The 130,728-nt window shown below is 40.3% G+C and overlaps 1 protein-coding gene across 2 annotated transcripts; it reads right to left on the reverse strand.

Annotated features, from left to right (window-relative positions):
• Window positions 1-2,198: 2,198 nt before the first annotated feature.
• On the reverse strand, window positions 2,199-120,481 carry DEPTOR (DEP domain containing MTOR interacting protein). Of its 2 annotated transcripts, XR_014793240.1 has the most exons (10): window positions 120,184-120,481; window positions 83,111-83,289; window positions 81,946-82,069; window positions 62,175-62,353; window positions 35,474-35,656; window positions 33,587-33,721; window positions 32,033-32,103; window positions 29,644-29,748; window positions 6,307-6,958; window positions 2,199-6,102 (listed from the first exon to the last, which is right to left on the reverse strand). XR_014793240.1 is itself a non-coding variant. In XM_084864982.1 (9 exons), exons 1-9 carry the CDS (start codon window positions 120,294-120,296, stop codon window positions 6,830-6,832), a joined length of 1,218 nt encoding a protein of 405 aa, XP_084721108.1. In that variant the 5' UTR covers window positions 120,297-120,462; the 3' UTR covers window positions 2,199-6,829. The 2 variants fall into 2 exon arrangements, 1 of the variants encoding a protein (XP_084721108.1); XM_084864982.1 differs by having other exon boundaries at window positions 2,199-6,958; window positions 120,184-120,462.
• Between the last annotated feature and the right edge of the window lie 10,247 nt (window positions 120,482-130,728).

The following is a 130,728-nucleotide window of genomic DNA, read 5'->3' on the forward strand; positions in this document are numbered from 1 at the left end:
GAAACAAAGCATCAGACTGGATATTTCTGAGATCTGAGTTTCAGTCCTGGGTATACATTGGTTGGTGTGAGTTTGGAGGCAAGTAATAACTTCCCCAGAGTGTTGGGGTTTTTTTTTCTTTTTCTTTTTCTGTTTAGTGGGCAAAAAATAAACAAAAAAACACCTCCACAAAAACAAAAACAAGAGAAACATCTAATTACTATTTACTAGGGTCAAGGATAAACATTTTACATGTACTATCTTAATCACAGTAGGCAAATGGGGTAGGTAGTATTGTTCTCATTTTATAGATAAGGAAACCAATCTTTAGAGAGGTTGAATAACAACTGTATGTACTCCTTTTTTTAAAAAAAATACTTTTGTATTTTTGTAAATGTAAAGTATTGACATTTTACAGAGAGGAAGGGAGAGGAATAGAAAGTTAGAAACATCGATGAGAGAGAAACATCGAACAGCTGCCTCCTGCACACCTCCTACTGGGGATGTGCTGGCAACTAAGGTTCATGCCCTTGACCGGAATCGAATCTGGGACCTCTCAGTCCGCAGGCCAATGCTCCATCCACTGAGCTAAACCGGTTAGGGCTGGATGTACTTCTAAGTGCTAGAGCTGGTATCTGAATCCAGGTCGGTATGTCTCCAGAGGCCATGCTCTTAACCCTTATGATGTGTGCTCCCTCAGTCCCTTTAAACTTGCTGTTTCCTGTTTATAATCTCTCCTTTCAGAGCTCTCTAAGGCTGGCTCAACTCCTAACATCAGGTTTGCAGAGAGAATTTGCTCAGGACTGTTGCACTGCTTAACTTCAGGGGGGCACTGTTTACATAGAATGCAATGGGAATGGTTCTTCCTAGGAACTCAGTAATGTGACAACTCTGTTTTCTATCATCCCATCTGGTTTCATTTTACTTCTTAGCACTCACCCCTCGTTTTATTTATATAACTTAATAGGTCAGAGACCTGTCTTATTTCCTGCTGTTTGCCAAAGATTCAGTGACAGGCCCAGAGTAGGTGTTTAATAAATTATTTTTGGATGCTCTTGAATATGTTATACTGATTTGCTGCTCTGTTGACTGACTAATGAGTTTGCCAACCACTGTGTTATACTGACTTCCAAGAATCCTTTCCTCATTGGAATCACAAACTTGTTGTAGGACAGAGTTTCAAAACAACCTTGCCATCATGAAGGCATTGATGTAGTAAGTTTGGGTCAAAAATTACTTCTTAATATTTTTTGTGCTTCAAGTTTTATGAGCTTTGCAGCAAATTAGGATTCTGTGTTATTTTGACCAAATAGGCATTTATTTGATAAAAATTCAAACATCTCAGAATGTGTTGGAAAAGATACTGATCAACGTATGTCACTTTTATATTTTGGATGAGAGTAGGTTCAACCACTTTGGAAACGAGTCCATTGTGACCTTGTAAAGTTAGCATTCACATTTCCCATAACTCAGCAGTTTCTCCCCTAAGTGGATTCCTATGAGAAATTCCTCCACTTGTTCCCAGGAGTGGGTGCAAGATTGTCCATAGTATTCCCATTTATGTCAACAACAACAATGGGAATAACTCAAATGTCTAATTACAAGAAAAAAAAAGATATATATTGTGTGTTCTATAAATTTTTGAAGCCTTGAAAAATGAATTAATTACAACAACAATACACAAAAACCTAGAAGGATCTTAGTAATATAATTCTGAATTAAAACACGCAAGTCCCAGGAGATTATATGAAAATTAATGCTCTAAATTTTAAGAATGTTTATTTTAAAAAAACCCTAAAGTATTAAGAACAAAAAGAATAGACTAACAAACTCAACAGTCACCACTATTGCTACCTTGAGTAAGGGACAGTGGGGGAAGATTGGAAAGGAGAATACAGTTAAATGTAAGTTGTCTGTGTTCTGTGTCTCACATTAAACCACCTGCTTCAACACCATTATTTCATATTCCTCCCTCTGTGCAGAGAATTATAGGAAGTAGACCCAAATGTGATTCTTATAAGGTAAGCTGGACCCAGAGTTATGTCCACAAGAAAACACTCATCCCACAATGAAGTATGTGACTGATTTTCTAATTCATTGAAAGTAAAAATACTGACATTCTCTCAGAGTACCAAAAATCCATATAGCATTCCCCTTTTAGAATATTTCACAACATTCATCAATACTAGTATGTGTAGGGACAAAATGATTTCAACTCATACAGTACAGAAAAAGCTTTTAATACACTTTTTTTTCCCCCTCAAGCAAAATAGCTTCACAAATATCCATCATTAAGTAGTTTTATGAACGGCACTTTTGGCTACATTAGAGAACTGGAGATGAGTTCCATGTGTTCTTTCCTGATAAGTTAGTAGTGTGTTAGTTTTATAATGCAACCCTTTCTTAGAAAAAAAAAATAGCTAATATGTTCTAAAAGACAGAAAAAGTAAAATCCTAAAGTCACTGTTTTTAAAAATTAACATTTATTTCATGCTATACTAGTTATTTTTATCTTATAATTTTAAGTGTTATACTATAATTTTTACTTAAGGGAGGACATAAATTTCAGTCTAATTTAAAAATAAACATATATATTAAGTACATATATTAATGCATTTGACAATATCATGATTATCTTCATTTTGGTACACTGCAGATTTGTCCTGTTAATACTGAACTGAGGAAAAACATGTTATTCTGTAAATTCTTCCTTAAGTGAGTAAAACCATGGTCAATGATATCAATAGACTAACCGATCAGCAAAACTGAAAAGAGTTATTCTGATTATTTATGAACAAAATGAAATGGGATTAATATTCAACAGGAGAGAAAGTTAACATCATCTGTTTGAAATAGGTCTTGAAAGTAGATTATTTTCAGAGCATATTTGAAAGGAATGAGTATCTGAAAATGTGGGATTTCACTTTGAACTGAAAGCACTGATTTTTAAATTATTCATTGCTACTACTCCAACACATTCTCCTTTAAGATGGTGTGAAGTTGATCACATCTATTCTACTCAGACATGGATATCTTCATGTTACCCATCATTTCTCAACTAGTCTCCTAATCAATTTATATAATTATTTAACAGAGGTTAAAAATAAAACATCAAACAGAATCAATCCAAAAGGCAATCACATTTTCCTCTCTACAACATAATTAACAAATATATCAAAAGTGTGTTTTCTCTGGGATCGAAGAAGGCCATTTTTGCAATACACTGCTACACACACACACACACACACACACACTCACACACGCGCGTGCTAAAATAAAATTTCTTAGGAATACTGATCACTGTTATTTGAGACTAATTCTTGGTGTTACATTTAAGGATGGAGTTTCTAAATGTTAAAGCAGTCCTACTGTCAACAGACCACACAAAATACTTATTTTTTTAATCATATGATTTAACAACATGAGTCAATTAAAATATAGACCCTTCACCTTCACAGGTACATGGCACCATTTGTATTTTATAAGTACCTCAAAGCTAAAAGCCTACATGGCAGAACACTAGACTAGAAGGGACAAAGGATTGGGGGGAGGAGAGGGCAGGAGACCAGTATTTGACCCAGGCTCTGTACCCAACAAGCCTCGTGATTTTGGACCTGCCCACCTGATGATTCCACATCTATTTCCTCATCAATGGGACAGGAAACTGTGCTTTCCATGGCTCCATGTAGCACTATCATTTCAGCATTTTCTGACTTTGAAGTTTTCATTTGGCACTGGACTTTATTTACAACTTAATCTTATACTTCTACCCAGTGGTTGGTCAGTAAGTTGAATCTGGATAGCTAAAGTCTCTCAACAACTAGGCAACTTATTGGTCCTTTATTCAAAAAATAATAAGTACCTACTCTTGGTGGAGAAAAAATGGCCACCAATTCTTTGCAACGCCTCCCATAAAAAGGTAGAGGCTATTTCCCTACCTCTTGATTCTGGGCTACCTTTGTGAACAACCAAATACTATGCTGTTGTGACTTCCAGTCAAGTCCACTAAAAGCCAGGCAGTTTCCATTCTCACCTGCTTCGATCTCATGTGGGAAAAGGACACACGAAGCAGAACTGAGGCACCCCAGCCAACTGCGAGGCATATGCATGAAGTTTTTCATGATCAGTCAGCCCCTGCATCAACTCTTCATTGAATACAAATGTTTGTGTAAATCCAACCAGTACCACATGGAGCAGTGGCTGAGTCATGCCAGCAGAACTCTGCCCAAAATGCTAACCCATAGAACATGAGCAAATAAATAGTGCTATAAGGCATGTTTGGGGGTGATTTGTTGGATAACATGGATAGCAATGGACACACTACTCTGTGTCAGGACTGGGCTTCCTTTGTTCCTTCCTTCGTTCGTTCCTTCCTTCGTTCCTTCGTTCCTTCCTTCCTTCCTTTCTTCCTCCCTCCTCCCCTCTCTCCCTCCCTCACTCTTTCCTTTCCTTTGTTCCTTCCTTCACATTGGTATTCATATGGCCAAATACATCAATGACAGTCCAAATCAAATAAATTTCACAGATGTGGAGTAAATAAAGCCAGGCACTTCCTTCTCTGGTGCTTAGAGGGGCCAAAAGGAAGTGATACTCTGCCAGGGCCAACACGAGGGGCATTAGGACGTGTATAAGTAGCAGGCAAGAAAGAGATGCCAGTTCCCAAAAGGCGGTCCTTCTTCTGTCAATTAATGAATACCTCGGGACAGAAAGTATTTAAGACTCATCTTTTAACGATGCCATAAAATTTTTTAAAGCCAAATGGTAAGGCCTCCTACTTACTAGTGGTGTGGCCTTGGACATAAGACGAACCTCTTTATGAATCAGTTTCCTCAGTTGTAAAATGGGGATAATGATATTGGCCTCACAGGTCTGTAAGAATTAGCAATGTATAATTTTAGCACTGCACATGGTACAGAGTAAGCCTTCAACAGAAGGTCCCCACAGGGAGGAAGGCTAGGGGTGGGAACATGGGCTTTCACGTTAAATAAACCTGTGTTTGAATCCAGGCTACTATCACTTAGCCGTCTTTGCAGCTGGATGAACTTGGGGGCCATTTTTAAACTTGCTCATACTTAGTTTCCACAACCACAAGTAAGGATGATTAATATCAATCTGGCAGGGTTGTGATGAGGATGAAAAGACATCATATTTGCTAAGACCGATAGCACAGAGATTGGCATACAGTAGAAACACACATAGGAGCATATGCATGGAGATGACAATAGTTCCCAAATGTAGATGGGCAGCGTTAATGTTAGCCATTCTATCTTACTTCGACATCCTATTCTTTAAAACTACAGATCAGAAAAGTTGGACTGCCAGAAATATATACATGTAGCATCTTTAAGGTGGTATGTCAATTCTACCAGTACCAATACATTATGATACCCTATCACAAAATAATGGCTGAGGTACATCATTCATATTTTATTTTGTTAATACAGAATAAGAAAGTAACCTCATCAATTCAGAACGCATTATATGAAATGAGGGAGAAGTCAGCATTTCCTGGCTCCTTAATTTGGCACGTTGAGGAATTTCCTCTATACACCGAGCCCCAAAATGCGTTCTTTTCTACACCAAAAAACAAACAAACAAACAAAAAAAAACATGCATATATACAAGCGAGCTGAAAAGTTAAACACGAGACTTGCTTTTGGTGAAAAACTATTCCCGCCAAATAAGTAGCATGTCATGTCCTTAGAATACATTATACTAGAAAGCTAGTAAAGATTCAGGCCAGTAAGGCAATTTAGTTTCAAGTTTTGTCACATATGGGCCAAGTTCTAGAACACTTCACTTAAAAAAGGGACACCCTCAAAGTGAAATCTTGTCAGAGGCTGGATTCTAAAGTATATGTGTATATACAAATGTCTCTGTTTTGACATTCAATACATTCAGCATAAATTCCAGAGAGCTGTTATAGCTGATAGAACAAATGATTTTGGCTCAGACAGAGAAAATGTAGCAAACAAGTAGTATCTCCCTATCTACGCACCCACATCATCACAGAGGTTTTGCTTTTTAACTAATGCTGTATGTTGAGTTAAAGTTGACACTAAAGGTAGGAATTCAGAAGAAGGAAAAAAAAGCAATTTTTTGATGGCTATAAGCTCTTGAAAGCTTTAGATTAGGGGTGTCGAACTCAATCAGAGAAGGGGCCAAAATCTAAAATCCAGCCTAAATCGCGGGCCGAATGGTTTACTGAACAGTCATAAACTGACAATGTCATAAACTGACAGCGGAGTGCAGTGATGACAGCGCGGTGCGGGCCACATTGCATGGCCTGGCGGGCTGGATTTGGCCCGCGGGCCTTGTGTTTGACACATGTGCTTTAGATCCTCCTTCAAAATGCTAATTAACAGATACTATTCCTTTGACTGTTGCTTTAATTTGGAGCTCAGTGAACTCTAGATTCTCTATTAAACAGTTCCATGTTCATTTTGGTGAGAACACAGTTTAAAGCCTATAAAAACTCCTCTAGTGATTCCTACGAAGGAGATTTTAGCAAGATTTTAGAGAAACATTTCAACAACTTTCTGCAAATCAAAATAAGAAACAGTGGATGAGAACTACAAACCGAAATCAAGTAAAGCAATTCTACCGATTTAAGAAAATTCTGTCCCAGATATTTTCTACACTGACATAAGTTGCTGTTTTTAAGATGTATTACCCGGTTCTTCCACATTCAAAACAGTGTATGAAACTCAAATCAAGATGTGTCTGTATGAAGAAAAGGTTTGTATGTCCAGAGCCATCCATGGGCATGGAAGTCTTGTCACTGCATTGCGTTGTGTTGTTTTGGCTTTGCTCATCCACAGCCACTCGAAGAGCCAGGAAGGCCACCCGCTCAGCACTCTAACTCCTCCATGACTTCCATGACAATGGTCCGTGGGCCGGTCAGAATCAGATTGCTCACAGTCCGGTAGTCCACATGCAGCACGTTGAGCCCATTGACAGAGACGACAAACTGACAGACCTGAAGGCAAGATCAAGAAAAAGCATCTATCATGGCTCCTGGTTTTAACAGACCTCTAAAGAAGACATTGTATAGCTCTCCCAGGTCACGTTCTTATTTTTATTTACTTTTTTTTTTTTTTATTGATTTCAGAGAGGAAAGGAGAGGGGGAGATAGAAACATCAATGATGAGAGAGAATCATTGATCAGCTACATCCTGCACACCCCACACTGGGGATCGTGTCCACAACCCATGCATGAATCCCGACCGAGAATCAATTGGTGATCTCCTGGTTCATAGTTGGAAGCTCAATCACGGAGCCTTACCAGCTTGGCGACGTCATTCTTAAAATGCCCAACCATACCCAGCTGACAACTGCAATTCAGTAATTTCTAAGAAGCTATGCTTTTTCTGGAAGGCAACATAATGGAAAAAGCATTTTTTGTAGTGTTTTACAAAACTGGATTTAAATCCTAATGCAGCAATGACTAGCTTAAGCTATGGGTATTTACATTTCTGAGCTTTATTTTCCTCAACTTTAAAATAGGGATGATTAATGATAATAACAATAATACTGCAGTGCTTGAACCTATGGGGTACTCAATACATAATCATCATCACAATATTTATGGCTATTATTCATTTGGACCCAATGTATAGGGAGACCCATGGCCTGGTGTTCCAGGACAATCCTATTATTTTATATCTATTTTTTCTGCATAATTATTAGTTGTGCTTCCTTTGACTTGCCTAGGTGTCCCAGTTGAGATAATAAATTCCACAAACTTTCCTATTTCCCATCCTTATGAGGCCAACAAAGGCCAGATTTTATATTAAGTCAGTGTTACTTGATAAAGGTCAGTGTGATAGGAGAGAGAATTACAATAAGAAAGTAAAAGGGCATCATTCAATATTGAGAGGCCACCGTGGATACGTCATAGGGAGCTTGATACCAACACACAGCCACTGTTTCAAATAGAATGACTTCCCTGAATTTGGTGGTGTCATCAGGTACTGGGTACCTTTCATTAGCTGACATGCATGAACAGATGGTATATCTGTAGTATGTCTGGAGATATTTGATATGAGCAATTTGGTTATGTCACTCGAATAGAACAATGGAGAGAACATAGATCTCCAGCTGTCAGTGATCAGAGCAAAACAGAATCAACTGGTACATGGTAGGTACTTACAGTAGGCTAAACAATACCTCACCCCCAAAGATGTCCATGTCCTAATCCCCAGAACCTGTACATATGTTAGTTTACATGGCAAGGGGGATTAAAGTTGCAAGTGGTATCGGGTTCCTACTCAGCTGATTTTTTAACAGAAGAAAATTACCCTGGGTTATTCAGGTGGGCCCTATGTCATCACTGGCAAGAAAATCAAAGGCAGAAGTAGGAGAGGTGATGACAGAAGCCAAAGGCTGGAGTGCCACACGGAAGGGGCAAGGAGCTAAGGAGTGCAAGTGGCCTCTGCAAACTGAAAGGGGCAAGGAAATGGATTCTCCCCTCAGAACCTTGGAAAGGAATGCAGATCACCTGCTGACACCTTTCTATTAGACATCTGACTTCAGAACTATAAGGTCACACATTTGGATTAAGTCAACATGTTAGTGTTAATTTGTTACTGCAGCCACAGGAAAACTAATAAGTATTCCTGTTGAAAGAACTGAATGAATAAATGTAATAAGCAAAAAAAAAAAAAAATAAATAAAAAAAAGCAGCACAATTAGTATTGAACATGAAGGGTCTCTTAATTCTTATAACTTATACCTTCACTTACTAGGTTGCTTTTTGTGTCTCTTAAAAATCCCTCAACAATATGTAAACTTAGATTTTTATTTCAAATTGTTTCCTTGAATGAGACCAAAAAAATAAGGAAAAAAAAGAACCATTTTATCATGCTTATTTTCAAGGTAGTATTTTTAGAACCAGGCTGTTAGGAAAGATGTTATCTCTCCCTAAGTGGTCTTAACAGCTGCTGTGGTTCCAACAGTTCCAATGTTCTCTTACTAAAGATGTGCAAAATGGTCAAGAAATACAGGTAGGACCATGTAATATATTCAATTATAATGGACTTTGATTTGGCCTCCACAGTACACTATGTTCTGCAAATAAACACGCATTACAAGTAACTACAGGGAGTGCACAGCCTAGGGAAAAATTTATTTTTCTTCTATATTAAAAAGCAAATACATGAAAACAAATAGAAACTGTGATGACCTCTGAAGTAGACCTACCTACCTTAGGTACATATCACCTCTTACCTGGGCTCAGGAGATGTAGATGCCACCCACAGGTGGCAATGAAAATTCAATGAGATAAAGATGCTTTTTTTCCTGCTTTCTAATAATTGATTGTAATTTCATTCCCCCAGTTCATGGACAAGAGATCAATTGTGAGCTCATGTACCTTCCCTAAATTCAATCTACAAAAAATGTAGTCCCTTAAATACATAAAGAAGGTACATGGAGAACATAATCCTTAATGAAAAGGAAGAACAAAACCTTTCTAGGGCCTAGGTGAGTGAGGTCTCGGACCACAGTAGGTGGGGAAAGAGTTAACAGGAATAGGGAGGCAGGACTCAGGACATTTCAGGGTGTGATCAGTTGGGATAAGTACCTAGGCTGAACTCCAGCCTTCCTCCTGATAAGGAGCCAAACCAACCAAATAACCTTGCCTCTAATTCCTTGCCTGCACCAGTCCTGGCAGATGTCTGACAGCTCTCTGGATGGATTGAGTGCCTATGGGATTGTGCAATTGTGCATTGGTTTTTGTAGGTTTGGAGACATATCACAATTATTCAGTTGTTTCATCCAAAGTTGGAGTGAGGTTGGGGAGAAACACTACACCTACGATTGCACAAATGTCTTCTCACTGCCATGGAAATCTGTCTTCACCAAGACACTTCCGTGAAATATCTCTCCTCTCTCTCTCTCTCTCTTTCTCTCTCTCTCTCTCTCTCTCTCTCTCTCTCTCTCTCTCTCTCTCTCTCTCTCTCTCTCTTGCTTCAGGCTTTCCATAAAAATAACAAAACATTTAACAAGACACAGATCAAGAGAGAGAGAGAGAGAGTTTCAGAGACAGAAAGAGTCGTAAAAAAAAAGAAAGACACAGATACAGACACAGAAAATAATCAGGAAGAGCTGAGTCCTGGTTAGCATAAGTATAGAAGTCTATCTAATAAATGATGCAGAAAGCAGACCAAACCTGCTGCCATGGCAGAGCACATGTACTTATTTTAAAATATGTTTTTATTCAGAGAGAGGAAGGGAGAGAGAGAGATAGAAACAATGATGAGACAGCTGTTTTCTGCATGCTCCTTACTGAGGATCTAGCCCACAACCCAACCTGGGCATGTGCGCTGACCTGGAATCGAACCAGCGACCTCCTGGTGCAAAGAATGATGGATGCTCAATCAACTGAGCCACACTGGATGGCTGGGCTGTGCACATGTGCTCTTAAAGTCACATATCAGCTGCCATCTTTCAGGTGTTGATGTGGCGAATACATACCATGTACTGCTATGAATGAGGGTGGAGGCTTTCGATAGCCAAAGTATCAAAAATAAAAGAAGGTGGAGGATGAACCAGAGCAATGAAAGTCATGAGTAGATTAAGACATATTTGAAAGCTTAAAGTTTGGAAAGAAAAATGTTATATTTTGATTGTCCCCATTTCTTTAAACCTGGCTCCAAATCCTACATCCTGGTTTTCATAATCTGATAGGAGACTGTGAAAGCAAAAGCATAAACATTTAAATAAAGCACTGTCTTTTATGAATGGTTTGTTCTTTCTCCTGTTAATCATGCCTGTGAAAGCCTAGCCATTCATTTGGTGCATAAAACTAGGATGTTTATTTTGTTTTATGGGGGAAGGGAGGGTCATTATATAACTCCCCCCCCCCCAGCTTTATTGATATATAATTGACATATAACATTGTGTAAATTTAAGGTCAGACTATTTCTGAGGTTACAACTTGCCGAATAGGTAATAGGAACACAGAATGTTTTCCCTAAAATCTTTTTTATTTTATTGTTTAAAATATTACAAATAGTAGTACATATGTCTCCCTTTTCCCCCCATTGACCTTCTCCCAGTTTCCCAAAGATCTTTAGACATGTAATCTCATTTGAAATTCCCAACATATTCCAAACTTATTATTTTATTATTATTATTCCCATTTCACAGTCACAGGTCCAGGATCAGAGAAGTAAATGGAGCTAGTAAATAGTGGAGGCAGGATTTTTTACTAAAAAGTCCTATCTTTAAGCCCTAGGCTACCCTTCCTCCAACTAATAGATAATCATTTCCTTGTACAATTGGCACTGACATCACATGAATGAATACCCCTCCCTGGTATTGAAGCACCTCTCACACACTGAATTTATTTTTCTTTTTTTTTTTAAATGTGGCATTTGATTTTTCCTTCTGCCACCCTTGAAAATGGAAAAAAATGTTCACTTGCTCATCATTGTCACCACCACCACCATCACCATTATCATTAGCATAGAAGAACATGATAGAGAGTAGTAAGGGGGCATTTTTACTTTTTGAAGAATAACTTGAGGCAATCTTTATATCTGGGCCAGCCTGGCAGGGGTATATGGCATTCTATTAGCCTCAACCAGAGTTCAAAGAACCATGTTTCTTTATAACAGGTATGCAAAGGAGGAAGGTCCCTCTCTCTGCAGGCAGCCCCAATCTTCTGCTAAACCGAGGTGAAGATTAATGGCTCCTAAATGAAGATTTTAAAGATGCCAGAAGGAAAGACATAACATGAAAGCAAGATGCATAATCACCCTTGGTAACAATGCAGCCTATAATTCAGCCAGCATGTCCCAAACCACGCCATTTGTCACGGTGATTACATCACCTAGTAATCTGTGCAGTTAACTGGCATTACCAATTCCACTCACATTCTTTTTCTGTTGTGCAATCTTTGCTTCACAACAGAAACAGGAGAGCAGAAGATGCAACATACCATCTGTCTTCTGTAGGTGGGCGAGAATGTTGCCATCAGAAGATCAACACAGTATGGGTGCTAGCAGGCTCAATAGGAGGCACCCCCTTCGCTTGCTATAAAGCTTGGCTTATCCACAGCAAAAGTGGATTTCCTAAGAAGTTCTTCTCCAGCGATTTTTCTCCTTCCTTCCTCCCTTTCCAGTGAGGATTTCCACAAGGGTAAAGTTAAGCACAGAGAAATGGAGAAGGAACCAGGAGATAAGTTCTAGTCTCAGTTCTGCACCCTGGGAGCTGAGTCACTTTGAATCACTTTGAGTCACTTCACTTCTCCAAAGGGTAATTCTTCATCTGATAAGTTGGGCTGGAACTTTTTATATTTATTAGGGCCTTTAACATACCTTTTATTAGGGTTGCTGAAGAAGGAACTCAGAAGGCCAACCTTGTAAGGGTGTTATAAATTTATTCTGAAAAACCAGATGGGCTCAGAATGGTGCCAGCACCCAGGGATGGGGAGTCAGGGGTTTTAAAGAACTCTAGGCAGGGTTTTACTGGGCAGAGAATTCTCTGGGTGGGTACTGAGGGGAAAGATAACTGGTCTTAGCAAGTGAAATGTTGTCTAAAGCAAAAGGGAATGTCCATTGTGAAGTGGTCTAAAGATCAATTCCCAGGGGAGGAGGTGTTGATTTAATTATTTGATTAGACCAACATCTTTCAGCTCTAAAATTTAACGCCAGAAAAACAAACCCACTTTTATTTATGAGTGCTTGAACTCTCTATTACAACTTTTATTTACTGCTTATTGATGTGCCAAGAACTAAGCTAGGAGTTCACGTACGTTAAATTTGGGAAGGAGACATTATTTTTAGATTTGTAAACTGAGGTTCAGAACAATACAAATGAAAGATTGTAAGATGAGACTCAGTCACAAGAACTTATACGCTTTAGATATATAAAAAATAACAAAAAAGATCTAAAGACAGAGTATAAAGCTATATTCTATTAAGAAACTTCAGTAGTATTGATATAGGCATAGAGACCAATGTAGCAGTTCTGAAACTACTCTTGACACATAGGCATTTGACTTGTGACAAAGGCAGCAAGGCAGAAAAGAGGGACATTTCATGATGATAAAAAGGTTCAATCTATCAAAAAATTTAAAAACTATAAACATTTGTACCTAGTAAATATATACCAAGTGTAAATTCCTAGCAAAAAGGCCCAAACACATGAAGCTAAATAGACAGAATTCAAGAAATAGACAATTCAACAATATTTGTTGGAGACTATTGTGTTCCACTTTCAAGAAAGGATAGAACAATTAGGCATAGCTCATGCCATACACATGTATAATCCATAATCCAGCAATTATGCTCCCAGATGTGTATTAATACTGTGATTACAAGATGATTAATGTATATAAAATTTTAAAATAGACAAAAAAATCTATGGTCTTAGACTTCCTGGGTAATAATTTGTTTTGTAATAGCTTTAGATATACATAAATATCATAATTTTAAAAAAATAATTTATAGCCAAAACCGGTTTGGCTCAATTCCGGTCAAGGGCAGGTATCTTGGTTGTGGGCACATCCTCAGTAGGGGGTGTGCAAGAGGCAGCTGATCAATGATTCTCTCTCATTGATGTTTCTAACTCTCTATCTTTCTCTCTTCCTCTCAGTAAAAATTCAATAAAATATAGTTTTTCAAAATTTTTCTATTTTTTCTATTTAATGCAATAAAAATAGTTTTAACTCCCACCTTTATAATTTATTAGTGATGTGAATGGTCAAGTTACACATTCTCTGAGTATATTTTATGCATCTGTAAAATGAGAATCAAGTTTATCATGAGGATTGTATCTGATTAACCACTAAGCCCTATGTTTAATTTCAATGAATGTTAAATACTGTTTTTTCCCTTCTACCCCCTTCCTGCACATCTCTTTCTCTCTCAAACAATTCAGTGAATGCAGATTGTTAAAAGAAAGACAAATCATTTCATGGACCCAGAAGAGCCGGGTTTGATTTTGATCTAGGAAATTCTATATAATAAAAGGGTAATATGCAAATCAACCGAATGTCCCAACAACCAGTTGCTATGATGTGCACTGACCACCAGGAGACAGATGTTCAATGCAGGAGCTGCCTCCTGGTGGTCAGTGTGCTCCCACAGGGGGAACAACACTCATCCAGAAACTGGCTCACGGCTGGCAAGCATAGAGGCAGTGGTGGAAGCCTCTCCCTCCTCCACAATAGCGCTAAGGATGTCTGACTGACAGCTTAGGCCTGCTCCCAGACATTCCCTGAGGGCTCTGCACTGTGAGAGAGCGCAGGCCTGGCTGAGGGACTCACCCTCCCACCCCAAGTGCTGGCTGGTGTGGCTCAATAGTTGCACATCAACCTATGAACCAGGAGGTCATGATTTAATTCCCAGTCAGGGTATATGTGGGCTCCATTTCCAGTAGGGAGCATGCAGGAGGAAACTGATTAATGATTCTCTCTCATCATTTATGTTTCTATCTCCCTTTCCCTCTCCCTTTCCCTGAAATCAATAAAAACATTTAAAAATAATAAAAATAAAAATAATATCTATATATATAAAAACCCAAGCAACCATTTAGCCATTACCTATGACACACACTGACCACTAGGGGGCAGATTCTCAGTGCAAAGACATGGAAAGATGGAACAGACTGATGAATTTTAGAAGGAAGTGGGAAGTGGGGAGGGTGGGAAGAGATTAACCAAAGATCTTATATGCATACTAGAGGCCGGGTGCATGAATTCCCTCAGCTTGGCCTGTGGGGATCAGGCTGAAACTGGCCCAGGGCATAGATTTGAGCACTGGGGGGTGGGGAGGTTTCTCGACCTGGCCTGCAGGGATTGGGCCAAAACAGGCTTTCCAACATCCCCTGAGGGGTCTCGGATTGCAAGAGGGTGCAGGCCAGGCAGAGAGACCCCAATGGTGCAAGAATCCATACACCAGCTTCTAGCAGGATGATAAGAGAGAAACCTTACCATACAAGAGCACCATGCAAGTATAGAGACTCCAGAAGCCACTGTAAAATAGCAACATAAATCTAAAATAAACAGAGCAGTGGAATTCAGTTAAGGAATCTCTCTCTGGTCTTGTCCATAAGATACTCACTTAAACAAAGGCGCTTCAGAACTGAAGGAGCTATACAGTATAACTAGACTCCTGGATGGTCCTTCACCACAACATAAACCAGAGACATCCGTTGAGTCAAATTTTGCTAGTTGCATCTACTGAATGAAGTCCTTACATCTACAGAATGCTTAATGTTTACAAAAACGTTCACAGTCAGCACAGATACTACTTAGGAGTTCTGGATACTGCAGTGGTAAATAAATTGTGTTTAGTGCGTAATAGTCCTCACAACAGAAAGTGGTTCTTGGAAAATAAAGAACAGAAAATTTGCAGCTGTGGGTTTGGTCCCATAAATCTCGCCACAAAATATGCAACTGGCTGGGGAGGGACGGCTGTGGGAGGCGGCGGAGAGCCAGTCCTTGGACAAACACAGGATTCTCTCTCCAGAAAATTCCAGTCTTCTTCTCAGCTTTATGCGTTTGCAGCATGTTGTATGGCAGAGTGGCTCCCCAAAGAGCAGACTGCACAGTTAGCCTTGAAGGAAAGCCAATCCTATGCAAGAATGACTTTCTTTCACAATAAAACAATAACAATAACAAAAAGCAACTCTTAAAAAAATTTTTCTGTTTCAAATTGAACATTTCAGAGTGCCTGCTGGTTTCAAACAGAGCCTGCCACCTCCAGCCCCAATGGATCAAAGGTCTATTTCAGACCTACTTGTCTTTAGTGCTCTTTGCCCAGTTGTTATTGATGGTGGTTGGGGATGGGGAGCAGCCAAGAGGAAACTGGGGTGCACTTAAAGCAATATGGGGAACCCTAGTTCAGTTCATTGTATGTGAATACCCACAATTAGGAAGAAAACTTGCTTCCTGGGGATTCTCTCTACAGTCATATTTAAGGCTGACTGGAGGATCTGGTGGCTCCTGTCACCTTTCCACAGCAATTCATGATTGCACTAGGGCCACTTCCAAGGTCTGCTTGTGCTAAGACAGACAGCATGCTCTGGAGCCAGTGACCTCCAAGCTTATAAGTGTTTGGGCACTGAAGAGAAGCAACATCTGCACATTATGACCACAAGATCCATGGTTATCTGGGAGCCTGTATTCCACAAGGGATATGCAATTATCAACCCCACCCCCTCTGCAGCTCACCACACAAAGTTGGCTTACACTGTGGATACCAAGTTCTTTATAATTCTCTGTCATTACCCCTTGGGGCTTCCAACAGCAGGAAACACACTCTCAACACATTTATAGACAACTCCCACAAGAGCTTACAGCTCAAAGGAAAGAGGCCCCAGAAGGTCAGACTTTCATCCCAACCCCAAATTCTTTCCTCCACAAGAATCCCTTACCCAGTTAGCTGTTTGCCCTTAGAATGTTTACTATCAGTCACTTAATACCCATAAGTTATACTTTTTTTTTCTGGATTATGCTAAACATGCAAAATTAATGTGTCAAAAATTTTAAAAGATTGTTCAGTGAGATTTGGCACACATCAACATAATTCATCAGGCAAATAACTGCATTATAACTTTGCTTCCACAAATGCAACGCATGCTTCATCTATTATTCCATTCATAAAAGGTGGCATAATCTAACCTCTAAAGTGAGCTGAGTCTCAGTCCCCTTATTCTACCTCCAGAGTGGTGCATGTGTGTTGCATGCATGTGTGTATGTGTTTGTATGTGTGTGTGCATGTACCTTGGCAGAGACCACACAGACCACCATCTGATTGACAGTTATTTTGGTGGGAAAAGTAGAGGATTAAAGGATTATAAATAGAGCTGAGCCTGGGTGTGATGATTTCTAAGCAACTTTAGACATTCTTTGCTAAGGCTCATGGGAGTTGAGTGCCTCCAAGGGAGAGAGCCAAGCTCTAGGTTCTGCTCTAGAACCTCTTCCTTACTCTACCAGTACCTGGGCTATATGCAGGTCCAGGACCAAGCAATCTGTGGGCCAGCACCCTGGGCTCCCAATCAGATTGCTCAATATTGTTTCAGTTCAAGAACTTTTGCTGAAGGGTCAAAAGTCTCACAATGACGTGGCTAAAGATTAGTAGTAAAGCTTCCCACCTCCCACCTCCCACGGTCTAGCAATAAACAGTGGACATGACCAGTGTGTCATATTCTAGATCACCTCATCTTGAGGTGCCTCACACATCAGTCTGAGAACTGCATGGATTTGAAAATTGGGGTTCCCTCCAATATCTCTATTCGTAGAGAAACACCTAACATCTAGCAGAGCTGCTAACATATTTTGCCAACATTAGCCAGATTGAGAGAAATTGGGGACAAGGAAAATTAAATAATTTGAACACATTTGAAGGGCACCATGATATAATGGCAAGATCGAGGGCACTGGGTTCAGACAGACCTGGGCTATTTTGGCTCCTGATTCTCACATTTAGTTGCACAGCCAGAGGTTATGACTCAAATTCTTTCTAACTGATTTGTGAAATATAGCTAATATCCAGATCAAAGTGTTGTGACAAAGATTGGAGGAGATGATGGCACATATTAAGCAATGAGTGCTGTCCCCAGCATGATGTTCAACAAAAGTGGGTTCCTTCTCCCCATGATCCCTATAGACATGAAGTTACATTCAGCGATCTACCCTCTAGGCCAGCTCCCAAGCCTGTGAATGTTTAAATCTAATGCCAAACCACTGGATTCTTAGCCAGGCCCAAACTGCCTTGCTCAGTCTTTACACAAGAAAGTGATTAATTTATAGGCTAAGCCTGGAAAATTGACTTCCATTCTGGGCATTAAAAAATGCTTCCAGGAAAGTTTCCCAGATGGCCATATTTAGCCTGGTCATATTTCTCCTGTCTTTCATAAAGTAACTGAAATAAGCCATGTTGTATCCATGAGAGTTCACTAGAACCAGTTCTTTCCAGAAGTTTACAGAGAAAAGGCCAGAGGACTCCTATTTTAAAACACTTTCTCCATTTTGGGTCCCTGCTCCAAAGAGCAAGAAAGAGGATATAAGAAAGAAACAGTTTCTGCTTACAGAGACATTGGTGGAAAATTCTAGATAATATAATATAATTCCATACAAGGCACAATACTCAAGGAAAGTTCTCTACCCCTGTATCAGGGCATTCTCTACTCTCCCTTCCTGGATGGATTTCATACTCATTGATCCCCAAATCATGATAAAAACCAGCAGAATCTTTCTGGCTCAAAGTATATGGTTATTGGTAATGTAAATAATATCATAATTGGCAATTCAACAGATATTTATATGTGAGTGAATTTCAGACATATTTATCTATAATTCTACCTAGTGCAAAATTCTGGATAAGAGCCAAGAATAATAAATAAAAATTTTCCATGGTGCCCAGCTGGTGTAGCTCAGTGATTGAGCATCAACCTATGAACCAGGAGGTCACAGTTCAATTCCCAGTCAGGGCACATGCCCGGACTGCAGGCTCAACCCCAGTGTGGGGCATGCAGGATTCTCTCTCCATCATTGATGTTTCAGTCTCCCTCTCCCTCTTCTTCCTCTCTGAAGTCAATAAAACTATATATTTAAAAAAAAAGAAATGAATGGAAAAAAAATTGTCTATGGCTTCCTTTATCTTCCAGAAGTCAAACTAATTTGAAGGTGATGTCAAAAGACCCAGAAAGGTCCTGTGGGGATCAAAGCACCTTCGGGTCCCTGCCAATCTGCTGGTCTCTGCAGACCTGCACGCTGGTTCCCCAATAGCACTGGTGAGAGGAGTATGCTTGTGCATGGGGGCTGAAAGATAGACGGGGCAGAAAATAAACTCTTAGCACAAAGAAAAACAAGTCTACAAATGACACTGAGCCAGAATAAGAACTTGACCCAACAACAGACAAACCAGAATAAGGAAATAAGGAAAACCAGAAACTAAAGCCCTGGGTGGAACATGTGTCTGACAATGCTCAGTAGAAACTTTGCTGAAGGCCCATATTATCAGAATCTCCACTTGGTATCATGACAAACTAAGGCTCATGCTTTTGGACTTCCTGCCAACAGAAAATAGTCAGGGGCACAGCACAAATGTGGAGTCTCATATTACATCCTAAAGATCAACAGATTGGACAGCTCAAATCCTTGGGATACAGAAAGTCCAGAGACAAGGACACATTCTTCCTAGTTTCCAAAGTTCAGTCCTTCCACTTTTAAACATTTTATAGATTTGAATTTCTTACCAAGCAAGAATGCCATCTATCAATATTATGTTCTTGGAGGGCAGAATATACAATGAGAGCCAGTGCAGAGTGGTCCAAAATGCAATCCTATGCCTCTGCCCACAGGCACATACAATAAATGGCTCCAAAACTCAGAATCTAGATCCAGGCATATCTGAATTCGTAAACAAGTCTTAACCTCAGGCAAAATTCTCTACCTCTCTGAAGAGAAAATGGAGAAAATACCTATGTCCCATGATTGTTATTTTTAATGATAAAGCAGAGATAATGCACCTAGCATGCTGCTTAGTAGTACTTTCATTAAACAAATATTGATTAAATTTATCTTAGACCCATTTTCACTAGTTATACACTAAACATACTGAAAAGGTGGCACATATGCCTAAAAACATTAAATTGAAAAGACTACTTTTTTTATGCAAATACATTCAGTGCTGTCTGCCTGAAATAATACATGGTCTGGACACCCATGGACATGCTCAAATTCTAAAAAAAAAAAAAATTAAAATGAGTAGCAATTTTGGACCAGACAAAATGCTAGAGATTTTCATGTGAATTATCTTGTTCCAGCTAGGCTGCAATACATTTTATTTATTTATTTTTATTCTTTGTTAATCCTCACCCGAGGATATTTTTCCACTGATTTTTAAAGAGAGTAGAAAGGAAGAGGAGAGCAAAAAGAGATAAACATCGATATGAGAGAGACATCGATTAGTTGCCTCCCACCTGCAATAGAGGTATGTGCCCTTGACTGGAATCAAACCTGTGACCCTTCAGTCCACAGGCTGTTGTTGTTCTATCCACTGAGACAACTGGCTAGGACTGAAGTACATTTTATATTTGTCCATCTGTTTTAGAATATAATGGTGGGGCTTCTGGAATCAACTTCCAAGAATTTATTTAACACCTTACAAATAGTAAAACTTGAATAAATGGAATCAATTCCTTGAGCTCTAAAAAAAAAATTTTTTTTTGAACACCTATTAATTGTCATGTGATTTGGAAGATGCCAGAATGAAATTCTGGCTACCTGCTATTCTAACAAGCCGTTTTACTGTAGTAAAGCAAACATACTGCCTAAACCAGAATATCCACTGCTCCTGGCCACGGGAATTAATTTATTGACTCAACAAACATTTATTGAGCATGCAGTAAAAAAGAATTAGATACTCTCCCTGAATTCACAGAACTTATGTCATAGAGGAGTTAAAAGAACAGAAATGCATATCTGGAAAAATAAACAGGGAAGCATAAGCAAAATGAGGGGCTCTTGCAGGTACTGTAGGTTTGATTAAGCTTACTTCATCCCAACCTCCCTTCCTCTTGCCCTATAAAAGTTGGAAAATGAAATAAATTCCCAGCCCCCTTTGAAGTGACTACACAACACAATTCTAGCCAATGAGATGTGAACAGAAATGCTATGGAAAAATTTCCATCCAACACAAAAATAGAGGAGTCAGGTGAGGCCTAAAAGAGAAGGGGCTATGCTGTGAAAAGACAAGGGAAGGGAATTCTAGGAGGAAGGAATGACAAGTGTAAGATCCTGGAGAGAAGATAATCACTGGTTTGAGAAACTGAAAGGTTAACAAGGAGGTGAGTGGCAGGAGATAAGATTTGAAAAACAGGTAGAGTCAGATCATGTGGGACTCTGTAGGCCATGGTAAGGCTTTTAGAGTTTATCCTAAATGGATGTGAAACCAATGCAGGACCTCAAACAAGAGAGTGGCAGAACCTGATTTCTTTTGGCTGCTGGGTGGGGGAATGGATTATGAGGGTTCAAGAATATAGATGAAGAGCCCAGATAGAACCACTGTGGTCCTGGTGAGATGATAGTGGCTTGGATTTAGGGAAACAAAGAAAAACAGATTTGTTTGAAATATACTTTGGAAGTATCTTGAATTGGAGGGAGAAGAGAAAAGTAAGCATGACTTCTAGGTTTCTGGCCCAAACAACCGGGAGGATGGTAATGATTATTTACAAAGTGGAAGAAATTGGGGAAGGAGCAAGAATGTGCAAAACAAAGCATTCAATCAACTCAACATCCAAAATTCCTGTTCCAGTGATCTGACTCTACCGAAGGAATGCTTCCCCATTTTACTATCATTTCACTTTTCCCCAAAGGCTGTCTTCTGAGAACCATAATTGTAGCTATAATATCAACAATATTTGGTTTCATCTGGTAGGAAAACAACAGTGGTGGAACTCAGGTGGTGGGAATTAGGACTTCAACATATTTTTTTGTTGTTGTTGTTATTAAAAGCAAAATGAGAGACTCGGCATATGACTTGACAATTTTCATCATGGATTTTTGAAAATAAATGAACTGTGCAAATATACAAAATTTTTTGTTTGAGACCCAAGTCTTTCATCCAGTAATGTTCTTACCAAACATACATATCTCAGTTTATAATTAAACATTTGTGTGAATAATTACTATTAGTAGCTGATTATATTTACTTTTATTTGGTCATGTATAAATCCAGGAGTACAGCTTTGGAAGGAAGATGTCCACCCTTGGTTTGGACAACTTTGAATTTATCTCAGGTATATGTCAGCCTGGTGGTGTTGATGGCGAGAGGTGGGGGAGTGGGTATGGGGAGGGCGGTTCCCTGACTTCACACCTGATCCAGCACAAAGAACGCCAGTATTAAAGCCCAGGGCAGATCAATTTAGGAGCATCCTGGTATAATCCCAGCAATATGTTTCTAAAAGTTTCCATGTCTTTTCTTTGTAAAAGTGAGTTTTTCTACAATTGTGAATAAAAGTGTACAGATTCAACTCAGTGTTAAACAAGCTTGGTAGTAAGCAAAAACACTCATTTCTATTCATTTTTTTTTTCTGTGTATAAAGCAGACATTTATTTATTTCATTAATATTTTTTTTCTATTGTTGATAGTATTATAGTTGTCTCCCACACTCCCTCCCCCGCTCCTTTAGATCTCAGCTCAGACATCCTCTCCTTGGGGAGGTGCTCCCTGTCATCCCTCCCACTGTCCTGCAAAAATTAAAAACACTGACTCAACCAGTGTGGCCTTGTAGTTGAGTGTTAACCAGGAGGTCATGGTTTAATTCAAGGTCAGGGCACATGGCCAGGTTTCAGGTTTGTTCCCCAGTAGGAGGTATGCAGGAAGCAGCTGATCAACGATTGTCTCTCATCATTGGTGTTTCTACCTCTCTCTCCTCCCTTCCTCTCTGAAATAAAGCATTTTTATATAAAATTAGAAGCACTGGTGCTTTTCTTCCTAGCTCTTACCTCAGTTTATAATTCTATGTTTAAGGGTGACGCTATCTGGCCCTAGCCAGTTTGGCTCAGTGGATAGAGTGTCAACCTGCGACTTGAAGAGTCCCAGGTTTGATTCCAGTAAAAGGCACATGCCTGGGTTGCATATTCATTTTCCCAGGAGAAGTGGGGAGATGAGGGTGTGTAGGAGGCAACTGATCAGTGATGGTCTCTCATCATTGATGTGTCTATCTCTCTCTTCCTCTCCCTTCCTCTCTGAAATCAATAATATATATATATATATATATATATATATATATATATATATATATATATATATATATATTAGAGTGAAGTTATTTGATTAATGCCTCTTTCCTTCTCTAGACTGTAAATGCCACAAAGGCCTAACATAAAGTCTGGCACATACATGGTAGGTGGTCATTAAATACTGATTAAGCAGAGCTGTGTGGAGTTCCCAGCCTTCTCCCAGAATGTCAGAGTTGGACTTGAAGAATGACTAAGGAAGGGCACAGACAGGAAGGGGATCTGAGCTGAGGCCCTGAGGACTGGCCATTTGTCCCCTCCCAGGACATCAGTTGGGGAGCAAAGGAACACTGACCCTACAACTTTCTGTTGACTAAGCAACAACAACTCCACTAGAGAGAGCGGAGTTGTGACTATCATCCCACAATTTGCTATTTCAGTGCCCACATTGTCTTGGCTAATTAATTAGAAACTTCAGGTGGTTCGCCCAACCTGGGCTCTCCTGGCTCAAGAAGAAAATTCCATGACATATACAGGTTTGTTGCTATGGGGAAGAAAGACCAAGAGCAGGATTTTGACATTTTCTTCAATAAGAGAAACAAAATTTTTTAAAGAATGGGGCAGGGGGTGGGAGGCAGAACACAATGACCACTAATTTCTTCTCTGACTCAGGTAGTTCTGTTTCTATGTAAATATGCAAAGAAACAAAGAGAGAAATGAGGCCCCATAGATCCACATCCATCAATTCATCACAGCAGGAAACAAGAAAAGAAGCCAGGAGTTGCAAAATCCCTCTGAGAGTTGGCATGGGTTGCCCGAAAACTTGAATACTGTTTCTCACAGAATTTAATTATCCCCACCAGAAAAAAATAAACTTTCCAGAAAAGAGCAAGGGTATCTTTTGTTCCGTATTTGTAAATGCAGCTCAAATTCCTTCACAGCTAACGGCTGGATGGTTTGCTCAGAGAAGTGTTGGATTAAACTAACAAAAGTGAATATTTTGCATCTTTCACTTGGATGACCCTGCAAGTTCTAGTCCTGACCTAAGTAAGGGGTGGATGCCAAGAATAAAAATTATTTATTTGATCTTCTTCAAGCTGGCTCAGGTGATCATGTGACCGCCCTGACAATTCTCCCCAAGAGACATGAGAGGTCAAACATCCCTGGGCAGATTTCTAGGGGTTTGAGGTTTCTTTGGCATATACCTTCTATTGTGTTCTGCCTCATGGGTTTGCATTTCTTGAAAGAATGCAATAGAAAGCATTATTGGGCTTTGGGATAGAGACAAGGTTGGAATCTAGCTCTGACATTTTCAAGCTGGGTGACCTTGGGAAAGCAATTAATGGGGTTTTGGTTTCCTCATTTGCAAAGTAGACAAAACAAAACCCTCTCACCTTCAAGAGCTGTAAAAACAATAAGAGGCAATGCCTGTGACATGCATGGGACACAGGTGTGTAGTGAGTGAATTCCTTAGCCTTTCAATGGAAACACCCATTCATAGGCTCACTCAACAAATTTGCTTCCAGCATTTACCGAATGCCAGGAATTGGGCTAAATTCTGGGAATATAGTAGTTAAGGCAGACAAGATTCCTACATTTATGGAGCTCCTGGAGACAGACAGATATTAAACATCTCAGTACCTATATTCAGACTCTAATAAATAGTATGGTATTTTTTTTTTTAATAAGACAGAACAATATGATAAAGAATAACTGGAGGAAGACGGGAGAATATAAAAGAGTATTTAAGAAAGTTTTCTTTAAAAAAATCAATCTGAGACTTGAATGACAAAACAGAACCAGTCATCCAACCTTGGGCAGAAACAAACTTGGTATTTGGAAGAGACAGAGGCAAGGCCAATGGAGCTGTAGGCAAAACAGGGTAGTAGGGTCCAGATCACGGACTCTGTAGGCCATAGAAAGAGTCTGGAACTTATGGTAATGGGAAGCCATAAGAGGACTTTAAGTGCCAGAGTCACTTAATTAGATTTGCTTGAGGGGCAGACATAGGCACAATGATGATGTACTTGTGAAACTAAAAAAAAATCTGCCCTTACTAGACTGAAGAATAGCTACTAGAGGATCACGTAAAATAAAGTTATGATAGATAGTGTGGTCCAGAAATGGTTTTAGAATTGATGTGATAAAAAAAAGAAAATATCATTAACGGTTGTGATATGAGGTCACATTTAAGTGAGTGGTAGGCATTAGACTGTAGCCTTTTTATCTCTTCCAAGCAGATAAAAGAGGTAAAAAACAGAATTAGCCTCCTGGAACAGATGTCTTCCTCCAGGAGTTTAGTGTTTAGATGCTGTTACTCAATGAACTCTTGGACAGAAAGGGCCTGCATGGTGCAGGGTCAGGCATGCAGAAGACACTCAACCCATTATAGTTCATTCTCTTCTTTCCTCCTTTCCCCTTTGGACCGGAAGCCACCAGTCAAAATGGAATTCCTAAAGGATGGATGTAGAGTTGCCAGAGACAAACTATAGGAAACAACCCTCTTCTAGATGAAAATGCACTGCAGGGCTTGACTAAACATATATTGCGCTCCATTCTGGCTGTAATGCCAATGAAAGGTTTCTCCACCAGAGGTTTACAGATTGCATGAGAGGTCAATGTATAATGCATATTATAGCACAACAACTGCTCTAATATGGTTTAAGTAAAAGAACCTGGGAATATAGTAGTGATAGGATGGGATATAGATGGGAATATTGATGTGATAAAAAAAAAAAGAAGAAGAAAATATGCCATCTATAGTAGTAGTGATAGTAAAAGAACCTTCAAAATAAGAATAACTCTAAATTCAAAGTTGCTGACTCAAGTGAGAATTTCAATGAACATTGCAACCATTGTTTTCTGGCATGGGAGGGGAGCAGAGCAAAGTAAATAAAACAGCATCTTATTAGAACTGTAATTAATTGCTCTCTGTTTTATTTATTTATTTATTTATTATTTATTTATAAATATATTTTATTGATTTTTTACAGAGAGGAAGGGAGAGGAGAGAGATAGACAGCTAGAAACATCGATGAGAGAGAAACATCGACCAGCTGCCTCTTGCACACCCCGTACTGGGGATGTGCCCGCAACCAAGGTACATGACCTTGACCGGAATTGAACCTGGGACCTTTCTGTCCGCAGACTGACACTCTATCCACTGAGCCAAACCAGTTTCGGCTGCTCTCTGTTTTATGTGGGTCTTGATCCAGACAACACTAAAGATAAGGTTATATCTTGTAACATCTACTTCCATTTTGGTCTCTGGGAACAAATATGCTACTACTGATGAAGAGGAGGTCATTAGAAGGGAAGAGGAAAAACAAGAGTGGATTAAAGGCAAAATTTCCTTTCTTTTTAAAAAAATTATTGATTTTGAGAAAGAGAGAGAGAGAGAGAGAGAGAGAGAGAGAGAGAGAGCCATCAATTTGTTGCTCTACTTATTTATGCATTAATTGGTTGATTCTTGTGCCCTGACCATGGATTGAATTCACACCCGGGATGAGGCTCTAACCAACTGTGCTACCCATCCAAGGCTAAAGGCAAGATTTTCAAATAAGCTTGAGATAGTGTAAAAGTCTAGTATTCGACCAAATCATCTAAAACTCAATTCCATTTATAACTAAAGTCAAGCTGGGATCCTCCTGCATTACATCTTTCCCTGCACCTCAGCAGCCCCAGCCTGCAGTTTGGCTGCCTGGCCAGCCCGCCAGCCTCCGTCAGCTGTGCAGAGGCGGCAGGCAGGAAATGCTGGGAGGCACTGGGGCTAGGTGGCCTAGGCACAAAGGCCACAGATTTCTCTATTCCAACCCAGAAAAGAATTGAGATGGACCTTATCACTCCCTAAGGACACAAGTTCTCTGGAATTCTTCCAGACTTTCTAGAGATGTAAATCTGAATGTTCGCCTCAGGGTCTTCCCTCATCATGGACTAAGGGCTCCGTCCAAACCGGGCAAAGAGCTCTCCTTTGGGTCTGGAAAGGCCTGAAAGTGTGAACGGGGGAAATGGCACCTCGTCTCTTTAGTCTGAGGCCTGTCCTTCCCTCACACTGTTGGCCCACATCTTAAAACTTTCCTATCCCATAAGTAGGTGGCATAAAAGAGAGAGAAATGATACATATGAAATGATCAGTTACAAAATCATCTGCTTTTGGAAGTTAAGATGCCACAGCGGCCGAAACCGGTTTGGCTCAGTGGTAGAGCGTCGGTCTGTGGACTGAAAGGTCCCGGGTTTGATTCTGATCAAGGGCATGTACCTTGGTTGCGGACACATCCCAGTAGGGGGTGTGCAAGAGGCAGCTGGTCAATGTTTCTCTCTCATCAACGTTTCTAGCTCTCTATCTCTCTCCCTTCCTCTCTGTAAAAAGTCAATAAAATATATTAAAAAAGAAAAAAAGAAAAAGAAAAAAAAAGATGCCCCAGCGAATGTATAAAAATCCTGTTGATGCAAAGCTCCTAAAGGCCCACCCGCCAGGCCTTGTTCACTCTGGAAAGCAGGAGAAAGCCTAGCCATGACCTGAGGGGTTGCATTCAGTGTAAGAGTGGCAACAAAGGCAAAGTGGGGCCCCATGCACTGCCCTAGGCCAGCTCTTGCCAGTCAGAGGTGCCAAGAGGAAGCTTCTGGAGAGAGTTTTGGACAAAGGCTACCAGCCAGACCAAGCAGCTCAATCATGGCCCAGGTCAGGGAAGGCTCCTGTAGGGTCCACACCCACATCCCCTCCCCACACAAGTGGACATGCCAGCCTGAAGTTTCCCACACAAGGGCCATGCTGATGTGACAGGTCATGAGTAACACAAGTGGCTCTTTAAATAAGTGGAGTTATTGTACAACTAATACATATGGTGAAATAGGAAAGAATTTACTCTGTATTTTCTGTAAGAAAATAATGTGCTAGGCAATTTAAATGAATACACACAGGTAAGTTATATGGAAGGGCGTGGTATTCACTGTCATTTTCACTTAACTGCAATTCTATCTATTCTATCTATCTATCTATCTATCTATCATCTATCTATCATCTATCTGTATCTATCTATCTATCTATACAGTAACTCCAATCAGAGTTTGACCAAAAGCATATTAGAGCAGTTATTGTGCTATATCTTAACAATCTTAAGATTCCACTGGTGTGTTTCTATTAAATAATAAAAACTTATTGATAGGAAATCTAAACAGTTTTTTCCCCTGCTGGATGCAACAGAAAGTATAATATGCTAATGTGCTTAATTCCCAGGAGAAAAATAAAGTATATAGCAGCTTCAAACTGTTTTGATCACAGAACTGCAGGATAGAAGATTTTGTTGGACCAGAGAGCTGTGTAGCACGATTTTGGAAATGCAGCTCTAGTGAATTCTATACTGCTCTACAGCATATGGGAGCTATTGTGCACCCCCTGAGAAGTTAAGGATATAAACCATGTGAAATATGAGCACATGGAATTGAAAAACATATACCAGGGTATATACATTAAGGAGTTAATTAACTAATCAATAGACAATGCCTAGAAAAGTTATTAATCATATTAATCAATGAGGATGTACTAAAATAAATTAAATACACTTGGCCAAGCAAAACAAGGTCTTTAGCTTCAATATAAATCCCTTGCTTTCCCCAAAGGAAACGAGTGTAAGTCAAAGCCCCGTGGCAAGTGAGTGCATGCTCAGGACTAAAGCACCCTGCCAAGAACAATTCATACTAGCCCTTTACTGTGGAAATAAAATATAAAACTCTTCCCACAGCCAAGAGTTCCATTAGAAAATGAAAAAACCAGCCTAGGCACAGATACAAACGCTCGCCCTTTATGCTCCCAGCCAACTTTCCGGCTCTGGGTTCCTTTGGTGCTGTGCCCACTGCAGAGCTGAGGAGGTAGGAAGGGCATCAAACACAGGCCACCTGAGCCAACAAGGCTTCCGTGACTTGCAGAGCACAGCATCTGGGAGCCTGCACCTCCTGGTATGAACAGGGTGTTCAAATTGGGGGCGTGGGTGGAGGGCAGAGTCAACCCCTAAGCAGAACAGCAAGGCACTCAACATCCTCTTATAGCATATTTTGGTATAAATAAATAAAGTAACAATTTGTGCATGTGTGTGTATAGTAGTATACATATATATACATATATACATGTGTATATATGTACATGTACATATGGGTGTGTGTATATATATATATACACACACACACATACATACACAAACAAGATGTCTAGAAGCATATAAATCAAGATGTTAAAGTGCTACACTTCACTGCATGTCAATTATACTTCAATAAAGTTGCTTAAAATTTAACAGTGGTTGTCTCTGAGTTAGGAAAGATTATAGGCGATTATAATTTTTTTTCTGCTTGTCTGTATTTTCCAACATTTCTTGACTATGTATGCACTACTTTTGTACTAAAAACATGTAAAAATTATTTTCGAAAAATCTTACACAATTCGTTCAACCTTTCTTATGTTTGTGCAGTTCTTTGTGCTTCATCTAGAGTTTCTCCATATTTAATGCCTAAAACTGCAGACAGAATGCGGTCATCATTCCAGACAGGAGGAATGATGTTACGGAATTTATTCCACGTCAACGAGGAGCTAGTAACCAGCAGAGCCAAATTGTGAATCCAGCTCTCTTCCCACAGGAACAGACTTCGTACAGGACAGAAGTAGAATTATTAGATAAGATTTATGCAAAAAGAATCATTTTTTTCAAGCTCGGTGTTGGTTAAGGGAAGAAATGTGAAAAACCAAGGAAGGTTTGGAGACCCAGGAGGCACAATGAGAGGAATAGGAAAACTTTCCCTCCTCGTTGCTACATCAGACCCTTTGGGCTTCATTTCAACCCCATTCAGAAAGGGAAAGGGAAATTTGAAAGAAAAAAAAAAATGGGACCAAACACTTGAGGTGATAAAGTACATACAAATGGTACCAACAATGAAATAAAGTGAGAGGTATTCAGACTCCGCTGCCTTGGCGGTACCTTCATTCCTGCCGCGGCCGCAGGGCCACTGGGGTCCACGGCCTGGATGTGGCATGGCTTGCTTCCTCGAACCACAAAGCCCCAGCCAACAGCATCACCAACAATCTAGAGAGGAAAACCGCAGTGAGCGATCAGCAGAAGGCCCCTGGCAATTCTCCCGACCTTCCCAGAGACAGAGAGCCAGCCCAGGATGAAGTGCGAGCAGTGGCAGATCTTCTCTGTCTCATCTCTACCCTGTCAGGAGTGGAAGGAACGCTCTGCTTCTATTATAAACACAGGCATCTCCATGCAGAAACTGTGCTCGGGAAACACGTGTTTGGCAGAAAACAGCTTCTGTAGAGGCCCTGATCAATAAATACCAGGCAGGTTGCCTCTCTCTCAGGCCACTATACAATTTCAGCAGATAGGAAGGATAAAAGGTCTTAAACACATGCTTGAATCTTCTTTCCATATCCAGTTTCAACTGGGTTTGCTCTTTCCCCCTAAATTCAAATGATACTTTCTTGATGATCTGCTATGTCACTATAGTCTAAAATAGTCATTTAAATTACTAATGGAAAGAAATAGGAAGAGTTTTGGCTTTCCTGAAACACAATTTTCTACCAACAAAAGAAATTGAAAGGGTACATAAAGCTCACAATTTACAAGTAGATGCTGTTCTAAAAGTCATTTGAAGCCAGAAGGTGCCTTTTCCTATAGAATCATTGTTAGAAATAGTAATTCCATCCCTGGGAAGCTCCTAGTCATGTCTTTGACTAAAGTATAGATGAAATACATTCACAATCAATTCCTAGCAAGGCAATGAAATTTAAAACCATCATCAGGGATGGAGACAGGTTGAAGGGGGTTAAGGAGGGTGGAAAGGGACCATATGTAATACTTTCAACAATAAAGAATTTAAAAAATAATAGTTTAAAAAATCAGGAACAAAACCAAAACAAAACAAAACAAATTTAAAACCAAAAAGAAATACTTTAAAAATACAATCAAGCCTGGCTGGCTTGGCTCAGTGATTGAGCGCTGACCTATGAACCAGGAGGTCACAGTTCGATTCCCAGTCAGGACACATGATCCAGATTTCTGGCTTGATTTTTAGTAGGGAGCATACAGGAGGCAGCCGATCAATGATTCTCTCATTTCATTGATGTTTCTAACTCTCTCTCCCTCTTCCATCCTCTCTAAAATTAATTTAAAAAACGTTTTTAAAAAATGCAATCAGCCAAAACCAGTTTGGCTCAGTGAATAGAGTGTTGGCCAGTGGACTGATGGATCCCAGGTTCGAATCCATTCAAGGGCATGTACCTTGGTTGTGGGCACATCCCCAGTGGGGAGTGTGCAGGAGGCAGCTGATCTATGTTTCTCTTTCATCGATGTTTCTAACTCTCTATCCCTCTCTTTTCCTCTCTGTAAAAAATCAATAAAATATTTTTAAAAAATGCAATCAATTGTCTCTTGAATGCTAGATACCGAGAAAAGGCAGGGAAACCTATGATATTTCTGTGTATATTCTCAAAAAGACAGGCACATGATTGATTTTAGGGTTTTCTGTCATTAGTTCAGAATATCTAGTTTCACCCCCAAATGCAGTTTAACTTTTCCCCTGAGACAGATGTGTTAGCAGTGTGTTTTCATATTGACTGGCTATGACTGGGACCATCCTATTGTAGCTCCTCAGTGTCCAGAATGGGAAGTAGTCCTTGACAGATGTTTGCAGTGTAAATGAGTGTGCAAAGATCTTCCCCACTAAATCCATAAAGTAAAGTTAGAAAAGGAGAAGTGTTTGTTTAAAAGAGGCAATTGAGGGAGATGTGAAGAGACTGAAGGGGATGGAGAGGGGGTGAGGTTCTGTCAAGCAGGAGTAGGAAGAAGGCTGAGGGACCTCCAAGAAGGGGCAGGTGGTCAGGAGATGCTCACAGGTACCCAGTGCCCCCCAATCAGGTGTGTGTAACAGTTAACATAACTCAAGACATGTTAACACGGTCAAAAGCACCACTCCTTATAGTAGGACAATTTATCCCACAGTTTTCTTTCTCTGTCTAAAGATTCCCTAATGTCTTAAACAATTTAAGTAGAACTAACTGTAACCCAGAAGAAATTATTGACTATTGTACTACCATTTGCCCTAAAATCTGTAATTATATTACACAATAGAAAGCTTTTTTTTAAGGATACATCAAAAGGAGTTTAAAATGCTGTATTAATAATAAATCATGTCATTTTAGTGCCTAAGGATCAAGAAAGCCCACTATTATAATTATGCCAAAAACAAAAAGAAAAATTAAGAGGTTCTTCCATTCCATCTGTAAAATACCCATTGGCACACTGACATGTGGAGATGGCCCAGAAAAATGAGCAGCACAGGAAAAACAAAAACAAATAATGAGCCTACTGTGAATGTCTTCCTGGCATACGGTGCTCCAGGAGTCAGGAGTTCCTCAGAAGTGACGGGCCTCTTCAATACTGTAAGACAAACACAAAAGAAAGGTGCACCCTTCATTCATTCATTCATTCATTTATTCAGCAAACACTTTCCTGAATGCCTCATGTGTGAACAGCAGGGAACAAAAGGGGAAAAGAAAGATCTTTGCCTCACAATTATAATCCAGCCAAGTAAAGACAGAAAATATTAGCAAACAGCCGAAACTGGTTTGGCTCAATGGATCGAGCGTTGGCTTGGGGACTGAAGGGTCCTAGGTTCGATTCCGGTCAAGGGCATGTACCTTGGTTGCGGGCATATCCCCAGTAGGGGGTGTGCAAGAGGCGGCTGATCGATGACGCTCTCTCATCGATGTTTCTAACTCTCATCTCTCTCCCTTCCTCTCTGTACAAAACCAATAAAATATTTTTTTTTTTAAAAAAAAGAAAGAAAATATTAGCAAACATAAATAAGCCCATGCCTAACTTGCAGAGCTAAGGAAAAAAAAAGAGTAAATGGACTAGGTAAAGGGAAACAAGGAGTAGATTAAGGAGTGGGCCAACATCCATTCCCACATGCAGTAACAAGTGTTATTTTCTTCTGATGAGAACTTTTAAGACCTACTCTCCTAGCAATTTTCAAATACACAATGCAATGCTATTAACTATAGTCACCATGCTGTACATTATATCCACAGAACTTATTTATTTTATGACTAGAAGTCTGTCCACCTTCTAGTTTGACCACCTTCTTCCATTTTGCCCACCCCCCATCTCTGGCAACCACCAATCTGTTCCCTATATCTATGAGTTTGACTTTTAGATTCCACATATAAGTAAGATCATATAGTATTTGTCTTTCTCTGTTTGACTTATCTCTTAGTATAATACCATCCATCTTATTGCAGATGGCAGGACTTCTTTTTCATGGCTAAATAACATTTTGATATTTTTATATAATTTACATAATTATATAATTCACACCCTTAGGAGTGCTGGGAACCCACAGATCTTTGCATCAGTTGCAGTCTGGGGAATACTGATGTGCTGCTCAAACCCTCCTTCAGGACTGACTGAGGGGCTCCTCCCAGTTGCCAGAACTGCTAATGGCAGACAGCCCTCAGATGCCAATGCTCTCAATTGTTTGTGCAACTATCTCTCTTGCTTAAGGTCACACCCTCTTCCCAGGGGCAGCCAACACTTAATGACTAATCAGCACGAAGGTACAAAGGCCTGGCCATCTCACCTGAAATTTGGACAACTGTGAAGGATTATCCCAAATCCACAGCTCCCCTTGGGGTTAGCTGCAGCCCCTTCTGAGAGGGCTTGCAGCTCTGCTTTCCTCTGCCCGGCCCTACATCTCTCCTTCCAATAAACAGTTTTGACCCTAAGGACACATGATAATAAGATCCACACACACTAGTCTCCCTCATTCTGAGAATCTGCTTCCCAGGGAACCCAGCCCGCACATCTGCCCAAGTCCCCCAGGTCATAGTCAGAAAGAGGAGACTGCCTTTCAACCACTCACCAGACTTGGGGTTGCAAAGCACAGGGGGGCTGCTGCTGAGGGTGGGGCTGCTGCTGAAGTAGCCACTGCTGCCACAGCTGCTCATGCTGCTCCTCCTCACGGCAGACACGATCTTGATCTCCTTGCTGGGACTGACTGCAGGTGGGAAAACACAAGGACACTGAGAGTGGTGGTCTTGGTTCCCTAAGGCACATGGGCTTTCAGCCGCCAGGTACAGAGGCCAGTTACCTGTGCCAGGGAAAGCATTCTGGCTTCTGAGTGAGAAAAGCAAGGATTTGAGTAGCAACTCTGTCATTTACCAACTGCATAACTTGAGGCCATTTCCTTCAGTTCTCCGAGCCTCAATTTACCCAACTATAACGTGATAATAATACTCTATCAAGGATTGGTGCATAAATTGGATTATATAATGTATGTGCAAGTACTCAGCTACATGAAATGTTATTTCAAGAACCACTAAGCCCATGCTGAGCAGGCCCTGGAAGGAAGGAAATTAAGTGTTGCTATACACTTAACCAATTAACAGTACTGATAAATGCCTCCTGCTTTCCTATGAAATAATGAGTCACCCAGAGCCATGGAAGAGGAGACTAAAATACACAGCGCATATTTAGGCTTTGAAAGTGTATGTGAGACAGAGGCTTCAATGATCTTATCTGGCTCTCTCTTCCATGAAGTTGGCTGGTTCTCAAAGGAGAGGAGAGCCAGGTATCGATATATATGATGAATGAACGAAGCCATGGAGGAAACGCAGCTTAGTGCCTGGCACATGAGAAGCACAAAATAAAAGCTGTTTTTATGGTAGCCATGGTTACTATATCTTCATTCTCATCATCATTACTTATTCTGTTGGGCCCATTAAAAAAAAAAAAAAAAAGAAAAAACAGACAAAACTTACCACTAGTGAGAATGTGAATAGTTATTCTGAATTTACAGAAGACAGTGCTGTAGGGCACCCATAAAATGGGGAGAATAAAAGTCTTTCCTCTTCAAGTTATTGTGAGAATTAAATGTGCAATCAAGCTTGACTCACTGATAGGGGCACAGAACATTCTCAATACAGTCCTCATCACCACTCCCTATCCACAGCCAAGACCCCCATGGATGTTTTGCCCTCAGGTTAAGCCCAGAGCATTCAGACCTTAGGCCAACCACAGTCAATGCCAAGTTTTCAGAGGAGCTGATACCCATTTACACTCCTCAGCCTCTTACACAGAATGACACATCAGGCTAACCTCTTCTGGATGAATGCGATTATCTTTGAGAACATCAGTCACCATCATTTCTGTGAGGCTTCACTATCAGTATGAGACTGTTTGATCTTACATGTAATAACCCAGGCTATTGTGCTTTATGAGCTAATGTCTGCTTTGCATAGTGTCAACCTTTCATAAGTGATTAATAACCAGTTGCCTTTTTTTTTTTTTTTTTCCCCTGAGGGAAGCATGGGCTGGAGGGATAACCTTTTAGTTGCATATGCCCTCCGAAGTCTTCATTCATCCTTAAAATATATGGCTTTTTAATGCTTAGAACACTGTATAACTAATGACAACAACTGTTTACAAATGAAAAGTGAATAAGGCATGACAGCTTAAGAGGTGTTCTTTTTTTTTATTTATTGGGGTGACATTGGTCAACATGCACATATAGGTTTTAGGTCTTCAGAATTTTCCTATAACTCAAACACATAATTTTATAAAACAGACTTCATGATAATCTAATTTGACTCCCCAAGAACAATTTGGTTGTTGTTTTCTTTTGCATGCTTCTTGATCATGAATAAATAAAAATTTGCTAGAGAACAGAATTGCACAAAGGGGAGTTATTACTATATTATTTCTCAAAAGACAAAATCATGTGATTGGCTTAGCAATGGAGCTGACCTACCTGACATGAAACTGGTAGATTTCCGGTTGTCGTGGCTCTGCTTCCTCAGGCAGAAGGGACTGTCGTGCATTTCCTGGGAAGGGGATTTTTCATTGAGCAGCTCCATGAGTCTTCGCCTCCGCCGGAAGTTCATTCTGAACTGGTAGAGAAGATTGCTGTCCACGAATGGGTGCTTGTTGGACACTGAGAAGAAGAAACAACAGATGAGGGCTATCTGATGTCCTGGCCACTGAGTACTTCAGCCAGAAGACTCCAGCCAAAAGGCTTAAAGATGGAATTTAGAGCTTCTGCTCAAGATAGTGCATGGGTAAATGCAATTCCCCTCATCCTCCCACAACCATATAAAAAATACAGCTAGACTATAGAACAATCTAACTGAAACTCCTGAAATCTAGCTGAACAGAAGTCCTACAACCAAAGATATAAATAAGCCACATAGAGGCTGGTAGGAGGGACAGAGACACAATACGGCCTTGTCCCACACCCACATGTGGTGGATAAAAACATACCCACAAGGCAGAGGGCACACCTGGAGTGACCAGCTCAGATGAACAAGAAGTCTGTGTCGTGGGACTCTACAGGATGCCTACTACATTAGGCCACTTTATCAAGCCCACGAGATGTAGCAGCTCTACCTAATATGTACATAGGTAGGCTGCGAAATTAAGAAAACAAAGAAACTATGAATTTAGTACTGGTTTAAGTGCTTTATATGTATTAATTATTTAAATTACCACAGCAGCCTAGGATAAAGATAAACCCAGAGAAGATTCCAGTTAATGGCAGAGGTAGAAGTAGGACCATAGCATATAACTTGAGAGTTCAAGTTCCAAACCACTACTCTGCACTTCCTCTATGACAAGTAATTCCTGTGCTTGTTTAGGTTGTCATGGAGAACTGAAATAGCAACAGTCTTTACACTGTAAACTAAACAGACAATAGCCACATAGCACATTGCCAATATAAGATCTACATTTATGTTAATGCCAAAATAATTATTGGGATATTAAACACTGGGTACATGGTCTCAAAAAGTAGTCCTATTCTACACGCCTAAAGTTATAAAATGTGGGATTAAGCCTATTTTTCTGTGTGTTTTTAACTTGATGTTATTTATACTGTAATAAATTTCTTTTAATAGCTAAAGGCAGTCAGAAATCCTGCATCTTTGAAATAAATCTAGAAGGTTCATTTGTTTGTTTATTTTGCTTGAATTTTCAGCAAGACAGGTCAAAACATGGTTTTATTCTTAGAGATTATGCATTTTGTAACAGCTTTACTAAGATACAATTCACATAACATATAATTCACCCATTTTAACATTACAGTTCCATGGCTTTTAGTATATTACCACCATTGTGCATCCCATCATCACATTAATTTTTATATCTTCATCACCCAAAAAAGAAACCCCTCATTCCTTAGGAGTCACTTCCAATCTACCCATATCCCCTAGTGCTAGGCAATCACACTAACCTACAATCTGTCTCTATATAGTTGAGTATTCTGGGCATTTCATATAAATAGAAACATACAATATAAGGTTCAGTGTGACTGGCTTCTTTCACTTAGTATAATGTTTACAAAGTTCATCCATGTTCACCCATGTTGTAGCATGTGACAGTACTTCACTCCCTTTTATTGTCAAATAATGAATAATATTCCATTGTATGGAGACACCACATTTGTTTACCTGTGCATCAGTTGATGAACATGTTTCCACTTAGTGGTTATGAATAATACTGCTATTAACACTCAAGTACACATTTTTGTGTGGACACACATCATCTTTTCCTTTGGGTTTATAGCTAGGAGTAGAATGGGAAGATTATATGGTAACTCTATATTTTATGATTTGAGGAATTGCTAGACTTTTCTCCAACTGGGATACTCCATTGTACATTCTCATTTACAGCAGTGTAGGCGGTTCCAGTTTCTCTACATCCATATGAACATTTGTCATTGTTCATTTTTTTTATTATACTTATCCTAATGGGTGTGAAGTGGTATCTCACTGTGGTTTTGATTTGCATTTCCCTGATGGTTAATGATGTTGAGCATGTTTCTATGGGCTTACTGTCCATTTATGTTTTCTTTTTCTTTCTTTTTTTCATTTAGCCAAAGAATTTATTTAATTATTTATTCCCCCTTATTTTCTTTTATTAAATTATTATCTGTGTATATAACTTACCATTGCCCCCCCTCCCATAATTACCTTCCCTCCCCAGAGTTTTGTGTCCATTGGTTGTACTAATATACATGTATACAAGTCTTTCTGTTGATCTATTATCTCCCCCAGATCTCCCTACCCTCCCCGCTGTAATTTAACAGTCTGCTTGTTGCTTTACTGTCTCTCATTTATATGTTTTCTTTGGAGAACTGTCTATCCAGATTCTTTGTCCATTTTTTTTAATTGGGCAGTCTTTTTAATAATGGATTTTATTTCATTTTTTTAATTGCATTTTCAATTACAGTTTACATTCAATATTATTTTGTATTAGCTTCAGGAAGTACACCATAGTGATTAGGCAATCACATACTTTACAATGTGTTCCCTCTGATATTTCCAGTACCCACCTGGCACTGTACATAGTTATTACAATATTATTGACTATATTCCCTATGCTGTACTCTATATCCCTGTGACTATCATGTACTACCCATTTGTACTTCTTAATCACTTCACCTTTTTCACTTAGTCCCTCAAATCCCTTCCTATCTGGCAACCATCAGTTTGTTTTCTGCATCCATGAGTCTGTTTTTATTTCATGTATTCATTTATTTTGTTCTTTAGAGTCCACATATAAGTAAAATCATATGGTGTTTACCTTTCTTTGCTGACTTATTTCCTTAGCATAATAACCTCTAAGTCCATCCACACTGTCACAAATAGATTATATATGTTTTAGGTTCCTAGCAAAATTGGGCAGAAAGTACAGAGTTCTCATGTACTCTCTGCCCCCCTGACACAGCCTCCCCAATCAATTATCAAAAATCTTGCAGTTAGCCGAAACCGGTTTGGCTCAGTGGTAGAGCGTCAGTCTGCAGATTGAAGTGTCCTGGGTTCGATTCCGGTCAAGGGCATGTACTTTGGTTGCGGCACATCCCCAGTAGGGGGGGTGCAGGAGGCAGCTGATCGATGATTCTCTCTCATCGATGTTCCCAACTCTCTATCCCTCTCTCTTCCTCTATGTAAAAAATCAATAAAAAATAAAAAAAAATAAAAATCTTGCAGTTAGTTACAACTGATGAACCTACATTGACACATCATTATCATCAAAAGTCCATACTTTACATTAGGGCTCACCTTTGGTGTGGTACATTCTATGAATTTAGGTAAGTGTAGAATGATACTACTATATATCTACCATTACAGTATCAGATAGAATAGTTTCACTGTCCAAAAAATCTTCTATGCTCTGCCTATTCATCCCTCCATCCTCCCTAACCTTGGCAACCACCCATCTTTTTATTGTCTCCGTAGTTTTGTCTTTTCCAGAATCTCATGTGGCTGACATATAGTTATAGAGGCCTTTTCAGATTGGCTTCTTTCACATAGTAATGGGCATTTAATATTCCTCATTGTCTTTTTATGGCTTAATAGCTCATTTACTTTTAGCACTGAATAATATACCATTGTATAGATGTATCCTGATTTATTTAACCATTCACCCCCTGAAGGACACTTGGTTGCTTACAAGTTTAGGTAAGTATAAATAAAGCTGCTATAAACATTCATGTGCAGACTTTTGTGTGAATGTAAGTTTTCAAATCCTCTGGATAAATATGAAGAAGCATGACTGCTGGATCATATTGTAAGTCTGTTTAGTTTCATAAGAAACTGCTAAGCCATCTTCCAAAGTGGCTGTATGGCTCTGAATTCCTCCAGCAGTGAATGAGAGCTCCTGCTGCTCCACATTCTCTCCAGCACTTGGCATCGTCTGTGTTCTGGATTTGGGCCATTCTAATAGGTGTGCAGTGATCAAATCTTTTTGATTTGCAATTCCCTAATGACATATGATGTGGAGCATCTTTTCATATATTTGTTTTCCATATGTATATTTTCTTTGGTGACATGTCTGTTCAAGACTTTGGCCCGTTTTTTAAATCAGATTGTTCATTTTCTAATTGTTGAGTTTTGAGTTCTTTGTTGTATTTTTAATAACAGTCCTCTTTCAGATACCTCTTTTGCAAATATTTTCTCCCATTCTGTGGCTTGGCTCCTCATTCTCTTCATGGGTTGTCTTTTTATTGTTAAGTTGTAATAGCTCTTCATGTATTCTAGATACGAGCCCTTCATTGGATATATTGTTTCCAAATATTTTCTCCCTTTCTGTGAGTTGTCTTTTCACTTTCTTGATGGTATCCTCTGAAGTAAAAAGGTTTTTAATTCTGATGATGTCTATTTTTATCTTTTTATCTGTTTAAATTTATTTTTTCTTTTGACACTTGTGTCTTTGGTATTGTGTCTAAGAAACCATTTTATATGCATTTAGAAATAACAATTTTTAAAACAGTTCTTTATGTAAACATGAAGAAAAGTGCACTGTGTATGAACTGGCAAAATGGTAACACTTCGTAAATATAGATGCATGCCTGAATGTTTTATGTATATTGTTTATTTAGAGCTTAATTGTGGAAGATAAATGAAATTGGGGTGAAGGAATTTATTAGCACCTTTAAATCCAGTTCCAGTTTGTAAAATAGTTTAGTTTTCTAATAAAAGTAAAAAAAAAGTTTTACATGTTCATTTTTAAAAACTGAAAAATATAGAAAAGCTCCCCTGTTTTGAACAAAATAGAACTATCTTTCTACTTACCTATCTAATTATGTTGAGCAAAAAAACAGGGATGGAAAATACCAAACTCGATGGAGAGGAACATTCTCCACCCTTTCCAGCATTTAAATATTGATGCATTCTTATCCATTTATAGTAAGAATACCTACAGGCTAATCATGTAAAAAAAAAAAAAATTCCTCATTACTCAAAGAGCTAAGAGTACTAAGAAAAGTTACATAACCAATTCTTGTTCTACAATAGATAAGCTTAAAATCTAGCAGAAAATAAAACATGCTCATCTGTAACTGTAGTACAAGATAGAAATCTCAAGTGTCCTAAGGAAATTTTACATAAAAGTGCTATGGAAATTCACCTATGGGTGAAACAAAATTCATTAAAAATTGTCACTAACTGAAAAAATAAATGCACATATATAAGGAGCTTTTTTGGGAGCCTCAAAGAAAAACCCAAATCAACAGTCAACTCCAAAGAATGAAAAGCTAAAAGTTCAGCGTAACTTAACAAAGAACCTTAAAAGATTCCTTCTGGTTAGAAATGATGGCTCAGCCTCCTGTGTCTTACAGATTAACAAAGTGAATGTTTGAATAATTTTTTTTAAGATGTACTGTGATCCTCCATTAATGAGCCTTTAGAGTGCTTTCCATATTTTTTTTTACATCATAAAGATAATTTCATTTTTTAAAAATTCCAATTAATATCTTATAATTCCTATAATTTTGGGGGGGAAATGTAAAGACAGTGAGACAATATGCCCAACTGGTTAGTAGAAGAGACACTGTTAGCACCCAGCTCTCAACACCAAATCAAATGTTCTTTCCATTACCCTGCGACACAACCCACGTGGTCACATGTAGTGTCATCTTGGTTTCTGTGACAGGTGCTCTGTCATCTCGGCCCACCAATGTCTAATGAAAGTCCAATGTCCACTCACTGCCTTTTCTAGTCCACTCTGCTGAGATTTAGTCATAATAATGAAATGAGTAGCTCACTATTTACCACTATACTAAGCACTTTATAAACATTATATTATCTGCACAATAACTTGGTAGTGTGGTATTACTGTTATTTTCATTTTACAGTGCAATCATTAAGACTTAAGTTAGTTTGGTAACTTGCCTAAGGCCACACAGCTTAGACTTCTAAACCCAAAGCAATATATTTACCTAGAAACATAGGTCACACAAAAAATGGATTAAGACTGTAAAGTTAGAGTAAAATGTTATCAAACACTCCCAAATTCATCATAGAATTTACCTTTATTTTCTTTTGTCACCCACGCACTTTTCAATGGGCAATCTTCTTGGGACGCCATATTGTAGGTAATATGGGAGGTTGGGTTGATGATAGGGGAGCACATCTCTTTCCCCAAATAGGCCACTTTGGAGCCCAGACTCTGCCTTAATCATAATGGCATCTCAAATCCTAGACTACTCTGTGTTTGGCTGAGGTGCTCAGTAAATGGCCAGGAGGGAATCATCATGGTGGGTGGCCAGAGGAATGAGCGGCATGTCCAGAACATAGTGAACTGTGGACTATTTAGTTGCTCGTCTACATAGCAGTTCCCCAAACCAATATGTAGGCTGATGATAGTAGGTCATGAAGAGTTTGGTAGGGCATGAGAAATTAGAACATTAAGAATAATGCATTTAGTTTTTTTTTTTCTATAACTAAGCATATTCCATTTAAAGACTTTCTTCTGAAATGATATCATCACAACTTCGTTTGTTATTCATTCATTCATCCATCTATTCAACTAACACTTATTGAGTTAATTGGACTACATGCCAGGTACTTTTCTTGTTCAGTATTTTATGAAATGATGGTAAAAAACAGATAGAAGTGTTGTTTTTTAAGTACTCATTCTTGGCAATAATTTTTGGAGTGTGAAATTCAAAATTCTATAAACCACTAGGAAGATAATATAATACAACCCATCAAGTGCCATATTAACTCCTTTATCAATAATGCTAACTAATTTAGCAACCTCCTTCGGTATTTCACAATTTCCCTTCTAAGTCTACACCAGCAAATGCATTCTAGGATTATGACTGTATTTATCACCCATGTTTGCTAATGGATAATTCTTCTGGTTACAGGAATATTAGAGTCTCAGAAAGGTAGGTCCCTATTAAGAGAGTGCCATATTTAACCTAATGATCCATATGGTATTTGATAGGTTTGAAATGGTGGTAAGCTATTCACTTTGGCTAAATGAATATTGTTGGCCACAAAGATAAGTACACTTAATTCATTGGTAGTTCTCCAGGCTCTCAGGAAGTAATATATTCTTGGATTCAGGGGATAATGAATGTATCCTGGACCAAAGATAAGCAAATTGCATTTTGATATGATCTCTATAAATAATGGCTTGTTGTGGATAGTCAAAGTTGTACATAAATTTACCACATGACTACATTCAATAATGCTATAATAAAATTTTCTAGATAAGCTTTTATTTCTAGTAACCATTGCTGGGTTTATTGTGATTTTTTTTTTAAAGTTGAGTCAGGCAATAGTATCTTAAATTATCGCCTGAAAATACATAGCTCTGTATACATTTATTGACATCTACTGTTTTCTCTTTGTACGTTAAATTGCACAAAACATTAACTCTGGTATAAATAAAATCCAGAAAAGCACTCTGAATCCAAACTCCATCACAGATAAAAGGGCTTTAAAAATATTTTTAACTGAAGTAGAAATCTGTCTACTAATTTAACCTCCTCAGGCTTTAGCTACCCAGCTGAAGTTTCATTCATACCCTTTCCCCATTCTCTGCCTCCCCAGCTCTCTACCACTGATAACTAACAGAGTAAACATACCATTTGAGATAAGATATCACAATTAAATTTAAATTGTCCTTATTCATCACATTCTCTTCACAATAGTGACCAAATCAGAGAAAACGAGGACTGTGAAACACTACACTATATTGTTAAGCAAACTGTCAAGCAGACTATAAAAACTGAATAATTTGTACCTTCATGTCAAATGGTAGTTAGTACACTTATCGTGGTGATTACTTCATTAGGGATATATATTTTGGGGTTTTTGTTGTTGTTGTTGGTTTTATTTATTTATTAATTAATTAATTTATTTTTAATTTATTGATTATGGTATCACATAATTGTCCTCATCCCCCCCCCATTCTTATCCCAAACCCTTCCCTAAATATGCCCCCCCTTGTCCAGAACATATATTTTGAACAACTGTATTATATACTTGAAACTAATATATATTGTATATTGACTATATTTTCATAAAAAATAAAATTACATTTTAAAAGCAAAATAAATTGTAACTTTGTTATTTTATAACCTCTATTGTTTTTACTGTTATCATCTACAGATAATAGACTGCCATTTCGTTTATGGGAATTCAACTTTATATTTAGTGCACCACTTCAATTTTCAAGAATTTATCTAGATTTTGGTGCCCAGGCCACAGCCACACTGTGAAACAAAGGGCTCCAGGTGTCCACCCTCCCATTGCTGCTGCTACTGCGTGATTGGGACAGATGGTCAAGTTCTCTCTCTGAATAGAGAAGTGACAATTGTCCCCATCACTTGCATTGTTTTCAATGAACTATTTTGTTTTTAAAAATGTCCTTTTCTCCCTTTTCTCATTAAAAGTTTGATGACACAAACATTGAGTTTCAACATTTGCTCTGTATGTGAAGATAGCCCTTGGTATAACATAGATCATTGTATTTACAAAAGTTGAAAGAGTGCAGGGAGATATCCTTTTATAGCATCAATCAATCACACTTAACGCCCATTCCTTTATCCAATAATCTGAACACCTACTAAGTGCACATGACTCAGCGGTCTATCTTAGCAGGATTGGAATGTGACACTTTCATTTGCTCATCCTTTCAGGTTCATCAATACCCATGTCTGATAAAAGAGACTTTATTTCATACAAGAACAAACCAATTAGATTGGGACTTTATTGAAAACTTTCTTATGCCAAATCACTGTTATAAAATAATACTACCTAATGGAAAGAAAAGCTTCTAGCCTTAGACCACTTCAGTCTGATCCCATTTCTGCCACTTTTACTAGTTGTTATTTGGGCAAATTACTAACCATTTTAAGCCTCCCTTTTCTCACTTTCTCTCTTTCTTTTTTCAGCATAGTTTTGCTTTGGATGGCATAATTTATTGAAGAGATTCTAAATGACATCTGCCATAGACAGTATTCTTCTTAGTCTCCTAAAATTTGACTTCAGCCTTTGGCCTTGTATGTTCCTGCACAGAACCTGTTTCTTCTGTTGTTGTATTTTTTTTTCTGCCCTTCTTCCTAAGAACACTTTGTCCATCTCCCATGAGTATTTCTGTCATCTCTTCAGTTGTGAAAATACAAAGTTTTAACCAGATATCCATGTCTGGCAAGTATCCCACAAGAAGATATTTAAACCTCAGAAGTCAAAAAGATATTTAAACCTCAGAATTCAAAAGAAAGCAAGAATTAAAGGAATGAGTTAGAAACAAGAAGTTTTAGAAAGTAACTACATTAAGAAAGTCAAAGACGTTTTTTACATAGCCGTAAATTACATATGTAGAGTCTCAAGAAATAAACAATGGCTAAAAGACATGTCATTTATATTCCAAAGAGAGAAAAGAGTTGATTCTTCCTACACTTCAACATGGGCATTCTCTATATTAAATACAAAAATCTCTTGCTGCTTCGTCAACTTGGTCTTAGTAAAACACAGAAAAAATATCCTAAACTCTGGGGGTGGAGAGGGATTAAAGAGAAGGAAACAAAAATTAAGGAGAACAGTAATTGTCTCTAAATTTTGCTTGCTCCAATTCTTCACTTCTCAGATCTCAATGCTAAACAGGACCTTTATATTGTAGTAAATGTTGTGACATATATAATTTAACAAATTTCAGTCTTTGTTCCTTGATAATTTGTTCCTCTAAACAGGATGACATAAGTAAAGAAGAGATAATGTTCAAAGCTGGCATTTAATATCTAATATTCTAGTTGAACTCTTAGTATCAGCTGTAATTGAAAACTAACAAATCTTGTACTCATCCAATTTCTTATTTTCTGGGACTTTCCAAGCCTTCTCTGTTGCATTGGGAGAATTCTCTAGGGGCTTGTCTTGCTATTAAATGAGACATACTGTAGGAGGAAAAACAGACATAGCCTGAAAGCTGAAGAATGTAAATATAAAAGGATCTTATTGTTTAGGAAAATAGGAGCTCTAGAAGCACCTCACGTACAGTGTTGTTGATATTTGGTAAAAGAAACCAGATCCTTATTCACTGTGTGCCTTTACTTTTAAGAAAGCATGAGGGAAATGTCATGGAATTTACCAAGACAATAAAGTGATACAGCTCAGATTTCTTCTTCTTATTGTGGATAATGTAGCTACATTTTTATCTTAGAAATTATTAAGGTGATTTTCAGCAAACACAAAGACATTTTTTAAGCTGATTATCTAAAAGGGAGGAAATTGGCTTAGTTCCACTCACACATATAGTCCAAGGATGAAAACGTATCATCTTAAGCCCTACAAGCTTAGCTGAATATAAAAGACATTTTAGGCTACTTATCTAGCTGGAGGGAGGAAGGTCACATACTTTCATCCATCCTTGAAATGTTTTCTGGCAAATGACATAACACAGCGGGCATCATGAGACAAGTGGACTGAATCCAACAGTCTGATAAGGCTGGGTGGGAGTTGGAGGGTAGAGAAAGTTCAGACATCAGCAGTTCCTTAGACAGCTCATCATGAAAACTTAAAAAAAAAAAAAAAAAGAGGTCTCAAATTTGGGAAGCACATAAACAATTTAGTAGAGTAAAAGGAGGGCTGAAACAGAGGAACAAGGATAATCACTATTATAATGAGGAAGAAGAGAAGTCATCAAGAATGAGGCCGATGGGGTCATGACTACAACTACAAAGCACTGTCAAGGAGCCATGTGAAAATGGAGGTAGAAATGGGAGTTATGCAACTCCAAGCCAAAAAAACATTAAGGGTTGCAAGCAGCCCCAAGAAACTAAGAAAAAGGCATGGAATTGATGGCCCCTCAGAGCTTCCAGAAGGAACCAACTCCGCTAACATCATGATTTTGGTACTCTGATCTCCAGAACTACACAAGAAAAATATTTCTGTTGTTTTAAGCCACCCAGTTTATGAAATTTGTTATAATGGCCTTAAGAAACTAAAACTTTAGCTGTGTGATTTTGGGCTAACTAACCCTCTATACCTTAGTTTCTGCCTCTGCAAAATGAGGAGAAGAATATTACCTATTTATAGTATTATTGTGAAGTTTCAATGAGATAATACATGTAAAATCCTTTTCATACAAAAAAATAAAATAAAATACTTTTCACAAATCTGGCATACAGTAAGAGCTCAATAAATGTTAGCAATTATTATTAAGGTAAAAAAAAAAAAAAAAAAAAAAGCTAAATGTCTTCTTAGAGAGAAGATCCTCACTAGCTGCCATGATTCACATCCTAACATCACCACATTCCACAGCAGCAGAGGTGGGTGTGGCTCACCACCTCACCCAGCGACCAGTGGTGGTTGAAGGATCATTCTGGGCTACCAAGGATGTCACTCCAAGCTGCCACTTGCTTCCCTGCCTCTTGCTTTCTTTCTTTTCTCCTCCTGATCCCTGTAACTCCTCCTAAAACAGTGGTTATTAATCTTTTTAATGCTGCAACCCTTTAATACAGTTCCTCATGTTGTGGTAATCCCACAACCATAAAATTATTTTCGTTGCTACCTCATGACTAATTTTGCTACTGTTATGAATCACAATGTAAATATCCGTGTTTTCTGATGGTCTTAGGTGGCATAGCCTAAGACTTAAACACAATTGCTTAATGTTCTTGAATCAACGACTTCTGTTGATTTAGGTTATGAAGTAGCAACAAAATTAATTACAGTTATGAAGTAGCAACGAAAATAATTTTATGGTTGGGGGTCACTACAACATGAGGAACCCTATTAAAGGGTCACAACATTAAAAAGATTGAGAACCACTGCCCTAGAAGGGCCACTTCAGACTTATAGATATTATTTACTAGTAAGAATACCAACAAACTCCCAGGATAAACAGGTGTCGAACCTAGACCTCCAACAGTGTTTCTAAAAGGCAAACAATGCAGGGAAAATGCTGCAACTTCCCTGCCAACAACATAAAAGTGATCTGTTGTTTTACCCACCCAAAGATGATGTGCACTCCTTGGCCTCCCTGCTCCTGCTAGATCACAGCTTCTAGAGAGTTCAAGTCTTGGCTATCATTTAGTATGCTGCATATGAAAAATACCATCAAGACTAAAAAACACTACTCATGCTTTCGAATCCTATGTTAGATGGAAAACAAATTGAGAATTAACTACAACGGAAGGTTAAAACTTTTTTTTTAAAAAAAAGCTGGCCGAAACCGGCTTGGCTCAGTGGATAGAGCATTGGCCTGTGGACTGAAAGGTCCCGGGCTCGATTCCGGTCAAGAGCGTGTACCTTGGTTGTGGGCTCATCTCCAGTAGGGAATGTGCAGGAGGCAGATGATGGATGTTTCTCTCTCATCGATGTTTCTAGCTCTCTATCCTTTTTCCTTCCTCTCTGTAAAAAAATCAATAAAATATATATTTTTTTTAAAAAATCTGAGCCCTGGCCAGTATTGCTCAGTGGGTAGAGTATCAGCCCACGTACTGAAGGGTCTCAGGTTTGATTCTCAGTCAAGGGCATGTACTTAGGTTGCAGGTTCATTCCCTGCCCTAGTCATGCACATGTAGGAGGCAACCCATCGATGTATCTCTGATCGGTGTCTCTCTCTCAGATGGATTGTTTCTCTTTCTATCTCTTTCCCTTTCCCTCCCTCCCTTCCACTCTCTCTCTCTCAAAAAAAAAAAAAAAAAAATCAATGGAAAAAATATCCTTGGGTGAGGATTAACAGACATACACACACACACACACACACACACACACACACACACACACGAAATCTGAGCTGTACTTAAGGCCATAACCACACATCTCAAACCATCCTAAAGGGATGCAGAGGTTGGAAGAGCCCAGTTTCCTAAATCAACTAAAGTCCTTGATTCAAGAACATTAAGCAATTGTGTTTAAGTGCCTATGCCACTTAAGGACAGGGCTTGGGACTAAACTCTTCAAAAGGCAGAGACAACAGTGAGTCAGAGAACTAAAATAATTACTTCCTGAGCACTGACAACTTTAAGAAGAGGATATGAAAGCAGGAAATTATTTTTAAGGTATAAAGAAAGTCCTATTAACTGGCATTACTGAACACTTCACATTCAGAAAGTCAGAACCTAATTACACTAATTTAATTGATTGAAGAGAATAGACAGGATGAGGAAAAGAGGAAAAAGATTCAAAGTAACTTCAGTAAAGATAGCAGGTGGGGATGTAAAGTACAGAATAGGGAATATAATCAATAATATTGTAATAACTGTGTATGGTGTCAGCTGGGTAGTAGACTTATTGGGGTGACCACTTTGTAAATTATATAAATGTCTAATCACTACATTGTATACCTAAAAGTAATATAATGTTGCATGTCAAATGTAACTGAAAAATACAAATATTTTGTTTTTAAAAAAGATAGCAGGAAGAAAATCAAAACACTACATGATTACACAGTTTAGAATATAAAAGTAATAAACAGAAGGGAGGTCAGATTATATTTTATTCTTCTCTGTACATCATTAAATAACAGCTGGATGCATGCCAAAGACTAGAACCTTTGTGATTAGTGATGAAATTCAGAACAAAGGGCATGTTTCTGCAGAGATGGGACTGTTTTTCAGAGACTAGCTCAGAATGGAAGTGCAGAGAGTTCTAAAAACAAGCTTATGTTGTCTGGCAAATGGAATACCTCAGATACATAATTCAAATAAAGAAATCTTCCCTAACTGGTTTGGCTCAGTGGTTAGAGTGTCAGTCTTTGGACTGAAGGATCCCAGGTTTGATCGCAGTCAAGGGCACATGCCTGAGTGGTGGGCCCGATCCCCAGTGCGGGGTGTGCAGGAGGCAGCCAATCAATGATTCTCTCTCATCTCTGATGTTTCTATCTCTCCCTATTCCTTCCTCTCTGAAATCAATAAAAATGTATTTTAAAAAAAGAAATCTGTGAGTCTATTCTAGATCTTTTGGAGTTGTTGGCATGAATCCAAGGGGCCTAATTAAAGCACTTCAGTGTTAGTTTATATAACAAGCATATATTCAGCGTAGAGCATACATAAGCTACTGTTTAAGACCAATAACGGGTGAGTTCATCCAACTTATATTAAGCTCTAGCCACCACAGCCATCTGATGATGAAGATGTTGATGACAATAATGTAAATAATAATCAGCTACCATTTATTGAGAGACACTTTGTGCCAGGCCCTGTGCTAAGCATACTGCATGATTATATCATTTAGTTCTCATAGCAATGCAATGAGACAGCTATCATAATTATTTCCATTTTACTAGGGACTACACAAGGTAAACTTGCACAAGGTTCCAAAGTCATTAACTGAAAGATCCCAGACAGAAATACTGACAAATTAACTCTGGAATCCCATCCCTTAATTGCCTCGGTAGACTGTCTCCCATCCAAAGACGTAATCATGCCAAATTTGGAGGCAGAGGAGCATACAAACACAAGAAAATAGTCTGCTTTTCCCTTGTTTATGACTGTCTCCACCTTACAGAAGGCGATTTGGCTGGGCATGTTTTCTATAAAACTCTTCACCAGGGAGAAATGTTTATTACGGTGGAATTGCTTATTACAAGGACAAAGCGATAACACAGCAAACACCACTCTGGCCTCCGATGGCCCTGGTGGAATGCCAGCTTCACTCTTTACTAAGTTACCTAACTGCCCTGAACTTCAATTTAACTCATTGTAAAACGAATGAAGGAACAAGGCAACAACATGGAGCCTATGAGATACTGGTTCAAAGAGATACTCAATTAAGGTTAGCCATATATGGGCTTCCAGTCAAGGGCCCAGAGTGTCCATGCTCAAAGGATGCCTTTCCAAAGTACATGCCTTTACAGACTATGTCAGGGAAGGTTCTGGAAGCAACTCTAGGTGGTTTGGGGGAGGGAGAGGAGAAAGGAGACATTCTACCCAAACTAGATAAATTCAGCAGGGCTAACAACTCAGAGAGAGACATCCAATGTGATGCTGGGGTATTGGAGTAAAAGGCTACCCAGGAACCACTGGGTATGAAAGCCCACCAAAGGCTCATTTCAGGATGTGTACTGTTCCCAGAAAGGTTATCACATTAACCTGTTGGTGCTTTTACTGCACAGTAATTTATCAGGAGTTCCTTAGGAAATGAAGCAACTAGACCCTCAAAGGAAAAAGAAGCAGACATTCAGAAATATTATTTACTAGAGGCCTAGTGCATGAATTCGTGCATGAATGGGATCCCTCAGCCTGGCCAGCAATCAGGGATGATAGGGGAGAGTGGATGACTGGCCAAGGGGACAGGCCGTGGGAAGTTGGCCAGCCAGCCCCCCAATTGGGGCCGATGGGGGGATTGGCTGGCAAGGGGAGGGACTGTGGGAGGTTTGCTGGCCCCAGGAGGTTGGCTGTAGAAGCACACTGACCATCAGGGGGCAGCTCCTCCATTGAATGTCTTCCCCCTGGTGGTCAGTGTGCATCATAGCAACTGGTCAACTGGTCGTTCAGTCACTTAGATTTTTATATATAGTATATATGTACTAACCTTCTTTTAAACCAAAAATAAAAATAGAAAATATAGTAAAAATCTCACTCCTTTTTTTTTTTTTTTTTTCAGTGATCTTTCTATTTTTGGAATAATATTAGATTTATAGAAAAACTGCAAAGATAGTATAGACAATTCCCAGGGACCCTTCACCCAGCACACCCTTGTGTTAATATAACATGGTGAAAACTAAGACATTCATATTATTACATCTGCCTATTTTAAATCTAGCTTAGAGGTACCAGGAACTCAGTGTGTGCAGGAAGAAAACTGTTCCTTAGAAGCTCATGTTTCATAGAGAAGGCCACTAAATTACTTAATAAAAGACATTTGTCCTTGTGGCTAGCAAGGCAATTGCTTGTCCAAACCCACTTTCCCTTTCTACCTCCATTATAATGTGTTCAGAGAAGCAGAGTACTTGCCAAAGAATATCTGATTCACTGACTACCTTCCAGCAAGGAATGCCCATAAGACATAGCTTTGGCCCATGCTATAGGAATCCCTGGAGGATAACCTTTCCTAGATAAAAAGCAGAGTCTTGCTAAGTGATGCCCTTTACCCTTTACCTCTTTGTCATTCCATCTTCTTTCCGCCCTAAGCTCAGCCAGGAGGCACACTCAGAACTCCAAGTTCACAAAGAATAGCAGGACAGAGAGATGGATAGAGCCCACGCCCACCTCACTGTCAGCCCAGGATTCCCTACAATAGACATTACAGTCACTACTACACTACTATGCTTTTTGTTATTTATAGCAAAACACAATCCTGATACTGTTCCAAGCTCAGGTCTAGAGATAGGAAACCAAAGGTTTAAAAGACAATGGCCAACCTTCTATTCATTTGCAGCCCACACCTTGTTACAAAAATATGCTTAACTCAGAGGTCAAGAATGATTAGGCTGAAAGTACTGCGGGGAGAATATGCCTTCCAGCAACTAAGATCTTTTTCCCCATGACAGGTCACTGGGTCTCACTTTCCTACCTGTGGAAAAGAAGTCACAGTAACTTCTTTTATCCAAATAGGTAAAATGAATCAACATATGGGGACCCATAGCTCTCTGGCAGACAGGGTAGCAATCATGCAATGCACCATGAATAACATCCATCTGCTGCCAGCCAGCACAAAACCAAAGGATCCCACAGGGAAGACCAGAACTTTATTGCTCCTGGATTTGGGGCAATGTACTAAGTAACTCCTTCCTGGGCAAAAGAATAGCCAATGATGGCAGTATTTCTGACTTGTGAAAATATTTTAAAAATCAAAGGAAGTATTTTAAAAAACAGAAGAAAAAAAAGACACGACTGTGAAATCCCTGGGGAAGGGAGAACTGCCATCATTCCAGACATGAGTGTGGCTAGCACCCAGCTTTATTGGGGTCTCCAACTGGCACCAGAAAATATGCTAACAAGGTGCTTCCTCCATAAACTTTCAGGAATCTTGGCCACAAGGGAACAAAGATTTCTGAGATAAGAGACTGAGAAATGAAATACAGCAGGTCCTGGTAGACACATCAGCTAAGAGAAACTGGGTTAAAGAGAGCAGAGAAGAATCTGGAGCCGGAAGTGGCTGGTGCGAGAACTGAGAGAGGAAGAACCAAGAGAGACAGCAGCACAGCCAGGCTGAAATGGCTGCAAAAATAATCATTGTAAATGGCCAAGGAGAGCCTGGGGCAAAGACAGGAATTCAGGACCAAACTTCCCAGCTTCCAAGTGGGAAGGGGCCAATGCAAGGGGCTCACTTAAGAATGACACAAGGTCAGAGCTAGGAAGAAACTCCTGTGATAGGAAACAGAATGGAGATGTTTCGTTTCTTAAAGGAGAGTTTCTTAATTTTTTGTCCCTTTTTCCAGTTCCACTCTGAGTGTTATGGTCAAGCTCACACCCATAAATAACCAGAATGGACACCACCACAGTGCTTCTCAACCAGGAGGAGAAAGGGAAAGGCATGTCAGAATCAGCAGTCTGAACTGTCCATTCCACCTGATATGTTCTAATGAACCTGAGACCCTGGCCTCTATGTCCCACTAAAAATGACCAATGATCCGAAACCAGTTTGGCTCAGTGGATAGAGTGTCAGCCTGCGGACTGAAGGGTCCCGGATTCGATTCCGGTCAAGGGCATGTACCTTGGTTGTGGGCACATCCCCAGTAGGGGGTATGCAAGAGGCAGCTGATTAATGTTTCTCTCTCGTCGATGCTTCTAACATTTTATTCCTCTCTCTTCCTCTCTGTAAAGGAAATCAATAAAATATATTTTTTAAAAATGACCATTGAAAACCCACTGAGTCCTTACATGACCACATAAGGTCTCAACTGGGCACTTAAGACACGATTGGGGCCTGGCTGCCATGGTTGAATGGTTAAACATTGACCGGACCAGGAGGTCATAGTTTGGTTCCTGGTCATGGCACATGCCTGAGTTGTGGGCTTGATCCCCATTGTGGGGCATGCAGGAGGAAGTCAATCAGAGATTCTCTCTCATCATTGATGCTTCTCTCTCTCTCTCCCTCTCCCTTCCTCTCTGAAATCAATAAAGATATATATTTTTAAAAAGACACAATTGCATCCGAAACCGGTTTGGCTCAATGGATAGAACATCGGCCTGTGAACTGAAAGGTCCCAGGTTTGATTCTGGTCAAGGGCATGTACCTTGGTTGTGGGCACATCCCCAGTAGGGGGTATGCAGGAGGCAGCTGATTGATGTTTCTAACTCTCTATCCCTCTCCCTTTCTCTCAGTAAAAAAATCAATAACATAAATAAAATAAAATAAAATAATAAAAAAATATAATATAAAATATAAAATAAAATAAATAAAATAAAATAAAGACACAATTGCATACTTTAGATACACTTTAACCGCATGGATTGTGGGCTTGTGTTTTAAGACTTCCCCACACTGTTGTAAAAACTTAGCGTGTTTTTGGGCAAACTGAGGATGACGTCTGACAGGGTACACTGAGCAACAAGCTGTCAGGTGTGAGGCAGGAATGGGTAGGAGCCCAGGCTTCACAGACACACACGGTCTGTATCCATTAGATAGGTTTCTGTACATGTGCAAAGAGTTATAGGATGCCAAATGAGAAGAGAAATATTGACACTATTCACAAAAGACCTTGGTTCTCTGTGCATAACACTTTCTTTCTCTTGGCAGATCACATCAGATAAGGCTTCTCTCATTCCCTTCATACTTTCTATAAGGTAAAGCTTGGTGCAGCTACAGACCTATTTTATGTTAACCAAAATCAGCACCATACTGTATGCCAACATGGGAGCCCCTGACTAATAAGCAATCTTGTTCCCTTATGTTGACATTGCAACAGCTTTCTGGCTGTGTGCATTTGCCTTGCTGCTTTGGATTCAGCCATAACAAAAAGTAAAACAGAGCCAAACCATATCCGAGGGCACAGTGGGGAAAGTCCCAGAAATTCTAAATAGAGAAAGTATATATATATAAATACATATATATTTAGATTAAGGCTGCTGATATAAGATTGTGCTTAAAACATCATTGAAGGTAGATTAAGAGAATATATTCTACACAGTCTTAATTTGTTTTCTATTCATATCTAACATGTGGGAGCTAAGAATAATTATGCTAGTTGCAAAAGCCTCAACATTGTCATCTAAAGCAGGGGTAACAATACCAAGTGCACCAATTTGGGAGGAGGACTAAATAAACTAACAGCAGTTTAAAAAAAAAAAAAAAAAAGTCTGTCATCTGTCTGTTGTTTTAGTGTGCTAAGCACTCATTTTTCTCTTGTAACAGAATCTCCTTCATACATACATATATGTATGTATATAGAAGCCTGATGCATGAAGATTTGTGCAAGAATGGGCCATCCCATCTCTGGCTGCTGGCACTGCCTTTCCACTCTGGCCCTGCCTTCCCATGCTGTCCAGAGGCCCAGAGCGACTGGGGCGGTGCTGAACACCTGTGTTATCACCATGGCGACGACACAAGCCTCCCGCCTCCCCCCACCCACTGATCTGAACCTGCATATGCAAACTAACCACCATCTTTGTTGGATTAATTTGCATACTCATTCCTGATTGGCTGGTGGGCATTGCAAAGGCACAGTCAATTTACATCTTTCTTTTTTATTAGTGTAGATTATACACACACACACACACACACACACACACACACACACACACCATATTTTCCAGCGTATAAGACGACCCCCTAATTTTACAGTTAAAACATAGGTTTAGGCCTATATTTGCTGTATAAGACTACCCCCCAATTTCAAAGAAAAGACTTACTTTGCCGTCAAGATCTGCAGGTAATTTTTGTGCAATTTGGTCTTTTGCCCCCAATTTTTGGTTGACTTTTTTTCATTTCAAAAGTCGTCTTATACACCGAAAAATATGGTGTGTGTGTGTGTGTGTGTGTGTGTGTGTGTGTGTGTATAACAATACCCACCTGCCCATGTTCACCCAACCAGTGTCACTCTCCAAAGTTTAATCCCAGAAATAGCCACTGTAGAAGCAGAAAACAGCTAGATCTCATTTATCTGGCTGTAGGTGGTTACAAATGTTTTCCCCTTGGTCACTAGTTCCTGGTACCTGGATCCCCAAGGTCAGTCTTAGCAAAGAATTCTGCTAAGTCAATTTATGAGAATCCCCCACCATGGCTATCTGAGCACTCTTGATTAGGTTCCTTACTGTCCATTTTTAATGTCTAAGTCCTTGATCTGCCCTTAGCAAGAATCCCCCTACCCTTGCTGCTTCCCATCAATAAAGTCCATGCACTGACCACCTCACCCTGCTATGCAGCAGTGAATCCCCACCTGTTCTTGTATTCACCTCCCTTTCTATAATACTCCTATTGCAACAGTCTTGAACAAAGCCTTCCTCACTGTTTTTAAGAAGTGTCAGAATAATTTTTTTTTTCAAACTGGGCAAGCTGCAATTTTTACTTTAGTCTCAAACATCTGTGCTTTTTCGTTCCTTCCCTTTTTCCTTCCTCCCATCCCCGCTTCCCTCCCTCTCCCTTTCTTCCTTTCTTTGGCCTGGCTATTCCAGGCTTAGGTTGAACTCTGTCAGCGATCTCCATTACTGGAAAGATGGGTAATTTCTGTCTGGATCCAGCATCTCACTCTCTCTATAGCCCCCACGTTTCTTCATGGACACCACAGCCAATGTCTCAGCTACCATATTCCAAGGGAGAATGAGATCATCACAACCACCCTCAAGCAGCTGGGAGGACTAAAAAGATAATATGTGTAAAACAGCTTTGCGTATTGCAAAATGTTACATAAATATATATATTTTAAACAAAAGAAAAAGAAAAACGGCTTGATGAAGTGTTGAAATTGTTGAAGTGCTCTGACTAAATCTCTGAAAGGGGAAATTATACGCCTGGACACAGCAGCAGTAGCCCAATTATTCAGGGTCAGCTGCTGCAGCTGTGAGCAATTTCCCCACGTGACTATCTGGTTTCCATCTACCCCCATTTAAGGATAAGATAGCTACATAGCAGCTAACACAGCTGAAGGAGAGAGTTTATATAAATACAGAAATATGTCCATCACATTTGCAACAGCTACACAAAATTCTCAAGGTACCGAGCGATGACTGCTTGCAGAAAGAATCTTGTATAGTTTACAGGCTAGCAGTTTTATAGGTGCAATATCTGCCAGACTGTGTGAGCTGATGCAATACAAGTTGAGATTTTTTTTTTCCTGGTTAGTACAGCTCATAATTAGCACCCAGTCTTCCTTAGTGATTTGCCTTGTTTTGAATCTTCAATCTGCCACTTATAAACTCTTGTCTTCAGCAAGTTACTTAACCTCATCTTAAACATGAAAATTGTGATATCTAACTCAAGGAGTTAATGAGCGGAATAAATGAGTAAATGAGTAAAGTGGTTAGAACAGTAGCCGGTGTGTAAGAAGCTCTATAAATTTTAACTGTTATTCAGAGTTGATCAGATTACATGCAATGTCTGCCTTGGAGGGCCAGAGAGGTCGACACTGTGCTAAAAGCCTTACCAACTACTATCATTAGTCCTGACAGCAGCTCTATGCAAGAAAGAGTTCCCACAGCTGCCTCAAATCAGAAGGGCCTGCTTGGGGAGCTGGCCTGGCAAAGTATCTGAGAACTTGGCCTCCCGCAGAGTCCCTAAGTTACTAACTGACAAGGCAACTTTGTCCACCTGGGGCATGGGGTTCTGTTGTACCAGCCTGCCTGGCATGTTTGTACAAACACTGTGATTTACGGAGAGTATGCGCTCTCCTTCTGAAAGTCTGGAATGCTGGCAGGCATGTCCCTGCTGAAGGAAGGAGCAAAATCGGTGTGGCCCTGGGAAGCAGAACAGAGGAAGCCTGGGCCCGGATTCTCCAGACAACACCTTATATGTCTTTCTCCCTTGTGGTTCCTTCTCTGTATCCTTTAACTGTCACAAATCTTAACCATGCATCCAACTATATGTTGAGTCCTCCCAGTACATGTGGGTGGTCATAGGCTCTCCAAAAACAAAAGAAAAAAATTCACAGAGGTATACAGTGTGACTCTAATTTCATAAATCTAATAACCTGAGGAATGGGAGAGTTGAGTTGTTGACATGGCCACTCAGTAGGTGAAAGAGCTGGGAACTAAATCCTGCCTGTCTTGGTCCAAAGATCATGTTCATTCCAGTGTGTCAGGCACCCACACCTGATTATACACATTCTGGGCCAAAGAAAACTTTCTAAGGCACAATGACTGGTAGCTATGGGTGAATATGCAACTTTGGTTAAATATCTAGAAGGCTTTTGAACTTCAGTTGTATTACTGTAAAATTATTATAATAATAATACCAATGTCATAGAATTGCTTTGAAGATTTAATATGATTATATATGTCATATATGTGAAGCATATACATATTAAATATATAATATATTAAAATCTATAAATTATTTAGTCCAGTGCCCAGTACAACGTAAATCTCAATGAATGAAACAACTAGGTAAATATGAACATACATGGCCAACATATATATATATATGTACATGTATACATACACTTGTATATATTGATACATACATGTGCATACCAGTTAATTAATCATCTAACTAATTCTGCATTAATTATAGAGCATCATTCACTATTTATAAATGAAGCTAGTTATAATTTAATAAGTGGGTCTGATTTTACATCTGCTGGTTTCAATCTAAGGAACCACTCTTACTCAGAAATCTACTCAAAGTCTTTTTTTTTTTTAAATATATTTCTATTGATTTCTTACAGAGAGGAAGGAAGAGAGATAGAGAGCTAGAAATGTCGATGAGAGAGAAACATCGACCAGCCGCCTCTTGCACACCCCCCACCGAGGATGTGCCCGCAACCAATGCACATGCCCCTGACCGGAATCGAACCTGGGACCTTTCAGTCCACAGGCCGACGCTCTACCACTGAGCCAAACCCTTTTCAGCTACTCAAAGTCTTAAGGATGATTTTCTTTAATGCTAAACCTGTGAAATTAATCATTAGCTGGACATTTCAGAGCTTTGCTTAAGACACTATATGGCATTCATCATTAGCTCTAATATAAAATAAGTGGCAGCCACATTTGCCTAGCTTATAGTTAGGACTTGAGATCTAGTAATGAATGACTGTTCTAGGGAACTGGAACTCCCTTAGAAACTCCAACTTCTACATGGAGAGAATATTCAATCCTCCTAAAACCACGGAAAGCAAACTTCTGTGGCTAAGATCTGCTACCAATAATGCCCCATTCTATCCTTTCCATTGTGGTTTTATGGCATTTATGTTTATAGCCATTACACACTTATACTTAATTGAAGTATAATTACTCACTCTTTGGAAATCATTTGGAAACAATTCATGTCATCCTCTATCTTCTCTCTGAAGTTGAGATGTGCAGTATTAGTCAGTAAATGGTAGCAGAAAGGGTTGGTTTCCTCCTAAAATTTGGTGCCACCAAGTTTTCTTTCTGGAGCCAAAATGACAGAACTAACTCCAACCCAAACACACCATTTTTCACTGTGGAAAACCTCCATCATCCCAACCAACTCTGAGTTCACATGTATTAGCAGTAATATCCATTTGGAAATTCCTACCCAATTGGCCTCATACAAATTATGTAACCTATTGGTGTCTTTGTTTCCTTATCTGTAAAATGGAGATGATAGAATACCTGCCCTATAATTGTGTACTATGTTGTGCATGTAAAAGCTTGTTAAGAGGATTGGCCTCATGTTAGATGTTCTTAACCCACACACACACACACACACACACACACACACACACATAAATTTAACAACAACAAAAATAATATCTACCTCAAAGAGTTTAATAGGTTTAAATAAGTTAATATGCATAAAAATTATTAGAATAGTGCCTGACATAGTATTGAATGAGTGAATGAATGAAAAATATATAATATATCTTCTTACAGTTCTCTAATCGCTTCTATATTCATCTTATTATCTCCCCCAAAGACTATAAACTGTTTAAGACCAGGTACCACACTGGCACTATATTTTTCTACCTACCTTCCACCTGCAGTAAACTTAACCCAGCTGTTGACATATTAGGCCATAATAAACAGTTATGAGTTTGACCAAGCAATATTGAATAGGATAAACCCCCAAATACACCAAGTGCCTTTCTAACCAATGCCACCAGATCAGTGGCTTTCAAAATACTTGACCCCAACACAGTTTTTATGCTGCTAATCAATACACACATGAACATGTCTATATGCTTATAGAGTGTATATTTAACTGAAATTAAAGTTTTGCAAAAGAGTATTTAACTTTACTACATAAAATAGGCTCTGATATTTTCTAGTTAAACCCAGTTAAATCCAGTTCAGGGCATCTCAAACTTTCATGGGCATTCAAATCACTTGGAGGTCATGCTAAAATATAGGTCGGATTCAAAGAGTCTTCATTTCTATCATGCTCTCCGTGACACTCTGGTCTGTGGACCACACTTTGAGTAGTAAGAGTGCAGTCTAGTCTATTTAAAATAATTTTTATTTCTGGAATGTCTTTCTAAATTTATTTCATAGCATAATAAAAAAAAAAAAGAGTTGCAATCTGCTGTTTGTAAAACACAGCTCCAAGTAATTTCAAAAGTTTCTTAATCTCTCTCTAAAATTCCACTGTTATCTTCCCAGCCTTGGAAATAGCGCCCCCCTACGCCCTCCCCCCACGGAAGAGGGAGCATGGAATTCAAAGGAAGAATGTCTCAAGTACTAAAGTATTATCTTTCATCCTGGCTTAGGCTGAAATGCCTATCTTATTCCCAACCCTTTTCTCACCATTCTGAGCCTACACCTTGCCGTTATGTTAATAAATGTTACAGCACTTATTAAAAACAGAACACTGAACCAAGTATCAATATTTTATATCTAATCCCACATACTCCTGGAACTACTCTATGCAGGGATTCCCATTTCACAGATGACAGGAGGTAAGTAGCTAATAACTGGTGGAGCTGAGGTCCCAGATATTATGTTCTTGTGACAGCCAGCCTCCTAGATGGTTCCAGTGATCCATCCTCCTGGGGTTCACACTGACCTGGTAAGCAACAGAGTACTGAGGAAGGGACAGTGTGTGACTTTCTAGGTTCAGTTAGAAAACACTATGGCTTCTGTCTTGCACTCTGCTGGACAACTCCCTCTAGAAGAAGCCAAGTCGCCATGTCATGAGAATTCTCAAGCAGCCTTATGAAGAAGTCTACATAGCAATGGACTGACACTTCCTGCCAACAACCAGCACCAACTTGTTAGGCACACAAGTGAGCCACTGTGGAAGCAGATCCTCTATCCAGCCTGTCAAGCTTTCAGGTATCACCACTGATATCTTTTTCTTATATATATTTTTTATTGTTGATAGTATTACAGATATCTCACATTGTCCCCTCCTTTAACTCCCTCCTCTCAGCCCCTACTCTCCCCTCCCCCGTCCTGAGGTCTATTGCCCATGTCCATGGGATATGCATATAAGTATATAAGTTCTTTGATTTATCTCTTCTTGTCCTCGCAACCCCACATCGAGGTATGTCAGTCTGTTCTATGCCTCCATGCTTTGGATCTTATTTTGTTGGTCAATTCATTTTGATGGTTAGATTCCACAAATAAGTGAGATCATGTGATATTTGTCTTTCTCATATTGGCTTATTTCACATAGCATAATATTTTCCAGATCCATCTATGCTGTCCCAAAGGGTAAGAGGTCCCTCTTTTTTATAGCTGCATAGTATGCCAGAGTATAAATGTCCCACTGACATCTTGACTACAACCTCATGAAGACCTCAAGAGAAATCCACCCAGCTAAGTCACTCCCAAATTCCTGACCCACAGAAACTGTGTGAAAAATATTATTTCCTTTCATTTTCTGCCATTAAGTTTTGGGATCATTTTCTATGCAGCAATAGATAACTAATATAGTTCTTAGCCATAGGTTATATTGCATCATTATGATTCAGCCCGAAAAAGAAAGTGAAAGTTTTATGAAGGTCATTTGGATTACTTCTTCACTGTGGCAGCTTATACCATGCATGGTTGATTTTCTTTCTTTTTAAATTTAAAATGTATTTTTCAATTAAGTTTACATTCGTATTATTTTGCATTAATTTCAGGTATACACCATAGTGGTTAGACAATCATATACTTTACAAAGTGCTCCCCCTGATATTTCCAGTACCCACCTGGTATCATGCATAGTTATTGCAATATTATTAACTATACTCCCTAGGCTGTATTTTACAACCCGTGACTATTTTGCAATTACCAATTTGTAATTCACATTTTCCACCCAGTTCCCCCAAGCCCCTTCTCCATTTCAGAAAATTTTCATTCTCCCTTTGCAAGCAACATTGTGAAAGGCATTAATTCCCCTTCAGGCCTGACCAGCTTAGATCCTGTAGTCAATAGGAATATGGGATTAGTAATGTTAAATCATATCGAATATAACTTTTGAGAGATGCTACAAGGATCTGCCTGCCCTCTTTAGCTTCTGCCCGCATTTGTAAAAACAATATATCCCAAAGAGTGGAATTTCCTTTAAGGTCCCAAAATGTGATGGCATGGAACTTTACCTCTAGCTAAGCTGAGCCCAAGCAGAAGCACAGTTGACTTATAGACCTATGAGAAGTAAATGTTTATGGTGGTAATCCACAAGATTTCAGGTTTGCTTGTTACCACAGCAAAAACTGACCCATGCACTTACCATGCTGTATGATGCCATACTCCATAAGCCGGTGGCATAGTTGCTCTGCCTCTTTTCTTGTGGTGGCCTCGCCTTCCTGAACCAGCCAATCCAGGAATTCAGATGCCATGAAGGTGCGCTCATACTTGACCCCCTCCTCTTCTCGGGGCTGCAGGAGTGTGTTTTCAGGGCTCATCAGCCTGAGAGGGAAAAAGGAAAAAAATAAACCTATACAAAAGGAGAAGAGCTCATTTGAAGTCCTACATCCTAGGCTTCTGTGAGACATCACAGCAAAGTTGTCAGACAGACAGATATGGCTGTCATGTGCTGCCACAACTGTAATTTTTAAGAGAAGGATCTGCTTCAGATGTGAACAAGATGCTTTCCCCCTAGTAATTAGAAGAAAAAAAAGAAAAAAAGAAAAAAAAAAAACAACCTGAAAATGCCATAGAACTTTAGCATTAACAAATTGCATTCGGTTTTACAATTTACTGACCAAGTCCCACCCTACCTTTCTACAAAGGCTTTAGCCCATTTCTTTCCCAAAGGCATTAGCCCATTTCCCAAATTAATGTTCCATATTGCTGTGGACTGAAGGTCTGTGTCTTTCTAAAATTCATATACTGAAACGGTAATGCCAAGTGTGATGGTATTTAGAGATGGGATCTTTGGGAGGTGACTATTTCATGAAGTCAGGGCTCCCATGATGAGATTACCATCCTTACAAGAAGAGCTACAAGAGCCTGGCCAGACAGCTCAGTTGGTTAGAGCACCATCTCAACACGCCATCACTGTGGAGTCAATCCCTGGTCAGGGCACATTCAAGAATCAACCAGGGAATGCATAAATAAATGGAACAACAAATCAATGTCTCTCTCTCTCTCACACACACACACACACACACAAACACACACACTGGAAAGAAATAGCTATAAGGCTGCTTTCCCAGGGTTAGTAACAACTGAGTTGGTGTGAGCAATAAGAATTATATTTAATATAATAATAACCAGGCCCTTCTTAGAAGATGGAAAGGACAACTGTTACATATGCATCAACACAAGTGACAAAATCATAAGACATTCTCTAGTCTCATGCTTCTTTCCAACACGACTTCACTGCTTCTCCCATCAAGAGACTGAGTCTACTTCCCCTTCCCTTGAACCTGGGCTGGCTTTGTGAACTGCACTGAACCTGCAGCTCCCACCTTCACCCCTTGTAATGCCATGATGAGACCACCTTGTAAGAAAGCAAGTCCCACCTACTGGAGGTAAAGAGGTCACAGAGAGAACTGAGATGCTCAGGCAATAGCCAGCACCAATTCTCGGACATGTAAATGAGGTTATCCTGCCCAGCTGACTCTCCAACAACCATATGAATGAGCCCGAGATGAAAGCAATAAGGTAAACAACACAGAACCCACAGAATCCAGAGAAATAATACCTAATTGTTGCCTTAAACTACTAAGTTTGGGAATGATTTGTTTTATAGGAAGAGATAACATTCATACCAATGAGCAATGGCAAAAAGATGTAAAAAAAAAAAAAAAAAAAAAAAACCAACACAGAAAAAGAGACACATCACACTCAAAAAGTACTGAAAGAACAATGAACAAATACTGGAATGTTCTGCACCAATCAAAAAGAATATATGCATCCTTATGTTCATAGCAGCACAATTTACAATAACTAAGATTTGGAAACAGCCCAAGTGCCCATCAGCAGATGAGTGGATGAAAAAGCTGTGGTACATTTACACAAAGGAAAAATATGCAGCTATAAAAAAAAGAAGAAACTTTTATCATTTGCAACAGCATGGATGGACCTGGAGAGTATTATGCTAAGCAAATTAAGGCAGTTTGAGAAAGATAAGTATCACACGATCTCACTCAGATGTTGAATCTAATGAACAAAATAGATCCAGAGACATAGAAGCTTGAAACAGACTGTGGAATCTCAGAGGGAAGGCGGGGGTGAGGTGAGGAGAGATTAACCTGGGAATTTATATGCATATACTAGTATGTACAACCCATGGGCACAGATGTAAGTTTGGTGAAGGCCTGGGAGGGGCAGGGGCAGGGTTGAGGGGGTCAATGGAAAAATACACACAAGGGGACATCTGTAATACTTTCAACAATAAAGGTAAATTTTTAAAAAAAGAAGACAATACTGGAAAGTTCTGGAAATAAACGGCATGGAATAAAGCCATATAGAGGTACACCTGGAGCCTACATTGGAAATGGGACTCTAGAAAGGAGAACTGAAGAGCCCATTTATATGCCCAAATAGGAATACCACCATTTCTTCATTTCTTTTGACCCTCAAATAAGGTATTTTGGAGTGAAACTAGACTAAAATTAGCCTCCTAAGATTTCCAGTTTCATACATTATTTCCTCTAAGAAGCTGTCTCCAATTCCTCAAATATGGACCACATGCCCCTTTTCCAAGTCCCTTTTCAGAGCCCTAGGGGAATAACCTACTCATAATTGTAAGCTTTTAGACAAAAAGGTTTACAGATGTTTCTAGCACAATAGGTGCTCAAAAAGTATTTCTTGAATGAATAAAACTCATTTCTATGCATTGCCCTACTATGCATTATTCTCTAAGAGAATAATTAAAAATGACACCCCTAGGATGACCCTGTGTGGAGGTGAGATGAATCAAGAGTCTCCACCTTAGCGATTTAAGATTCAGACACAGACACCTGGCCTTTATCTCTGTTTCTAACCACTCTTCCAGGTCAGCGATTTTCCTTTCAGGGTGTCGAGAGGACAAGGGGATGCAAGTTTACTGGTGTCACTTCCTATAATCAGAAACATGACCTGTCAGTTCTCTAGAGCTCCTGCTAAGTAGCTGGTGGCCCCCAGACAAGTGGCTGGTCAGCTGCTGCTGCCAAGAAAAGAGCCCAGTTGGCAGGCCTGCCTGGATTAGCTCAGCTTGCCACATTATTAAAACACACACCACCACCCTTCGCTCTTCCTTATTTCATTTCCTCTTAAAATCAAGTCAGGTTCCTCTCTTATAGACAAAGCCTTTCATAGGATTTGATTTTAGTATTCATATGTAGTCACAGTGTTAAAGTAAGAGTTTGATTTAGTACTTGTTCCAATTATGTTTTGCTACATAACAAGCTACCCCTACACTTGGTGGTTTTAAACAACCCCCATTTAATTATATCTCCAGATTCTGTGGGTTGCTTGGGGCTCAACTGGGCAGTTCCTCTATCAGTCTTGCTGGAGTATCTCATGCAATTGCAGGCAGAAGGTGGCTAGGACAGGGGTGGCTGGCCCTGTGCTGCTCCTAAGTCAAAGAGCTTTTCTTTCCCGTGAGGCAGGCTGAACACTGAGGCAGAGCTGAAGAGGGAGGACACAGATACTGCCAGGACGTTTTTGTAGTTTCATTGTGGTGATAATCCACTTACCAGGCAATACCATTTCATATGTACAGTTCAATGGTATTTGGTATATAAAGAGAGTTGGATATACCACATTCATATACAAATTTTTGGGTGGACGCACATTTCATTTCTCTAGAATAGAAACCTAGAAGTAGAATTGCTGGGTCATATTGTAGCTCTATTTAGCCTTTGGAGAAACTATCAAACTATTTTCCGAAGTAGTTGTTCCATTTTACATTCCTCCAGTAAAGTATGAGTTCTAATTTCTCCACATCCTCACCAACATTTGTTATCATTTTTTTTTATTACAGCCATACCTAGTAAGTGTGGAATCTCAGTGTGGTTTTGATTTGCATTTTCCTAATAGTTGATTATGTTGAGCATGTTTTCATGTGCTTATTTGTCCATTTGTGGGAAAATATCTACTCAGACCCTTTCCCCACTTTCAAATTAGATTACTTGTGTCTTTATTATTAAATTTTAAGTGGTCTTTGTATATTCAAGATGCAAGTCTTTTATCAGACATATGATTTGCGAACACTTTCACCCATTTTGTGGCTTGTTTTTCACTTTCCTGGTGGTATTGCCTTAGTCCAAGAGTTTCTAATTTTGATATCGTCTAATTTATCCATTTCTCTCCTTTGTCACATGTGTTTTTGGTGTCACCTTTTGGAACCCACTCTTTAACTCAAGCCCATGAAGTTTTACTACTAAGTTTTTATTTGATTAATTCTTAGTTTTAGCTCTTGCATTTAGTTCTACGATCCATTTTGAGTTAATGTTTCTATAAGGCGTGAGGTAAGAGTCCAACCTCATTCCTTTATTTGCAACTATCCTCTTGCCCCAGTACCATTTGTTGAAATGACCATTCATTCCCCATTGAATTACCTTGGTACTTTCGTCAAATATCAATCAACCATGCCAGGCCTTCTTAATGCCTAAGATCAAAGGACACAGATGTCAACTGCCCTGAATTATATTTCTTAAAGCCATCAGAGACATAGCAGACTCAAGGGGAGGACCACATGCACCATCTCTTCATGGAAAGACCAATATGCACATATAGGAAAAGGTGGAAATGTTTGGGGCCATCTCTGGAGACTAGCTACTATAAGGCTTTATTTTAATTTGTCAACTGAAAAGCAATTCCAGGATGCATAGCTCATTCACAGTTTTATGTTGTCTCTTCCTCATTTATTTAATATTTTTTTACTTTACTTAAGTGTGGGATAGTTTTAAAGGCATGCAATCTAAAGGCCAACATAGCTTCAAATCCTAACTCTGCACACTTATTAGCTAGATGACTCTCTTTTCCAAGTGTAAGATGGAGATAATAGTAGTGCATCCTTGAACAGTTGTGTAGCTTAAGTGTGATAGTGCAGGAAAGGCTTCAATCATGGTCCCGGTACACCATAAACACTGAATACACTTCAGCCATGATGAAGATGGTGATGAGGATGATGGTGATGATAATGATAAAAAGCTTTCTAGATGGAGCCATTATTCAATAATGCTAAACACCTTTTTTGTGGCAAAATGAATTAAGATTGTGTGTGTATTTCCATAGACAAGATTAACAGTTCCATTTTAATTAGTCATCAGAAATGTGTGTGTTGTTCTTAGATTTGATGACACAAATTTATCTTTAGTCAAAATTGTCCTGTGCTGGCCTATCATCATGACAAAGCCACAGGCTTTTCAAGGTGTCAGACATGAACACTACTCACCTCCTGCAATACTAACCAGATGTTGAGTGGGTGCATGTGAACTGACCGCAACCTTTCCTGGATATACGTGACTCAGATTTCCCAGACTCTCTTTACCCGGGGGAAGGCAGCATTACAATAGAAGGAACTGCTGCGTTTAGGGGCCAGTACAGGAATAGAAAGAAGCTGATAGCGATCTCCTTGTACATTGAAAAAAAAATTTCAGGAGAGCTGAAAAGGCCGTATATAACGTGGGAACATTTGTGAATGGTATACAAGGACATGAGATAGAGAGGGAATCAAAGTGACCCAGGGGCTATTATGCCAAAAACATGTTTTAGATTTTAGAGAAAATACTTGTATAAAAGTCATGTGTTAATGTAATGATATATTATACATAATAACTATTAAAAATTAAAAAATGCATTCATCCAAATAGTAAAAGTGCTACTTGCCCCTGGGAGTAAAGTATGAATAATTTTTCTCTTCTCTCCTAACAGAATTCTCTATTACTAAAATTATTCCCCAGAGAGAGTGTATGAAGTTTGTAACTGAGAAAATGTTATCAATAAAAAAGTAATGGTAAGGTTAAGTTCCTCATATAATAAAGTAGCTCCCAAAGTTCAGATTATGTATGTACATGTGTGCTTCCAACATACACTTTGAATGTGTAACACTGACTTATATGATTAGCAAGAAAGTATTAGGGAGAAATGCTTACATGAGCACTAGTATTTCAGTAATCTATATTATGTCTGTTCTATAATCTATTCTATAATCTATAGAACAGACGTAACATAGATTGACATAATTTTCATAATAATTAGGTTTTAAACTAGTAAACAGAAAACTGTTTGGGTAATATTTATGAGTAAAAATATTACATACTGGAAAAGATAAGGGAAAGGGAGGAAAACAGCATTTTACGCTCTTTGCCTACAAATATCCTTTACCTTCCCTCACTTGTTATACACTGAATGAAACAAACTCATTTTCATCTTCATTCCTTACTAAGGCTTTTCCCTCACATCCTCCCTCCTTCTTTTTCTTGGGAAAATCCAAACTATTCTTTAAAAAACAAAAGGGGGGGAGGGGGCGCGCTCATTGTACAGTGCACCAGGGAAACACAAGAGCCAAAATCTAGCCCCAGTTCCTCAAAGACATGAGAGACTGCACCAGCTTGAAGGCAAGGTCAAAGGGAGCCTGGTTTTCATTTGCATAAAGGCACTAAATGAGAGAATGGGGTTCTGTATTAAAAGGCTAGGTCAATTACTAACCCCAGTTTGAAAGTACTCCAACTTGCCTCGATTTATGAACCAGGAGGTCACGATTTGATTCCCAATCAGGGTATATTCCCCGGGTTGTGGGCTTGATCCCCAGGAGGGGTGTGCAGGAGACAACCGATCAATGGTTCTCTCTCATCATTGTTTATATATCTCTCTCCCTCTCCCTTCCTCCCTGATCAATATTTTTTTAAAAAGAAAAAGCAAGTACTCCAACTAAAGAGCAATCAATACAGACGTGGCCTGTATGGTTCAATGGATAGGGTGTCAGCCCCAGCATCAAATTATTACAGTTTTGATTCCCAGTCAGAGCACATACCTGGGTTGCTGTTTGATTCCTGGCCCCAACACGTACAAGATGCACATTGACCTCTCTCTCTCTCTCTCTCTCTCTCTTCCACAACTCCCTCCCCCTTCCACTCTCTAAAACTCAATGGAAAAAATATCCCTGGGTGAGGATTAACCAAAACAACCAAAAAAAAAAAAAAAAAAAAAAAAAAAAAAAAAAAAAAAAAGCAATCATACAGATCTCTTTCTCTCCTTTTTGAATTTAAAGACAGTACCATGGTTTATATATCCTCTCATTTTTAATGCACTATATTGACCCCTCCAGCTAAACTAGAAATTTCTGAAGGATAGACACCTCATCTTAAATGCTTTTTATTTCTCAGAAAACCCAGCCCAGAGAGGGGGTATATATTTAGTGTTTAATAAATATTTATTCAGCAACTAACTGGAAACTGAGACTACTACAAGCAATAGTCCTGGAGAGTGCCAGATGTCTTTGAAGGTAAAACCCTTCCTCTTTGCTTGCTATTTTAAATTTGCTAGAAGCCAGAACTTCTTAGAGCTGGTTTTATGCCCTGAAGTGACTGAGATTCTGGAATTGAAGTTGTAATTTTCACATTCCCCATGGTTTTCAGTGTTGTCTTATTAAACATTTTCAGAACTTGCATCAGCTTCAGATAGAAGCTGAGTACAGAGCCCAAGTCCATGGCTGTCCTAAAAGGCTGCATTCAGCTCTGGTTTCATAACCATCAAATTACACAAGAAGCGGAGACACCAAGCACTTTTATGATGGATTCAAATCCCTGTGAGCCTTTTCAAACATCTGTCAAGAAAAGCTGGGTTCTAAAACATATTATAAAAGCTCTTTTCAAGGAAATGGTTATTATTTGTTTTGGAAGCTTCCATAATTATTAGAAGAATTTGTTGCCAGGAACAAAGAAAGGTTAAAGGAAAACTTTAGGAGGAGCAAGATGAAGTACTAAAGAAAAATTGAAGACAACACCACCTAGGAAAAATATGAATATATTTTGCCGAAACCGGTTTGGCTCAGTGGTAGAGCATCGGTCTGCGGACTGAAAGGTCCCAGGTTCGATTCTGGTCAAGGGCATGTACCTTGGTTGCGGGCACATCCCCAGTAAGGGGCGTGCAAGAGGCAGCTGATCGATGATTCTCATCGATGTTTCTAACTCTCTATCCCTCCCTCTTCCTCTCTGTAAAAAATCAATAAAATATATTTTAAAAAAAATATATGAATATATTTTAAAAAGGTAAAAAAGTGATTAAAAAACAAAACAAAAAAAGCACTGAACATAATGATGATAGGGACAGCTTTAAGGGCTGGGGACTGGAGAGCAGCTTTGTCCTGCATGTTTGTGGAAATGGTGTAAAAGAGGAAGGGAGGGAAGTTAGGGGCAATCAAGCCTGTAGGAAGGGCAGTTAGGTGTGACCAGGCCGGTAGAGGAGGGCAGTTGGGAGACCCAGGCCTGCAGGGGAGAGCAGTTGGGGGTTAAGCAGAAATAGAAGTTGGCTTTGAGACAGTGAGAGGATACAGGCCCAAGGCACAGCCAGTAGAAATGCATTGTGTAAGGAGAGATCAGGACAAGCAGCTCAGTGTTGAGTAGGGTCAGGATGGGACAGGTGTGGGGATGTGAGTGACCACAAAATAGATAGGCAGCCCTTCAGTCAGAAAGGCTTCAGATCCTATGATTTAGATAGAGTATTAGATAAACTCTGAGCTCAGGCGTGTCAATGAAGATAACAAAGGTGACACATAATGGTTCTTTGGTATGATGAAGGTCAGTCTCCATTTGGCTTTTTATTATGGCAACAGTGCTTTCAACTCAACAACTGTATCAGCACTTAACGAAGACCCCCACCCCGGGCTGATTACTGGATATACATGAATAAGTCAAGGTTCCTACTCTGGAAGACCAGGAAGAAACAAGGTACACAAAGTTCTTGAAAGCTTGAAACTACTCTTACACACTTTGATTTTGCCCACCTGCTGGAAGCCAGTAGAAAGTTATCAGTACCGAAGGACACCTGCTAACCTCAGTCTAGGGGAAATGGCATGAACAAACACTCAACAAACTGGAGGCAGTGACCTTCACATAGATCAGCAATTTTCAACCTTTTTCATCTCATGGTACACATAAACTAATTACTAAAATCTGAAGCATCCCCTCAAAAAAAGCATATATTTTTAATCTAATCTGACAAAAAAAAATCTGTATAATTTTGATTAATTCATACCAGGCGGCTATTGTTGTGTTGGCTGTTGTCATTCTCTTCCTTGACAATCTAAGAGAAAAGAGGTCAGGTACTGCATGTTTTAAAAATTCTCGTGGCACACTGGTTGAAAATCACTGGCGTAGATGCTAACCACCTCTCAGTGACCTCTTAGCACAGACCAGAGGGGAGGGAATGGTCTGCTAAAGGGAAAAGTGATGGAAAGTCTTTCTGAATCTGTCTGCCCTGGTCCAGGAAGGAACTCTAAGGAGCACAAAACAATACCCGAATGCCACGCAAGAGAAATTTGGGAGTGAGCTTGGTAAGTATCATATCTTCCTCTCTTGCCTATTAGCACAGAGTTCCAGAGAGAGAGAGTGGCAATGGGAAACAGTCCTGGGGTTGAATCCCTGAACTATGATGTCCAAGCTGTTGTTGGGTTCTATAATCCTGAGTTTGTTCTTATATGTAATGAGGATAATAATGCTTACCTCAAAGGGATTGCAAACAGTAGAACTAATCTGTATAAAGCATGTAGGGTATTACCTGGCACAAAATAGCAGTGAACAAAAGATGTGCGCAGACACACACACTTCTGAGACTTGACCTTTGTCAACTTTTGTCAATCCTTGTTAGTTTGGGCAATAGTCCAAACCAGCCAGAAGAACCAATTCCAAGACTCTGGGAACGGAGGTGCCATTCAAGTGATGGGTGAAACATAAAAAAGTCAAACAAGTTCAGTTTCTTAAAAGGATAATTTATATTCTAGAGAATGCTAACACTAATGCAAAAGTGCATTATGCTAAGTGAAATAAGTTAGTCAGAGAAAGATAAATATCACATGATCTCACTCATTTGTGGAATATAGTGAACAACATAAACTGATGAACAAAATAGATCCAGAGACAGAGAAGCATTGATCAAACCATCAAATCTCAGAGGGAAGGCAGGGGAGGGTGGGGGAAGGGGAGAGATCAATCAAAGGACTTGTGTGCATGCATATCAGCCTAACAAATGGACACAGACTCTAGGGGGGTGAGGCACGAGTTGGGGGTGTAGGGGGCAATGGGGTGATAAGGACACATATGTACTATGAAAAATACTATTTGGGCAGTGATCCCATAAACACAGTTTATGAAAATGTGTTGAACAGAACACTTGTGATATGGGTATTTTATATGTATTACACTTCAATAGATTTAACTTCATAGCTAACATTTTACTACAAATGTAACTGTAATAAAGTTAAAAATGTTATCTGGATTGATTTTTTTTTTTCCTCTCTTTCTGGTTGACTCTTTTGTTAGGGGCTCTGCCATTATTCAGTGCTTTTTGTCACTTTGGTGCCTTTTTTTTTCTTTCCTTTTTTTCTTTTTTTTCATTTGGTGGAACAATGCCTTTGCTTATACCCCCCAGCTTTGTGTGAAAAAAATATATATAATTAAGCAGAAGTGTTTTTATTTAGCAAAGAAAGCAAGAAAAGCAAGAGACACTTCACCTCTTGGAATCTCTGTGTTAAAGACAAAGCCACCTACTCCAGGGAGCCTCCACACAGAGCCTGAGAACATGAATGAATACACTCCTCCCTTAAAAACTTGCAGCCGCATCGCCCGTTTGTATCATTCAAAAAGACCCACTTTTACATTGCTTCAATACCTGCCACTTCTCTCAGAAGGATGTCCCTCGCTTCTACTCTGTGTGTTATCTCTCCCTCTCCCCCCATTTTTTGCAGAATGTTTGGGGAAGCCTCACCCTGTTCCATCCACCTTGATTCCCTCAGGCTAGAATCTCAAAACTTAGAAACCAACAACAGCTTTTCCCTCCAGAAAGACTCTGGGTTCCTGATCTCTACCAGGTGGAAGGAAATGACCACTGATTTAAACTAGTCATTGGATTCAAAGACGGCTAGAGATAGTATTCTATTTCTACAGGTTTGCTCACTGAATTTAAATTTTTAATTTTTAATGCCAATTGTGGGAAAGTAAAGGGGCTGCACTATGAGCAACTTTTGGCCAGAATTACTCTTCAGCAACTGGAGATGTAAAGCATGTTACTTGGCCCATCTCAAGTTCTCCTTCCTCACCTACAAATTGATGGTGAAAATTTCTCCTTCTCAGGGATGTAGGTGTAGAAAGAATTTAAAGAAACAATGTATGAAAAATACTTGGGGTGGTGGCTAGAGCAGAGAAGTGCTCAGTAAATAATGGCTATGATTATAATTCTTGTCTTTTGAATATTTATCATCCGAAGCTACTATGAGTGAATACAATCAGAGTGAACATATACTCCTAGTTTCACTCAAATTTGAACATTCCACAGGCTAGGGGGAAAAAGTGTCTGTCCATTGACTTCTTTCCTAAATAAGGATGACCATTCATCCATTTATCTATTCATCTTTTCAACAAACACATTTTGGGCACATGCTATCTCCTGGACATTGAAGCTCCAAAGACAAAACGCGGACTCAGAAAGGTTGAATGTCTCAGTCAGTGGCTGGGAAAGAACTCTGACCCATGCCTCTCCAACTCCAGAAATCATAAATGGTTTTTCCAGTCTGCCAAGTTGAAAAGTAACTACAGAGATAGATGGACAAAAATCGATGCTATGGAAACTTGGTTCATAGCCTTGCAATCACACAGGATTAGGAAAACTTGGCAGAAGTCACCAGTACAGTTGATCTCGATCAATGAACCCTGTCTACTGTTGAAGCAACATGTTTACCTTTAAATCAAGTAATTTCTAAATAATCTATCAAAACTAGAAATCTGTAGGTGACAATTGAGGGCTAATGACTTCTGTATATATCTTTTTTATTGTTGATAGTATTATAGATATCTTATATTTTCCACCCTTTCCCCCTCCTCCGCCCATCTCTTACTCTCCCCCAACCATTCCCTCCCCCTCCCTAGGGCTGATGACTTCTGACAAACACAGCTGACCTACTACCTGCTTGGCATATGACCAAAGCTCTAATATCATTGCCACATGTTGGGGAGGGTGGCATGGTTAAGAGATAGCAGGGAGAATGCAATTTCCAAAACCTGGACTAGGTAAGAGATAGGAGACACAATTTTTCAGGCCTATTTACAAATCTATTAAGTTGCATACTGTTTACCACTATTTAGCGGTTTCATTATTGCTATTTCCTATATTGAAGTTGTAGAATGTCTGCAAAATGGAAGCTGCAGACTGAAAACCAGTTAAGATCATGGTCTCTGGAGCTAGAAATTGGGCTTCAAAATATTGCCCATACCTGGCCAGTCTGGCTTAGTGGTTGAGCATTGACCTATGAACCAGGAATCAGAGTTCAATTCCTGGTCAGGGCACATGCCTGGGTTTCGGGCTAGATCCCAATGTGTGGTGTGCAAGAGGCAGCCGATCAGTGATTCTCTTTCACCATTGATGTTCTCTCTCTCTCTCTCTCTCTCTCTCTCTCTCTCTCTCTCTCTCTCTCTCTCTCTCTCTCTCTCTCTCTCCTTCTCCCTTCCCCTCTGAAATCAATACAAATATATTTTTTAAAAATGTTACTCATGCTTTCTAGCTGTGTGAAGGTAAGCAAGTTAGTTCGCCTCTGCAATCTTAATTTTCTTGTTTGCCAAAGGGAGAATAACAGTATTCTGAATGAGGCTTTAATAAGACAACACATGTAAAGTACTTGGTACACAATAAACATCAATGATTCCCTCTGTTTGCTGCTTTTGTCATTATCATCAGAATCTTCAGGTTTATTCCACTATCTCTTCAACCGGTTGTTGAAGAAAAAAAAACCACAGGCCCCAAACTAGATTAAATAGCTGATCTAATTGCCATTTCAATCTCTCCCAGAAGCATAATCTTAATCAACCAGTATGGAATTTTGTGAGCAAGCATCAGTTATCTGTCACGTGGGCCCTCTCCATCCCCTTTAGCAAGGAGAGGCAACCTATGATAAAAACCTCCCTCTTTCCACAAAGAAAAGAAGTCCTGCCTTCAAATAATCCTTTCTTTTCTTTCACTAGTAGCTCCCTTGCTCTACCCTTCTCACAACAAAAACCTTCCATTTTCCACAACACTTCTTGTTAGATGGGATGCTGCCCAACTCATGATTCGCTTAATAAAGCCAATTTTTCCAGTTAACTCCATTGAACTTTGTTTTTTAACATTCCTCTGCACAGAGAATGAAACCACTTAAAATTTTCTTCTTAAGCTATTGGTAAGTACACAGAAGAGATTGCATGAGAAGAGATAATGGCCCTTTAACTTGTGCATTTTGTTTTAGTTGTTGAGAGATAGGGCTCACACCTCTTCCTATCTTGTAAGCAGAAGCATTGACAACTTATATCCCAGACATCTTTTCAAGAATGTCTGTGTAATGAACAGGTTTGGATGATAAAGGCAGTGTCTTCTCTCGGGAACAAAGAGGCAGCTCTGCTATGGTCCAGCATAATATAGACAATGTCTCCTTCTGGGCCAGAGAGCAGGTCTGCTTGAAGACTATTACAAAAGATTCAGGTTCCTCAAGCTTGCAATTCCTCTTTTGTAACCCAACCCAGGCAGGTGTCATCTGGCCCGGGTTGTGCTGTTCTGTGGGAACAAGGCTCGGTGAACTGGTTCCAAAAAGTGATGATACTCTAGTTATTACTACTGCTGAGGGTAATAAACCACCCTTTGTCCCTAACGCAGTGGTCTTATGTCTTCTCTCAGCATCCATGAAATTACGGCCAGCAAACTTGCTCGCTTGCAAGTAGGGTAAAATCTTAAGACACTTAACAGTTCTTGGCATTACATGTACTGTATCAGAATCAGCCCCTGACATCCAGATAAGAGGTTGCAAAAGGTAACAACTTTTAACCCACTTTCTTTGCAATCTTTGGACACTCTTCAAATACACCAAGAGGGCAGAAATCGTTTATTGCGAGATTCAATGAGGTTACTAATTAATTGGGCAGCACCAGTAAACTGTGAAAATGTTGTCCATAACGTATTAGAGAGTATTTTTATTAAAGTTTGCAAAATAACTCAAACATATTTTCATAATTTGAATCAATTTGCAGAGAGTGGATCTCAGTCTGAAAAGTCTATATCAGAGTTGGAACAATATGGAGTCAAAAGACTGGAGACTTTTTTTTTAATTCCAGCTTCATGATGTAGGGTGACATCATTCATTAAATCTTTCTCCAGCTCACGCCCCCTCATCTCGACCATGGGATTAATTAATTGTATAACTGACTCACAGAGTTGAATGAGGATCAAGCATGCTAATGTATAAGATGCCTTGTAAACTCTGAAGAAGCAAGACAAGGTCAACCTCTGGCCATCCCTGTTTGTCATTAAAAGCAAGCTCCTTCATGATACAAGCTGGGCAGCTTCCAGCCCCCCCAGCCTGCGGGGTCCTTTGTTCATTCAGCAAATACTTACTGTGCCAGGCATTGGGTGGAGACAGGAAAAAGGTCCCAGGGGCACAGGGTAGAGAAACCTCTGATAAGATAAAACACACAAAAGGGCTTTCCCCTTTGGATACACTTTCTCCCTTATATTTCTTTTCCGTCTGTGGAGGAGAGAATATAAAGGAAGCAGTAGGGACTCAACTGAGATTACATGGCATACAGGCATTTAAACCAATTATTCTAGCAGGTCTCCATCCTGGGCAGAATAAAGAGACACCAGGGGATGGAGAGAGAAACTCCTGCTGCTGGGAAAACCAAAAGCCCTTTAGATACAAAACCAAACCAATGTCTCTATGAGCCAGACCCAGAAAGGATTTAATTCCATGTAAGACTGAGGTTGAATTAGAACTGAGAAGTCTCCTCCAAGTCTGAGATGAAATTAAGGTTAGTTTAAAATGAGTGGTTCAACTACTAGATTGAGTAAGGAAATTCCAAACTGTACCTCTGACTCATACTATTCTCTTTTAGAGCTAATTCTGTTTATCAGTATATAGAACACTTCATAATCCAGAGTTTGACTCTTTCTTAAAGAGACCTATTTTGCTAACTGCTGAAAGATACGCACATTTTGTAGTTTGGTTGCATGCATTCCAAATATCTTCCAGCATGTGAAAGGGAGTGCACATAATGTGATGTCATTCCTTTAAGTTATAGATACCGAGCCTGCTTATAAAGGTTTTACTTGAAAACGAAAAATTATACTCTTTGGGGAGCGTGTGAGCCCTGTTCATGTGTTGGGTGTCCGGGGTGTTTGTGTCCATGTGAAATTAAGTGGGAAATTGTAAGCCCCTCCTGGAGAGATGCTATGTCTTTGCTTCTTCAGTCCACAGTGAAATGAAGGCTTAATGAAACCTTGTTGATGAAAAGTGCATTGTGCTCTGGATATGCTCGGACAGATTCTTCAAAATGACAAAGTCTGGGCACTGATCCAGGAGCACAAACCCTCTCTCTCACACTCCCTTCAAGCTGGCAGCAGGAGCTGAGCAATCGTGCTGAGCTCAGCCCGCTTCTGTGGGCTTGTACATAGTAATTCATGTAATGCCCACAAGAAGTCTCTGAGGTCAATACAATCCATAACTCCATTTACTAGATGGGCAAGTGGAGGCACAGAGAGGTGAAACCACAAGCCCAGAGGATCAGAGCCAGGACCCACACCTAGGTAGACTGACTCCTGGGCTCCTAAGTACTATGCTAGGCTAAATTTTAAAATAATGTAAGAATAAGAGGTATCATTCATTTATATTATTATTTATTTATTACTCTAATAGCAGCAGCTAACATTTCTGTGAGTCAAGCACTGTGCTAAGCATTGTACAATCGTATTTTGTTTATTCTTCCCAACAGCCTGTGCATGTGCGTCCTGGCCTTATCTTCACTTAAGGCTGAAAATCAGAGAGGTTTAGCAGCTTACTCAAGGTCACAGAGCAAGCAAACTGTGAGGCTGTGACTGGAGACTCCAAAGCCCTCACTTGCTTTCACTTACTGCACAGGAGGATTCATGTCACCAACTCACCGATAGCTTTTCTCACAGTGAGACAACTTGAAAGGGCCAGCGCCTGCCCCTTAGCAAGTGTTCAAGTACCTCCGAGTGAAGGTAACTGGAGTAACAAACACATTAAGAAGTAGCAGAGCCCGGCCAGCTTGGCTAAATGGTTGAGAATCGACCTATGAACCAGGAGGTTCCGGTTGGATTCCTGGTCAGGGCACATGCCCTGGTTGTAGGCCCGATCCCCAGTGTGGGGTATGCAGGAAGCAGGAGATCAGTGATTCTCTCTCATCATTGATGTTTCTGTTTCTCTCTCCCTCTTCCTTCCTCTCTGAAATCAACAAATATATGTGCATATATTTTTTAAAAGAGGTAACAGAGTCACTGAATTTTAGTTTTGATAACCCGCAGATTTGTCTTATGAAATAGCTGACTGAGGATACCGCGGCGGGTGAGAAAGCCAGGGTGCCCCTGAATCAGCAAGGCTCAGCAAAACCACAGCCAGGAACCACCAAGTTTCACTAAGTCTATTCATAGCACAAGCAGAGCAAAAAGGAAATCCTGACAAGACAGCCAGCCCCTCCGAGCAGTGGCCTACACACCTGTCACCCCGGGGTCTGGTGACTCTCTGTCCCTCTCCAGCTGCAGTCACCACCAGAAATGACTTAACTGCTTCAGGCCCCATGGGCTCCTCCTTCTAGAGCCATAATGTAATGCCCCATCTACGTTATGTCATTATGTACATCATCATCATCATTATCATCAACATCATTTACTACTCTATTATTACTCTATTAAGGAAGTTCAGAGAAAATAATCTAATGGAAATGCTTTGAAGAGCTTAAGTTATCAAAAAAAGGCATTGTTTGATCACATTGACCATAAAGGTTTACCATGAAGGGAAATCATTTTGCTCTCTTTTGCCAGTGTCTGCTTTGGAATCCTGGAATATTTTTAATTAAGTTTTATAGGAAGTTCCATACCTGCATATTTACAAACTCTGCCATACATTTTAAGATAAAACTACATTTTGAAGTGAACATTGATTTTATTCATATAACCTCCACTAAAGGAAAAATATTATTAATAGCCTAGGAGCAGTAAGTTTGGACTCTGAGCTCTTGGGTTCAAATCCCAGCTGATTTTTACTAGGGAGGTGACCTTGGATATGACACTTAACCTTTCCCTGCCACATTTTTCTCATCCAAAAAATGGAGACAATGATAGCATAGAGGTTGTTATGGAGATTAAATAAAATGGATTTGTCAGGGTGTCCAATACAGAGTTAGCAATCAACAAATATTATCAGTTTTCATTTTCTTAAAAGGAAAACAACAATAGGAACATACAGGGTGGGGCAAAAGTAAGCTTACAATTGTGAGTACATGAAACACAGAGGTTATTCTTGTATAATTATTTATTGTATTATTTTTCATATGAACAACTGTAAATCTACTTTTGCGCCTCCCCCACCCCCCAGCCCCGTATTTTGCAAGACCTTCTTTCACAAATGTTAGAGGATCCTAAAATAATATTGAAAAATACTTGAAAAGATGAACTATGAACAAAAGCAGCAATGCATTTCTTAATGTTATTTTTAAGTACCTCAAAGTTACAAAATAATAATAGTACATGCTGAGATTCATGGAAAAGATGTCCAGGAAAACAAGAAAAATGCATGCCATAGAATTACACTAAACAAAACTGATCAAATAAGTAAATTATGCCATCAATTCCAAAGAGTCTAAAATTTGTTCCATGCATGATCCAGCAGCCAAAAGCAGGAGCCAAGCTTTGCGAGGTGTCAGCCAGTTCATGCAAGGTTAAGTACTTACTAAATTACTTTTCCTAGTGTTAATTTCACAAGCAGTTTGAAGAAATAAATTTACTTGGAAACTGAGATGGTGAATACTAATGACTGGAGAGCCAACTGCACACAGAGGAAATACAGCAATACTGATCAATCCATCCAGGCATCAAAGAGTTTATTCATACTTTTCCGCAAATGTTTACCATCTACAACTGGCGAGACACATGTGAAACCATAACTGTACTTGCATGTGATAAGAGCTCAATAAACTTTTTTTGAATAATTAATGAATTAATAAATAGCCTGAAGGCTAGTCCAGAGACACACACACAGTTCAGTCGGTGTGAATGGCATAGGATATAAGGAGCTAGAGTAAGTCTTTTTTCTAGAAGCTATGACAACTCTCTTTTAATTTTCTTATTTTATACCATCATACCCATCCTATTGGCAAGAATAGTTCTGTATCAGACATTTTCAATAATTGCTAATCCCAATTCCCTCAGTATGGTTACCCAGATCCCAAGAGAAGAGTGTCACAGAACCCCTGGCTTCCTTCCTTGGAAATGACATGTATGCTTTTGACAACATGGAATCTTATAGCTTGAAGGGACCAAGATGATAATCTAAATACCCAACATGTGCTAGGATTGTCCTAAAGGAACTAAGAAAGTAAAAGAAAACATCAACAAAACATATAGACACACTCAGGTAGACACTGGAGGTGTTATGGGGTCCCTTCCATTTAAATTCATGTGAGTCAGAGAGATTAATGTTTTTCTATTCTTCAATATTGGAAGCAGATGACAGGCAAACTAGTGCATCTTGGGCATTAAGTGGTTGGACAATCCTAGCTTGAGAAATAGAGGTGAACAGAACTGGAAAAGAAGCAGGACATAGGAGGTTCATAGGTAGCCACCACTTCCATGTTAACATCCGAAATGGTTTTCATCAGTGGGATCTAATGACATACCAGAGTTACTTAGCTAAATACTTAAGTATTTGACACAACCTATTCTATTAATTCCCACACAGAATTACATATCTAAGAGGTGGGTGCTATCATGACTTCCATGTCATAAAAGAGGACCCTGAGGTTTACAAAGGTAAAGTGACAGGGCTAGAACTTAGTCCTTTCTGGCTTCTAACCATTATGCTACTTAATCTGACCACCCGGGCCCTCTCCCCCATGCACCAACCCACCCATCACAGAGTAAGCTCTTTTTTGTGATAAATACATATGTTCAACTCCCTTGAAACCTTGAAAGGTAAACAGAGTTAAAGTGGGGGTGTGGGAGTACCTGCACTTCTTTTTTTAATGGTTGCCCGGGAGGATGGGGGTAGCGGGGGGACAAAAACAAGGAGGGTAGGATGGACTAGGAACCACAGAAATAGCAGATCAACTCAGAGATGACTGGGGAGATTCAAGATCCACCAATCTGCCGAAACCGGTTTGGCTCAGTGGATAGAGCATCGGTCTGTGGACTGAAAGATCCCAGGTTCGATTCCGGTTAAGGGCATGTACATTGGTTTCAGGCACATCCCCAGTAGGGGGTGAGCAGGAGGCAGCTGGTCAATGTTTCTCTCTCATTGACGTTTTTAACTCTCTATCCCTCTCCCTTTCTCTTTGTGGAAAATCAATAAAATATATAACAACAACAAAAAAAAAAGATCCACCAATCAAATACTCCTGGGCTACAGTATATTCATCTCTCAAAATACTGAGAGATTCTTCCTCTATCTGAAATTCTCTCACTACTCATTTCTCGACCTGAAACTTCCACTGCACTTGACACTGCATCTCTAGCCATTTACAAGACAAAACCTCCAAGTTACACAACAGTATTTTAAGGAGAGAATGGGAAGCTGCATCTTCTGATTGTACACATCAAGCTCCAACCTTCTGTTGTTACTTCTGAGATTGTGTTAAACCAACTTAAATGAAGAAAACACTATTTAAATAAATTCTTTGCTAAGAATCTTAGGAAAGTGACGTAATTTCTGGCAAAGAGAAAAGCAAGCAAGTGAGAGAATTTTCTCATTATTAAAGGAACAGTTATGTAACCATCCCACATGGAAGAGCCAGGCTGAAGTCAAAATGATAAAAGACTAAAATAGCCTTGCTTCTCTCCAAAAGTTAAGGTTTCAGTGGGGGATTTCACGTGTAACATACTTCTCATATAGCCTCTGTCCTCTCATGAAGGCCTTCACTTCGTTGTCCAATGGGAAGGTGCCGTCATCCTTTCTGAAGCGGTAGAAGAGTTTGACATCCTTGAATTCCTTGTGCTCATCACACACTGAAACACAATATACAGAGAGGGGCAAATAAGAAAAAAAATAATTCTTATTTATTTACTCAAATGAATTATAATGCTAATTAAGACTTGTTTTAATACCTAATTTCTCAAGCATGCTACTCTATGAGTTAATACCTGTAGAGTATTTAGTGAGATACCTGGGACAGAATAAGTGCTCAGTATTATTTGCTATTATATCATCATCATCATTATCTATTAAAAAGGTCACACAAAACAAACAAACAAACAAACAAATAAAAACAACAACAAAAAAGGGCCACAAAATTCAATTCATCATTCAGCCCACAAGTTCTGCTTAAGCATAATATTGGGGGAGGCATCAACCATAAAGAATATGAAATCAAGCGAAAGAGAGATGTCAACATGTAATTAAAATAGGATGTGATAAGATTGTGAAGGAGGTGAGGGGGCCCAAAGGAAGAGTACCCAGTACCCCAGTAACCTAGCTTTGGGGACTGGATGCTTCTCTGAAGAGTTTGCATCAATGAGTAGCAATTAAGCAAAAATGAAGAGAAAGGGAATTCTTGCCCAAGAGAATACCGGCATGTGCAAGATCTTGGCCAGGGTTAGCGATTTTAAGGAGACATGTTCATGAATATTCATTGCACCATTGAGAGTAACAGCAAAAGAAAGTTAGAAAGAACCTCAATGTCCATGGTTAAATGCATAATGGCACAATTATACATGGGATACATAGCAGTGGAAATAAGAAAGCAGGAGATACACTATCAGTATAGATGAGCCTTCCCAAAAGCACATTGATCAAGCTGCAAAAGAATAAATATGCATCTCTATAATGATTTAAAAACAATATGATATGTTGCAAAAAGATGCACATACTGAAGGAAAAAGTATTTAAAAAAAAAAAAGTCCAAATGCCTCTTAGAGGGAGGAAGGAAATGAAGCTGGGGAAAGGTACAGAGGAGGCAATTAAAGTCAAATGTATTTCGTAAATGGGTAGGTTCATATCTGAAATAAAGATGTAGTCCTTCCTTTCTCCTTAAGTGTCGCCTCACTCACCATGATGAATGATGCCCCGGTCTGCTAATTTCTGCATGAGTTTAATTGCTGTCTCTCGGTCAGAAGCCTCTTTGTGCTCAATCAGCCAGTCAATCAGTTCTTTTGCGACGAAACAGTTTGGGTAGGTTTTGAGATGATGCCGTCTATCTTTAATAACCTTTTCCTCATGCAACCTGAGCCTGGAAAGAAAATTTGGCAATCATTTTAGAAATGTTGATGACAACACAAATTATTAAGCCCATCCCAGAGAGCAGTGACAGGATGGAAGCTCTGAAGGTACCAGAGTGCCATTCAACTATTTCAGTGTCAGTGAGTGACTTCACACTGTCCAGCCCTGAGGCCCTAGGGAGTGACTCCATCCCCAGATCTACAAGTGATACAGGTGAATGGAAGGGAAATACAACCACACAACCTAGAGCTCTTCTGCCACTCAAGAGGCTGACAAAAGCTCTCCCACTGCTTCACTCCCTTCTGTTTATCTCTTCACCAGGGGCTTACAGCTTCAACCAGCCAACCAACAAAAACTCTAGGGACTTGCGGAAACTGTGTACTTCCTTTTCATTGCAGATTGCTCAGTGTCCACCATATTTGCTTTCTCAGTCATAGAACAAATATGAATTCATGACAATATGTCTATTACCTGCCTGTTAGGCACTTCAGGGCATTAGAGACATTCATCAGAAAATACACAGATTCTTGCTTCTATGGGCCTTGTTTCCTATTCAGGCAACAGTTAATCCTTTTATGAGGTTTATTAGGTTCCATGTGTTGATTTGAGCACTTTATATAGATTGACTTAATGTTCACAATAACAATCTAATCAGAAGTTATTGCTATCCTTTTTCCTCCCTCTCTCTCTTTCCCCCTCCCTCCCTCCCTCCCTCCCTCCCTCCCTCCCTCCCTCCCTCCCTCCCTCCCTCCCTCCCTCCTTCCTTCCTTCCTTCCTTCCTTCCTTCCTTCCTTCCTTCCTTCCTTCCTTCCTTCCTTCTTTCCTCCTTCCTTCCTTCCAGCAGAGAGAACTGAAGTCTCAGAGACTTGCCTAAGGCCACTTGTCTAACTAAGATTTGGACCCTGATGGCCTCATTTCAGAGTCTAGCTTTTCAAAGGGCACATCATGCTGCCTCTAGCTGGGGAGGAGTAATCAAAAATCCAGCAGATGGATTAGAGCTGCTGAATAAATACAATTTGTATAGGCTGATGGATGAGTGTGGCGGTAAGGGGTTGACACGGAGCATTCCTATTTCCTTCAGAACTCAGTAACTTTTTTCCAAACATTTTAAACCAGTCTGGGGCGGGGGGGGGGGGGCGGCGGGGGGGGGGGGGAGAGTTTCTCCCATTTATCTTCCCTTCTTTGATCAGCCTTGCATTTTTTTTAATTCTCAAGGGAAGGGCCTGAGTTGGGTGAGCCATGAGATCGCTTTCCTCCTACTTCGCCCACATGGCTCCTGTACTCTTTTCATAGATCCTCAACATTGCTGAGAAAGAGGAATGCCGCATGAGAAAATCGCACAGTAACTGGGTGACCTGGGCAAGTACCGTAGTGTACTGTCTCTTCCTCTCTCTGTAAAAATAAAGTCAGTAATGGAGGGCACTAGCTAGTTGAGATTTGGGGATATAATGTCTGGGAAGCACCAGCGACCCAGCATAGCACCTGACACACTGCAGGTCTCACCCTCCTTCCTCCCCCTCCCTACGGAAGGAACTGGACCATACTCTCACTGGTTGTTGTTTTTTTTTTTTTTTTTTTTTTTTTTTTTTTTTTTTTTATAAGCCTTTTGGGTTTATTTTTTTTTATTTTATTTTATTTTATTTTTTATATTTTATTGATATTTTACAGAGAGGAAGGGAGAGAGATAGAGAGCTAGAAACGTCAATGAGAGAGAAACATTGACCAGCTGCCTCTTGTACACCCCCTACTGGGGATGTGCCCGCAACCAAGGTACATGCCCTTGACCGGAATCGAACCCGGGACCTTTCAGTCCGCAGACCGATGCTCTACCACTGAGCCAAACCGGTTTCGGCTGGTTGTTGTTTTTTTAACAGAGTGTATTAAGTGATATTTAATGGGTTTTGATATCCCAAGGGTCATGATTAGGAGTTAGGAGCATACTGGGCTGGAACTCTGAGACTCAGTTGTTCTTCCTTGCTAGACACTGTTATAGGCCAAGCAGTGGTCCCCTAAAATTCAAATGTTGAGGCCCCATAAGACCTGGTACCCCAGAATGTGGCTGTATTTGGAGATAGAGTCTTTTAAAAGGCAATTAAATTACAATGAGGTCAATAGGCCGGGCCCTAATCCAATATGATTGGTGTCCTTATAGGGGAGGAGATGAGGACACAGACATGCACAGATGGAAGACATGCACATGAAGACATAGAGAAGGAGGCCATCTATAAGTCGAAAAGAAGCCTTAGGAAAACCAACCCTGCCAATGTCTTCTAAAAAAATTATTAATTTGACACACACACACACACAGAGAGAGAGAGAGAGAGAGAGAGAGAGAGAGAGAGAGAGAGAGAGAGAGAGACATCGACTTGTTGCATCTCTTATTTTGCATTCCTTGTTTGCATCTTGTATGTGGCCTGACTGAGGATTGAACAAAGAACCTGGGTGTATTGGGACAATGGCTCTAACCAATTGAGCTGCTGGGCCAGGGCTCTGCTAATACCTTGATTTCAGCTTTCTAGCTTCCAGAACTGTGAGAGAATAAATTTGAGCTGTTTAAGCCACTAAGCCACTCAATCTATGACACTTTGTTAGGCAGCCTGAGCTGACTAAGACAGCCAATTGTGGAAGACAGGAGGCTCCTGAGTAGCCTGGGGATGAGGGGCTCCGCTGGGGCATCAGCAGCGGGGAGGGGAGATATCTGTTAACGGCATAGAAAGACAAGAACCATTTTAATGCAGTTGCTACCACCTATGCCCAGGATTGTACTAGGCATTTTCACAATGCTGACTTCACTGCCATTGGCCTGATGTCCGCATCCCCCCAACATTCCTGGGTTGAAATACTGAACCCCTAATGTCTAACCACTATGCTGTGCACCTGAAGTTAATATAATACTGAACATCAACAGTAATTTAAAATTTGAAAATAAAATTTTTAAATTAATTTTAAAAATAAAGAAATACTAAACCCCAAAATGTCAGTTATGAGGACATTCAGGAGCATAGGACTAGGGCTATGAAGACCCCACTGTAGTTCTGACTCTGCCTGTGCTGCCAGGCGATCAAACTTCTGAGCATGAGAGCCCCATGGTAAAAGGGCATCTGCCAGATCACACTGTCACAACGCTCACTAACCGGATCCAGTTAGCATTTGAGCGCTGAGCATGTGCCAGGCACTGTTTTAATGGCTTTATTGGTATTAATCCTCATGCCAATTCCCAAGGCAGGGCCTGTAAAAACCACAAATGATACCCATGTAAAGATGTAATTATTAGTAAAAAATAAATGAGCCCTAATTAAAAAAACAAAAAAACCATGTTCACAGAGGCACTAAAGTCCTCACACGAATCCTTCTAATGAATTCAGCGACAATGACTTAACAGACTCAAAGTGGCAGAATGTGAAACATTAATTCTTAGACGTGATGTCTGCCAGGAATTCAAGAATAATGAAGACCGATTTACTGAGAAGTTGAAATGTGGGATAAGCTACCATATAATTTGGTAGAGGGAGAAATGGGTTATAAGCCAAAAGAGGAATTTTAGCTCCTGTAAACTTTCCAGCTTTAAAAAATCTATATTATAGCCAAGACCAGTTTGGCTCAGTGGATAGAGCGTCGGCCTGCAGACTGAAAGGTTCCGGGTTCGATTCCAGTCAGGGGCATGTACCTTGGTTGCAGGTACATCCCCAGTGGGGGGTGTGCAGGAGGCAGCTGATTGATGTCTCTCTCTCATCAATGTTTCTGGCTCTCTATCCCTCTCTCTTCCTCTCTGTGGAAACTCAATAAAATAAAAATAAAAAATAAAGATAAAAATCTACATTATATATGAGATAATGTTTATCTTTAAATACTCCAGAACAGAACCTTTCAGTTACTACCCTTTGACCAAACCCAAGCTTGGTTCTCATTCTTGAGCATATCTGACTCCCGCCCTGCTCTGGAAAGCACTAGATAGCATCCCTCAGCCCATCAGAGCCTGGTACATTTCCATGTTTAGAAAACTGAGCAGAAAAATGATGGAGGGAAAAGAACTCTGGATCGGGGAGGTGGCATGAAACTTGATATTTTTAGACATGTTACCAGGAGTAAAAAATGCCCAATAACTGTGCTATCATCTTTGTTTTCTTCTCCTTTTATGCTTAGAAACATAGAATTCTAAAAGTGAGCACTGAGCTCTAGCTGGGTGGCTCAGTTGGCTGGAACACCATCTGTACACCAAAAGGTTGTGGGTTCGATTCCCAGTCAAAGTTCAATCAATCCCTGGTTGGGGTGAGAACAGGAAACAACTAATTGATGTGTCTCTCTCTCAAATTAATAATAAAAAAAATATATCCTCAAGTGAGGAAAATAAATAAAGAAGAGTATTGAAAATTATACATTCCAGAAAAAGTAGCTCAGTAAAGAGGTAAGAATTTTTACACTGCTAACACATAATTAAGAGGCACCAGGGGTCCTTAATAAATATTTGGTGAACAAATGAATGGACAAGGGCACTCATAGAAATTAAGCCATTTTTTCAAAATGGTAAGGAGGCTTCTCACTAACTTAGTAGGAGTACCTGTCTCATAACTTAGTAACCATCTACTTTCATAAAATTTATCTAAATCTTTTAAAAAATGATTCATGTTTTGACTTTGTGGAATTTTAAACGTGTGTGTGTGTGTGTGTGTGTGTGTGTGTTAAAAAAGCACTTCTTTTTGCTTGAACTAAACTTACCGCTTACAACTATATAGCTTTTCATATACTGATACTCATGAAGATCTCTAAGAAGGAGACAGAATTAGAAATATTTTCATGTTTCATTGAAAAACAACAATTTTGCATAGCTACAGGAGCATGAGGCTCTACCCAAGTGTAGTGGCAGTGATTAGCTAAGCCAAGCAGAATGGCTCCCTCCAAGATTTAAACTAGAGTGCAGTTTCCAACCTCTCATGAAATCAAATTCTCTAGAAAGATTGCAAAATGCTGTGCTAGGAGCTAAAAGCCATACTTTCAAACCCAGCATTTTACCTGGACATGTCAGTCACATTGTCTGCCGTGTCCAACATCCCCTTTGTGTTAAACTGCTTTCCACTTCTTACCCACCCAACCAGGGTTCAAACCCCTACCTCTTTTCTCTGCGTGGGGCACCCCTGCCATGCCCACTGGGACGTCAACAGGGAGACCAGGAGCATAAGGCTGTACCCAAGTGAAGGGTGTGATTAGCTAAGCCAAGCAGAATGGCTCCCTCTGAGAGTTAAACTAGAGTGGAGTTTTCAAGCTTTAGTTGTGCCATAGGACACTTTCTTGAAGCAGAAGTCGCCCAGATGTCAATGTGTAAAGCAGAGCCATGTGGGGTACTCTGGCCAAAGGGGTTCAGCTGCCATGTCCTGAAGTGAATGGGGAAATCAGTATTTCCTGATTTCCCCATTCACTTCTCCCACATACACCCTCCACATTCTCCATACTGTCTCCATGGAATCCTAGAACAAAGGCCAAAAGTCAGCAGCACTAAAGGACACTGAGGAGTGAGGGGGGAGTGGGCGGGACAGCACAGTGAGGCTGAGAGGACCGAGAAACGAGCCCAGGAAGCTGGAAATGAGAGATGGCAAGAGGCAACCTGAAGGGCCTTGGCTCTGTAGAGTTTTTCCAGTCTTCTTCCAGCTGTACACACATGGCAATAACCAGCACAGGACCAGCCCCTGCCATGGCTGTGTAAGCAAGCCTCTTTCCCTGGATCCAAAGAACCTTACCTACCCAGGTTCTAAGGAGCGTGTCCTGGAATCACATTCTCTCCAAAGACCTTCCACCCTGACCCCAGGCCTCCTCCCAAGCTTCCTGGCCATTTCCCTTCCCCTTCCCTTCCCCCTTCCCCTTCCCTTTCCCCTCTTCCTCTCCTTCTCCTCCTCTCTCTCTCTCTCTCTCTCTCTCTCTCTCTCTCTCTCTCTCTCTCTCTCTCTCTCTCAAGCATACCTGTCCTGCACTCTGGACACACTAGGCTCTCCTCCATCCCCCGAACATGTCATTACCCTCCATGCCTTGACCCAGACAGACCACCTCTGCTTAAAACGTACCTTCCTCTGAGCTTCAGTTATTTAAAAAATTCCGCTTGCCGAAACCAGTTTGGCTCAGTGGTAGAGCATTGGTCTGCAGACTGAAAGGTCCCAGGTTCGATTCCGGTCAGGGGCATGTACATTGGTTGTGGGCACATCCCCGGTGGGGGTTGTGCAGGAGGCAGCTGGTCGATGTTTCTCTCTCATCGATGTTTCTAGCTCTCTATCTCTCTCCCTTCCTCTCTGTAAAAAATCAATAAAATAAAATAAGAAAATTCCGCTTGTTCTTCAGCCTGAAAGGCACCTTTCAGTGGACACCTCCCAGCCTTCCAAAGCCAGGAAACCTCTGGGTTTTTTTTTCCATATTTTAATGACACTAATAAAGATTCACCCCACCATATTGCAATTAAATGAGGTCAGGGATATGAAGAGAGGGCTGTTTATTTAGTTTTATCATCTTCATGCCTGGCGCATAGAAGATAGATCTTCCATGATATGAAAACATCAGTGCCTACTATGTGTACTCAGGATCAATCCACATCAGCCAGGTCAATCCACCCTGTGCCACTGGGGAGAATAACAAACTATCTCTATTTCAGCTGCCTTTTCAATCCACTGGCTACGGAATTTCAGTACAACACCACCTTCCCATCATTCATCTCGGACAACTGGTGCGCAGGCTTAAGATTCAAGGTGATTTTGTAATGTTCTATTCCTGTCCAGCTAACCAGCTGCCGAAATTGCATCAGACAATTTCCTCTTCCCGCCCGAGCAGAACAAACACTACTCGGTGCAGGGTGTTAATAATCCCTGCAAAATTACCGTCTATCTGATAAGGGAAGGAGAAATTATTGTGTGTTTTTTTTAGTGGGTTGTTTTTTTAAAAATAGCTTGCAGAGAACTGCAGCGGGTTGTGGAACCCAGGGAACAAAGGGGAGGTAGAAACTACAGATTCTCATTTAAAAACAGTGTCATAAATCTCAGCCAAAGTAAAGGGTTTATTAAAAAACACAGCAAGCCAAACAGTGGGGCTGACAGTGTGAACCTTGTGATTTGGGCCAGAGCACTGACATAAATGTTCTTTAAACCAAAGCTATTGTCCTTTCCAGATGTTCTGCAGCAACAGCCAATTATCTGTCCCTGGGGATTCGAGGACTTAGAGAAAATCACTGTTCATCACCCACCCTAAAAGGATGAGAGGAAAGACAGAACAAGTGAAATCTAACCTACTGTGTTTCCTTTGAACGTGTGCATTTATTATATAATGCAAATTTCAAATGATCAAAATACTACATGTTCATAGAAGAGAGAAGAATTCAAATATGTGTAATACCAAGTTGTGTAACTGGTGATGAACTGATCATTGTTGACTCTAAGAGACAGATGCACAGGAGTTTGCTATAAACTATTGTAATTCCTCTGGGATGTGTTTGACATTTTCATTGGCCCCAAAGGGACCCAATATTAATAGTTGTGCAAGTATCCTTACATGATTATATACACATATATATGTATGAGTGTGTTATGTGAGACAAGATCCTAATACACATTTCATATAGTTTTGCTTCAAGAAGATGTCTGAAATCTCCCAGCCTCGTCAGAACAACGGAACAAATACAGACAGCAACAGGCAGGAAAGAGAATGGAACTGGTTCATGTTAAGAGAGCACATGTGATTCTGGAGAGCCAGAAGAAATAGGTCTTGGAAACACACACACACACACACACACACACATAATATGCTTGCAAACACACACACACACACACACACACACATAATTTGCTTGCAAACACACACACACACACACACACACACACACACACATAATATGCAAGGCTCCTTTTCAGACTCTGTGAATCGGAAAGTCAGAGCTGTAAGGTCTGTCCAGGGCCCTTCCAGGCCTCCTCTCAAGTACAAAGCAAAGCCTCAAGTATGCTGTGTGTCTTGTCACCACAACAAATAGAGATGGTAAATACACCCGGGCAGGAAGCATGTTTGATTCCCAGTCTCATCTATCATTCACTATTTAAAACTGTGATGAAGCTGAAACCCATTTGGCTCAGTGGATAGAGCGTCAGCCTGCGAACTGGAGGGTCCCAGGTTCGATTCCGGTCAAGGGCATGTTTCTTGGTTGCGGGCACATCCCCTGAAGGGGATGTGCAGGAGGCAGCTGATTGATGATTCTCTCTCATCCATGTTTCTAACTCTCTATCCCTCTCTCTTCCTCTCTGTAAAAAATCAATAAAATATATACAGTATTTTAAAAATGGTGATGAAGCAGTATTGGCAGAAATAGTAACAGGAGTACCTTAGATTTGGATGGAGCCATAGACTGTCAGAGCTGAGACAAAAAGTACCCCTGTGACCCAGGAAGACAGTGGCTTACTCATTTGACAAATAAGGAAAAAAACTCAGAAAGATTAAAGTGATGTGATCAAGTCACATTTTCCAAGAGAGTCAGGATTTGAAACCAGATCTCCTGATTTTGATGTGTAGAGAGGTTTCCATTCCATCACATTTTAAATGGCAGGAGCATCTGTTTTCTGCCTACTTCATGCTTATATAGGCTAAGAAGAAAAAATATATATATACCAGTTATGCTATACTGCCAAGGTAAGGTGAAAATATATGCAATCTACACACCACACAGATCCTGCTGCAAATACCAACAGGGTGTGCAGAAGTGCCTACAAAAGCAGTCATCATATTGTTATCATGTTGGCACTAATTGAGGATGACACTCCTGGGGGACAGGGAATGGACCTGGTGAGTGACACTATCCCAGGGAATCAGCATTAGTCCACAAGACAAATAGCAAATACTTTGTAATGGGATCTATACTAATAATAGAGGAATATGCAAATTGTCCAGGATGCTGTCACAGTAATGACCAAACAGCAGGCTGGCAAGAGGGTTAGTGAGGAACAACTAAACCACTGAACAGCAGGCTGTGTGGGGCAACCAGGCCAGTGAGGGGAGGTGGGGGGGGCAGTTAAGGGCGATCAGGCAGGCAGTCAGGTGAGCAGTTAGGAGCCAGTGCTCCCAGCTTGTGAGAGGGATGTCCAACTGCCAGTTTAGGCCTGATCCCTAAACTGGCAGTTGGACATCCCCTGAGGGGTCCCAGATTGGAGAGGGTGCAGGCTGGGCTGAGGGGAGCCCCATCCCCCATGCACAAATTTCTTGCACTGGGCCTCTAGTGTGTATATAAGAGTCCAGGAATCCCTCACAAATCTCTCATGACTAATAATTATGTGTGGTGACAGATGGGCACTCAACTTATCATGGTGATCGCTGTGTAAGGTATATAAATGTCTAATCACTATGTGGTGCGCCTGAAACGAATACTGTATGCCATCTATAATTTTAAAATTTTAAATAAATAAATAACTTTTTCATCTCATCTCGGAGATAAGGGGTAAGTATAGGGCCCTGACAGGAAGGTCCCTAAGTCAGCCTTCCTTATCTCATTAGACCTGAGATTTTCATTGCATTCTTTCACAGGGGGTTTTCCCCTCAGAGGGCTCCTGCTCTAAAGGAACACAGAGCAATGTATCACCATCTTCAGCTCTTATCTTGTCCTCTGAGACTCAAAAGAACAGTGCTCTCCCTGCTTACACTGCACCTTTCCAAGAAGATCCAGAATCCTTTTTTTTTTTTTTTTTTTTTTTTCCAAACAAGTCATTATTTGTTTCCACGCCACACCCAGGAGTAGCAGGCCTCTAATTGCCGCTTTACAGGTACAGGAACAAGCCCGGCGTGGTTCCTGGAACTCGCCGAGCACACAGTGACTCAACACGGGTACATAAAGGTCCTTGCTGTCCCGGTAAAGGCCTGGGCAGGGCTCTTACAGCTTGGCTGCTGTTTCCAACCGTGGACCCCATACCGCACCCTGGCCCTCTGTCATCCAGGATGCTGTTTCCTGATTCCTTCCTCCTAATACACGGGCACTTGCTCTTCACTTAGAACAGCGGTTCTCAAAATGGGACATGTATTCTGTCCCTCCCTGTATGTTCCTGCTCAGGTGGCCACAAGTGGGGGGTGAGAGAGTATGGCTCTCAGGGAGGAATAGGAACTCAGGGGCACTAGTTAGCACATTTACTTCCTGCCGTCCTCATTCACTATTCATCAGTCAGTCCTACAAGAGCTGTGGAATCCGAGTTCAAATTCAAGTTTCATCCATTATTCGCTGTGTAACTTTGGACAAAGCATTCAATTTCTCAGTGCCTCAATATTGTCATCTACAAAACAGGAATGATATTGTATGTCGTATAGTAGGCACAATGAATGAGAAACTATGATATATAAAGTACTTAGCAGATGATAAGCTCTCAGTGTCAACTCTTACTGCTCTCATTATTACGTAATATATTTCCTTGTCAGGTTTTGCCAGATGCACCATCAAGAATCCACAAAACAGCTGTTTCAATTACGTTTTAGAACAATGAAGTCCTTGGTTGTTGAGCACTGCTTTTCAGCACCGATACAGGGTTTTGCACTAAATTTGCTTAATGTCTATGGACTTGAACCAGGGACAACAGGGAGGGCTGGCAACTTCCAGACAGACTCAGCTGCTCCCTTTCATTAGAGAATTAGCACGAGGACCCTGCAGGTGGAGTGCAGGTAAAAGCAGAGAGAATGGAAGGTGAGAGAGCGCTCAGTCGCTGCCTGGAAACACTCCTGAGTCCTTGCTTCCTACGAGAGCTGCTAGAACCAAACAAATGACAATCACTGAACTGTTTTAACTTCAGGATCAGTAGTTCAAGCCCTCCCTGACATCTCTGTGACTTGGAGAAGTTAGGGGATTTGCCCACTTCCCCTTGCCAGAACATCAAGCTTGGCCTCCTCACTCTGGCTGGACTGTATGCTGAACTCCACCCTGGAGCAGCCTGGAAACAGAGGCTGCTGCTAATCTAGCAGTTTATTGAGGAGTGGCCCGCTGGCGAGAGAGCTGGCCTGGACTCTGCGACAGCCTAGCAAGTCACTGCCGGTAACACCCAGGTGGTACTCACCGCAACCCAGTGTTGGAACCTAAAAAGGTCTTCCCTGAGAAAAATGTCTCAGAGTTGATTTGTAGACAAAGAAAAAATATAGAGAGGAAGATGAAGTATAGAAGATCATGAAATGATAACTAAAACGAATGGAATATAAAAATACATGCCGGGTGATCTGCAGCCGGAGGCAGAGATTCAAGTTAGAGAAGGGGAGAGCAGTGATGCTCAAAGATGGCCTGAGGAAGATCGCCTGGAGGGCGGGTTAGACCACACGTGGTTGGACCTAGTGGTGCGCATGCCTAACAAATGCTCAGGGATGCTGCCGTGGCTCCCTAGGGAGCACACTTTGCAAACCACTGGGCAGCAGTGAAACAGAACCCACAGTGTGTTCTGAGCAAAAAGAAGAAAAGGGTGGTGGGAGGAGAGCAGCCCATCAGGTGTGTGCTGATCAACCAGACCTTTGTGGGTCAGGGTGTGGTCAAGGTGAGACTTACTCTCAGGGAGTAAGTTTCCAGGCACTGGAGCGCCCCTCCCCGGGGCCCCAGGGACCTGTGAGTCTGTGGCCCACGCCTTGCAAAAACCCTACAAAGCTGACAAGTGAACTAACTCCTGGCCAGACTTTGCGTGTGATTTTTAGAGCCTTTTCTTCTTTAAATGTATCCCCATCTGCTCACTGGTGCTCACCCTCCCAGAGCAGGAGCACAGCCTGCCATCCAATAAGAAGTCATACAAGTCTTTTTAAAAATATATTTTTTTATTGATTTCAAAGAGAGAGAGAGAGAGAGAGAGAGAGAGAGAGAGAGAGAGAGAGAGATATCAATGAAGAGAAAGAATCATTGATCAGCTATTTCCTGCACACCCCACCCTGGGAATCAAGCCCGCAATCTGGGCATGTTCCCTGACCGGGAATCAAACAGTGACTTCCTGGTTCATAGATCCAGATCCATGTTTAACCACTGAGCCATGCCAGCTCTTTTTTTTAAAATATATATTTTATTAATATTTTACAGAGAGAAAGGGGGAGGGATAGAGAGTTAGAAACATCGATGAGAGAGAGACATCAATCAGCTGCCTCCTGCACACCACCCACCGGGGATGTGCCCACAACCAAGGTACATGCCCTTGACCGGAATCAAACCCTGGACCTTCCAGTCCGAAGGCCAACGCTCTATCCACTGAATCAAACTGGTCAGGGCCATGCCAGCTCTTTTTAAGACAGGTCTTAGCTGAGAAATAGGTGATAAGCTCCTGTGTATTAAATGTAATCAGTTAAGCAGCAAGTATAAGTGATGCTATTAAATCTGTTCTCATTTGATTAAGAGGAAGGGAAGAAGAGGAAAGCGTTGGACCCACTGGTGGGAAAGGATGCCCAAAGCATAAACTGGGCTGAGAAAGTGGACTTCACCTCCGGCTTCTGTGTTGTCTCTGGGAGGAGTTAGGCCACCTGAACTCTAGTTCCTGCAATTTCTAGAGTTCTAGAACTCTAGTTCCTGCAATTTCTACCTGTCTAGGTAACAGGGCCAGAAGGAGGGCTCTGGCCCTGAGTTTCTAATCTGGAAAATGAGGAAGCTGGCCAGATTTATCTCTAAAATTTCTTTCAACTCTAACTTCTCTGTTTTTATGGACACCCAGAAGAGCCTCCAGGGTAAATCCTTACTCAGAGATCAAAACAGAATAGGCTGTTTCAGAGGCACATTTTGTACTGAAAAGATCTACCACAAACCACGGTGCCAGGGAGCGAGAAACAGCAAATTTCATTTCCTTTGGGCTCCCAAATGAGGATGAATATATCAAAGAGAATGTTGTGCTAAGCATGCAGTACAAACACCGTGTAGAGTTACAATCATCTATTTTCAGCTTAGGACAGATGCTGAAGCTGCCAGAGGCTTGGGCGTACAGGTCTGGAACATGAGAAAAAAAAAAAACAAGGTTTCTCAGTGTTTAAAAATATTTCGCGAGCCCTCAAAAGTGTTCTCAGTGACATCTGCAGCTAGAGTGGCGGCTGCTTCCAGCTAAGAAGCTGATAAAAGATTTCTCAACCAATATTTATCCATTGAGCCCCAACTATATACCAGGCATAGCCTAAATAGCTGTTCTGGTGAACCAGTTTCTGTAGTTCAAAGACCAGCAACTGAAATGGGTATTGTTTTTTCAAAATAAAAATGTTGTCTTCTATCTGTACAGGACACACACACACACACACACACACACACACACCCCAAAATATCCATAATATGTTAAAAACAAATCTAGCCCTAACTGGTGTTGCTCAGTGGATAGAGCATAGGCCAGCAGAGTGAAGGGTCCCAGGTTCATTTCGGTCAAGGGTGCATGCCCCGGTTGTGGGCTCGATCTCCAGTAAGAGGCAGCCAATCAATGATTCTCTCTCCTCATTGATGTTTCTATCTCTTTCTACCTCTCCCTTTCTCTCTGAAATCAATAAAAATATATTTTAAACCAAAACAACAAATCTATCCAACTGCCACTCCCCACACATTCTCTTATCATTCCCCATTTAACTAGTTCCTCTTCCCAAACATCTGATTTCTAGGAATGATTCTTTGAATATTCCAGCCACCCAGATAACATTCTCAGCCACCTTGAACTAACTCCTTAAAGAGAGAAATTAGGGTTCAGTTATTTTGTGTTCCCAGTACTCCGTATAGTGCTGACAGAAGCTCTTTTTTTGTACTCAATTTCTTTCATCGCCTATGTTTAATTTGTCAGCAAGTTCTGTGGTTGACCCTTTGGAAATTTCCCTTTATTTGCCTTCAAATCTCAACCACTCAAGTCTAGAATCTCCTCCTTTAGTCTCTGGATCTCCACTCTTCCAATATATACTTGACGCAAAGCTCACAGTCCTCTGTAAGGACATCCAGAGGCTCTCTTTTCATTTTGATGTGCCACAGGCTCAGGGTCCTCTCTGCAGTAATAAAAGCTTCCTCACTCTGCCTCTTCCCTTATCAAAGGGCATTGACCCCTGTTCCCAACCCTAGGCCCCAGCTCTCATCAAGCAGGCACAGCCCCTCTGTCTACCCCACCTCTGTGTCTTTGTTCCTGGCATTCCTGCCCAGGAATCCATCCTTCCTTTCTTCGACTTCCATCTTTTCTCCTGTCCCACCTCACCCGGAAGCCATCTCCTTCTTTTCTAGGTCACAAGGATTTCTCTTTTCTACAACCACTGCTTCAATTCTTCAAGGGTCTTTGCAATGGTTTGTTCAATTGCCCTGCATTTATCCATGGACTCCCATTCTATTTCTCCACCTGAAAGTCATCTTCCTGAGGGCACAAATCATGCTGTTTCTTTCTCTCTCTTTTGTTTAATGTTGTTGTTGTGTGTGGTTTATTTATTATTATTTTTTTTGGGGGGGGGTTATTGCTTATAGAGAGGAAGGGAGAGGGAGAGAGTAATATAGATCGGCTGCTTCCTGCATGCCCCCCTTATTGGGGATTGAATCGCAACCTGGACATGTACTCTGACTGGGAATGGAACCAGCAACCCCTAGGTGCACTGGGCAGCACCTAACCAACTGAGCCACACGGGCCAGGGCATGCTGTTTATTTCTTGCTATCTCATTTAATACAAACAAAAGTTGGCCCCACAGGCTCTCTACAAATATTTGTAGGCTGAGTAACTAAAGATAAAAACATTATCAGCAGGCCTATGTATACAAAGTTATTCTGAGAGAAAAAGATAAAAAGGGACATATATGTGTGTGTGTGTGTGTGTGTGTGTGTGCATATCTCCTAGTTTCACTGAAATTTGTTGAAGAATCTGTTCTCTATATATACCTGAAAGTGTATAAGCTTAAGTAATCTATAATCAAAGGTTAATTGCATTTAAAAGAAGTTCACATACACTGCCTTAAATCATGTTCAAACCCATCTATTAATTGCAAGGTACTGTTTGCTGCCACGTGGAAAGGACAGTTCTGTTGCCACAACATCATAGACCCCTGGATTCAAAAGTCCGACAGAAAAATATGCTTTTGATGTTGTTATCACTCCCAGTAAGAGCCATGGTGGGAGGAAGAATGGCCTCATTCTCTCCAGCTGCTTATACAAGGGCTATTTACCATTTTGATAGGCCTTTCACCAGTGCCAAGTGCTTCACAATATCACTTTTATTAGTCACTCGCTGCGAACACCATGTGACGTGCAGGAATATTATTGCCCTGCTGAACAGCATGAATGCCCTCAGGAGACACAGAGAAATTATGTGAAGGACTTGCCCCATCCCAAGACAAAGAGTGTAAGTCAGAGCTTACACTCAAAGCTCTGGTGTTCTGCTTAACCCCTGGGAAAATCTACAAAAGTCTTCCCTCAGTAAAACTGAGACACACTTGTTACCAGCTCACTTTAGGCTAACTCTCTGACAACACTGGAAACCAGCTCAAGCCAACAAACATTTATCAGGTATCTAGTAATGCCGGACACTGTGCTAACCAGGGGGCACACCGCAGTGAATCGGAGCCCCCTGGCCTCCCTCATGGGTGGGGGTTTAGGGTCTAGAGAGCGACTTACAGAGGAGGGGCCGAAGACCATCCTTCAGGATGCAACGAGAAAAGATCAAAATGTCTACATTAATTTTAACTCACCTTTAAAGTGATTTAATTTTTTAAAATATATTTTTATTGATTTCAGAGAGGAAGGCAGGAGATAGAAACATCAATGATGACAGTTACAGAGAATCATTGATCGGCTGCCTCCTGCATGCCCACTCTGGGGGATCAAGCCCAAAACCTATACATGTGCCCTGACCCATGACCTCCTCAGAGGTCAACACTCAACCACTAAGCCACGCTGGCCAGGCAAAAGTGATTTTAAAATTTCTATTTGTGTGTGTTTATAGTGTACATAATGCATCAGAATAGCAGTGCATGTATACAACTGTTAAATTAATGTGCTTATGATGGGGAGCATCTATGCTCAAAATGTGTTTATAAATAAGGATAGAAAAACAGAAACATTTGAAAAACCAATAAGCTGAAAGATTATGTGAACTTTCCCGAAGACACCATAACATTTCACATCTTCAAGTCTTTCTACTTGTTATTTTCTCTGCCTTAAGAGCACCCCTACTCCCCACAGCCATTGTACTCTGAGTCAACTCCTTCAGATCCCAGCTTAGCTGTCACCTGTTCAAAGAAGTCTTCATTATTCCCCTCTCTGAGGCAGAGTCAATCAGTTCAACCTGGTGCTCCTACTGCACTTTCCACATTCTTCTGTCGCAGAAATTATCACATTGTGTAATTGTCCACATTTCCATTCTTGGCACTTGCAGGCTGGAATCTCTGTGAGTTCCCTGAGGGAAGGGTTCCTGTGGTCTACTTATTGTTCTAGTATTGGTGTCTGTCACATAAGAGACACTCATAGTTTAAGTAAGAAATGTATGCCCAATTTTCTCTTTCCAATGGCAATTGACTCAAAGACACAAGTTGGCACATGAACAATCAGAGTGTGTTTCACTTCCTGCTGTCCATCCCTGCAGAGGACTGAGATGCTTTTGGGGTGGGGAAGGGTGTTCATGCTCAAGGTATTGAAGTATAACCCTTAACATCCCAGTTAAGTAGAAAATTTAGAGCTGTGATATAAGAAAGTATACATTTTAATTCATTAAATGCAGGCTGGCCAGTTTCAATCTTGCATAAGAGATGGAGACCAAGGACTGCTAAATCTGGGAAGAACAAATGAGAAATGCAGAGATATGCTGTATTGGGGTAGAACAGTCTATGACAATACCTGTGGGACTGAGAGGGAAAAGAGCATAGGGCTGAGCTATGACCCTCAGCTGTACATACATTACCTATCCCAGGACCACTTGGTCTCCAGAGGAAGTGACTCTGTTGAGTCCTCATAAATACTTTCAGAGTTGACATGAGGAAGTAGAAAGTAGGGAGGAACCAAGACTGTCAGTTCCATTCTTGCTCTGGTACAAAGTCAAATGGCCAAGTAAGAGTTATTTGAAAGAGCTTAGATTACCACTAAGGTCCCTCCAGCCTGAGTTCAACAACTTGATTGTATTGATGACATGGAGACAGTGTTGTTACTATTGTAACTAGACAGTTATGAGTATTAATAATAGGAAAAAAGCAAAGGGAAGGCCAGACATTATAAGCATCTGGGTAGCTTCACCAGGAAGCTGCAACTTCACACTCCCAGGAACTACCGGTCCATTCCATGCAAATCACTGGGGGAAGGAGTCCAACAATGGGAGATGAATGCATGCACAGTGACATAAGGGTGACGGTAGGGAAGGTGCTTGCCTGTCAGTCTAGCCTGGGAAACAAGGATCATTGGATAGAAGAGTGAAGCCAATGCAAGAGCACAAAATCCTGGTTCATTGGTTAAATTCCCAATTATAATTGGCAAAGAAATTCTTTCTCTCGTTCCTCTGGCTTTGCTCCTGCTTCCTTGTACTAGCTTCCTCTTTGGCCTATACCAGTGGTCAGCAAACTCATTAGTCAACAGAGCCAAATACCATGTTTCCCCGAAAATAAGATATCCTCTGAAAATAAGACCTAGCGCATCTTTGGGAGCAAAAATTAATATAAGACACTGTCTTATTTTCGGGGAAACAGGGTATCAACAGTACAATGGTTGAAATTTCTTTTGAGAGCCAAATTTTTTAAACTTAAACTTCTTCTAATGCCACTTCTTCAAAATAGATTCGCCCAGGCCATTGTATTTTGTGGAAGAGCCACACTCAAGGGGCCAAAGAGCCGCATGTGGCTTGCGAGCCACAGTTTGCCAACCACGGGCCTAAACTAACCTGTCATCCTAAAACCTCCATGACACATCACACACAATGGACTGCAGCTGGGAATACAAGCTAATCTAGCCAGATGCTGGACTGGACTATGCAAATATGGAGCAGAAACTCTGGGGAGTAGCTTTGATCTTACTCCTGCTGAAGACAAAACACGGTGGGAGAGAGGGAGATGGGACTTTGGAGGGGAACTCCCTTACTGATACCTCTTTAATAAAGCTTTCCATTATACCTCATCCTCCCATGGAGGCCTCAGGAAATTCTTGTTCCATTGGCATCCCCAGAAGCCCACTTACACAAGTAACAGATGGGAGCACAAAGGACACCCCACGAATACCAGTATGTTGATTGAAGACCTTCACTAAGGTGTAACTTGGAACAACTGCTTTGGTAGTCTGGGCCTCACCCAGTCAACAAATATTAACTGATCACCTAGTGTGTATCAGCCTGGTGCCAAGCAACATAGACCATCCTCATGGACTATGCGCCTTGGGTAAACTTCACCTTCCTTGTCTTTGACATGCAAAGGAGCTTTCATATTTAAACCCTCTGAAATGTGATGATGCAGTGTGAATTCCAAACTGACTTGGCCCTCAAGACTTCCCCTCCAATTTTATATATTTTTAAAAACTCCATTTAAACACTTCAGAATTATGGAACTTAACTTTAGCTCTAAAGTAATCTCTCATCCAAGTTAAGAGATCTGCATTTAAAGATGTATTTCTTTATTTCTTTATTTCAGCTGCCCCCATTGGGGCATCCGCACTACAGAGCTGTGTGGGATTTGCAACCAAAAATTCTAAATCTGACCTCTGCCTTCATCACTGAGTAACTATGTGTCCCTGGCCAAGCTATTTCCTCTTCTCACTGAGCTGCATTTCTTTTGCCACTTGGCAAATTTTTTTATATGTCAACTATGTACCCATCTTGACCTGAACACTAGGGACATAACAATAAATCAAAATAGTATGAGAGAACTTTAGGAAAGCACTTCAGCTCTGTACTGGCAATCAAAATAATCACTGACTCCTGTTAGTTCACAGGCTTAGACCACCGAAATTATAAGAATCAATAGAATTATACACAGAAAAAAATCTGTTTATAAAAGATAAGATGCTGTTTAAATATAAGCTGGTGATCATAATTTGTACCTCAAATACTGATCACAGAACTAAGATAGAAGAAAGGAAAATTATTATAGAATTAATGGAACTTTCTTATATATTCATCTCACCTAGGAAGTGACTGATTTTACAGACCAAAGCCTCACAGTTTGACCTCCTCCCATTTTTTCTGAAGGCATCTGGGCCATCAACTAACAGTTGCTGAAACTCCATGAGGCTGTAATTACATATCTTCCTAATAGCATCTGTGAAAGCTAAAAATATTAATATGCTCATGTGTCATCTTACCTGCGATTGTGTAATTAGCTGACTCTAAAGTGGGATTTTAATGTTTGTACCTAAATACTTAGCAATTTGAACAGAACATTGAAGTGACAGACTAAACTGAAAAGAAACCCCAAAAATGTTAACTGACTCATGATAGAACTATGTAAGTGTCCTTCTCCATGAAGAGATGTAAAACTGCAAACCACCACATCAATTAAATAGAAAACTCCAAAGCACAGAGAAGACCAATTCCCTAAACCTCACTTTTCCTATTTTTAGAGGAGGAAAGGGACAAATGAGATTTCATTCTTTGGAAATTAAAAGCAATTTCATCTTCCATAGGGGATCAATCAGCAAGCATTAATACCCTTTTTCTAGAACAGTGGAGAGACCATGAGAGTTATACAAATAACACACAGCCCTCTATATAACAACTGGTTACAAGTCCAATTGTTTTTACGTATTAAAGCTCAGACAAATGTGAGGGATCATAAGATGATTATGCTATACCAAGCCAGAATTAGCGCCCCCCCCCCCTTTTTTTTTAACACTTTGTAACAGGCAACAAGTTTTTATAAATATCTCAGAGTCTGTGCTTTCAGGAGCGAAAAGAGTGTAACAGGTATCTGTAATTTTTGTCACCGAATATCTATATACCTAATTCCTGGTACTAATAAGAATCAAAGCTAATTCTGGCTGATTTAAGCAAAAGAGATTTTCACTGAAAGGACTGAGAGGCTCTTACAAAATCAAGGAAAGGCTGAAAAGAAAGCTTAGAAAACACAGGTGTACCTCTCAGGGAATGCTAGAAGGAATTAAAAGTAAGCAAAAAATTCTCAGAGACTTTCAGAATTTCTTGATAATGATGCCTGTAAGATTTTGAAGTAGGCTAACAAGTCTCTGAGCTATATGATGACTTAGGGAACACAAATGTTGTTTGTTTCATAACAGATTTGTGATTTTGCCAAAAGAAAAGGTTTTACAAAGCAAAGGCCATACCAATTGCCAATAATAGACTTGTCTCTGCAAGCAGATACTTTACTGAACTGAGATTTTTTTTTTTTTTTTTTTTGAGAATGTTTGAGTTTATTTGAGCCAAACTGACAACATATGGCAGGGAGCAAGATCTCAAATGTTCCTGAACTGACATTCTTGACTAACAATTTAAACATATACAGATTCTTACACAGATTTAAAGCATTAAAGCCTATGTTAAATGTCTGAATGCATACAATGTTCTTAGTCCCTCTGATAGACAACTTTTCCCTTAAAAAAAAAAAAAGAAATAAAAAGAGTAGGTAATTCCTTCTTCAGGCTTCATTCAGTTCCCGAGACTAAGAGCAAGAATTCATAGAGGTGGAAAGAGATTCCCATGTGCATGATGAAAGTGCAAACCAGCTAAGTAATAACAAATTTTTGGTGTAATTTCTTGTCTAGTGACATGAAGAAGCCTGAAAACATAAACACACACAAGCTCAACGTGTGACAAAATGAAGTAAGCTTTATATCATAGGACAAGGAGAAATTAAAGACTAATATGACTTATATGACCTTACCCTTGATCAAAATGAGAATATTTCTAAACTTGGTTTTCTAAGTTTGTCTTTTAAAATAGAAATAATAATAATCCAACACCAAAACTTCTCCAAATCAATTTATAAATCTGCCAAGTATTCTTCTTTAGAAGAATGTCATAAATTTCTGGTAGGTATTCCTTAATATAACCCTGCACAAATAAATCTCTCTCCATCCCTCCCTCCCCTCTCTCTCTTTCTCTCCTATTCATCAAAAGTTGGCAAACTTTTTTCTGAAAAGAACCAGGTAGTAAATCTTTTTGACTTTGTAGGCCCTAGAGACTTGAGTGGAACTACTTAATTCTGCTGTTTTTGCATAAAAGCAGCCATAGACTATAAGCCAATGAGTGGGCATGGCTGTGTTCCAATAAAACCTTATTTATAAAAACAAGTAGTGGGCCAGATATAGCCCACCACCCATAGTTTTTGCCTATTCCAAACATACATAATTGATTCTCATATGTCATTTTAAAATTCATATTTTCAACTTAAAAAATAATCGTGGACACTCTCATAATGAAGAGTGCTTCCAGAATGGTAGCTGAGCCATGTTGATCTATTTATTGTTTTGAATCCAAGATCCCCCCAACCCTTAGAATTCTGAATTCTCTAATCCTAAAATCAACACCTATAGGACCTATTTTCCATGAGATTTCAAGATTTAGTGTGAAAAGTTCAGTTATAATCATGCAATCATTGCCTTATCCATTCCTATAGAGGAAGTAAGAGGGTCTTGAACTGAATATCCAGTGCTTTTTTGTTATTTCAAATTACACTCTTTGAGCACAATGAGTCAAAAGCTTGATATTAGTCTATACTATAGTAAAAATCTATAGTTTACCAAGTAAAACATTTTTTCTAGCTCTAACCAGACATTGTTCAATACCTTGAAAAACTCTTCATATACAATGTACCAATAATATTTAGAACATTTTTTTTCATGTTTCTTGCATGAGATTATACTGATATGTATAACTATTATTATACATATTACTCTTTATGTATAAAACATAATTCTGGCAATATGCATTTTCCTACAGTTTCATGTCACTGAGAAGCAACAACAAGCAAGTTTCCTTCTAGAGCCTAAGATATGACAGCTGTTCACAGTCCAGAAATACTAATAGTTTTAGTTAATGAAAGTCCACAGATGAAGAGTATTTATTATTATCTTCAATTAAAACATACAGACAGTGCCCTCGGCGGTCTCAGATCTGTCTCTTGCTTCAACAGTGTTTGGACGGAACAGATCCATGGATGCCCCTTCTTCCAGCCTCCAGCCACTCTCCTGTGTCTTATCCAGTCACCACCACCTTCAGAACCATGTCCAGGATCAGCCAACACTCCGGTTTTTTGGGTTTTTTTTTTTCTTCTATCTTAACTCCTTACTGCTGAACAACCATGAGCTCCCTATTCCATCAGAATTATTCCACCAAGGTGGAGGCTACTGGCAATTGCCTGGTCAGCCTGCATCTGCCACCCTCCTACTCCTACCTCTCTCTGGGCTTCTATTTTCACTCTGGCGATGTGGCTCTTGCAGGCGTGGGTCACTTCTTCCACAAGCTGGTGGAGAAAAGGGCCCTGAGTGTCTCTTAAAGCTGCATAACAAGCCAGTGGCCGCATTCTCTTCCAGGACCTGCAGGAGACTTCCCAGGATGAGTGGGCGAAACTCAAGATGCCATGGAAGCTGCCCTGGCCTTGGAGAGGAACCTGGAGCTGCAGGCCCTGGGTTCTGCCCATTCAGATCCTCATCCTGTGACTTCTTGGAGAACCACTTCCGGGTGAGCAGGTGAAACTCATCAAGAAGAAGGGGGACCACCTGATTCATCTCTGAAGACTGGCGGGCCCCCAGGCTGGACTGGGCGAGTATCTCTTTGAAAGGCTCACCCTCAAGCAGGACTAAGAGCCTTTGGAGCCCTGAGGCCTTTGAGGGGCCCTTCTGCATCCCCCTGGTGTCTGGCTTGTTCCTGAGCCTCTCCCCGAAACTACTAGCCATTCTTTAACCACCCTGAAGCCCTCTCCCATGCATTGGGCCAAATGAAACAATAAAGCTTTTTGCAGCAGCAAAAAAAAAAAAAAAAAAGACACACAAAAGCTAATCGGATACATTTCCTGTATATACATTCAGAATGCTTCCTAATGATTGGGTATATGAAATAGTATAAATAGCTAATTTTTCACTCAACTAAGCCAAGTTTTTGTAGCATTTAAGTATTTTTTAATTGATTTTGGTATATATTAATGTTGCTATTCATCATTTTGATGTATATAGTTGATATATTATGTGAGAAAGTTTAAATTTTGCTCAATATGGACATGAATATTCAGAGACAAGTCTTTCTAGGCTCCATGTCCACGGTAGCAGAGGCAATCTCCACCTCTGACCCCAGGCACCCCGGCTCAGGGCTGAGCCCAGCTGTGTCCTCAACCTGTAAAGTCTAAAAGCATGATTTTGATGGGACATTGTGGAGATGCAAAGCCAACTGTTCCATTTGACCGGGCAAGTTTCTTAAACTCTCTAGTCTAATCCTTTGTGTCCCCATCTTCAAAATGGTTCTAATGATACTTATTTGGGGCTTAAATGATACAATTCATGTAAAATGCTTATCACACTACTTGTCATACTGGTAATAATACTGGTTATTGTCAATAATATCCAATATCATCAATAAATACTAATTATTTTGTTACTGTTTTTATTGAGAAGGCTAAAAGAAAATTAGAATAACACCAAACCAATGAGTATCACAATAAAGAGCACAGTAATAAAACTTACAGTCTATTGCCAAGGAATAATGAAAGCTCAGTGTTAAGCAATGGAAAACAGAGTCAGAGGTGAAAAGACTTAACCTAGTTTTTAACCTTTGAATTAAACACTCTCATTTATCAAATAAGGTAAAGTTTAAAGTCCCCGTTTCAAAACGTTAGGTTGAGTCAAAATGCACTTAGACCATTGAAAGATAGAATCCTTCTTCCGGGATTTTAGTCAGGGAAGCTCCAGACCTAAGAATGAATAAGACAGTACCTCACCTTAGAGTGCGCGGATCTGCCCACTGTGGAGGCACGCATGGGATTTGTGGATATGACCCAGCTTGACTTGCCAGGCAGTGAGCTGGCTGGGACTGGAAGCCCAGCCTTTCCCCAGCAGGAGGGGCTGTACCCAAACCCAGCTTCCCCTGGGACTAGTGGCTCCCTTCCCCAAGCAGGAGCAGCTGTGACTTCAAACAAGGCCCCAAAGTCTCCAGGTGCTGCACACCTGGTATTTCCCAGCTCAGTCCTTTCAGTGCCCAAGTTCACGTTATTTGTGACCCAGAGATGAGGCCATCCTCATACTGCCCCAGAGAAGGTCGATTTGCAGGGGGACAGGATCTGGCAGCTTTGGGCTCCTGCCCAACTCTTTGTAGAATAATGAGAAGATAAAGGACCTGGGCCCTTCTTGGGACCCTTTACATGTATAGGTCCCCATTAAAGGTGTTCCTTCAGCCATGCCATAAAGCCTGGTATTTATCTTCCCCACCCCCTCACACCCACGGGGGACAAAAAGGGAAAGGGTTGCAGAGACCTTGATGGAAGTCTGTACGAAGAGGAGGAAGGTTCCAAGCAGGAGGAGAACCCACTCTTTTAAGTTACTAGAATAAGTTCAGCAATCAGATCCGGACCTCCCTTTTAGAAAGTGTCCCCGTTCGCTTATACCTCCCATTCCTAACAGTCTGAAGGGGAGACGGGCCTGCAGTCCCCTTGGCCCTCCCCCAGGAGGATTATCAAACAGACAGGGGGCTCAGGGCTGAGCCCAGTTGAGCTCCAGAAGTATTCTTCCCATTTTGAACACTTGAAGAGACACAACTAGAAAAGAGGTGCTATCTTTTTAAAATGTTTACAAGCAAACATTCGCCTTGGGAGAACCACATGCTTCAGTTTAACAATCCTTCAGCCAGGGGAGGCACTTCAGGTCACATAGATAAGATAGGGTTCTCAAGGCCTCCTGGCGTAATACTGAAGAATTCTAATAAATGCAGTTTTAAGAGACTAACTAAATTTCTCAAATCTAACCTTTGAACAAATAGTCTATCATAGAGGTTTCAGTAATTGTTTTCCTTTAAAGATAGTGTACAAAAAATCTGGAAGGTTCTTTCCCAGGACTCCCCAGACAAAGTAACTTAAAACTGTTCCAACGCTCTATCAAGGATAGAATTTTTTTACTACAAAGTTAAAAAAAAACAACTGTCATATTTATTATGTGTACTTCTAAGGACTGCTTGGCTAAATTTCATAATAAAACTTATGTTCACATAAGCAACCAATAAGAACTGCAATAATTCCCCCAAATGTATTATAGATTAGATTCTTAAGTAAGTATGCCTGCTGTGCTCATGGTGGCCCTCCCCACCACCACACATACGGGTTGAGAAATGGCTTGAGTTTTCTCTGGCAGAGGCTAGAAGGTCAGCATTGGTAGGGTGGGAACATGAAAGAACTGAAAATGTTCTGATAATCCCCAAATTCTCACAGTTTCCAAGCTCCTGACTGAGTAAACATTCTCCAGAACTGCTGACATGTAGCCAAACCAACTTCTTCTTCTCCCAGTTCCCTTTCGAATATGAAATTATCTAACAGCAAAACAACCACCCAAGGTGAAGCTAAAGGGGGTGACAATCAAAGAGATTCCCTCCTATTAATTAAGCATGTAATTCATCAAATCGTTTTGTCCCATGATAAAACATCAAATTGTTCTGTCCTGGTGCATTGGAAGGCTGGTTTCTAAGTAATCCCTGGCCCTAAACCCTACACCTTTCCCTGAAAAGACGTGATTGTAAATTATAAGAAAGTCTTGAGTGATCTGACTGCTCTTCTTGGCTTAAAGCCCACATTAATGCAAAGTCAGCAAACAGCAAATGTGTAGACAGAAGTGTTGGCTCCAAGCCCGGCTTCTTGGATTTCACAGACGCTTCTCAATGGGTTTAACTGGAGCTTCTCTCTTTTGTACTCATCACAGACATCAGAAAAATCACACTTTTTACATCACAGTTCTTTGTCAGTACTTGAGTACAAATGATCTGATGCATTTGTACACATTACCCATTTGAAGAATAGAAAGCTAAACTCATGAAGGTGCACTGAGATATAAGTTTAATTGTTTATATATATATATATATATATATATATATATATATATATATATATATATAATTTCAGAGAGGAAGGGAGAGAGAGAAACATCAATGAGGAGAAAGAATCATTTATTGATTGCCTCCTCCATCCCCCCCCCCCCCCCCCCCCGTGCTCAAGCCTGCAACTAGGGAATGTGCCCTGACCAGGAATTGAACCTCGAGGCCAACACTCAACCACTGAGCCTCGCTGGCTGGGCAAGCATAATTCTTATTAACAGTGGAGAAAAACGTGCCTCCTTGAAAATCAAAAGTAGCTCCCATTTCTAATATTTGCAAAAGGGAGAGAGGAAGTCGATAAAATAAAACACATGACCTGAAAGACCTTTCTTAGTTGCACTATGTAAGTAAAGAACATCTGCCAACATTCCCAGAAAGTCTGCATCTTAATTATCCCTAAAACAGCTTTGCTTCAACAAAGAGATAACTTTTTCCAGCTTTGGCTGGGATGATATCTGAGTGGAGGTGTTCCTTGGAAAGACATCAAAACCCAAGTAATACAAAAAGCATTCCTCACAATTTGAGCCCAAGTCACTTGCCCTTGGAAATGGGAGTCATGGGTATGCATTAGATTATTGCCTTAACACCTCAGATCTAAACTGTGTTACATTGGTTCTCAAGAAGAAAATAGAGGAGCATTTGAGATATTCCTCCCTGCAATAGGTCAGTTAGGCTCAAATCAACTCTTATTTTAAAAAAGAAGAAAGTAGTACATTAAGTAAAATTCTATTTTATCTTATTTTGATGATTTTTTTAGAGAGAGAGAAACATCAGTTTGTTGTTCCACCTGGCCATGCATTTATTGGTTGATTCTTATATGTGCCCTTACTGGGAATCAAAACCACAACCTTGGCATATTGGAATGATGCTCTACCAACTGAACCATCCAGACTGGTAAAGTTATATTTCATCAACCTTATTATTGGTTAACTAAAGATGATACAAGGGGCACTTTATATAATACCTAAGTGTAAAATAGCCATATATCACCACAGGGAATAAATCCTTGCTTTTTTCCCCCCAGGGAATATATTCTGTGAAAGTTACTTTTGATAATGGAAAAGTTAAAGAGTAAAGGTAAGTATAATTTAAAAAAAATACATTCAATGAAGACAGGACCTAAGTTTACACTATTCTTCTTCCTCCTATGGAAGAGGAAAGGAATTGGGAAGCAAAACAGAATTTTTACAATTCAAAAAAATCATGCTATTCTGGACTCAATATATGTGCCTGAAAATAGTGTGCAAAATTTATAAATAAAAATACTTTTGTAAAATATGTTTTTATTGAGTTTTAGGTAAAGAGAGAGGAAGAGAGAGATAGAAACATCAATGGGCTGTACACACACAGCCTACTGGGGATTAAGCCCACCCCAGCAATGTTTCAACCTAGATATTTTTCTGCTCTATCTTCTGATTCACTAATTCTCTTTTCAGCTATGTCTAATCCATTATTAAAATATATCCATTGAAGACCAAGAATCAAATTAGGGACTACCAGGAGCCTCTTGGTCCAGGGATGGACACTCAATCCACTGAGCCACAAAGACTGGGAGAGAATTGCATTTTAAATAGCAAATTAACCCAGGATCTTCAATAGAAATATATACTAAATTTTTTAACATGGAAAAACAATGATCCTTTTTTAATATATTTGCTTTATAAATATATTAATTTGTCCTTTCATATGTTGGTTGTTCTTAGACCAGCCCATAATTGCATATATATCTCTATACTTCCTTCTTCCAAATCCTTCTTGCTTTTTCTGCCAAGATGCCACTCATAGTGTATTCTTTCAGAATTTCACAACTTGTTAGAAAATGGCCAAACTTCACAGATAATAAAAATGCAGCAACTAACCTAAGCCTGAAGAAACTAGGGCAGCATGAAATGAGACTTTCTTAATGGAAGAATGTACATCAGAATGTTAATTTGTTCATCTCACCTTAACTCAAGATCAGAGTAGCTAGTGAGCATTCTGGGCTAACACTGGTCCTTCTGAATCCTGCCTGATCTGCCACAAAACACACGGTTCAGTTCTCCGTAGCTGCAATACGTGGTAGTTTTGCCACCCAATGGAGAGCCCCACAGAGCTGGATGAACTAAATAAGGCCAAGACCTCGATTGGTGTTGAGCCATGGCTTGGAATCTCTGGGCAAATAACAGAACCAAAATCTGCAGGTCCTAATATTGTGGAAGGACATGCTAAGTCCTTTTTTAACGTAGAATCAAATTATTCTTTCTTTAATATATTTGCAGCAGGATTCAAACAAATAAACAAGCACAAAAAAAAAAACATAAACAAAAAAAAAAACACAGCAATAACAGAATCACAAGTAGCAGCTGAGGCTTAAGAGTGGCAAGCTTTGAGCCCTTCCCAATGACACTAGCTGCTAACTCCTCCTCTGCAGCTGCCATGGGCTTCCCTGAGCTGGGATCCCTGGCATTTGTCCCCTTTTGCCACACCCTGCACAGGCTGAACATCTGAAAACTGTATGTAGGGAAGACTATCTTGTTCCTCACTCCCAGTGTGTTTTGTCTCTCTTCATCTCACTTCTCCTATCCAGCCTAAAATGTGTTTTCAAATCTGGGGCGGGGGGGGGAATGACTCTGTGCAGACCTGAGTAGTTGATAGTTTCCCTGAACTCTTCGAAGATGGCATCATCCCAGATGAAAATAGCTCCTATTGCCCCTCCTGGCAGTGCCACTGGGAACAGCTGCTTTCAAGCATGCTGTCTGACCCACTAAGCCCTCTGTCCCCACCCTGTCTCCAATGTTGTTCTAATAACCCATGAAACCAGTCACTGACATAAGCTTCCAAGTTTGGTTAAGGCTCATAAATACTGGAACAAGGATCTCAGATATGGAGTCCTGCCCTTCTTGGTAGATAATGAGAGGAATAAAGAAAAGTGTGACGACTTTACATAAGAATAAGTGCATACGGGTAATAAAAAAAAAATCCACAATCATTTATTGAGCACTGACTAAGTATCTTCCATTTGCATGATGTTTTTTGCAAGCACTTCCGCATGTTCTCTCTCCAGGTAACAAGAATCCACTGCGAACTTGCTCTGTGCTAGTACTGTGCTCCCTGGCCTCCATTACAATTTGTGAAGCAAAAAAGATAGTCACAGGAGCAGGGTATGTTGGAAAACCCTCTGGTTCAAAGGAAATTCAACACTCTACACCAGACCTGTCTGCATTGACTCCAAATACTGTCCATTTTCTAAAGCTATCCCCCCCACACACACACCCCGCTTTAATCCGAACAGGCAGTAATTTCCCGACTCCGGGATAGACATTCTCTCCCGGTTAGGAGAATAAATGTGTATTCCTTCCATTTGGATCCTGAGATTACAGTGAGAGCTCTGGGCAGTAGCTTTCCTGCTAGTTCTAGGCAGTTACAGTGTCTGGTAGAGCTGAGCTTCCATATTACAAGTCACCAGTAGGGACTGTCCCCTAAGACATTCTCTATGCCAACCTAAAGCTCCTAAAGTTCAAAGTGCAGTAAAATAAACTATTTCTCTTTTTTTCTATTCTGTATGCTCTAAAGTCCGCATCTTAGATTTATTTTATTGTAGCTTGGTCTTTGGTTCAATGAGTTATCTGCATTAACTCAAGCAAAGCAACTCAACATTTATTGAATGAGTTTCTTTCTTTTTTTTTTTTAATATATTTTATTTTTTTATTTTTTTATTACAGAGAGGAGGAGAGAGGGATAGAGAGCTAGAAATGTTGATGAGAGAGAAACATCAACCAGCTGCCTCTTGCACACCCCCCACCGGGGATGTGCCCGCAACCAAAGTACATGCCCTTGACCGGAATCGAACATGGGACCTTTCAGTCCGCAGACCGATGCTCTACCATTGAGCCAAACCGGTTTTGGCTATTGAATGAGTGTCTATGAAAAAGGCATTAGCATGGCTATGAGAGTCTGGAAAGGCAGTCTGTTATAACCAAAAAAATCTAACAATTTGAAGGAACTGCAATTTCCTACAACTTAGCTAGAGTGCATTGCTTAGTAAATTGCTTTTAGGGAACCAGCTCTAGTGATTGGGAGAGACTGTGGCAATTTAGACTAGGTAGCTCTGCATAATTGAAATGCTTGAAACGTTTTCTCTTAATTAAGCATTTCTCATTACATTCCTAATACTCTTCCCCGCGTCTCAGCTGGCAAGATAGTAAACTGCAATTTATCTTCCCATTATAATGATTACAAAATGAGAAGGAATATATAAATCAAATTAATTTTTCAAAACGGAGTGGCAAGGAAGACCTGGCTAATAGTTAGTAGAGAAAAGTGACCATTCTATCCTGTCAAAACATAAACACTTCAAGAATAAATTCTATTTTTCCCAACAGAATGGAAAAAGCATTTGCCTGCTTGTTTGTTTGCAAGAGTTGTCACAGTAGAATGTGATAGTCGTATCATTGTGTTTTACATCTGTCTTGCCATTACATTTTTAACCCTTTAAATCACTAGTTGAGACACCATTAAATTGCAGTCTAGCATGCTGCTTATAAGCAGGGACTCCCAGCTCTATCACTTTCTGGCTGAATAATCTATGGCTAGTTAGTTTAAATGCTCCATTCCTCAGTTTTCTCATCTGTAAAATGAGGGAAATAAAAGTTACTATAAGGATTATGATAGATAGACAGATAGACAGACAGTTAGAAGAGTCCTTAGTGGGTAATAATACCATATACCAGTAAGTGTTCTAGTTATTATCATGCTTACCATTATCATAAAAAGAACAGTGATATTGTTGGGCTTCTTTATCTAACTGCTCTATTATAAATCACTTTCTTGTCCAATGTCTCTGAGATTAGCTTATAGAATAAACATGAGGTGGATTTTGGATGTCATAATTAGAATCTTATGATTGCATAGGCAAATTTCCAGCAAAAATATTTCTACATAAAATATAAAAAAAACTAATGATTTGAATAGTCATAGTATAAAATCCCACTATTGTTAAAGATTGTTAAACATTCTAATTAAGAATGTTCTGAGAAGGTTTTCTTGACTATTTGTGGCACCTTCTCTTTGTTTTGTATCAAGAATAATACTATAAAAATATATATGTGTAAAATGTCAGTCCCTTCTGGTGTAGTAATAATGGGTTACTGAGTTAATGATAAATATTACTGCATTCTTTGGCCAATGAAAAAAGAAAGCAAAAAGGTTATTTAACAAGTTCAAATATTTTAGCTTTCATCACTCTAATGTGTTATCCAAATGCATTTTTGTAATAGTTTTATTGAGATATAATTCGCATACCACACACTCCATCAATTTAATGTGATATTTGAATGGTTTTAAGTATATCCATAGTTATGCAAATCATCACCTCAACCACATTTAGAGCACTTTCATCACTCTAAAAGGAAATTCTATTACCCATCAGCAATCACTCTCCATCACCCTCCTACTGCCACAGGCAACCACTTTTTATCTCTATAGGTTCACCTGATCTGAAAGTACCATATAAATGGTATGTGTCCCTTTGTGTCTGACTCCTTTCACTTAGCATAACGGCCTCCACATTGTAGCATTATATCAGCACTTTATTCTTTTTTTATTGTCAAACTAGAAGCCTGGTGCACAAATTTGTGCATGGGTGGCATATGACCGGCCACACTCCCAATGGGGAGGGGGGGTATGAGGGGCAAGGATGGCTGGGGGAAGGGATCACAGGCAGTTGACCTGCCAGCTCTGCCCCCTGGTCCAACTCCTAGTGGAGGGAACAATTTGGATATTAGCCTTTTATTATCCTATCCAATAAAAGAGTAATATGCAAATTAACCATCACTCCACTCAAGCCACTCCCACCAACCAATCAGAGCGAGTATGCAAATTAATCCCAACCAAGATTAATTTTCCCAACAGAATGGAGAGGCTTGGGTTTCCCCGACAACAGAAGCCAAGCTTTCTGCCTGCCCTAGCTGGCCTAGGCCTCCACTCAAGGATACAAAGTTTTAATTATACAAGATACATAACACCAAACAGAAATGGCGGCAGCCACAGAGTGAGCAGGGGCTTAGCTCCACTCCAGGCTACAAAGTTTCAATTGTAAAAGGTAAATAAATTCCAGATACCAGGGCCTCCACTTGGGTTGCTGGGGGGTGTGGCTGGCCTGAAAACCACCAGAGGCTCCTCGCCCAGGCTGCCCCACACCCCAAGGGTACCCCACCCTGATCCGGGACACTCTTCAGGGAAAACCAGCTGGCCCCAACCCATGCACCAGGCCTCTATCGTGGCTAATAAAAGAGTAATATGCAGATTGACCATCATTCCAACAAACAAGATGGCTGCCCCCATGTGGTCAAAGATCCTGCCCCCATGTGGACACAAGATGGCCAGCAGGGGAGGGCAGTTGGGAGGCACCAGGCCTGCAAGGGAGGGCAGTTGTGGGTGATCAACCCTGCAGGGGATGGCAGTTAGGGGTTACCAGGCCGGCAGAGGAGGGAAATTGGGGGCAAACAGGCTGGCAGGGGAGCAGTTTGACATCAATCAGGCTGGCATAGGAGTGTTAGGGGGTGATCAGGCTGACAGGCAAAAGTGGTTAGGGGCAATCAGGAAGGCAGGCAGGCGAACATTTGGGAGCCAGCAGTCCCGGATTGTGAGAGGGATGTCCGACTGCCCATTTATACTTGATCCTATTGGGTCTAAATGGGCAGTTTAACATCCCTCAACAGGTCCCAGATTGGAGAGAGTGCAGGATGGGCTGAGAGACACCCCCCCAACCACCACCCCGTGCACAAATTTTGGGCACTGGGCCTCTAGTATAGGATAATATTCCATTGCATGGATATACCACACATTGTTTAGCCATTCATCAATTGATGGACATTTGAGTTATTTCTATGATTGGCTATTATGTACAATGCTGCTATGAAAATTTGTTACAAATTTTGACATACGTTTTCATTTCTCTTGAATATATGTGTGTTTTGTTTTTTATTATAGCCATCCTCGGAATGTGAAGCAGTATCCAAATGTATTTTTTTAGATGTAAAAACATGGAAATACCTTGGGTGAGGAAGACAGTATTTTATGACAAGAGGAAGCAAGAAGAGATTAGGAAAAGGAAGCAGAAAATGTTTTTAAGTCGTTACTCTATTTCATGTCCTCAGTTACCTGCTCTATCAAAAGGGTCAGGAGTGTGGACAGCCCTCAATTTCACATCTGGAACTTATAATAATCATGACAACTAATCGGTGTAGTGACTTATTTTGCAATGTTCCTTTCCATGTGATATTCCATTGGAACCAATACCACAAACCTTATATGGGAAAATATCATTATTCCCATTCTGCAGGGAAGGGCACTGAGACTCAGAATGCTTAACTGACTTGTCTCCCAGAAAGGTAGTTAAAAATAATATGTACATACATACATAAATAAATAAAATTCACAGAGCTGGGCCTGGAAGCCAACTTTAAAAAATATATATATATTTTATTGATTTTTTTACAGAGAGGAAGGGAGAGGGATAGAGAGTTAGAAACATCGATGAGAGAGAAACATTGATCAGCTGCCTCCTGCACACTCCCTACTGGGTATGTGCCCGCAACCAAGGTACATGCTCTTGACCAGAATCAAACCTGGGACCCTTGAGTCCACAGGAACAATGCTCTATGCACTGAGCCAAACCGGTTAGGGCTGGAAGCCAACTTTTTTATTGACTTCAGAGACAGAGAAACATTGATATGAAAAACATTGATCAGTTGCTTCCCAAATGTGCCCAACCAGGGATTGAACCCACAAATTGGGCATGTGCTCTGACTAGGAATCAAATCCACCACTTTCTCTTGTAGAGAATAATGCTCCAACCAAGCCACATTGGCCAGGGCAGAAATCAATTTTTGTATTTCAAATCCCAATCCTTAGTTTCTTCTTTCCTTATCATCTCCACTTACCTCACCTTTGGTGACCCAGAAATTCATGAACAAGCAAAAGGGCAAAGAAGAATTTGTGTATGTGTGAAGCAATTAGACGTAGGAAACCTGCACATCACTAAGTCCCCACAATCAGACTGTGAGAGCAGCTAGGGGCGTAGAACCAAGTGTGACAGTGACAGCAAGGATGGCTGCAAGCCCACTCCTTTATGAGAGGAAAGAAGCCAGGGCAAAAGGCCACTTAAATCCCTGAATTCTAGAGATATATTTTGATTTCAGAGAGGAAGAGATAAAAACTTCAATGATGACAGAGAATCATTGATCGGCTGCTGCCTGCATGCCCCACACTGGGGATTGAGCCTGAAACCCAGGCGTGTGCCCTGACCAGGAATTGAACAGTGCCCTCCTGGTTCATAGGTCGACGCTCAACCACTGAGTCATGCCAGCTGGGCTGGACATTATATTAACTGTACTTACATTAGTATATTTAATTATACACACTAGTCATTCAAATATTTATTGGGTAATTATTATGTACCAGGCACAGTGCTAAGATGAGATTTTAAAAAGCAATGACTATAGGCCTGGTCAGGTGGCTCAGTAAATTGGAATGTCATTGTCATCCCATACACCACAAGGTTGCAGGTCCATTCGAGGTCAGGGCATATATCTAGGTTGAGGTTCCATCCCCAGTCTGGTGCATATAGGAGACAACCCATGGATGTTTCTCTCTCACATTGATGTTTCTCTCTCTCTCTCTCTCTCTCTCTCTCTCTCTCACTACCCCTTCCATTTGCTCTAAAAAAAAAAATTAATGAAAACATATTCTCAGGTGAGAATTTAAAAAAGCAATGACTATAAATAGCTAACATTTACTATGCCTTTTACATGTAGCATCTCATTTAATCCCCACAAAATTCCTGCAAAAGAAATGGAAGCTGAGGCATGGAGAAGTGAAGTAAATTGTCCCAAAGTCACTAGTAGAAGGCGGAAGTAGAATAAGAGCCTAGGCAGCCGGTTTCTATACCTGCTATCTTCACCACCACCCAGTCTTTCCTGCCAGACCTTGTTCGGCTGGAAGTCACACGTGGTGACACACAGAGACTAATAATATTAATTAATTCCAGCAACCATCTGTTGAATGTTCATTAATACATGGAGCCCAGGGGCAAATTCTCACCAGTCCAAGAAGCACTTACCTTCATTAACATTTCAGAGGAGTAAAGAGTTTCAAAGAAGTAAATTAACTCGTCCAACGTTGCAGAGCTATAATAACTAATGCAGATCAGGTGCTTCCTGTGTATATACCAGGCACTGTTCTAAACACTAATTTATCTAATTCCCCAAAACAGCACTATGAGGTAGACTCCATTATTACCCCTCATTCTCAGTTAAGATACTGGTCCAGGATCCACTCTAGTAAGTGGCAAACCCAGGACTCACCCTGGCTAAAAGTCATTATCAAAACAAAATGCTGTCTCTTGGCTAAGTAGTAGCAGAGCAGAAATTCAAACCCAGTCTAACTCTTGAATGAGAAAGAACCCTCTGTCTTCTTACCAACCTGCTAAGCATGGCCCTCCTACCTGCTATAAATATGGAGTGGTGCTAGGGAAGATGGGAGTAAAGAGTTCTAAGGAGCATTTAAGCTGCATTTTGAAGGTAAACGTAAGTACTGGACAAAGGCAAGCACTATGCAATTTATTTTATTTATTCTTTGCAATTTATTATTTTCAAGAAAATTATATGTATCCAATTGAGGACTTTGAAAAAGACGATGTAGTTTCAAATTGAATTATAAAATCTTTACTGTGTTTTAATTTTTCAATGAGAAATATTCTTGATGAAGAGAAACAAGGTTTTGTTCAACTTAAATTTGGCTATCCATTAAAAAATCATCAAGGAATAGAAATGAGCAATTTTTGTAACATTAAACTCAATTAATTCTGACTTCCACTATTTACTTCCTCAGTCTCAGTGCTGCAAACAGGGTGATTTCCCAACATTAGGAATCTCTGCAAGCTTTTCTCTCCTTCAGGTCTGAAACACAGCACTCAGAAACCATAATGAGCCTGGAGATTCTAATCAAGAACTAGAAGGAACCAGTGTGCGCCCCGTTCCCGCGGGGCTAGAGACCAGCAGGCAACTTGTGGCTCACATGCTGCAGAACCAGGGTTTTGGTTTTTTCCCCAAGCAAACTGATTTATGAGCCCAAAAAGGGCAGCTGCAGAACCGGTCAGACCGCAAGTACAATTCTCAAACATGAATCCAAGAAGATCCAGGATGAGATGGGAATGGTAAGGTGGGGATAGCTCTGGGGGGAAGCTGCCTGTCCTGGGCGATACCCTTCCAATCCTAATTCTTGCAGCAGCCAGGCCAATGGACTCAGCAGCCCAAACTGTGCGCGCTGGGGGAGGTGGCACATCAGCCGGGCAGCGGGACCAGGTGCCTCCACGCCCCCTTGCGGACCTAAATGACGGCTGATCAGGACCTGCCTACCTAAGAGACAGGCACCGTGTCCCCAAAATGTGCTCCGTTTAATCCTCACAGCCACCTCTCCAGAGAGTCGCCCCGATCAGCTCCATTTTACAGACAAAACGCCGAGGCTCAGAGAAGTGAAGCAAGACGTGCCAACAAAAAAACAAAAACAAAAACGGGAAACCCTTAAATGAAGACGATAATAGGACTGCTTCCTTTTTCCTAGGAGTAAAGAGATGGGGACTGGGGCTGCTGGAGTGGGGAGAGGGGGCACTCTGATCCGTGTGGCTCTCGAGGCGGATTAGGAACCAGCTGTCAACTGGGAGGCCTGGCAGCGTCCAGGTGCCCGAGCAGAGGGAGCGCGCAGCGGGCAGCAGCGCGTCTCAGGGCGCAGGGCGCAGGGCGCACCGCCCGCTCGCTCCCCCGCGTCCGCCTCTAGAACCCAGCGCCGCAGGGCGCCACGCGGGACGGTCCACGCGCCCGCAGCCCCGCGCGAGTCACAAGCCACGAGCCACGAGCCACGAGCCACGGCGCGCCCGTGCACAGGTTGCGGGCACAGGTTGGCACTGCCCCCACGAGCCCGCCGGCGCTGCCCCGCGCCTTACCGCAGCTGCTCCCCGGTGACCAGGACCTCGGCCATGCGCTCCAGCTCCCTCTGCTGCGCCCCGCCACTCCCGCCGGGGCTGCTGCTATCGCCGCCGCCGCTGCCGCCCTCCATGCTCGGGGCCGCGTCGCTACCACCACTGGCTTCGCTGCTGGCCGCCGGGCTGGGGTGTTAAATCAGTCTGCCCTCACCGAGGCCGCGCCCGCCATATTTGTTAGGGGCAAGCCCGTGGCTCGCGCGCGATTGGCTGGGAAGGGGATCCCTGCGGGTAGACTGAGGTGCTGGGCAAGTCTGTTCCTGGAACTCAAGGCGCGGGGGGCGTGGCCGGAGCCCCGCGTGGTCGGGGGCGTGGTCGGGGGCGTGGCCGAGGGAGGAAAATATAAACATGTGGGCGGAGCACCACTGGTGCAGTTTTGTGTGCTGGTGAAGGTGGAAGCAGGTGAGCTTCTGCTGTGGGACCCTGAGGACAGGCTGGGAGGTTACTAAACAAGTGTGAAGGTATTTTGATTATACTTTCCATGCCCCAAATTGCTCAAAAGTAAACAAACAAAAAACAACACAGTATAGTTAAATAGTGAATGATGAAGAATCTACGGGTCACTGCGGAGCATGGACAAATTAAGTATTTTCCGCCCTAATCCTCTTTATCAAAGACAATTCATTTACTTACCTTATGTTGTAATCAATGAAAAAGGCTGGCCTAAGAATCAGACAGATCTGGGACCCAGCACCACGCCTACAAATAATTCTCAGTTTCCTCTTTTACAAAATAAAAAACAATTGTGGGTACCCCTTGTTGAGAAGGGCTGCATTAAAGATGCTTCAGGTAATTGTTACCTTCCTTAATGCAAAAAAAAAAAAAAATCATAAAATGGATATTGTCCTCATTTTACATCAGGAAGCAGGCTCAGGGAAATGGAGAAACTTGTCCAAGGCTAGCAGCTAAGTGCAAGAAGAATCAAACCCAGGACATTCTGGCTTCAAAGTCCTATGCTTAAAAGATTGCCTCTTAAAATAGGAATTTGGTATTGTCCACCTTTCAGGGAATAAGGAAGGAACTTGAACTAATGCCAAGGGTCCTCTTTTCATGTCTTATGCAGGGTCAGAGTCTGGTCTACAGGAAAACCCACGTAATGCTAATAGCAGTAGTCATTGTTGTAGTGAAAGACTATTGTGTATTAAAGGTTTATTCAGTCTGTCACTGTATTCGCATAAATACAAATCTCTGCACCCTTACAACAAATAAATGTGAAACTTTAAAAAAAAATTAACAATATCTTGAAAAACAATCTCTCAGTTGCCTATATGTAGTAGAAGTCTACAGGTTAAAAATGAAAATGAGAGGGCTGCTAAAAATCAACTGCTCTTCTTTGTATATTTTATAGCAATAATTGCATAACAAATCAATGTTTTCCCCTCTCTCCCCTTCTCTTCCTATCTCTAATAATTAATATATTTTTAAAAAAAATAAAGCAATGATAGGGGAACTTGCTCCATTTTCTCTTTGTTCTATTGGCTGGTCAAATAAGGCATATTAACAGGAGAAAATCACAAGACTTCACATAAGCATTAAAATTCACCAGAAAGTAAGGCATAATGAGTATATCTGTCATTCTGAACTAAAGAGGGGAAGAGAGGGGCCTAGGACTTCAAAAGGAAGTCAATTGAAAAGGAGATGAAAAAAGGAGTTAAAGTTTAGTAAACAAATGCTTGTTGGGTCATCCTGAAACAATGGGTCACAGAGAAGACTTTGATAAAAGGCTTTGCTGGGTTCTTCCTTGTTCATCACACAGCAGTTCAGCTTAAGCTATAGTTATCTATGATGATATCTCCCTTCATTAAGCAGGTCCTCATCCTCTACCTAAATTCTTTTCAGGGGGAAGGTCAAAGGTTCTTTCTGAGTATTTTGTTTCTTAAAAATAATCAGCTCAAAATATTTAATATCCTAAAGAGGCATATTTTTGGATGATACACTCTACTTTTGGCTGTCTCTTGGCTAACTGGCTATACATCAAGGTAGCATGCATAAATCTCAGTCTCTTGGCTGTCTTTTGGATGATACACTCTAACGTTACAAAAAACGCCCCTCAAAAACAACCTACGAAATCACAAATATCTAGAAATACAACTCACTCCTAAACAATTCAGGGGAAAGAAGTAATTACAAACAGAATTAGGAAATATTTCAAATGTGTGATAATTAAAGATAATGTTTCAAATTTTGTGATACCACTAAAACAGATTAGGGGGAAATTTAGTTTCTTTTTTTTTTTAATTAAATATATTTTTTATTGATTTTTCACAGAGAGGAAGGGAGAGGGATAGAGAGCTAGAAACATCGATGAGAGAGAAACATCAACCAGCTGCCATCAACCGGCTGCCTCCTACACACCCCCCTGTCTTGGTCTTTTAGAAAGAAAGTCTCAGAGGCAGAATTGAAGCAGAATTGAGATAGCTGGCCTATGTGGTCTCAGAAATCAAGTTCCGGAGGCCAAAGAAGAGACCTTGGAGCCAGGTTCAGGGGGCTTAGCTAGGAACACATTTGGAGCTGCCCACTGCTCCCCTGGTTTTAAGTCTTGTGGGAACTTCAGAGCTTAGGAGAAAGGAGGCAGGGGCATGCTTCAGAGAGACCATGTGCTGTGTCCTTTGTCTTAGGGTTTTTATCTGTTTTCTAAAGGCTGGAATTTTAGGGGAGCCTCAGGGTAGGATCTCAATACAACATTCATCAGCTTTATTTATAGGTGTGCCCTTTAATACGCTGGTTCACCAAAATGAGTGTCTAGAGTCTGGGTTGTGGTCTCTACTGATTGGTTGGCACTAGTCATTGGTAAATGCATCTGGTCCTGAGGTGAACCACAGCATGCTTCATCGGGTTTTGCTGCTTTTCTGGGCCTGGAACTGAAACACAAGGCCTAGATATCATCTCTCGTTCCAGTGGTTCTCAACCTTCCTAATGCCTCGACCCTTAAATACAGTTCCTCATGTTGTGGTGACCCCAACCATAAAATTATTTTTGTTGCTACTTCATCACTGCAATTTTGCTACTATTAATGAATCTTAATGCAAATATCTGTGTTTTCCAATGGCCTTAGGGCCGCTAGTGGTTCATTAAGCAAGTCCTCAGCTTAAAATATTTAATATCTGAAAGAGGCGTATTTTTGGATGATACACTCTACTGCCTTTCAAAAACAACCTAGGAAATCACAAATACCAGGAAATACACGGTGAGACCAAAACTCTGTGTCTGGGCTCCACAGATCAAAGGCTTTGTTCCTAAAATTATTTGGTTCTGATTATTTGGATCAGAACCTCATTGTGCTGAGGGCTTAGTGCTTAAGGGAGTGGCGTTGCAGGGGTGAAGAAGGCAGGTGAGTCAGGGCGCTGCCTGAGGCCAGTTTGAATAAGCTGTCTATCTCAGTTTCCCATTCCACTTGCCAAGGAGTTTTCCTGGCTTCTCACTAGCCCGCCTCAACGAGAATGTTCTGCATTTGTCAAATCATTAAAATATATCCTTTCAATAGGTGCAGTTTATTTTACTTAATCAGGCTGTTTTTTAAAAAAAAACAAAAGAGCCTTGAGCATAAGTGTAGCCTATGAATTTAGAGAATGTGGAGGACGGGTTATAACAGAGATTGTATAAGGTCTTAAGGGCCTTAGTAAGGACTTTTCTTTTTACTCTAAAGGTTGGAATCCACTGGGGGATTTTGAACAAAGATTGTCACATGATATGATTTATACTGTTGTAGGGATTGGATGAGATCACATATATAGGGTACTCAATTCAGTTATTTGATAGATAGTCCTTTGCTTTTCTAGGGCAGTGTTTCTGTGAAACATAAAACAATACCACCATCTAGTGGAGAAAATCCTTAAGGCTTCTTTAACAAAGGAAGTTAAAATTTAACTTATTTTCCACATAAATAAATCTTGTAAATCAGAACTTTTTTTTTATTCTATGTGATTTATGCAAACATAAGGTAATATAGTTTCCAAGACATTATTTCATTTTGTTTTTCTTCCCACCTCAAATGTTGGTAAACTTCAATTTTATACCAGTGTTCAGTTGTAAATCATCCGCTCCCTGGGTGATCTCATTTATAGGCACTATTATTACTACCCTATCCAAGCATTTAAAACCTTTATCTTTTAGCCTTGGCTGGTTTGGCTCAGTGGTTGGAAGAGTCTAGGGTTGGATGTACATGCGGGAGGCAACCAAAGAATGTGTCTCTCACATGGATTTTTAAAAAAATATATTTTATTGATTTTTTACAGAGAGAAGAAGAAAGGGATAGAGAGCTAGAAACGTCGATGAGAGAAAAACACCGACCAGCTGCCTCCTGCACACCCCCACCGGGGATGTGCCTGCAACCAATATACATGCCCTTGACCAGAATCGAACCCGGGACTCTTCAGTCCGCAGACCGACACTCTACCACTGAGCCAAACCGGTTTCGGCTCACATGGATGTTTTTTTTTTTCTGTCTCTCCCCATCCCTTCCCTTTCTCTAAAATTAATGAAAAAAAAATATCCTCCAATGAGAATTAATAAAAGAGAAAAAGAAAGGATTTTCTAGGAATGTGAAAAATCTTAAAAATAAAATAAAAGCTTTATCTTCTAGTTCCTGGCCACACCTTTATTCAGATTCCAAGTTCTGAGATAGGGTATGTAGCAGAACAGTTGCAATCAATAAAAGCTACTGGAACTATCAAAAAGTAAGACCAGCCCTGGTTGGTTTGGCTTAGTAGATAGAACTTTTGATTCCAGGCATGTGCCTGGGTTGCAGGCTTGATTCCCAGTGGGGGTTGTGCAGGGGGCAGCTGATCAATGATTATCTCTCATCATTAATGTTTCTATCTCTCTCTCCTTACCCCTTCCTCTCTAAAATCAATTATAACCTAAAACCAGCAGTTCAATCCAATATGGTGACTGATTTCACCTCATGGTAATCCCTAGCCTCATTATACACCCATTTAATATATTAATTAGCATGCTAAATGACACACCCCTCTCAGCCATGATCAGAAATGAAAAGCTCATACAGTATAAGGACACAAAATGGCCAGCAGAGCTCCCCTGAGAAATCTCTGCCTCTTTCCCAGGAAGATCCTGCCTATTCCTTCCCTTTATTGAATACCCTACTCTTGATTAAATGAACCTCAATAAAGGAAGCAAATTCCGCTAAAGGGAACTACCCTGTCTATGAAGTGGCCTGCTCTCTGCCTCACTACTTCACTAATAAACTCACTTTCACTTTAAACTCTATGTTGGCTCATATTTGAATTCTTTCCTGTGAAAGAATTTCTTGGAGCCCCAGAAAGCCTGCATCATTTCTAGATCGAAGTCCAAGGCATGTCCTCACCTATATATTCCCATGGCCTCTCAATCTCCACATGTCAAAACAAGAACTCATTCCATTTCACCCCAAATCTGTTCCTATACTTCCCATAATATGTTGTAAATTACAGGAAATGCCCATGCAGGAATCTAGAATTCAACATTGCCTCTTTCCCCTCTTCTAACTCCCATGCCGAATCAAATAGCTACTATTGTCCATTCTTTGTAAAAAATTATTTCTCACACCCAGCCATCATCATTCATTTGGGCTCTTACTGGTCTCCTTTTACTCCTGTTTCGCTTCAATATGTGCCACAAAATAAAATGAGCAACTCTTGCTTTCTCCCTTTTCCTTCCCTTTCTCTCTCTGCTCTATTCATGAGTGATTTATCATCTATCCATTTGAAGTTATTTGTCTGTACACTGGGTTTTGTAATTCTGTGGAAAATATTTTTAATGTGTTTAATTACACATTTAATGCCTGAATACGCTAAGTGTTAAAACTTATTCATTAAAGATAAATCAAGAATCTGTTTTGATGTACTCTTCTACTCCCCTCCTCAGAGGTAAACTTTTATAATACAATTCATTCATTCAATTGTTCAGCAAACATATATATGAAGTATCACATCTCACTTATATATGGAAACTAATGAACAAAATAAATGGATGAATAAAATAGACACAGAGACATAGAACCATGGAACAGACTGAGGAATTTCAGACGGATATGGGTGCTGTGGAGGTTTGGGGATGTGGGGGAAAGATTAATAAGGGAACTTATATGCATACTAGAGGCTTGGTGCATAACATTCGAGCACTGGGGGCGGGGGGTGGGGTGTTCCTCAGCCCAGCCTGCGCTCTGTTGTAGTCCAGGATCCCTTGGGGGATGTCCACCTGCTGGCTTAGGGGAGCAGGCCTAAGCCGGTAGGCAGACATTCCCCAAGGGGTCATTAGCACTGCCAAGGAGGCGGGAGAGGCTTCCACCACCGCCCCTGCGCTTGCCAGCCACAAGCCTGACTTCTGGCTGAGTGGCACTCCCTCTGTGGTAGCACATTGACCACCAGGGAGCAGCTCTGCATTGAGCGTCTGCTCCCCTGGTGGTCAGTATGCATCATAGCAACTAGTCATTCGGCCATTCAGTTGATTTGCATATTATCCTTTTATTATATAGGATATGCATAGCCCATGAACACAGACAATAGTGTGGTGAATGCCTGGAAGGAGGAGTGGGGAGAAAGGGGTCAATGGAAAACAAACAAACAAACAAACAAATAAATGGGACACCTGTAATACTTCCAATAATAAAGATAAATTTAAAAAAAAAAGAAACAATAAAAGACTTGAAGTAATCACACAAATTGCTTAAAATCTATTAATGAGAGGTACCTGCTGCCATGACAGCAAGCATGTCAAACTCAAGGCCCACAACGAATATTTTTGCAGCTCAGCCAATAGAACAGTATGTAAGAAACGTTTTAATAAAAATTTCATAACTTAATTTTTATAATGTCCTGTTATACATTAATTATTAATAATGAACTACAATATTCACTAATAACTGATTACTATGGTTGTGGTGCATTCATTTCCCTTATGTGCCTTACACACAGGAGCACCATTTCTCTCCACTAATACTAGCAGCGAATATTTTAGCAGCTGGTTGCCACATCATTAGTCTTGGACTGACTTGTTTGGTGTGTGCAACAGGAAATATTTGGCTTTTGGAGAACAAGAAAAATAGGTTTATTTGCATTATGCTTATTAATTTGTGCAGTTATTCAGTGTCTGGTAAGTTAATGTTCAAGAAAAAAATATTAATTTTTATTAAAATGTTCTATTATTTTATGTTAATGATTACTCATTTATTTTAGCCCTTTGTATTCAGCATGCTTCTATCGAAATAAACCTACGTTTCTATGAAAATTGAAGCTTTTGTTTTTTTTTGTGGCCCACATAAACTTAAACCTTGTTTACTTGGCCCGTTTTAGCTTTTGAGTTTGAACATGCTTAGTGTACAGTATATTAGAGAGACTGGACCTGATTAGGGAGATCAGAGAAAGGTTTTTGAGAAGAGACTAGTAACCTAGAGCCTACAGTTCCAACACAGAGTACCCACTAGCCACATGTAGCTATTGAAGTATAAATTAACTAAAATTAAATAACATTTAAAATTCAATTTCTCATTCGCATTATTCATATTTCAAGCACTCAAAAGCCACCTTTGGCTAGTAGCTAACAGACTGGACTGTGCAGAGAGAGAGCTTTTTCAACATCTCAGAACGTTCTATGAGACAGTGCTCAGCTAGAGAATGAGTAAGTATTAACCAGGCAGAGAAGGGAGGGAAGAGCATGCTAGGCAAACAGAGCCCAAATGGCAGCAGGTACAAGGTGACAGTACAGACCTCACAGGGAGCCGGTGTGCTCCATGCTCCACGGGGGCATGGAAGAGGGCAAGGGAGAGCAGTAGTAGATGAGGCAGCATATATGTTCCAAATTGCTAGAGGGAAGAAAAAATCAAACCAACAACAAAATTAATTCAGTGAAAGACAGTGAAAGAAAATAAGCAAAAACAAAACAAAACAAAACAAAACAAAAAAAAAACAGAAATGCTCAAAAAAAAAAAATGGGAAAAAGATAGCAGAAACGAGGTAAAATATATCAGTTCTAAATTTGCATACTATGTACCAGAGGCTGTGCTCATCTGCTTTAGGCAAGATACTCCATTCAGTACAACAGCTTCAGCAGCCTGAGCAGTGAATTAAGTGGGTGTATGAGCAGAACTACTACCCCTGAGTCTTTGAGGGTGGCATTGATTTGTTCGTGCACCTAGTAAACAAGTTTTTCTTTTTTTACTCTCACCAGAGGAATAATTCAGCCTCAAACGTTTAGAAAAAATACGTATTGTTTTTTTTTTTACTTTAGAAAAATATATCCATTAATATGCTTTTAAACGTAAATTAATAAAAATTATCCTTATTCTATTTTAAGAGATGAACCCAGGTCCATCTTTCTGCCAGAGTAGCAATAATCTGATGTCACATCAATAACATTGTTTAATAAGAATAAATTAACAAGTAACAGAAAAAAAAAAACACCTGCCATTTATTACACATCTTTTGTTTTACATGCATTTTAGAATGTAGGTCGTATTATCTCCTTTTTACAGATAAGGAAGTTGGACTGTGGAAAATTAAGCCAACTGCTCTAGGTTACAAGCCAGAGAGTGCAAAGTTGGGTTCCCAAGGCAGGCCTGTCTGATGGAAATTTTCCTTAGACTAACCTTCTGTGGTAGGGCATGTTTCCTGTTTAACAGAGCACCCACAATGGTTGGTTCCCTCCCTAACCATACAGTCTCATGAGGTATAGGTCTTCATAGTCAGCATTTTGCTCCACCATATTCCTTATTCGTTCTCACTGTAGTAAAATAGGAGGTCAATGAAGAAGTCGGGCATAGGAACCTTTCCACCACCATCTAAAGCACCAACCAACCCCCTGGGATGCTATACTCTGTTTATGTATATAATTTCACCCAAAAGTTTAAAGAAAATGCCTGTGTACACATTTCCTTTTAAAAAAATATATATTTTTAAAATATATATATTTTATTGATTTTGTACAGAGAGGAAGGGAGAGAGATAGAGAGTTAGAAACATCGATGAGAGAGAGTCATCGATCAGCTGCCTCTTGCACATCCCCTACTGGGGATATGCCCGCAACCAAGGTACATGCCCTTGACCGGAATCGAACCCCGGACCCTTCAGTCCCCAAGCCGACACTCTATCCATCGAGTTAAAAAAATATTTTTATTGATTTCAGAGAGGAAAGGAGAGGGAGAGAGAGATAGAAACATCAATGATGAGAAAGAATCATTGATCCGCTGCCTCCTGCACGCCCCCCACTGGGGAATCAAGTCAGCAACCCCAGCATGTGCCCTTGACTGGAATTGAATCTAGGTCCGCAGGCCGAAGCTCTATCCACTGAGCCAAACCAATTTCGGCTGCTCATTTCCTTTTAATTCAACTTCTCACTCACCCATCTATCTAATTGTTTTTACTTGTACCAAAGTGATTTACACAGATTATTGTGAGGCTACCACCTTTTTGTTTTTGTTTGTTTGTTTTATTAATCCTCATTTGAAAATATTTTTTATATTGCTTTTTTAAAAACTATATTTTTATTGATTTTTAGAGAGAGAGGAAGGGAGAGAAATAAGAGAGATAGAAACAGGAAGTCATTGATTGGCTGCCTCGTGCACTGCCCCCACCAGGATTGAGCCCACAACTTGGGCATATGCCTTGACTGGGAATTGAACTTGAGACCTCTTGGTTCCTGGGTTGACACTCAACCCATGACCCACACCAGAAAGGATCCATTGTTTTTTAAAGAGAGTGGAAGGGAAGGAGGGGGAAAGAAAGAGACAGTAACATCTACTGATCGGTTGCCTCCTGCATGTTCCTGACATCAGCCTGCAAGGTACATGCCCTTGATGGGAGTCGAACCCATGACCCTTTCTGTACAGGCCAACACTCTAACCACTGAGGCAGACCAACCAGGACAAGATCACCACCACCTTTTACATGGAATATTCTTTCCAGACTCCAGCAAGTATCCCTAGGAGAGTTCACCATGTTCTGCTGTTACAAGTTATTCATGTATATGCATATGTGATGAGCTCTTCTCTTAAAACTTTGTATTCAGGTTACTGTAAGATCTTGCCTTAGAGAACACACAGTGGAAGGTTTATGCATCTTACAGGGGTGAGTTTGCCTGTCTACTACAGGAGAATGCAGGGCCTTTCCACCCCCAGAAATGCTGGCTTCCTCTTGACAATGGTCCCAGCTTGCCATCCAGCACAGACTGGGTAGGTACTCAACCAACGGATAGTGTCTCTTAGATATGCTATGAAGGTCCCCACATCCAAATAAATTCTACCAGTGCCTAGCTTCCGGTCCACAGTGTTTGCACCAAACCCCGCAAGATGGTTTTAGAGCCATAGTCTAAACTGGAAGCAGTCTTTGCCACCTCTTGGCTGGACAACCACAGGCAAGGAGCTGGCTCCCTCATTTGCAAAATGGGATGACCAAGGGCCCCCTTTAGAGTTGTGGTTCATGAAATTATGCATGCAAAGTGCTATTTCAAGGCCCACCACTAGCAGAAGATGAGACTATTTTGCAGGAGAGGAAACGGGGTATTGTCAGGAAATAAGGG

Source organism: Pipistrellus hanaki (genome assembly GCF_964339955.1).
Source record: "Pipistrellus hanaki genome assembly, chromosome: 17".
Lineage (NCBI taxonomy): Eukaryota > Metazoa > Chordata > Mammalia > Chiroptera > Vespertilionidae > Pipistrellus > Pipistrellus hanaki.

What these genes read in the sequence shown, in the direction of transcription:
- DEPTOR (XM_084864982.1), bottom strand. Translation starts at nt 120,296, where the DNA reads ATGGAGGGCGGCAGCGGCGGCGGCGATAGCAGCAGCCCCGGCGGGAGT. An exon ending in ATCTACCAGTTTCATGTCAG is followed by an intron (nt 33,722 to 35,473) that starts GTAGGTCAGCTC and finishes TCCCACCTGCAG; the next exon opens with TCAGTCCCAGCAAGGAGATC. An exon ending in ATGCCAGGAAGACATTCACA is followed by an intron (nt 29,749 to 32,032) that starts GTAGGCTCATTA and finishes TTTCCTCTCTAG; the next exon opens with ATTGTTGGTGATGCTGTTGG.